The 144,179-nt window shown below is 42.2% G+C and overlaps 4 protein-coding genes across 5 annotated transcripts in view; 2 read left to right on the top strand and 2 right to left on the bottom strand.

Moving 5' to 3' along the window:
- The window catches only part of cpne3 (copine III), a 32,708-nt gene extending 19,773 nt beyond the window's left edge, over positions 1 to 12,935 (top strand). Inside the window, exons 11-16 of one of the 2 annotated variants that reach the window (XM_084152221.1) lie at positions 310 to 364; positions 8,532 to 8,583; positions 8,680 to 8,813; positions 9,205 to 9,441; positions 9,841 to 10,010; positions 10,395 to 12,935. In XM_084152221.1, the coding sequence (XP_084008347.1) occupies positions 310 to 364; positions 8,532 to 8,583; positions 8,680 to 8,813; positions 9,205 to 9,441; positions 9,841 to 9,978 (616 nt within the window). In that variant the 3' untranslated portion in view covers positions 9,979 to 10,010; positions 10,395 to 12,935. The remainder of the gene's footprint in view (positions 1 to 309; positions 365 to 8,531; positions 8,584 to 8,679; positions 8,814 to 9,204; positions 9,442 to 9,840; positions 10,011 to 10,394) is intronic. The other variant, XM_084152220.1, reaches the window with a different exon arrangement.
- Positions 12,936 to 13,542: 607 nt separating this feature from the next.
- On the bottom strand, positions 13,543 to 46,687 carry cngb3.1 (cyclic nucleotide gated channel subunit beta 3, tandem duplicate 1; the record flags this gene model as incomplete). Its single annotated transcript, XM_084152140.1, has 17 exons — positions 13,543 to 13,575; positions 16,625 to 16,775; positions 16,941 to 17,093; positions 17,506 to 17,624; positions 22,095 to 22,178; positions 22,314 to 22,411; positions 22,666 to 22,825; positions 23,082 to 23,223; positions 23,571 to 23,693; positions 30,355 to 30,419; positions 30,715 to 30,801; positions 31,076 to 31,126; positions 31,543 to 31,751; positions 34,537 to 34,848; positions 35,153 to 35,313; positions 39,076 to 39,181; positions 46,567 to 46,687. The coding sequence occupies 17 exons, from the start codon at positions 46,685 to 46,687 to the stop codon at positions 13,543 to 13,545; spliced, it is 2,175 nt and encodes a 724-aa protein (XP_084008266.1).
- Positions 46,688 to 48,088: 1,401 nt separating this feature from the next.
- On the bottom strand, positions 48,089 to 82,528 carry LOC311109306 (cyclic nucleotide-gated channel beta-3-like; the record flags this gene model as incomplete). Its single annotated transcript, XM_084152139.1, has 18 exons — positions 48,089 to 48,115; positions 48,299 to 48,443; positions 48,749 to 48,901; positions 49,165 to 49,283; positions 50,030 to 50,113; positions 53,039 to 53,136; positions 53,562 to 53,721; positions 57,821 to 57,962; positions 58,282 to 58,404; positions 58,636 to 58,700; positions 59,003 to 59,089; positions 59,243 to 59,293; positions 59,701 to 59,909; positions 60,158 to 60,460; positions 60,683 to 60,843; positions 80,874 to 80,961; positions 81,671 to 81,728; positions 82,364 to 82,528. The coding sequence occupies 18 exons, from the start codon at positions 82,526 to 82,528 to the stop codon at positions 48,089 to 48,091; spliced, it is 2,238 nt and encodes a 745-aa protein (XP_084008265.1).
- A 3,825-nt stretch (positions 82,529 to 86,353) lies between these two features.
- On the top strand, positions 86,354 to 136,943 carry cnbd1 (cyclic nucleotide binding domain containing 1; the record flags this gene model as incomplete). Its single annotated transcript, XM_084151826.1, has 13 exons — positions 86,354 to 86,387; positions 86,734 to 86,812; positions 87,103 to 87,219; positions 89,229 to 89,366; positions 119,179 to 119,324; positions 122,962 to 123,059; positions 123,369 to 123,506; positions 123,734 to 123,866; positions 132,054 to 132,160; positions 132,477 to 132,627; positions 132,757 to 132,824; positions 133,013 to 133,072; positions 136,827 to 136,943. The coding sequence occupies 13 exons, from the start codon at positions 86,354 to 86,356 to the stop codon at positions 136,941 to 136,943; spliced, it is 1,386 nt and encodes a 461-aa protein (XP_084007952.1).
- Between the last annotated feature and the right edge of the window lie 7,236 nt (positions 136,944 to 144,179).

The following is a 144,179-nucleotide window of genomic DNA, read 5'->3' as shown; positions in this document are numbered from 1 at the left end:
TACTGCCTGCCCCTGGAACTGTTGGATGCAAAAATACTGGTCTTACCATTTATCCGGCTTTGCATTCTGTTAACCTTAGGCAATAGTTGTATGTGTGAATGTTAATGATTAGGAGGAGTGTGTGTGGATATTCATGTTTAAAGATGGAATGTGCTGATGCATTTAAAGTTAGCAAGTAAGCTGTTTAGTTAGACTGAGGTGGTTTCCATAGACAAGGTGTCATGATATGACCATGCCTCTTAGTTTCCATTGTGGTTGTATCATTGTTTTGAATGATGGGGAAGTATCTGACTGAAATGTTCCCTGCAGTGACAAAATGTTCCCTGCCTTTGGCTTTGGAGCACAGATCCCACCCACCTGGCAGGTAAATATGGATTTTCATATAGTGAACATCTTAATATCTCGTGGACAGACGCATGTAACAGGATAAAAATGCAAGAAAAGCCCTATCAGAATGCTAATAAAATTAGCACAAACTAATAGTGAAATCACATAGGCGCTGTTAGCTAAACGCTAATGAGCGAAAACTAACAAACTAATTGCAATGACATGCAAATCCATAAAGTTATACAAGCATAGCTAGTTGCTACCGAATGTCATTTTTGGTGAGTGTGGACATTTACAAGCGAAAGTGAATGAGAGAAATTTTGCAAATGAACAAAGTTGTGACGCATGCTTTTCTGAAGGAAGAGCAGCACGTGTACACGGAGAAGAATGAAGGATATAAAAACGCTTGTAGGAAGCACAGGGAAAAAATCACATCCAGAGCTCTTTGACTTCTGGCAGAAAGCCATTCTACGATATCTGATGGCAAACATTTAGTAGTGAATTGCATACAAGTGTAACTTCATCACCTCATGTGCGCTGCACAACAGATATTCGCTGCAAGATATATATAATGCTATGGACTCGCCAGCTCCCGCTTTCTCCCGTTGTGATATTTACAAACACGTAACTGGCTCAACTGTTCTAGGGAACTACGGTAAGCTTCATAATGTGACCAGTGAAATGAAGATCGCAATCTGCTTTATCTCCTAACGTATTGCACAAGTTGACTGCAGTTATTAACTTAAAAAGTATCTACAAATATTCAAATGTATTGAAAAACTTCAAAGGAATTGTTTTGACGGTATTGAAAAACCATCCCGTGGCTTTTTCCAAATACCCCGGTATATGGCATATACGGTATACTGCCCAACCCTACCATGTAACTAAGAAATTCGCTGGAAAGAAACCTGAAAATTATTTGTTTTGTTGAACAGGCATGACTGGTTCGAGAATTATCCGTCGTAAAACGACAGTGGCGAAGGATATCATTGCAACTTAACGCAGATCCAAGTTCAGTTTTGAGATCCAATGGTGTCATTAGCGTAGGGTTAGCTGGACGTTTCTGACTGGTCTTGGAACTGTGACAACTGGCAGCCTCTCCCCGCTTGACTCAGTGGGATATTTAGTGATTTTGCCAACACAGCCAGATATGTTCACAATCTTGTACCCTTAACCATTTTTAAACTGACTATCGTATTTGTTGATTAAATCAGACGTTTTATTAATGCAATGAGTAATCTAGGAATGTCACAAGTTAATTGACACAAGAAAAATAGCAATTCTACAGAGCGCAATGACTACAATGAATGGCTAAATTACTTCCGGACACAAAGGGTCCGCGGAGCTCCACTTTCTCACCACTATTAGGCAAGGTTTTAGTTCTGGGTATCTGAGATGGTGAACATCGCAGTCCTGCTTTAAATGACGTTCAGCTTATAAAGGCTTCAAAAAGCCATTATGCCTTCATAAGCACTACATAAATGTGTTACAAAGCATCTATAACCGTATGTCATGCTTTATAAAGGGTTCATAAATGTGGCATAACTGACATAATCAATGTCAAATGTGACATAACCCACTATGTCGAATATGATATAAACACGTTCTTTATAAAGGATGACATGTTGTGCTGAAGGATGGCATACGCTCTAAAGTGATGTCATGTCACATTACACCTAATCTCGTTCCCAGACACTTCCGCCCAAATGCCCGGAAGGTCTGGTGGACCAACGCATCAAACTTGGCCTTCATTAGTTAGTGTTAGGTTTAAAATAAAATATTAAGAAAAATAGTGGAAATAGGCAGGGATTAACAATAATTATGACTTTTTGACTGCGTTAAATAGTGATGGTGACAATACTTTACTCAGTAAGGTCACTCCTATAGAATTATAAAGCCAACTTTGAATGGTTGATATCCCAGGCTTATATATGCTGTGTGTGTAATAGTCTGGAGACGACGTTACACCAAGAAACACTTACCTTGATGAAAGCCCCCAACCTAAAGAAATTTAAAGTGTCTTTCTTCTGGAACCAAGTTACATGTTCCTCAGTACACAAACACGCACACAACAAAAACAAGCCATACTGTGCGGTGCTGGGCCCAGTCAAGTCTTTGACACATTCACCCACTTCCCCGCTGAACGATCAGCCACAAAATGTTGCCACCATTGTAACAGGTTGTAATCAAGCCCTGGTCTCCACCATGGGAACAGAAGAGGAATACCTGATGCGGTAGTCTCAGGGTGGACTACGCCAAATCATCTTGGTTCTGACACACACACACACACACACACACACACGCAAGCTTTGCCCTACAGTAACCTGTGGATCATGAGAGAACCTTCATAAATCAGCAGAATGTTAACAACCTATTTATTGACACTTTATGTAGTGTCCCGTAATATTTAGTTTGAAGTGAGACGCCTTCGGTCATTCATAACACATCCATAAAGACTATCGCATGACGCTGTACTTAATTTAAATCAAATCAAATTTTATTGGCCACATGCGCCGAATACAACAGGTGCAGACATTACAGTGAAATGCTTACTTACAGCCCTTAACCAACAGTGCATTTATTTTAAATAAAAAAGTAAAATAAAACAACAACAAAAAAGTGTTGAGAAAAAAGAGCAGAAGTAAAATAACAGTAGGGAGGCTATATATACAGGGGGGTACCGGTGCAGAGTCAATGTGCGGGGGCACCGGCTAGTTGAGGTAGTTGAAGTAATATATACATGTGGGTAGAGTTAAAGTGACTATGCATAAATAATTAACAGAGTAGCAGCAGCGTAAAAAGATGGGTTGGGGGGGGCAGTGCAAATAGTCCGGGTAGCCATGATTAGCTGTTCAGGAGTCTTATGGCTTGGGGGTAGAAGCTGTTGAGAAGTATTTTTGACCTAGACTTGGCACTCCGGTACCGCTTGCCGTGCGGTAGCAGAGAGAACAGTCTATGACTAGGGTGGCTGGAGTCTTTGACAATTTTGAGGGCCTTCCTCTGACACCGCCTGGTATAGAGGTCCTGGATGGCAGGAAGCTTGGCCCCAGTGATGTACTGGGCCGTACGCACTACCCTCTGTAGTTCCTTGCGGTCGGAGGCCAAGCAGTTGCCATACCAGGCGGTGATGCAACCAGTCAGGATGCTCTCGATGGTGCAGCTGTAGAATTTTTTGAGGATCTGTGGACCCATGCCAAATCATTTCAGTCTCCTGAGGGGGAATAGGCTTTGTCGTGCCTTCTTCACGACTGTCTTGGTGTGTTTGGACCATGATAGTTAGTTGGTGATGTGGACACCAAGGAACTTGAAGCTCTCAACCTGTTCCACTACAGCCCCGTCAATGAGAATGGGGGCGTGCTCAGTCCTTTTTTTTCTTCCTGTAGTCCACAATCATCTCCTTTGTCTTGGTCACGTTGAGGGAGAGGTTGTTATCCTGGCACCACACGGCCAGGTCTCTGACCTCCTCCCTATAGGCTGTCTCATCATTGTCGGTGATCAGGCCTACCACTGTTGTGTCGTCGGCAAACTTAATGATGGTGTTGGAGTCGTGCCTGGCCATGCAGTCATGGGTGAACAGGGAGTACAGGAGGGGACTGAGCACGCACCCCTGAGGGGCCCCCGTGTTGAGGATCAGTGTGGCAGATGTGTTGTTACCTACCCTTACCACCTGGGGGCGGCCCGTCAGGAAGTCCAGGATCCAGTTGCAGAGGGAGGTGTTTAGTCCCAGGATCCTTAGCTTAGTGATGAGCTTTGAGGGCACTATGGTGTTGAATGCTGAGCTGTAGTCAATGAATAGCATTTTCACATAGGTGTTCCTCTTGTCCAGGTGGGAAAGGGCAGTGTGGAGCGCAATAGAGATTGCATCATCTGTGGATCTGTTGGAGCGGTATGCAAATTGGAGTGGGTCTAGGGTTTCTGGGATTATGCTGTTGATGTGAGCCATGACCAGCCTTTCAAAGCACTTCATGGCTACAGACGTCAGTGCTACGGGTCGGTAGTCATTTAGGCAGGTTATCTTAGTGTCCTTGGGCACGGGGACTATGGTGGTCTGCTTGAAACATGTTGGTATTACAGACTCAGTCAGGGACATGTTGAAAATGTCAGTGAAGACACTTGCAAGTTGATCAGCACGTGCTCGGGGTACATGTCCTGGTAATCCGTCTGGCCCTGCGGCCTTGTGAATGTTGACCTGCTTAAAAGTCTTACTCACATCGGCTACGGAGAGCGTGAACACATAGTCATCCGGAACAGCTGGTGCTCTCATGCATGCTTCAGTGTTGCTTGCCTCGAAGCGAGCATAGAAGTGGTTTAGCTCATCTGGTAGGCTTGTGTCACTGGGAAGCTCGCGGCTGTGCTTCCCTTTGTAGTCTGTAATAGTTTTCAAGCCCTGCCACATCCCACGAGCGTCAGAGCCGGTGTAGTAATATTCAATCTTAGTCATGTATTGACTCTTTGCCTGTTTGATGGTTCGTCAGAGGGCATAGCAGGATTTCTTATAAGCGTCCGGGTTAGAGTCCCGCTCCTTGAAAGCGGCAGCTCTACCCTTTAGCTCAGTGCGGATGTTTCCTGTAATCCATGGCTTCTGGTTGGGGTATGTACGTACGGTCACTGTGGGGACGACATCATCGATGCACTTATTGATGAAGCCAGTGACTGATGTGGTGTACTCCTCAATGCTATCTGAAGAATCCCGGTACATGTTCCAGTCTGTGCTAGCAAAACAGTCCTGTAGCTTAGCATCTGCGTCATCTGACCACTTTTTTATTAACCGAATCACTGGTGCTTCCTGCTTTAGTTTTTGCTTATAAGCAGGAATCAGGAGGATAGAGTTATGGTCAGATTTGCCAAATGGAGGGCGAGGGAGAGCTTTGTATGCGTCTCTGTGTGTGGAGTAAAGGTGGTCTAGAGTTTTTTTTTCCTCTGGTTGCACATTTAACTTGCTGGTAGAAATGAGGTAAAACGGATTTAAGTTTCCCTGCATTAAAGTCCCCGGCCACTAGGAGCGCTGCCTCTGGATGAGCATTTTCCTGTTGACTTATGGCCTTATACAGCTCATTCAGTGCAATCTTAATGACAGCATTGGTTTGTGGTGGTAAATAGACAGCTATGAAAAGTATAGATGAAAACTCTCTTGGTAAATAGTGTGGTCTACAGCTTATAAGATACTCTACCTCAGGCTAGTAAAACCTTGAGACTTCCTTAGTATTTGATTTTGTGCACCAGCTGTTGTTTACAAATATACACAGACCGCCACCCCTTGTCTTACCGGAGTCAGCCGTTCTATCCTGCCGATGTAGCGTATAGCCCGCTAGCTGTATGTTATCCATGTCGTCGTTCAGCCACGACTCGGTGAAACATAAGATATTACAGTTTTTAATGTCCCGTTGGTAGGATAACTGTAATCTTAGGTCATCCAATTTATTTTCCAATGATTGAAGATTGGCTAATAGGATTGATGGGAGCGGCAGTTTACTCGCTCGCCGTCGGATCCTTACAAGGCATCCCAACCTACGTCCACGATATCTCCGTCTCTTCCTCATGCGAATGACGGGGATTTGGGCCTTGTCGGGTGTCTGTAGGATATCCTTCGCGGCCGCCTCGTTGAAGAAAAATTATTCGTCCAATACGAGGTGAGTAATCGCTGTCCTGATATCCAGAAGCTCTTTTTGGTTATAAGAGACGATGGCAGAAACATTATGTACAAAATAAATTACAAATAACGCGGAAAAACACACATAATAGTACAATTGGTTAGAGGGCTGTAAAACGGCAGCCATCTTCTCCGGCGCCATTTCGGAAAAAGTCAGACCCATTTGGTAATTTTATAACATAAATGCCTTGTAACATATGACGCTGTACTTACTATAAGTGACCGACTGGCTCGATTCGGTCTGATGTAGCAACATTTTAAATTATGTTTTTTTGCATTGGATAAAAGTAGAGACTCAGAGCTAGAAAATGGTATATCATACACTACAGTTGAGGAACAATGGGAAAGTAATTCTGCTTTGAAAGTTGATAAACTTGTAAACCCACTTTTGAGAAAATGGCCGTTGAATGTTTTGGTACACCTACTGGAGAGCTCTTCTTTGTCTACACACATTCAGCATCGTTCACACCCTCTTAAGCCAGCCCCACCCATCTCTTTAAGATTTCAAGACAAAAGGCTGGTTTATACTACGTCTATCGACATGTCTGTAGACAGTTGTCGCAGTGACATCATGAACATTCTATTGTCGTTATGAAAAAGTATAAACACAAAAACGACATGCTGCATGACATCAGCAGCCTGGTGGTCCAAAATAGCATAGTGTATTTTAACATCAATAAACCCATCCGTTTAAAAATGAATTTAGTATATGTCAATCTAGCAAACTAGGCAACTAAAAGCACCCTTTGAAACAATGTTTTGGTTCGATTCTAGCTTATTAGTTAGCTAGCTAACATTAAGTTTGCTGGCTAGCCAGTTCAAATAATGACCATATCATAGCTGACAATGTCTTAACTTTACCTAATTTGTGTTCATTGTTCCAGAAAATAAACTCACAACAAGATCATTATTTACAAGTTAATGTCGAGCTAATTACAGAAAATAGCTTACGGTTGTGAGTGTGATGAAATAAAAGCAGGGCATTCTACCGGAGAATTTTAGAACTTGGACACTGTCTCGTTGGCCTAACGTTATATCCTAATTCGACTTTGGTGCAGGTCATGTTGTTCTTCACATTACTGTCTCTGGTAAACACACACTATATCAACTAAAATCAAAGTTTATTTGTCACATGCACAGGATACAGAAGGTGTAAACGGTACAGTGAAATGTTTACTTGCATAGTGGAGTGTCTTGTTTAATCCCAACTCATAACGTTACTACCATGCATGAATCTGCAGGTAGCTAAAGCTATCCAACTAGGTTCAGTGTTAGCTAGCTAGCTAACGTTAGGCTATAACTAGCGACACAAATGGCTTTCTGACAAAATTAAAAATTCTTACCTGTATACCGGATAATAATTGTCTACACATTAACAATGATTCATATTTGTTCATATTTAAGTGACATTTGCATTAAATGTGGGTTTTAACCCATGTTTCAAGGTCAAATAAATGCCCCCAATGCGAATCACTGGATATGTAATACATATTGGCTTAGAGCAAGAACTATTCTCGGTGCAGCAGTAAAAGTATTGTAGGGAATACTCAGTAGGGTCTGTAGAATGTATATATGGTGTCATTTCATGGGGCTCTGAATGATACGGAGTGTTGCTGGCCTTTTACTCCGCCCATTCCATTGGTGGCCGAATCACATCATATGTGGGCTTACTGCACTACAGAAAACCTGCTAACCAAACAACAGTGCAGGGCATGCTCACTGAATTAAAGGGCAACTACACTCAATCAACATTTTTCCCAGACCTCAAAAGTCATCCCCTGATGTGGTTTAAGCATTGCTGTGAACACAGAACATGTAATTTTGTGGGTTTTCTATTAAAGAAGTGTGAAAAAACGGGTAAACCAGAAAAAAATGGGGAAATCTGAAACCTGGAAAAATTTAATCAACAAAATCATGCTGTGCATGACTGCACTTTAGAGTGCGTGTCATACTGCAGCACAGCATTTTGAGGAAAGTTGTGGTCGGGTCCAATATTGACTATGCACCCAAGAGGGAAAGAGGTTGGGCCATCCTAGAAATGTTTTAATGAAATATAATATATCAAATTAGCAGACACTTATCCAAAGCGACTTTTATATATATATATATATATATATATATATATATATATATATATATATATATATATATATATATATATATATATATATATATATATATATATATATATATATATATATATATATATATATATATATATATATATATATATATATATATATATATAAATATATATAAATATAAATGGCCTTTATTAAGCGGTGCTTATGCCACCTTTTTATAAAGCATAGGTTTGTCATATATACATAGTGGGTTATGTCACATTTGACATAGTTGGATATGTCACACAGTTATGCCACATTTATGAACCCTTTATAAAGCATGACATATGGTTATAGATGTAACACATTTATGTAGTGTTTATGGAGCCTTTAAGCTGCACGTCATTTCAAGCGGGACCCATTTGGGTCTACAAGTATTATTTCTAGCAGAAATTCTAATTTGAATTTTCTGGATGTATTGTGTTTTACAGGTTTCTCATGAGTTCCCTCTCAGTTTCAACCCTGCAAATCCATTCTGTGCAGGTATGTGTGCAGACAGTTTTTGAAGGAAACCGTTATAACATGGTAATTAATATATATGGTTTGGGAGTTTTTCACAGTTTGTGTGTGCGTCTACAGGCATCGAGGGTATAGTGGAGGCCTACAGAGTGTGTCTTCCCCAGGTGAAGCTCTACGGTCCCACTAACTTCTCTCCCATCATCAACCATGTAGCCCGCTCCGCTCTGCAGGCTACCCAGCAGAAAACTGCCTCTGTGAGTAGCTATGCTACATACTGTACTGCCTCTGTGAGTAGCTATGCTACATACTGTACTGCCTCTGTGAGTAGCTATGCTACATACTGTACTGCCTCTGTGAGTAGCTATGCTACATACTGTACTGCCTCTGTGAGTAGCTATGCTACATACTGTACTGGCTCTGTGAGTAGCTATGCTACATACTGTACTGCCTCTGTGAGTAGCTATGCTACATACTGTACTGGCTCTGTATGTACTGTAAGGTTTTCCAGCACACAGCTTTGACCTACTACGGTAGCTATGTTGGTCTACTGTACTTCAAACAACATGTAGGCAGATTGCTTCGGATTCCATCCTCAAATAGCCTAATTTATACTCCTCATCCGCTTCTCCTCCCTCCTCCTCCAAGCAATACTTTGTCCTCCTGATCATAACGGACGGTGTGATCACGGATCTGGACCAGACACGCTCTGCCATCGTTAACGCCTCCCGTCTGCCCATGTCCATTATCATCATCGGTGTGGGCGGGGCCGACTTCACCGCCATGGAGTTCCTGGACGGTGACGACGGGCGGCTCAGGGCGCCAACGGGAGAGACGGCTGCGCGGGACATCGTCCAGTTCGTCCCCTTCAGACAGTTCCAGAACGTGAGTAGATAGTCATGCTGCTCTGCTCTCTGGAAAGGCTTCGATGATAGTATCCATATGTTTCTACAACATTGTTTATAGGATGACTGAGGTGTTGATACCATAGAAAAGGATGTCCGCAATTATGGCATCATTGACTTGAATGGGAAGCCTGTTCTACTCATTCTAGGTCTGTGATTGTAGTCTGGTGTAATCTGTCTCCTGTGTACTGACTAACTGCCTGATTTAACTAAGGATGCCACCCAGCATGGGTTTAACCACCTCAAATGATCAAAAGCATCTCCTTTCCTATCATCATAGATCCTCAATTGCTTATATCTGCATCACTTCAACCATCCCCCCAATCCTTAGAGCTTCTCCCACCCAGCATTGTTACTGTACCCTCTCATCTTGTTTCAGGCACCCAGGGAAGCTCTTGCTCAAAGCGTACTGGCAGAGTTGCCTGGACAAGTGGTGTCCTACTTCAGTATACACAAACTGAAGCCTCCCCATGACCCTGAGTCCCAGCCCTCAGCCCCGTCAGCCTCAGCCTTATGAGTCCCAGCCTCAGCCCAGTACTTCGTAGAAATGTAGGGATACATACCCCAAACGCTTCAGCTACTCCCCATTGGCTTCTTCAACCCAACCCCTGCCTGTGTGCTTCCTTGCATGGTACGCCTGTCCTAGCTAGTAACTAGCTTAGAATAATCGTAGTGCATGGCTGCTTGCAGGGCCCACCCAGTCCTATTGTTGTCATTTGTGATAGAAATCGACTTAACGGTTTATTTTGTATGAAAATAAAAATACAAGTTCATGGTCTTGAGGGACTTGAATGAATGAAAGTAGTCCCATTCAATGCATTGTTCTGCTCACCCCTGTATTGTCAGCCTGGTATTTAAGCGTTATCCCTTCCTCTGCATTTTCCTTCGTTATTGTCTCTTAACTTTCTCCATTATCCTCTCTTTTCTCTCCAGTCTCCTAAAGAGGCTCTGGCCCAGTCTGTGTTGGCTGAAGTCCCTGGTCAGGTGGTCACCTACTTCAACATGAACAAGCTGAGTCCTCCCAACACTGACGCTCCCCCTGCCTCCGTCCCTACACCAGCAGCTACCGCAGACAGGCCCACCCTCACCTCCTAGTGCCCAGGAGAGGAACCAACAACCAACCCCAGTACCCAGCACTCCAACCTATCCCCACCTCACAGAAGACAAAGTACACTGTCAGGATGAGTAGACAGTCGCTCATCTCAGTAGCTACCATAAGCACTCTCTGCTATCTATCATTGTGTCAAAGGGATCATGACCGGTTAACAAATCTCTAGCCATTACTAACTAGCATGCGTCAGGTTGAATTGAGCAGGGTGGAAGTTTTGTAGGGGGAACTTCTCCAAGTTAAAACAAAACACTGCATGTGTACTTACAGCAACCAACCACACATTGGTCCAGTCTGGCTTGTTCCCAATCTCCGTCAATAGGCCAAGCCCACAGCATGTGTACATATACTCATATGCACAGTGCCTAGTGAAAGTCTACACATCCTCTTGCACAGTTGTCACATTTTGCTGCCTTAAAACTAAATCTAAAAAGGGATTACATTTGTATTTTTTGCTACGATATGGATTACGATTCTACATGTTGCTCACTATATGTCTGCTGAAGAGAAGGCATTAAAAAAAAGTTTTTTTTTGATCAGTCATGGAAAGAAAAGTGTTAGCTTGTTCTCCATCTTCTTTTTAAATAGTAAGCTATTTGATGAAAAATACAAGAGTTTTGGCGCAGGTACAGCCAATTTAACGCTAGCTGGCCAAAAAAAAGGTATTATATTTTTTTCCAAAATCAATACTTGTCAAAGTATCGATTATAATATTGTCCAAAATAATATTGCGACATGAAACTGTATCAATTGTTGCCCCATCACTACTTTAATTGCCGCCAAAGGTGCTTCCACCAAGTATTAACTCTGGGGTGTAAAGACATACACAATCAAGACATCTTTTGTTTATTTTTTAAAATTAATTTAGACAATTTTCTTTACTTTCAATTTCAAAATGTGGAGCAGGCTGTGTAGATCAGTATGAAATCACTTTAAAATATGTCATTTTAAGGTAGCAAAATGTGACAACTGTAGAAGGGGCGTGTAGACTCACTAGGCACTATATCTTTTTTTAAGTAGCCTAATGCTTCTTAGTTGCTCCTATTTTATACTGTTTGGCATTTTATTTTTGCCTTTTTGTCATTTTTAGCAGACACTCTTATCCAGAGCAATTTACAGGAGCAATTATGGTTAAGTGCCTTGCTCAAGGGCACATCGACAGATTTTTCACCTAGTCAGCTTGGGATTCAAACCAGTAACCTTAGTTACTGGCCCAACGCTCTTAACTGCTAGGCTACCTGCCGCCCTATTTCAGTATAAACCTTGCTTCGTCAGATGTTTTGTTATAAATTTATAGATTTTTTTATAGTTGTAGTTTGGCACATTTTTATATATTCCTGTATACTACTAAGTTTAATTCTCAGTATAGATTCTTAGTTATCAAGCTGTGAGTAGCACTATATCTACAGTAATTGTCCAGTCCTCAAATTAATGGTTTGGATATACATTTTGTTTATTCAAACAGGCTAAATTCATGCTTCTTTTTAAGGAATGGTATTTAAACTGACGGTTTAGCAAATTGGATATTGTGTTGTGAATGCAGCTTTTATGAGTGAATGGCATTCATAGTGTATTAATCGTTCCACTCCAGAATAATGATGATTACTTGATGTTTGTGTATTGAGTTGCTATAGAGCACTCTTGTTTTTCTTCCTCTTGTGCCAATTATGCTTGAAGAGCCACTTTATGGACTAGCTAGCAGAGTTCCTAATCCATTTGAGCATAAATACAAATAATTGAATTCAATTATGACCATATTAATTATATAAATGTCAGCTTTAGCTTAGAGTATATATTGTTTTACATTTCTGTTATATAGGTAATATTGATAAACAATTTACTTGATTTAACCTCTCCTTCCCCATTGATAATTGATCAGGTTTAATATGACCTAAACTGGAAGTACAACTTCAACTGGATTAGTTATTTTGTCATTCATAATTGTGTACAGTTTATGGGTTCATAAAAATGGAGGGCCATATATTATAGATATTACTATAGTAAGTAACACAATCAAATTGTTCTTTCTGCTCTTCCATGTTATGTCAATGTCCTGTATTATTTTATAAACTGGGTGGTTCAAGCCCTGAATGCTGATTGGCTAAAAGCAGTGGTATATCAGACCGTCCGTATACCATGGGTATGACAAAAAAAGTACTTTTTATTGTTCTAATTAGTTTGGTAACCAGTTGCGTCATGCATAAGAACAGCCCTTAGCTGTGGTATATTGGCTATATACCACACCCCCCGGGCCTTATTGCTTAAGTATGTGTGCCTTGGCCATTTATAGCTGTTTTTCCCCCAAAGGAATCAAGCATATTCTTAATATTGTATGATGATCAGAAGTAAACATTATTGCTTATCTACCACAATGTTTGTCTCATCCTTCTTATGGGGAAAAAAACTGTTTGCTTCTTCAGCTTGTTTTTTTATGTTATATTGATTCCATAGGATGCTAAGGCTGTGTTTACACAGGCAGCCCAATTCTGGTCATTTCTTTCCATAAATTGGTCTTTTGACCAATCAGATCTAAAAAATATCTGATGTGATTGGTCAAAAGACCAATTAGTGGTAAAAAATATTATAATTGGGCTCCTTAACTGAAAAATGAAATGAAAAAGATAGCAAGACACTGCTGTTGTAGTAAATATTTTAATAGTTTTATGTAAAATTAAGTACTATTTACAGTGTACAAAGTTTAACATACCGGTATTCTCCATCATATTGGCTAGCAGCACAGAGATCAGAACCCCTCACTGACTAATCAAAGCATAATCAATTGTCAACAACGCACTCAAAATGTGTTTCTGGGTTCCAAGATCAATCGAAACATAATAAATAAACAAAATTATAATAAGCTGCTAAACATTTTTGCTACGGTGTGCACTAATGAATACACCCCGGTGCAGTAGAGGAATATAAACAAAGATGGCGGATCCCAGTAATGGATCAGATGTCTCACCCTCTCCTCTTTTACTTCCCCTGCTGCTCCTTCACTTGTGCAGCCTGGAAAGAAAGAAGAAAACATTAACCTCAGTCATATATATTTCTACTGTACAGTCGTGGTCAAAAGTTTTGAGAATGACACAAGTATTGGTCTTCACAAAGTTTGCTGCTACAGTGTTTTTAGATATTTTTGTCAGATGTTACTATGGTATACTGAAGTATAATTACAAGCATTCCATAAGTGTCAAAGGCTTTTATTGACAATTACAATAAGTTTATGCAAAGAGTCAATATTTGCAGTGTTGACCCTTCTTTTTCAAGACCTCTGCAATCCGCCCTGGCATGCTGTCAATTAACTTCTGGGCCACATCCTGACTGATGGCAGCCCATTCTTGCATAATCAATGCTTGGAGTTTGTCAGAATTTGTGGGTTTTTGTTTGTCCACCCGCCTCTTGAGGATTGACCACAAGTTCTCAATGGGATTAAGGTCTGGGGAGTTTCCTGGCCATGGACCCAAAATGTCGATGTTTTGTTCCCCGAGCCACTTAGTTATCACTTTTGCCTTAAGGCAAGGTGCTCCATCATGCTGGAAAAGGCATTGGTCGTCACCAAACTGTTCTTGGATGGTTGGAAGAAATTGCTCTCGGAAGATGTGTTGGTACCATTCTTTATTCATGGCTGTGTTCTTAGGCAAAATTGTGAGTGAGCCCACTCCCTTGGCTGAGAAGCGAGCCCACTCCCTTGGCTGAGAAGCAACCCCACACATGAATGGTCTCAGGATGCTTTACTGTTGGCATGACAAAGGACTGATGGTAGCGTTCACCTTGTCTTCTCCGGATAAGCTTTTTTCCGGATGCCCCAAACAATCGGAAAGGGGATTCATCAGAGAAAATGACTTTACCCCAGTCCTCAGCAGTCCAATCCCTGTACCTTTTGCAGAATATCAGTCTGTCCCTGATGTTTTTCCTGGAGAGAAGTGGCTTCCTCGCTGCCCTTCTTGACACCAGGCCATCCTCCAAAAGTCTTTGCCTCACTGTGTGTGCAGATGCACTCACACCTGCCTGCTGCCATTCCTGAGCAAGCTCTGCACTGGTGGTGCCCCGATCCCGCAGCTGAATCAACTTTAGGAGACGGTCCTGGCGCTTGCTGGACTTTCTTGGGCGCCCTGAAGCCTTCTTCACAACAATTGAACCTTTCTCCTTGAAGTTCTTGATGATCCGATAAATGGTTGATTTAGGTGCAATCTTACTAGCAGCAATATCCTTCCCTGTGAAGCCCTTTTTGTGCAAAGCAATGATGACGGCACGTGTTTCCTTGCAGGTAACCATGGTTAACAGAGGAAGAACAATGATTTCAAGCACCACCCTCCTTTTAAAGCTTCCAGTCTGTTATTCTAACTCAATCAGCATGACAGAGTGATCTCCAGCCTTGTCCTCGTCAACACTCTCACCTGTGTTAACGAGAGAATCAGTGACATGATGTCAGCTGGTCCTTTTGTGGCAGGGCTGAAATGCAGTGGAAATGTTTTTGTGGGATTAAGTTCATTTTCATGGCAAAGAGGGACATCGCAATTCATCTGATCACTCTTCATAACATTTGGAGTATATGCAAATTGACATCATAAAAACTGAGGCAGCAGATTGTGAAAATTTATATTTGTGTCATTCTCAAAACTTTTGACCGCGACTGTAGGTAGCCTTTATCCTTATAAATCAAATACTGTGTGAGATCTAAAGGTTTATAACCTAAGCCAGATAGAATCTACAGTGCCGTGAAAAAGTATTTGTCCCCTTTCTGATTTTCTCTATTTTTGCACTGGATGTTATCAGATCTTCAACCAAAACCTTATATTAAAGGGAACCAGAGTTTACAAATAACAAGAAACTGGATACCTATTTTATTTCATTAACAAAGTTAGGCTTCACCCAATTCCCCTGTGTAAAAAAGTAATTGCCCCCTTACACTCAAAAACTGGTTGTGCCACCTTTTGCTGCAATCACTGCAACCAAATGCTTCCTGTAGTTGTTGATCAGTCTATCACATTGCTGTGGAGGAGTTTTGGCCCACTGTTGCATGCAGAACAGCTTTAACTCAGCGACATTTGTGGGGTTTCAAGTATGAACTGCTCGTTTCAAGTCCTGCCACAACATCTCAATTGGGATTAGGTCTGGACTTCGACTTTAAAATGTTTGTTTTTAGCCATTTTCATGTAAACTTGATTGTGTGTTTTGGATCATTGTCTTGCTGCATGACGCAGCTGCGCTTCAGCTCAAAGACTGATGGGGCCCATTATGCCTGGTGAAAACCAAACACTGCATTCCACAGTAAGAACCTTATACCAACAGTCAAGCATGGTGGTGGTGGTGTGATGGTTTGGGGATGCTTTGCTGCCTCAGGACCTGGACAACTTGCCTTAAAAGAAGGAACCATGAATTCTGCTCTGTATCAGAGAATTCTACAGGAGAATGTCAGGCCATCAGTCTGTGAGCTGAAGATTAAGCGCAGCTGGGTCATGCAGCAAGACAATTATCCAAAACACACAATCAATTCTACATGAAAATGGCAAAAAATAAATAAAATAATTGACGTTTTGGAATGCCCTAGTCAAAGTCCAGACCTAATCCCAATTGAGATGTTGTGGCAGGACTTGAAACGAGCAGTTCATGCTTGAAAACCCACATGTCGCTGAGTTAAAGCAATTCTACATGGAAGAGTGGATCAGAATTCCTCCACAACTACGTGACAGACTGATCAACAACTGCAGGAAGCGTATGGTTGGAGTCATTGCAGCTAAAGGTGGCACAACTAGTTAGTGTAAGGGGGCAATTACTTTTTCACACAGGGGCATTGGGTGTTGCATAACTTTGTTTATGAAATAAGTATGTCATTGTTGAGTTTATTTGTTCACTCAGGTTCCCTTTATCTAATATTATGTTATAGTTGAAGATCTGATAACATTCGGTATCAAAAATATGCAAAAGTAGAAGAGATATAGCTTGTTGTCAGTGGGTTTTATAGGTCTACCATGTGTAATGCGGGTGCTCTGTCGTACTATGTAATGTAGGAGTGTGTAATAATAATGTAAAGGGTACTGTAGCTGAAATATACCTTCAGTTTCTCCAAGAAGCCTCCTTTGCCAAAGCCTCCGAAGACGCGTGCCAATTTAGGAGTGGGGGGTTTGGGTCCGAACAGCGCCAGTCCTTTCTTCTTTTCAACCTCAGCCTTAGCACCAGCTGGACCCTTCGCCTTCATCAGTTTCCTTTCAGAGTCACAACAGTCAACGATCTCAAAGAGACACACAACGATCACAATCTTGTAGAGCGGTTGATCAAAAACACACAGAACTTGATTTCATTCTGACATGTCTAACTATACATTCTTAGTATAGGTCTCATACCTTAGCTAGCTCACACAAAGAGCTTACCTTCCTTTCTTGGCCAGCACTCTCTGGGAATTTGGGTAGTGGACCAAGATGTCAACCAGGTCTTTCTTATCCAGGACAAAAAGGTTGACGAAGCCGTGAGCTTTTACGTTAGCCGTCCTTCTGTTCCCGCCGTCTTTGGCAGACTGTAGCAGACTGAGGAAGAGCACCGACTCAGAACTCTGATTGAAGATCCTCGACCAACACTCACACTTAGAAGTTAATCTGTAATAGTAACCCTCTGGGCACAGACATCAGTTCTACATCTGGTTTTGATTTACATTTGTTTGAGTTGTCAACTAATGTGAATTCGATGAAGAAAACATATATAATGTCATTGGATTTAAGTTAAAAGTTGGGTGACAAAAATATGAAATTCCCTTACATTGACTTTTCAAATCTAATCAGTTTTCCACGTTGATTCAAAGTCAATCACATAGATTTGGGGGGTTGAAATGATGTGGAAACAACTTTGATTCAACCAGATTTTGCCCAGTGGGAATCTCTTCTACTGGAGTTTAATATTATTACATTGGAATATTGTAGTGTAATGATATAATGATAATACCTGATTTCTCCAAACACACAGCCGGCCTTTAGCGTCACAAACACAATGGAGTTATCTGGTCCACCAACCACCTGCACCTCTCCACCCTTTATGATGTACATCTCTTTACCAATGTCACCCTATAGAAGACAACGATCAAACAGAACAGAGATTGGAAAATGTAGTTTAAAAACACAGGGTGGTGTTGAGGATGTTCTGAAATTACATAGACTTTTATCCTCATTTCATTGGACCTTAAAAGGGTGAAGCCCCTCCCTCATGGAAGAAAGCATCATAACTGTCATACCAAAAGAGGGTAAAGACAAAGAACATATCAGTAATTATAGGCCAATCTCGATTTTGAATTATGACTATAAACTATACACCTCGATTATTACCAAGGGCCTTGAAAGCTTTATGCCGGATCTAATTGAGTTGGACTAAACTGGGTTTATTAGAGGACGTCAAACCCAAGATAACATCAGAAGATCTCTACATATCATCAATCAGATTAAGGAAAACAATTCAGAAGCACTATTAGTCCGTTTAGATGCAGAAAAGGCATTCGCTAGCGTTAATTTGACATATGTTTTAAAGCGATTTGGCTTTAAAAAGGACGCAATCCAATGTTTTAAAACATTTATCATTAAAGTGAAAGTAATTTTACAACGCGGCACACGTCAGGGATGTTGCGCCTCACCTGAGTTATTTGCCTTGTATATTGAGCCCCTTGCCCAAGCGATAAAGCCAAATTATGAATTACAAGGTATTAGCATCAGAGGAAAAGAGCATAAAATTGCCTTGTATGCTGATGATGTGCTAGTTTACATGACTGACCCCAACACTTGCTTCTCAAAACGAATGAACATTCTGGAAGAATATGGTTATTATTCAGGATACAAACTTATTTTACCCTTTAATTCTACCCCATTGGTTTCAACTGGAATTCCAAAAAGGTTACATATCTAGGGGTAAACCTGAACAAAGGATATTTCAAAGCTATACACAGTGTACAAAACATTTACCCCCCCCCCACCACCTTAAAAATCCTTCCTCCCCTTCATCTACACTGATTGAAATGGATTTAACAAGTGACATCAATAAGGCATCATAGCGTTCAACTGGTCAGTCTGTAATGGAAGGAGTAGGTGTTCATAATATTTTCTACACTCAGTATATATAACTAATTATAAACCAATTATCCTAAATATTCATAAACATATACAGTAGAAAGATGGTCCCTTCTCCTTTTAGATTTCAGCTCTATAATAGAGACAGTTAAATGAATATTCTCCCCAGATTGGTTTACCTATTCCAGTCTCTACCAGTTGCGGTACCCCTGAAACAATTCAATCTGTGGGACAAGTTAATATCACGGTTCATTTGGAGGAAACCAAGGATTTAGATATTCGACTCTTCAGCTCCCTAAAGACAAAGGGGGATGGCACTACCTAATCTTAGGGAATATTACTTAGCTGCACAATTTAGGCCAACAGTGTGTTGGTGTGACTCGCAATACAGTGCTATATGGAAAGATATTGAGGCTGCCGTTCAAGGTCGCCCAATCCAGTATGTACAGTTGAAGTCGGAAGTTTACATACACTTAGGTTGGAGTCATTAAAACTCGTTTTTCAACCACTCCTCAAATTTCTTGTTAACAAACTATAGTTTTGGCAAGTCGGTTAGGACATCTACTTTGTGCATGACACAAGTAATTTTTCCAACAATTGTTTACAGACAGATTATTTCACTTAAAATTCACTGTATCACAATTCCAGTGGGTCAGAAGTTGACTGCCTTTAAACAGCTTGGAAAATTCCAGAAAATGTCATGGCTTTAGAAGCTTCTGATAGGCTAATTGACATAATTTGAGTCAATTGGATGTGTACCTGTTGATGTATTTCAAGGCCTACCTTCAAACTCAGTGCCTCTTTGCTTGACATCATGGGAAAATCAAAAGAAGTCAGCCAAGACCTCAGAAAATAAATTGTAGTCTGGTTCATCCTTGGGAGCAATTTCCAAATGCCTGAAGGTACCACGTTCATCTGTACAAACAATAGTACGAAAGTATAAACACCATGGGACCACGCAGCCGTCATACCGCTCAGGAAGGAGACGCGTTCTGTCTCCTAGAGATGAACGTACTTTGGTGCGAAAAGTGCAAATCAATCCCAGAACAACAGCAATGGACCTTGTGAAGATGCTGGAGGAAACAGGTACAAAAGTATCTATATCCACAGTAAAACGAGTCCTATATCGACATGACCTGAAAGGCCGCTCAGCAAGGAAGAAGCCACTGCTCCAAAACCGCCATCAAAAAGCCAGACTACGGTTTGCAACTGCACATTGGGACAAAGATCGTACTTTTTGGAGACATGTCCTCTGGTCTGATGAAACAAAAATAGAACTGTTTGGCCATAATGACCATCGTTATGTTTGGAGGAAAAAGGGGGTAGTTGCAAGCCGAAGAACACCATCCCAACCGTGAAGCATGGGGGTGGCAGCATCATGCTGTGGGGGTGCTTTGCTGCAGGAGGGACTGGTGCACATCACAAAATAGATAGCATCATGAGGAGGAAAATTTTGGATATATTGAAGCAACATCTCAAGACATCAGTCAGGAAGTTAAAGCTTGGTCACAAATGGGCCTTCCAAATGGACAATGAGCCCAAGCATACTTCCAAAGTTGTGGCAAAATGGCTTAAGGACAACAAAGTCAAGGTATTGGAGTGGCCATCACAAAGCCCTGACCTCAATCCTATAGAACATTTGTGGGCAGAACTGAAAAAGCGTGTGCGAGCAAAGAGGCCTACAAACCTGACTCAGTTACACCTGCTCTGTCAGGAGGAATGGGCCAAAATTCACCCAACTTATTGTGGGAAGCTTGTGGAAGGCTACCCGAAACGTTAGACGCAAGTTAAACAATTTAAAGGCAATGCTACCAAATACTAATTGAGTGTATGTAAACTTCTGACCCACTGGGAATGTGATGAAAGAAATAAAAGCTGAAATAAATCATTCTCTCTCCTATTATTCTGACATTTCACATTCTTAAAATAACTGACCTAAGACAGGGAATTTTTACTAGGATTAAATGTCAGAAATTGTGAAAAACTGAGTTTAAATGTATTTGGCTAAAGTGTATGTAAACTTCCGACTTCAACTGTAGCTGGGGATAAAGACACATTTGGGACATTAACAGGAATACTTAACCCTATATCATCATTTCCACTAGACCTCTGGTTTCGGATGGTGAAACAACACAAGCTGAAAAAGGAAATCAGAATGTTGAAATGGTTTGCGTTTAATCCAAAATTTAAACCAGGTATCTATGATTAAAAAAATAAGGAATGGACTGAGAGAGGCATGACAGCACTTTGTACCATTGTAGAGGATGGAGAACTCTTAGGTTTTCAGAATTTAAAGGAGAAATATGGCATGGAAAACCAAGATTTCTTCAGATACTTACAGTTAAGGGACTATTTTGAAAAATAGATAAATGTATTCTTCAATACCAAACCAAATATGACTAACCAAATATGACTAACCATGTGATTCGAAATGCATATAATCAGGCAATGTCCAAGACGATCTCTTTACTCTGTCATGGCCAGATAGCCTCTAGAAAAGACTCAACTCTTTATATTAAAGCAAAATGGGAAAAGGAACTGAATATAGACATCTCAGAGGAAGACTGGGACAATATATGCAGTACTCAACATACTTCTACAAACTCAAGAACATGGAGAGTTTTATTGGAAAAATATGACCCATTTTTTTTATCACTCCTAGAATCAAAGGTCAACAGCTAGGTATACAACAGCCATGCTGGCGGCTGTGTGACCATGTAGATGCCACCCACACCCATGTTTTTGGGGAATGTCAGAAGATGTCAATGTTTTGGGATAATGTATGTTCGGTGTTAAAAGATGTCCTAGGATATGAAGTCCCTAGAACTGTAATGTACCTTGGTAATGTTCCAGAGAATGTGATGGGCAGTGACAGATACCAGCTAAAAGTAGAAAAGCCATTACCAGAAACTGGTATAAAATAGAAGCCCCAACATTTTAAGAATGGAAAAGTATAATCCAATAAATATTTAATATGGAAAGCTTGACATATGCTTTAAGACTCCAAAAACCTGTATTCGAAAGTAACTGGGACAAATGGATATCATTCACAAACCAGGAAGACTTGATTAACTAATCTTGTTAACAATACAACATCACAACTCTGTATACTTACTTTATATATTATTCTGTACCTATTGGATGGCAACTTCTGTTTGCTTTTATTTATTCTTTAGTTTCATTGTTTCTGTTGCTTTTTACTGTTTTTGCTGTATTGTTTTGAAAAAGACTAAAGTCAGTGGAGGCTGCTGAGGGAGGACGGCTCATAATAATGGCTGCAACGGAGCGAATGGAATGACATCAAACACAAGGAAACCATGTGTTTGATGTATTTGATACCATTCCACCTATTCCGCTCCAGCCATTACCACGAGCCCATCCTCCCCAATTAAGGTGCCACCAACCTCCTGTGATCCAAGTGTATATAAAGAAATTACATATTGACTATATTATGCAACAGTGACCGTCCCATACACTCACTTTCTTCACCACAAAGTCTCCAGGTAGATATATAATAGACTTGAGCCTCAGCAACATGTCCACCAACATCTGCTTATCACAGCCCTAGGGGACAAAGACATAGAGAAAACAGTCAGATAACATTTAGGCAACATTCAGAGGGTGATGCAGGTGTGCTGTTAGTTGCCTGTTAGCACAAGGAGTCATAATGACATCATGTTAATTTCAACCTATATTTACCTGAAAAAGAGCAATTTTATCGAAGGTGGCAAAGTTTACGTCCACACCAATGGCTGTTCTCATTACAAGAGGCATCTGCTCCAGCAGTACAGACTCGTCTGGAGAGGAAAGGAGAGGGGGGAGGGGGGAGGGGAAAGAGGGGGAGAGGGGGGAGGGGAAAGAGGGGGAGATAGAGAGGGAAGTAAGAGGAAGAAAAATTGTGGGGGGAAAATTGTTTCAAGACATTACTACAGAGCAAATGTACACCATGTTAATTGCCGATTTGCCATAAAATGACATTAACATTATTTACAGCAGGATTATGGCAGCATGGAGTCAAGATTAATTTATTCACCACTTATTTATTGCTTACCCAGCATGCCCTGGGCGTCCCAGGTGTAGTTGTACCAGGTGCGTACTCTGTTCTGCACCAAGTCGGGGATGTCGAAGGTGTTCATGTATTCCACACAGCCATCCATGGAGGCCCGGAAATATGTCTGGCCCTGCGTGGCAGCCCCGATAACATCTCTCATCTTTACCAGAAGAACAAAGAAAATACTTTCAATCCAGGACCACTCACAACAAACCAATGTTGGGGCCAATTCCATTTCAATCTAGTCAATTCCAATTACATTTGAGTCCATTTCCTCATTTAAAAGAAATGAGGAAAATTAGATTTGGAATGTCACTTCCTGAATTGAAATGGAATTTACCGCAATCATAATTGTTACCAGAGGATGGCTGCCTCTTGCCTGGAGTGCATTCTGCATGTCTTTAGTGATACTGTACCTGTCCAATCAAACTGGAGAACACGAAGACACCAGTGAAGAAGTTGGTCATCTGGAAACAGATCTCAAACACAGAGCCTGGCTCAGGAAGACCCCCGATGTTGATCAGACTACGAACAGCGAAGTAATAACAACGCAGGTACCTGTAGGAAGGATACAGGGGTTTGGAAGAAGACGGTTACTCACACCCCTAATCCACAGTGAAGGCAATGGAGACACTGGTTTAGGGAAAACTACAAATTGAGAAACTGTTAAACTGTAACAGAAGTCTCGGAGACAAGAGACTATATTGGAAGTATAGAATGTTTTACTCCTCGGGATGCAAAATTCTGTTAATTTCCTCATAATTCCAGGTTTTACCAGAAATCCAGGTTGGAATATTCCCAAAATCAGGAGAGAATAAGCAGGAATCCTGGAATCCTCCTACCAGGAATTCTGGAAAACCTGGCAATTTTGAAACCCTATATACTCTACACAATAATATACGTACGCGGTTCCCTCTCCATTGTAGACCCATTTGGAGGTGCCGATGCCAAGGTACACTGATGCCACGTAGTAGAAACAGGCGTTGAGATGGAGCATGAACAGCAAGTAGCCAGTGGTGCGACCAACTCTGAACAAACACAGGGAAGAAGAAGAGGTCTTAGATAATGGTTTTCTGTTGCGGGTATGGTAAAGCTATTCTAGCACTCTCCATTCATCCAGTATCATCACCTTCATCATTCACACATCTAACTAGACTAAAGTATAACATTACATTAGTATGCCACATAGCAGACACTTCCATTCTATAGATAAAAAAAAAAATCACATCTGAAATTATTCGCACCCTTGATAAAGATGAGCAAAAAATACTGTATAAAATAAATAATACAAACCGAACTACAGTATATTGTCAGCAAATTTTGGGGGAACATTTTATTATTTTATACTAATACAATAAACATCTAAAAAAGATTGGTGTCAAGGAGGAAGACTATCCGTACCAAACTTTAAATTGTATTTCCAGGCGCTTGCATTTTGCCCCATCCTAAATTGGTTTAGAAATGATTATTCTGCACCCTGGCAGAGTATAGAGGGACATTTGGTGTCTCCTATTGCCCTGGAACAGGTGGTCTCCACTGATATATCCCTTAAGAATGTAAACTACGCTTTGGTCCTATTACTGCTAACACAATTTCCATTTGGTGCAACATTTCAAAACAATGTAACTGGGAATCAAAATGGCGTGCCCATACTCCAATATTTCACAATAATGGCTTGCAATCTGGAGGGCGGCCTTTTTCATCCCCCCAATGGTCCAGATGTGGAATCCGTACCCTTACCGATATCATAGACAGTAATTGTTTGAGAACATTCCAAGATTTGAAAGATACATACACATTACCGGGCAACTCCTTTTTATATACTGAACAAAAATGCACTGCTCAAAAAAATTATGGGAACACTTAAACGACACAATGTAACTCCAAGTCAATCACACTTCTGTGAAATCAAACTGTCCACTTAGGAAGCAACACTGATTGACAATAAATGTCACATGCTGTTGTGCAAATGGAATAGACAACAGGTGGAAATTATAGGCAATTAGCAACACACCCCCAATAAAGGACTGGTTTTGCAGGTGGTGACCACAGACCACTTCTCAGTTCCTATGCTTCCTGGCTGATGTTTTGGTCACTTTTGAATGCTGGCGGTGCTTTCACTCTAGTGGTAGCATGAGACGGAGTCTACAACCCACACAAGTGGCTCAGGTAGTGCAGCTCATCCAGGATGGCACATCAACGCGAGCTGTGGCAAGAAGGTTTGCTGTGTCTGTCAGCGTAGTGTCCAGAGCATGGAGGCGCTACCAGGAGACAGGCCAGTACATCAGGAGATGTGGAGGAGGCCGTAGGAGGGCAACAACCCAGCAGCAGGACTGCTAACTCCGCCTTTGTGCAAGGAGGAGCAGGAGGAGCACTGCCAGAGCCCTGCAAAATGACCTCCAGCAGGCCACAAATGTGCATGTGTCTGCTCAAATGGTCAGAAACAGACTCCATGAGGGTGGTATGAGGGCCCGACGTCCACAGGTGGGGGTTGTGCTTACAGCCCAACACCGTGCAGGACGTTTGGCATTTGCCAGAGAACACCAAGATTGGCAAATTCGCCACTGGCGCCCTGTGCTCTTCACAGATGAAAGCAGGTTCACACTGAGCATGTGACAGACGTGACAGAGTCTGGAGACGCCGTGGAGAACGTTCTGCTGCCTGCAACATCCTCCAGCATGACCGGTTTGGCAGTGGGTCAGTCATGGTGTGGGGTGGCATTTCTTTGGGGGGCCGCACAGCCCTCCATGTGCTCGCCAGAGGTAGCCTGACTGCCATTAGGTACCGAGATGAGATCCTCAGACCCCTTGTGAGACCATATGCTGGTGCGGTTGGCCCTGGGTTCCTCCTAATGCAAGACAATGCTAGATCTCATGTGGCTGGAGTGTGTCAGCAGTTCCTGCAAGAGGAAGGCATTGATGCTATGGACTGGCCCGCCCGTTCCCCAGACCTGAATCCAATTGAGCACATCTGGGACATCATGTCTCGCTCCATCCACCAACGCCACGTTGCACCACAGACTGTCCAGGAGTTGGCGGATGCTTTAGTCCAGGTCTGGGAGGAGATCCCTCAGGAGACCATCCGCCACCTCATCAGGAGCATGCCCAGGCGTTGTAGGGAGGTCATACAGGCACGTGGAGGCCACACACACTACTGAGCCTCATTTTGACTTGTTTTAAGGACATTACATCAAAGTTGGATCAGCCTGTAGTGTGGTTTTCCACTTTAATTTTGAGGGTGACTCCAAATCCAGTCCTCCATGGGTTGATAAATTTGATTTCCATTGATAATTTTTGTGTGATTTTGTTGTCAGCACATTCAACTATGTAAAGAAAAAAGTATTTAATAAGATTATTTAATTCATTCAGATCTAGGATGTGTTATTTTAGTATTCCCTTTATTTTTTTGAGCAGTGTATAAACGCAACATGCAACAATTTCAATGTTACAGCTCACATAAGGAAATCAGTCAATTTAAATAAATAAATTAGGCCCTAATGTATGGATTTCACATGATTGGGCAGGGGCGCAGCCATGGGTGGGCTTGGGAGGGCATAGGCTGGGGAACCAGGCCCAGCCAATCAGAATGAGTTTTTCCCCACAAAGGGGCTTTATTACAGACTCCTCAGTTTCATCAGCTGTACGGGTGGCTGGTCTCAGATTATCCCACAGGTGAAGAAGCCGGATGTGGAGGTCCTGGGCTGGCGTGGTTACACGTGGTCTGCGGTTGTGAGGCCGGTTGGATGTACTGCCAAATTCTCTAAATTGACGTTAGAGGCGGCTTATAGTAGAGAAATTAACATTCAACTCTCTGGCAACAGCTCTGGTGGACATTCCTGCAGTCAGAATGCCAATTGCATGCTCCCTCAATTTGAGACATCTGTGGTGTTGTGTTACAAAACTCCACATTGTAGAGTGGATGGATTATCTTGGCAAAGGAGCAATGCTCACTAACAGTGATGTAAACAAATTTGTACACAAAATTTGAGAGAAATAAGCTTTTTGTGCATATGGAATATTTCTGGAATATTTTACTTCAGCTCATGAAACATGGGACCAACACTTTGTTGCGTTTATATTTTTGGTCAGTATATATTTACAATTTAGGTCAGCTATGTTGGCTTATGGAGTCCCTTGGGAAACGCAACTACCGAAACATTCAATGATGGGATTTATAAAATAAATTATCTGGGCTCCCGAAAGGACTGATCGCTATAATATATCAACAACTTTTGGAAAGCTCATTCTGAGCTAGCCATTAAAAAAAGTATGGTCCACAGATCTAACTGAATCTGAACCACCCTTTAACTGGAACAGAATATGGAAAAATATGACTTTGGAAAGTGTACATATTCTATCTATCAAGTTTACATCTAAATGTTGTATAACATATATTATTAAGTATGAGAGTATTTTGGTGAAGATAGGAATGTGATTTTAGTCTTCTAATGAGATAATAGTTTTTCATATAAACTATGCAGTGCCTAGCCACGCTCCGAGTGACATCAGAGATCGTGTCATCACCCAGAGGGCACGATCTTTTACCCAGAGGGCATAAAAAGCCTTGAAAAACAAATCAACCTTTAGACCAGCAGACGTGAAGCGCTAAACGTTGCAAATGGTTGAATTTCTACCAGACCAGGAAGCCAAGAAAACGTGAGACATTAGTCCACACGTTTAAAATGGAGAAACTGTGAAACTCTCAACCTCTACACAAGGTGAAGAAGAAGATAATGCACTAGACCGTTAAACAACTTCTGTGGTGCCCAAAATTCTTAATGAATGAATTGTTACTTAATTTAATCAAGTGACAATTAAACATAGTTAGGTGATTCGATAAATAACAGTCATACGTTAAAGTAAGTCACATCACGACACTGTATTTAACACCAAGGAAACATTTTATGATGAAATTGTCCGGAACTCCCTACTGTTCACTGTGTCCCCTAAATCAGGTAAGCGGGGTGGGAAGCGAGGTGGTGGGGAGGGAGGAAGATGCAGGCGGGTGGATGGGGACTGATTGGGGGAATGGGTTTGGGTTATCTTTGTATGCATTTATTTGATTGTTTTTGACCCTGTAACCTCCCTCTGAAAAATAACACAACAAAACGGAATAAAAAGTTGGTCACAAAAAACAAAAAAAGATAAGTGTCAAAAGGATTGGCACCCTTAACGATTCTTATAATAAAATCAAACGAAATGTAATCTGCATTAACATTCACATTTTTTTATTAATCTAAATTTAAGGAATTGTATTGTGGCCTTTCATGGATTTCTGTTTCACTGGAGTATAAAAACGAGTTAATGCGCATGTAAAATCAATTTGTCATCCCATCACCACGGGCAAAGAACTCACAAATGAAAGGACAACTAGTTGTTGACATTCAATAATCAGGCAAATGGGTACAAAAAAACGACTGAAAATGAAATATACCATGTACCACTACTATGGCAACAATTAACAAGTTTAAAACTACTGGAACAGTGGTAAACTTGCCCGGTAGAAGACCCAAGTGTATCTTCTCCCCACTCACAGTGAGGAAGATGGTTCGGGAGGCAAAGAAAAGTCCAACGAAAAGAGTTGGAGAATTACAGAACTTGGTCGCATCTTGGGTCACCAAGTCTCCAAATCTACAATTAGACACCACCTCCATACCAATAGGCTATTTGGAAGGGTTGCCATGAAAAAGCCTTTACTGAGAGCAACCAACAAATGTAAACACCTGGAGTTTTCTAAACACCATTGGCACTTAGATTGGAACTACAGTGGCTTGTGAAAGTATTCACCCCCTTGGCATTTTTCCTATTTTGTTGCCTTACAACCGGGAATTAAAATGGATTTTTGGGGGGTTTGTATCATTTGATTTACACAACATGCCTACCACTTTGAAGATGCAAAATATTTGTTTTTGTGAAACAAGAAATAAGACAAAAAAACAGAACTTGAGCATGCATAACTATTCATCTGACCAGAGTACCTTATTCCATATGTTTGGGGAGTTTCCCACATGCCTTTTGGCGAACACCAAACGTTTGCTTATTTTTTTTCTTTAAGCAATGGCTTTTTTCTGGCCACTCTTCCGTAAAGCCCAGCTCTGTGGAGTGTACGGCTTAAAGTGGTCCTGTGGTGCTTTGCAGCTCCTTCAGGGTTATTTTTGGTCTCTTTGTTGCCTCTGATTAATGCCCTCCTTGCCTGGTCTGTGAGTTTTGGTGGGCGGCCCTGTCTTGGCAGGTTTGTTGTGGTGCCATATTCTTTCCATTTTTTATAATGTATTTAATAGTGCTGCGTGGGATGTTCAAAGTTTCTGATATTTTTTTATAACCCTGATCTGCACTTCTCCACAACTTTGTCCCTGACCTGTTTGGAGAGCTCCTTGGTCTTCATGGTGCCGCTTGCTTGGTGGTGCCCCTTACTTAGTGGTGTTGCAGCCTCTGGGGCCTTTCAGAATAGGTATATATACAGAGATCATGTGACACTTAAATTGCACACAGGTGGACTTTATTTAACTAATTATGTGACTTCTGAAGGTAATTGGTTGCACCAGATCTTATTTAGGGGCTTCATAGCAAAGGGGGTGAATACATATGCACGCACCACTTTTCCGTTATTTATTTTTTATAATTTTTTGAAACAAGTTATTTTGGGACAATTTTGTGAATGTCCATTACATGAAATACAAATACAAATCGATTTAAATTACAGGTTGTAATGAAACAAAATAGGAAAAACGCCAAGGGGGATGAATACTTTTGCAAGGCAGGTGCTATATAACCGGTTGGTATGGTCAGGTGAGATTAAAATAGAGCTCTTTGGTCACGCACACCAATGGAGGGTTTGGCTTCAAAAGAAGGATGCATATGCAGAAAATAACCTCATACTTACTGTAAACATGGTGTTGGGTAATTGATGGTATGGGGCTGTTTTGCTTCTACTGGTACTGGGGCCCTTGTTAAGGTCAACGGCATCATGAACTCTACAAAGTACCAGGACATTTTAGCCAAAAACATGGTTGTCTCTGCCAGGAGGCTGAAACTTGGCCACAAGTGGATCTTCCAGCAAGATAATGACCCCAAGCACACATCAAAATACACACAATGGTTAATTGACCACATAATCAACATTTTGTAATGGCCATCTCAGTCTCTGGAATTGAACCCCATTGAAAACCTGTGGTTTGAATTGAAAAGGACAGTCCATAAGCGCAGACCGAAGGATATCAAGGATCTGTAAAGATTCTGTATGGAATGGTCTAAGATCTTTCCCAATGTGTTCTCCAATCTCATAAAACATTATAGAAAAAGGCTACGTGCTGTTATTTTACATTTTAGTCATTTAGCAGACGCTCTTATCCAGAGCGACTTACATGAGCAATTAGGGTTAAGTGCCTTGCTCAAGGGCACATCGACAGATTTTTCACCTAGTCGGCTCGGGGATTAGAACCAGCAACCTTTCGGTTACTGGCACAACGCTCTTACCCACTAAGCTACCTGCCGCCCCTGTTGTCCTTGCAAGGTTCAATAAAATATTTTCCCCTGAGCAATTGTATTAGTATAAAATAATATACATTTCCCTTTTTTGCATACAATATAGCTCAGTATTTGCATTATTTATTTTATACAGTATTTTTGCTCATCTTTATCAAGGGTGCCAACAATTTTGAATTTGACTGTATTTGTTTGATGGGTGTACCTCCAGATGTAAGCCTTGGCCATGATACTCTCAAGCCGATCGCTGAACTCGAAAAACATATCAATCTGCGAAACGAAAGCCAGAAAAACATTGGTACAGCAAATGTCATGAGAGAACAAAATAAACAAATTGTATCTATTATCAGATGTATTATCAATGTAATGTAATCCATCATTCTTTTTTAATACTAAGAGACAGCATACGTCGAAGCTTCATAGGTGTGCATGCATGTTGTTCCCCAAACACTATCTAATGTCCTAATGCCACCCTCTAGTCTAATGTAATCTATAGCAATTTAATAGAAGATGAAGAACAAAACATATCATGTTTGGTGGTAAAGAAGATAACTGCAGTGTCTACCCTCAGTAGACGGTTGAGTCTGTATAAAGCAGAGAATCCAAACGGGATACCTAGCAAATCGAATGGGATGATGCTGATCATATCCAACTGCCCCAACAGAAAGAAAATACAACGTTTAGTGGAAATAATATACTCATCATGAAACAAGCACAACATATCTATCTACAGTACAGTACATGGTCTTGATATTTCTACATCAATATGTGTGATATGTTACTTGAATTATGCCTCGAAGTGGAATGAACAATGTTGCACTGTGTGTTTCTCTGTATACTATAATATACGCTGAGGGAATACCATCAACAAGGTTTATAGGTGTACACAAGATGAAAGTGAGATAAATGATGAAATAAGAGCTTACATTAAACCTCGAAATCTCTCGATAATGTGGCTTCGTCATACTCCGGTCTTTCTGAAATATAACATGAAGTCTTATTAACCTGTATGTTTCTCTACATTACGCTGGAGTTGTTGCCTAATAATATAATATATGTTAGAAGTGCATACAAAACATATGCATGCACACTTGAACATACACACACTTGCATGTACGAACACACACGCAGAAACACATACAAACACATACAAACACACCAGTGGAGGCTGCTGAGAACGGCTCATAATAATGGCTGGAATGGAATAAATTGAATGGTATCAAAAACATGGTTTTCATGTGTTTGTTACCATTCCAGTCACTCCATTCCATACATTGTACTCCATTCCAGCCATTATTAAGAGCCGTCCTCCCCTCAGCAGCCTCCACTGAAACACACACACACACAATATCAAGTCCTTCATCTCTCTCTAGTGATATTTAGAATGACTTACAATAATGTCTCCTCCTTTCACAAACTGCAGTCGTGGTTGCCAGAGGATGATATCTATGACATTGACACTGTCAGCAAGAATGTCAGCAATTATCCAGAAAGGAATGGACGCTGGAGTATGGATGGGAAAGACCAAACGAACCGGTGTAAACCAAATGTTGTAGTTGAACGCCAAACTTACAAGTGTTATCCAAGCAATATACTTGCGATCTAGAGAGAGAGAGAAAAAAAAAAGAATGAATCAATGTGAAAGAAGCTGAAATGCACTGTGTAGTCCATACCTCCTCTTGTAGTGTGGTGTGTATCTGTAGGGTAGTATCTCTAGGGTAGTGTGTATCTGTAGGGTAGTATCTCTACGGTAGTGTGTATCTGTAGGGTAGTATCTCTAGGGTAGTGTGTATCTCTACGGTAGTGTGTATCTGTAGGGTAGTATCTCTAGGGTAGTGTGTATCTGTAGGGTAGTATCTTTAGGGTAGTGTGTATCTCTAGGGTAGTGTGTATCTGTAGGGTAGTATCTCTAGGGTAGTGTGTATCTGTAGGGTAGTATCGCTAGGGTAGTGTGTATCAGTAGGGTAGTGTGTATCTGTAGTGTAGTGTGTAGCTGTAGTGTAGTGTGCAGCTGTATTGTGTATATGTAGTATGTAGCTGTAGTGTGTAACTGTAGTGCAGTGTGTATCTGTAGTGTGTAGCTGTAGTTGTAGTGTAGTGTGTAGCTGCCCTTACAGAAAAAACACATGCATTTCCGTGATAACCTGTGACGTTAATGTGATAACGTGACAACAGGTGAAATCAACATTTGATAACATGAAACTACATATGAAAACATGATCTCATGTGAAATAAATGTGACACCATGGGGGGGATGCAAAATTTCAACAAAGTGATATTTTGATTTTCACATCTGAAAGTTTTTCACATGTAAAAATGTGAGTTAGATTTTAACATCTGCAAGGTTGTAAACGTGGAAATTCAATTTTCCCATGTGAACGTTTTTCCCATGTGAAACTGCAACGGTGAAAAGGTGATGTTAACATGTGAACTCAACAGTGCATTCAGAAAGTATTCAGACCCCTTCACTTTTTCCAAATGTTTTCCAAATGAAATACGTTATTTACATAACTATTCAGACCCTTTGCTATGAGATTCGAAATTGAGCTCAGGTGCATCCTGTTTCAATAGATTTTTTTATTTTTATTTATCTTACCTTTATTTAACTAGACAAGTCAGTTAAGAACAAATTCTTATTTACAATGACGGCCTACACCGGCCAAACCCAGACGACGCTGGGCCAATTGTGCGCCGCCCTATGGGACTCCCAATCACGGCCGGTTGTGATACAGCCTGGAATCAAACCAGGGAGTCTGTAGTGACGCCTCAAGCACTGAGATGCAGTGCCTTAGACCGCTGCGCCATCCTTGAGATGTTTCTACAACTTGGTTGGCGTCCACCTGTGGTAAATTCATTTGATTAGACATGATTTGGAAAGGCACATACCTGTCTATATAAGCTCCCACAGTTGACAATGCATGTCAGAGCAAAAACCAAGCCACGAGGTCGAAGGAATTGTCCGTATTGCTCCGAGACAAGATTGTGTCGAGGCACAGATCTGGGGAAGGGGTACCAAAAAATGTCTGCAGCATTGAAGGTCCCCAAGAACACAGTGGCCTCTATCATTCTTAAATGGAAGAAGTTTGGAACCACCAAGACTCTTCCTAGAGCTGGCCGCCCAGCCAAACTGAGCAATCGGGGGAGAAGGGCCTTGGTCAGGGAGGTGACCAAGAACCTGTTGGTCACTCTGACAGAGCTCCAGAGTTCCTCTGTGGCGATGGGAGAACCTTCCAGAAGGACAACCATCTCTGCAGCACTCCACCAAACAGGCATTTATGGTAGAGTGGCCAGACAGAAGCCAGTCCTCAGTAGAAGGCACATGACAGCCCGCTTGGAGTTAGCCAAAAGGCACCTAAAGGACTCTCAGACCATGAGAAACAAGATTCTCCGGTCTGATGAAACCAAGATTGAACTCTTTGGCCTGAATACCAAGCGTCACGTCTGGAGGAAACCTGGCACCATCCCTACGGTGAAGCATGGTGGTGGCAGCATCATGCTGTGCGGATGTTTTTCAGTGGCAGGGACTGGGAGACTAGTCAGGATCGAGGGAAAGATGAACGGAGCAAAGTACAGAGAGATCCTTGATAAAAACCTGCTCCAGAGCGCTGAGGACCTCAGACTGGGGCGAAGGTACACCTTCCAACAGGACAACAACCCTAAGCACACAGCCAAGACCACGCAGAAGTGGCTTCAGGACAAGTCTCTGAATGTCCTTGAGTGGCCCAGCCAGAACCCGGACAAACCCAATCGAACATCTCTGGAGAGACCTGAAAATAGCTGTTCAGCGATGCTCCCTTATCCAACCTGACAGAGCTTGAGAGGATCTGCAGAGAAGAATGGGAGAAAATCCCCAAATACAGATGTGCCAAGCTTGTAGCGTCATACCCAAGAAGAGTCGATGCTGTAATCGCTGCCAAAGGTGCTTCAACAAATTACTGAGTAAAGGGTCTGAATTCTTATGTAAATGTGATGTTTTTTTGTTTTCTTTGCAAAAAAATCTAAAAACCTGTTTTTGCTTCATCATTATGGGATATTGTGTGTAGATTGATGAGGGGATTATTATTTTTTTTAAATCCATTTTAGAATAAGGCTGTAACGTAACAAAATGTGGAAAAAGTCAAGAGGTCTGAATACTTTCCGAATGCACTGTAACTGTGTTATGAAGCTGTAGTGTACATTTTTTGTCATTTAGCAGATGCACTTATCCAGATCTAGGGATAAGTGCCTTGCTCAAAGGCACATCGACAGATTTTTCACCTATTTGGCTCGGAGTTTCGAACCAGCAACCTTTCGGTTACTGGCCCAGCTCTCCTCACCGCTAGCTGCCTACCTAATGTGTAGCTGTAGTGTAGTGTGTAGCTGTACTGTAGTATGTAACTGAGCCTACCTGTGAATGGATCTATGGTGTTACCAAGCACTGAGTCCATGGCGTTTTCTACTGGTTGGAGCAAAGTGTCAATGAAGGAAAAGCTGATCATGGGACAAATGGCTGCATCTCTAGCTGCCTGCTCCTCCTCCTGTTTCTTTAGCCGCTCTGCCTCCTTCTTCTCCGCGTCCGCCTTCGCTTTCTCCTCCTTTTTCTTTGCCATCTCAACTGCCTTGATCGCATCCGCTTCTGCTTTTTTTATCGCGTCCTCCTCTGCTTTTATCCTCTCTGCCTCCTTCTTTCTCAGGTAGTCTGGTTTCCTCAACACCGGGGCTATAGAGAACAAGCAGAAATCATTATGAATGATATGAGTGGTATGGAATAGCAGATTAGTTTATAATTATATAGTCTAACATTTGGGCTTTATCATTGAGAACATCAGGCCTTCTAAATTCTAACATGGACCATATGTATTGAAGTATAATATATTATACATACACTATGATACATATACTGTACATTATTAGACAACCGGAAACTAATAAAAAACTAAAGTGATTGATTGATTGATTGATTGATTGATTGACATGTCTTTCTCATTGACACAACAACATCTGTGTACAGTAGGTCCACTTACTGATAGGGGGGCTGATTTCAGGTGTGGTAGTGTAGGGGTCAATGACTCTCTCTTTGTAGATATTTGTCCGGTCTCTTAACCGTTTGACAATGTCCCGGATTGTGTCGTCTGCATACCTGTTGTACACCACCGGGGGAGGTGGAGGAAGGGGCTGCTCTTCACTGCGTCAAGAGACAAGAGGACAAATTGTGCAACAGAGTTCTGATTAATTCAAATAATCAGAAGAAGAACATGATTTGTTTCCAAATAAAAGTGGGATGAATGTTATGGCATGTTACTTAAATAGATATTGCATGTAAGGGAAGTCCGGACCGGGTGGTGCGATTTTTATTATTGCTTAACAATTTTTTTTGAGTGCTACCGGCTACATCGGTCTGCTAATACACAGTGGCGACCCGTCATTCAGGGTAGGTGTAGAGCCACACCTGTTTTGAGCCCCCCTGTTTAGATAAAAAATATACACTACCGGTCAAAAGTTTCAGAACACCTACTCATTCAAGGGTTTTTCTTTATTTGTACTATTTTCTACATTGTAGAATAATAGTGAAGACATCATAACTATAAAATAACACATATGGAATCATGTAGTAACCAAAAAAGTGTTAAACAAATCAAAATATATTTTATATTTGAGATTCTTCAAATAGCCACCCTTTGCTTTGATGACAGCTTTGCACACTCTTGACATTCTCTCAACCTGCTTCATGAGGTAGTCATCTGGAATGCATTTCAATTAACAGGTGTGCCTTCTTAAAAGTTAATTTGTGGTATTTCTTTCCTTCTTAATGTGTGTAAGCCAATCAGTTGTGTCGTGACAAGGTAGGGGGGGTATACAGAAGATAGCCCTATTTGGTAAATGACCAAGTCCATATTATGGCAAGAACAGCTCAAATAAGCAAAGAGAAACGACAGTCCATCATTACTTTAAGACATGAAGGTCAGTCAATACGGAACATTTCAAGAACTTTGAAAGTTTCTTCAAGTGCAGTCGCAAAAACCATCAAGCGCTATGATGAAACTGGCTCTCATGAGGACCGCCACAGGAATGGAAGACCCAAAGTTACCTCTGCTGCAGAGGATAAGTTCATTAGCGTTACCAACCTCAGAAATTGCAGCCCAAATAAATGCTTCACAGAGTTCAAGTAACAGACACATCTCAACATCAACTGTTCAGAGGGGACTGCGTGAATCAGGCCTTCATGGTCGAATTGCTGCAGCGAAACCACTACTAAAGGACACCAATAATAAGAAGAGACCTGCTTGGGCCAAGAAACACGAGCAATGGACATTAGACCGGTGGAAATGTGTCCTTTGGTCTGGAGTCCAAATTTGAGATTTCTGGTTCCAACCGCCGTGTCTTTGTGAGACGCGGTGTGGGTGAACGGATGATCTCCGCATGTGTAGTTCCCACCATAAAGCATGGAGGAGGAGGTGTTATGGTGTGGGGGTGCTTTGCTGGGGACACTGTCTGTGATTTATTTGGAATTCAAGGCACACTTAACCAGCATGGCTACCACAGCATTCTGCAGCGATACGCCATCCCATCTGGTTTGGGCTTAGTGAGACTATCATTTGTTTTTCAACAGGACAATGACCCAACACACCTCCAGGCGGTGTAAGGGCTATTTTACCAAGAAGGAGAGTGATGGTGTGCTGCATCAGATGACCTGGCCTCCACAATCCCCCGACCTCAACCAAATTGAGATGGTTTGGGATGAGTCGGACCGCAGAGTGAAGGAAAAGCATATGTGGGAACTCCTTCAAGACTGTTGGAAAAGCATTCCAGGTGAAGCTGGTTGAGAGAATGCCAAGAGTGTGCAAAGCTGTCATCAAGGCAAAGGGTGGCTATTTGAAGAATCTCAAATATAAAATATATTTTGATTTTGATTTCTTTAACACTTTTTTGGTTACTACATGATTCCATGTATTATTTCATAGTTTTGATGTCTTCACTATTATTCTACAATGTAAAAAATAGTAAAAATTAAGAAAACCCCTTGAATGAGTAGGTGTATCCAAACTTTTGACTGGTAGTGTATATAATTTTTTTCCTCGCAGAAAAACTTGGGGGGCCAAATAAAACCACCCCTGGGCCAAATTCAGTTGGGGAACCCGGACCGACAATATGGTCTTAGACAGGGCCTAGATTTGATCCTGGGTGCACAGAGCTACATTGGCTACATTCAAATAACTCCTCGTAATCATTATGGTTGTGTTTACAAAGTCAGCCCAATTCTGATCTTTTGCAACTAATTGGTCTTATAACAAATCAGATCTTTTGCCAATAATTGGGCAAAAGAACAGAATTGAGCTGCCTGTGTAAACCCAGTGGGACCACCATGTCTGTGTTGTCCATGGGGACCTATTGAATCATACTCAGCACAGCAGCATACCTCCCACCTGCCCACTTAGTACTAGGAACAAAATAATCTCTCTCTCTCTGCGCACTGGAGGTAATCCTGGTGCTAGTGATTAGTTGGTTACACAGTCATTGCCAGGTGTGCCAGGAAACTAAGTATATTTTCCTTCTGTACTGTATGTCCTTAATATACTCTGAGAGGATGCTGTATTTACACTGGACTGGTATTCACTTTTTATCTGTCCCTTTTTAATTTACTGCAGTGGGCTAAATCAGGGTCACACAGAGTATTTATTGGTATTGTTAAACAATCTACTTTTAAACAAAAGTATACACATCACATACATGGTTATGGTCTTTAAAAAAAGAAGACACATGTACCATGTCAGATATAGAGTTGAAATGTATTACATTTTGAGTTTGCATCCCAATATTACACTTTATATACATCACAGAAGACTGAAATAAAACAAAACCGTCTGACATAGAAACAGCTGATTTTCAGCAGATTTTTTGAAATAATGTTTATTAATTATGAAATTATTAAAGATATTATTATCATTCCACCCATGAGGCCACTAGAGGCCGCTTTGGTCATTCCACTGCAGGAAAGGGCTACGATGGCTCTTATAAGAATACTATACCAGATGAAGCATTTAAGAAAACACACACATTAAGAGGTATGGAGCTTACTGCTCTGTACAGCCAGAAATAGAAGCAGGTGGGATTTCCGTTCTGTTTTTATCTGGTTGTACCTCAACAAGGAAATAGGATTTCAGCACAAGTCACACCCACTGTATGTAAAGTCAGCCTATACAGAAGCCAAATACAGAATACAAGTTATCTCAATCAAGACCAGTGACTATTTCCCTGTAAAACATAGCCTACTTCCTTGAAGTAAGAAATTAGCTACAGTACAGAGAGAAAGCAAAGAAACCCTTTGCAAATAAAACGTACACGTGAACTACCGCCACCCATCCTCTGACCTTCTTAAATCACAAATACCCGTAATCCCATAATCTTATTCAGCTACTTTGGGAGTCACAAGCTGCAAGTCATTCTGTAGTGTGGAGGGAAAACATCCATCGCTAAGCAGCTGCCTGCAGCCATAATATAGGCCTACATTGCACTATTAGTCTGTTTGGAGTCTTGCTTATGTTGTCCTTAGTACAGTAACATGTAGACTATTGTCTTCCCACAAGCCACAGCCACTGCAGTTGTGGGAAGAGACTAGTCTACATGTTACTGTGCTGTGTAAGGACAACACATGTATAAGCTTTTTACACCTGTTGTATTCGGCACGTGTCAAATAAAATTTGACTTGATTTGATTTGTTTTAGCTACATGGAAGACACTTAGATCTCTTTAACGAAACACTGAAGAGATTGAACAGAAACTACTTGCTCTCTGGCTACCAAACTATTATTAACACATCTCATCTCAGTAGATGAACAGCCCCACTATGAACTCTCTCTCACCCCCCATGTTCTCCCCTATCTCTTTAACTGGCTAAACTAATAGCCCATGGACACAGTTCACAGCCAGGTGTGATTGATGTTCTTACCCTTCAGCCCCCTCAGTGGGTTTGTCCCCTTCTGCAGGTGCAGGTGCAGGTGCAGGTGCAGGTGTAGGTGCAGGTGCTGGGGCAGCGGCCGGGGCTGGAGCAGGAGCTGGGGCAGGAGCAGAAGCTGGGGCAGGATCTATGGGTAGTGTACAAAATATAATATGAGCAAGTGGACCGTGTAGAACCTGAGTAGAGACTAAAACTTAAGAACATACAATGAGTATACCAATGTCCTATGGGTGGTGGACCATTGTTGATACACACGTGAAACTGTTGCGCATGAAAAACCCAGCAGCGTTGCAGTTCTTGACACACTCAAACTGGTGCGGCTGGCACCTACTAACCCTGTTCAAAGGCACTTACATATTTTGCCTTTCCCATTCACCCTCTGAATGGCACACATACACAATCCATGTCTCAATTGTTGGGTCATTGTCCAGTTGAAAAACAAATTATAGTCCCACTAAGCCCAAACCAGATGGGATGGCGTATCGCTGCAGAATGCTGTGGTAGCCATGCTTGTTAAGTGTTCCTTGAATTCTAAATAAATCACAGACAGTGTCACCAGCAAAGCACCCCCACACCAGAATACCTCCTCCTCCATGCTTTACGGTGGGAACTACACATGCGGAGATCATCTGTTCACCCACACCACGTCTCACAAAGACACGGCGGTTTGAACCAAAAATCTCCAATTTGGACTCCAGACCAAAGGACAAATTTACACCGCTCGTGTTTCTTGGCCCAAGCAGGTCTCTTCTTCTTATTGGTGTCCTTTAATAGTGGTTTCTTTGCAGCAATTCGACCATGAAGGCCTGATTCACGCAGTCCCCTCTGAACAGTTGATGTTGAGATGTGTCTGTTACTTGAACTCTGTGAAGCATTTATTTGGGCTGCAATTTCTGAGGCTGGTAACGCTAATGAACTTATCCTCTGCAACAGAGGTAACTCCGGGTCTTCCATTCCTGTGGCGGTCCTCATGAGAGCCAGTTTCATCATAGTGCTTGATGGTTTTTGCGACTGCACTTGAAGAAACTTTCAAAGTTCTTGAAATGTTCCGTATTGACTGACCTTCATGTCTTAAAGTAATGATGGACTGTTGTTTCTCTTTGCTTATTTGAGCTGTTCTTGCCATAATATGGACTTGGTCATTTACCAAATAGGGCTTTCTTCTGTATACCACCCCTACCTTGTCACAACACAACTGATTGGCTCAAACGCATTAAGAAGGAAATAAATTCCACAAATTAACTTTCAAGAAGGCACACCTGTTAATTGAAATGCATTCCAGGTGAGTACCTCATGAAGCTGGTTGAGAGAATGCCAAGAGTGTGCAAAGCTGTCATCAAGGCAAAGGGTGGCTATTTGAAGAGTCTCAAATATAAAATATATTTTGATTTGTTAAACTTTTTTTTGGTTACTACATGATTCCATATGTGTTATTTCATAGTGTTGATGTCTTCACTATTATTCAACAATGTAAAAAATAGTAAAAATAAAGAAAAATCCTTGAATGAGTAGGTGTGTCCAAACTTTTGACTGGTAGTGTATATCTCCTGGAGTTAGATTGTCTACGACAGAAATCCATAGACAAGAGGATAGAATGAGACTTTGTTGATGTTGTGGCTGCAACATTTATGGGTGTGTGCCAAAGGGTACGCCACAGCCAAAACACCAACAATGAAAAGTCTTAATTCTGTCCCCTTGTGTTTGAGTATTATATGGCAAAAACTGAGCAGGTTTAATATCATATAGAAGCAAGAGAAAATGCTAGATGAAAACAAACAAACAAACTTACCTGCTGGTTTAGCCTCCTCCTTCTTAGGTTCTTCCTCTTTCTTCTCATCTTCCTGTGAACACAACACTGTTACCTCACTGAAAACAATGGCCCATATTCACCAACAGATTTAGAGTAGGACTGCTGATCTAGGATCAGATTCCCCCTCTTATTCATTATTACCTGAAAGGCAAAACTGATCCTAGGTCAGCACTCCTACTCTTAGATATGGTCCAATGAGACATGAAGACAGGTGCCCATAAGCACTGGCGTGACGCAGTTTCTCTGGACCCCTGCAAGGTCAGAGTCCCCCACCCCCTCCCTAAAATATAAAAAAATTGAATGCCTCAGCCAAACAGCCAATCACAAAGTTTAGACTACCGATCGCTGTCCATGGTGTTGAAATTTTGACATGTCTCTGCGGCTGCCTATCGAATCGATAACAGGCTTTCTGTGGTGTCAGAGCACGTAGACTATAGTTTTGTTTTAGATAATGGATACAATTTTATTGGTAGGCCTATTTGGTCATCATTTTCTCATGTTAAGCCTAACATTTGGCAATAATATATTTACTTGTTCAGTAATTTATAGTTGGAAATTCAAACATTGCAGATTGTACAATTTACAGTGGGGGAAAAAAGTATTTAGTCAGCCACCAATTGTGCAAGTTCTCCCACTTAAAAATATGAGAGAGGCCTGTAATTTTCATCATAGGTACGTCAACTATGACAGACAAAATGAGAAAAAAACATCCAGAAAATCACATTGTAGGATTTTTAATGAATTTATTTGCAAATTATGGTGGAAAATAAGTATTTGGTCAATAACAAAAGTTTCTCAATACTTTGTTATATACCCTTTGTTGGCAATGACACAGGTCAAACGTTTTCTGTAAGTCTTCACAAGGTTTTCACACACTGTTGCTGGTATTTTGGCCCATTCCTCCATGCAGATCTCCTCTAGAGCAGTGATGTTTTGGGGCTGTCGCTGGGCAACACGGACTTTCAACTCCCTCCAAAGATTTTCTATGGGGTTGAGAGAAGTTACAGTTCTGTGAGAGCCAGAAATCTTGCTTGTTTGTAGGTGACCAAATACTTATTTTCCACCATAATTTGCAAATAAATTCATTCATGTACCTATGATGAAAATTACAGGCCTCTCTCATCTTTTTAAGTGGGAGAACTTGCACAATTTGTGGCTGACTAAATACTTTTTTTCCCCACTGTATGTGCTTTCTTGAGCAGGGGGACCTTGCGGGCGCTGCAGGATTTCAGTCCTTCAGTCCATTTCAGTCCATCTTGCATGGAGCCCCAGGCCGAGGGAGATTGACAGTTCTTTTGTGTTTCTTCCATTTGCGAATAATCGCACCAACTGTTGTCACCTTCTCACCAAGCTGCTTGGCGATGGTCTTGTAGCTCATTCCAGCCTTGTGTAGGTCTACAATCTTGTCCCTGACATCCTTGGAGAGCTCTTTGGTCTTGGCCATGGTGGAGAGTTGGCAATATGATTGATTGATTGCTTCTGTGGACAGGTGTCTTTTATACAGGTAAGAAGATGAGATTAGGAGCACTCCCTTTAAGAGTGTGCTCCTAATCTCAGCTCGTTACCTGTATAAAAGACACCTGGGAGCCAGAAATCTTTCTGATTGAGAGCGGGTCAAATACTTATTTCCCTCATTAAAATGCAAATCAATTTATAACATTTTTTACATGCGTTTTTCTGGATTTATTTTTTGTTATTCTGTCTCGCACTGTTCAGATAAACCTACCATTAAAATTATAGACTGATAATTTCTTTGTCAGTGGGCAAACGTACAAAATCAGCAGAGGATCAAATACTTTTTTCCCTCACTGTATGTCTCCATAAGCTTGGCACATCTAGCCACTGGGATTTTTGCCCATTCTTCAAGACAAAACTGCTCCAGATCCTTCAAGTTGGATGGGTTCCGCTGGTGTACAGCAATCTTTAAGTCATACAACAGATTCTCAATTGGATTGAGGTCTGGGCTTTGACTAGGCCATTCCAAGACATTTAAATGTTTCCCCTTAAACCACTCAAGTGTTGCTTTAGCAGTATGCTTAGGGTCATTGTCCTGCTGGAAGGGGAACCTCCGACCCAGTCTCAAATCTCTGGAAGACTGAAACAGGTTTCCCTCAAGAATTTCCCTGTATTTAGCACCATCCATCATTCCTTCAATTCTGACCAGTTTCCCAGTCCCTGCCGATGAAAACATCCCCACAGCATGATGCTGCCACCACCATGCTTCACTGTGGGGATGGTGTTCTCGGGGTGATGAGAGGTGTTGGGTTTGCGCCAGACATATCGTTTTCCTTGATGGCCAAAAAGCTCAATTTTAGTCTCATCTAACCAGATTATCTTCTTCCATATGTTTGGGGAGTCTCCCACATGCCTTTTGGCGAACACCAAATGTTTTTGCTTATTTTTTTTATTTAAGCAATGGCTTTTTTATGGCCACTCTTCCGTAAAGCCCAGCTCTGTGGAGTGTACGGCTTAAAGTGGTCCTATGGACAGATACTCCAATCTCCGCTGTGGAGCTTTGCAGCTCCTTCAGGGTTATCTTTGGACTCTTTGTTGCCTCTCTGATTAATGCCCTCCTTGCCTGGTCCGTGAGTTTTGGTGGGCGGCCCTCTCTTGGTAGGTTTGTTGTGGTGCCATATTCTTTCAATTTTTTAATAATGGATTTAATGGTGCTCCGTGGGATGTTCAAAGTTTCTGATATTTTTTTATAACCCAACCCTGATCTGTACTTCTCCACAACTTTGTCCCTGACCTGTTTGGAGAGCTCCTTGGTCTTCATGGTGCCGCTTGCTTGGTGGTGCCCCTTGCTTAGTGGTGTTGCAGACTCTGGGGCCTTTCAGAACAGGTATATATATACTGAGATCATGTGACAGATCATGTGACACTTACATTGCACACAGGTCAAATCAAATCAAATGTTATTGGCCACATGTGCCGAATACAACAGGTGCAGTCATTACAGTGAAATGCTTACTCACAGCCCTTAACCACCAGTGCATTTATTTTTTATAAAAAAGTAGAATAAAACAAAAATGTGTTGAGAAAAAAAGAGAAAGAAGTAAAATAAAATAACAGTAGGGAGGCTATATATACAGGGGGGTACCCTTTATATATATTTAACTAATTATGTGACTTCTGAAGGTAATTGGTTGCACCAGATCTTATTTAGGGGCTTCATAGCAAAGGGCATGAATACATGCACCACTTTTCCGTTATTTATTTTGTAGAATCTTTTGAAACAAGTTATTTTTTTCATTTCACTTCACCAATTTGGACTATTTTGTGTATGCCCATTACATGAAATACAAATACAAATCAATGTAAATTACAGGTTGTAATGCAACAAAATAGGAAAAACGCCAAGGGGGGTGAATATTTAGCTGCTATTTAAAAAACCTTTTATAAAAATTACACATCAAATAGCCTAACAATGAGGAAAAAAGTAGTCGGCTTTTTAGATACTATTTATTGTTGAACTCAGCAGGTTTTGTCTGGCTAATAGCCTACACAAAATGGCTGCAAAGGTAAATTAAATCCAACTTGAGATACTGGTCTTCTGAAGTCCTCCTGAGACATTGTGCATTATAATGTCCCAGAGCTTCCTATACAGCTAATCTCTTTCCATAACGTGTTGAGGCCTGCAATTAAGGAGAATGAGAGGCTCAATTAAAGATGTTACAGAACTGCTGAATTTTAACCAGCACTCCTTCTGCCCAGTTTCCCTGATGTTGCTACGGCAATCAAACTGATTTTAAGCATCCCTGTAACTGTTGCTTCTGCGGAGAGATCATTTTCTAAACTAAAACTCATAAAAAACTACCTAAGAAGCATTAGGCTTTTGGTCTGATATGTGCTTTTGAACACCTGAGTAAGCTCCGCTCATTGCACTGGCGCTGTAGCCTTGACCTAGGTATTTGTTCACGATATCCCCTTACTTTCAATCAGTCCAATCATTTCTCTTTAAAGGCCTGTGGCTTTTTCACCAGTCACATTCTTGAAGCCCAAGAAGCAAACACTTACCTTTCTAGTACATATGGAAATTAAAAAGGTTTATTAATTACTTTTTGGAGGGTTACTGTCAAAATTATTTATTACTTTATTTTATTTTATAGACATCGATGACAGGCGCATGGGCCCCCAGAGCTCTTGGGCCCCCCCGCCTTGCGAGGGCTGCGGGGGTGTCTGGTACACCAGTAGCCATAATAATAATATAATAATAATAATATGCCATTTAGCAGACGCTTTTATCCAAAGCGACTTACAGTCATGCGTGCATACATTTTCTTTGTGTATGGGTGGTCCCGGGGATCGAACCCACTACCCTGGCGTTACAAGCGCCGTGCTCTACCAGCTGAGCTACAGAGAACCACAAGTATGATGTTGTGGAAACAGTCAAGTGTATCACAGCTCACATAATCAAACTATTATTTTTCGGAGGGCTTGGGTTCTTCATTCAGTGCCCAGAATGTACTTGGAGGGAGGGGGTGGAATCCATGTTGGAAATAAGGTGTATGAAAACTCATGGCTTGTAGATATTACATCTGTCTGACTCCAAAGTGAGCACTTCCTCACTTTGGTGTCTCTGATAGATTCATGGCTTTGTCTTATTAACAAACATCTTAATCATATACTAAGAAAAGGATGATCCAATCATTAATCAGTGAAAATCCTCTCCGTCTTTCATACATGAACTCCCTCCTCCTCATCAATAACAAACACTTTCTTTCCAGACTTAGAAGGCCAATTACCCAGGCCACTGACGGCCGAAACGTTACAATTTTAACTTTAACTAGATAAATAATAAATAATTTAATTGTGAGCGAGAGTCACACATATTCCTTTCAAACTCCATTATGATGTTTGGTTACACCTTATCTCATGTTGGTTGACAACTTCTTCTCCTCTCCAAAGGCCAATTACTCAGCCTGAAACCGAGGCTATAAGTGCTTCTCTACTCTAGTGCCAGGCTATACTGTTGATAGGAGGTATTTGAGATAGGCTGGGCTCTGAAGCATTGAAGCCAAGCTGTTTCAACCTGAAGCTTTCCCTGATCTGACTGACTCAGCTGTCATGGTTTGCTGTCTAGTCAATCTCACCATCTCATGAGTCACTGCCCAGTGTCCCCATCCAGTGTCACAATCACTGAGAGATACTGTTGAATCTAACATCCGTTTAGAACATGACATTTTGTCCACTTTAAAGGGGTAATCTGGGATTCAAACAACAGAGTGGTGCCCCGCCACTTTTTTGGTAAACAGCAAGCATTACTCAATATAAAGACTATCGTTTTGAGCAATTTGTCATGGGATAAGGTGAATTAGTCATACTGTATGTTGACTGTATATATGTCAACCATATTATATTACATTTTTAGGGCCATTTAATCCTGTGTACAGTTTAAGACATTCAGAAACAATCCTAAACAATAAATATAAAATAAAAAAAATACACATTTACATACATCAGTAACAGCCAGTCATTATACTAAAGTCCCACAATATCTATATAATCAGTGGTAATAATATAGGCAGTGTTTATTCAACCGCTCGAAAATTAATTAATTTCTACCCCTATGCCTAAGTATTTGTCCTGCCGGCAAACACTTTCAATGATATATCCTGCTGTAGTGTTTTGGAAAGATAGGCGATGCCTTACCTTGGCTGGAGGTGCTGGGGCAGGAGCAGGAGCAGGAGCTGGTGCAGGGGCAGGGGCAGGAGCCGTGGCAGGAGCAGCAGCGGCATCCGGCTTCGGAGGTGGCTCGGGCACCGAGAACAGTGCTTTGAGCTTGGCAAACATGGTGGTTGTTGGGCTAGTGGGCAGTGTGGGCGAAAGGGAACCTGGCGAGCCTATCCAGGGTTACAGATCTGATCCTTAGACTCTCTCCTCTGTCTTACCAACTGTCTAACCCTGAACGCCTGACAGTGGTAACGACAGCCTGCCTCATGTAATTAATCTCCAGTTCCATGAATTCCCTCATAGGAACTCCCCCTCTCCTCTTCGCTCTTCTCTGCTCTTCCTATGGGATGGGTCAACAAAGAGCAGCTACCACTGCCACCTATGGCTGCTTCACATCCCCAACACTCTTCCTGTGACGTTGGACTGTTTGGTAAATATACTGTGTTGAATGAGCAGCAACTGTACTGTAGGAGGCCATTTTGTTTCTTGTCCATGGCTGCAGCAAGCTTGGCAGTTAGTTTGGATAATTGATCATTAATTCAAATCAATTAATTGATAAATCAGAAAAGTCCAGGAGTTGATCAACAAACTTCAAATAGGTTTAACACCAGATTTGTGTACATTTGTGTACATTTCTTAATACACAATAGTAAAGTGGCAACAGAAGAATTGCACTGTGACTCTTAGGTAGGGGCTAAACTCAGCTTTGTTAAAGTGACTATAGTATCTGGGTTATTCTTAGCTTCGCTGGCTACCGAGTGTTAAGGCTGGGGACAGATACAGAAAGGAGACCACTTACTTAATTAAACATCACAATGTCCCGCCCCTTTCCTGGCTAAGACTTCACAATGTCCCGCCCCCTTCCTGGCTAAGACTTCACAATGTCCCGCCCTGGATAAGGGGATTACTGGATGTAACCTACAACTGAGATCTCCATGGTTGGCTTTCTTTCACTTTCAACTTCTATGTAACACAACACACAATAGCTCAGGAACTGATGCAGTCGTTAGTAAATTAGGATTTATTTATTTAGGTAAATGTGTATCTTACAAAGCAGATAGATGGAGTCACTTAAGTAGCTTGTTTTGTAGCTAAACTGTTACACAGAAAAACAAATCATTTGATTGGCACTGCATCCATAACTGTCACCACAAACTACATGAGCTGTGTATTGGCAAATCAAAAATAGTGATTGGCAAAAAAAGAAACGTTTCTAAACCTGACCTATAATTTTTAATTGATATGAAAAGAAAAACCATCAAAAAACTTCTAGACAGATTAATTTGTTCCACTTTTCATATTTTCTTTCAATATTGCACATCTTAATAAAGTTTTTCTAAAGGATAGTATGTGAGAGGGTAGTAGTATTCCTCTTACAAGAATCCCTCAAAATAGTGTTCTGTACACACACTCACACAGACTGTTCATTCAGCTGTGAGTGTAAAGAGGGGATTGACAAATAATGCACTGTAAATTCACCCCAAAAGTAATAAATATGAGAAACGATGCAGTTTGATATTCTCAATTTTGTTGATTTTGGGTGGCATGCTACAAGAGAAAGAAAACCACAACACAATACAGTCGATTACAAACCAGCTTGAGCCACTAACAGTATTTATAAAGCTGTCTTGTACCATTACCAACTGTAACTGAACATCAATACACTGTACATACCTGTATACCTACAGTTGTTAACAACAGGTCAAAGTGAGAGTAAGGGATGTTTCTTACCTTGAGTTTCTCCATAAAGCCTTTGCAGCCCCCAAAGGCACGCAGCATCTTAGGAGTGGGGGGTTTGGGTCCGAACAGCGCCAGTCCATTCTTTTTGTCTACGACAGCCTTAGCAGCAGCTGGACCCTTCGCCTTCATCAGTTTCCTTGGAGAAAAAAAAATGAGTCAAGTGTATCTATCTCTATTACATTACATGGTATCGTTTTATTTGAATAGTCCATCTATAGCTACATAAAGTATAAATAGAGTTTGATGAGCTATTACTGTATAGATCGATAATCCAAATACCTATTGGAATTGATAAAGGATAGCAGGGAAGCAGTATTCTTTAGCATTTTTAATGTTTTCCCTACAAGAGACTACTACTACTGCTACTAACTAATTATCTTAGATGAAAACTAGGAACTAATCCAATGCAGTACCAATAATACAGCCAATCTCCTCCCTTACTTTCCTTTCCTGGCCAGAACTTTCTGAGCCAATGGGTAGTGGACCAGAATTTCAAAGAGATCCTTCTTTTCCAGGACGAACAGGTTAGCAAAGCCATGAGCTTTGACGTTAGCTGTCCTCCTGTTCCCGCCATCTTTAGACGATTGCAACAGACTGTTGAACAAAAACACTCCTAGTCATCCAATTGTATAATATAATCGCAGTGTAGGCATCTCAGTGTAGGCTACACCATGTCTGTGTCCGAAATGGCAGCCTATTTCCTTTCCTTCCTACTTTTGACTAGGGTACATAGAGGATTACTTTTTAACAGAGCCTTATTATATGGGCCCTGGTCAAAAAAGTGCTCTATAGGAAATAGGGTACCATTTCAGATGCAGCCCATTATTTCATGTTCACAGGGGAGCTCTGTTCTGTACCTGATTTCTCCAAACACACAGCCAGCCTTCAGTGTAACAAACACGATGGAGTTATCTGGTCCACCAACCACCTGCACTGCTCCAGACTTGATTATGTACATCTCTTTACCAATATCTCCCTACAGGACAAGATAGTCAGACAGAAAACTGTTATGCTATAGATGTACAGTGCCTTCAGAAAGTATTCACACCTCTTGACTTTTTCCACATATTGTTGTGTTACAGCCTGAATTTAAAATGGATTAAATTAAGATTTTGTGTCACTGGCCTACACACAATACCCCATAATGTTAGAATCTTTTACAAACAAATTAAAAATGAAAAGCTGAGTGGTTTTGAGTCAATAAGCATTCAACCCCTTTGTTATGGCAAGCCTAAATAGGTTCAGGAGTAAAATTGTCACATAAAAAGTTGCATGGACTCAGTGTGCAATAATGGTGGAATAAGTCAAGGGGTATGAATACTTTCTGAAGGCACTGCACATCTCTTTACCATTATCTCCCTATGGGGAACCAAATATACACACATAAAGCTGATTAAAAAAGCGGATTATACTGCATCTCTTTACCAATATTACCCTATGCGGACGAAATAGTGTGTTAACTATCTGACTGCATTTAACATCTGACTGCATTTAACAGATCCCTTATAGACTACATGAAACAGCTAATTCCATGACTGAGTCTCTCTCTCTCTCTATCACCCCCTCTTTATTTCTCTCTCCCCCCCTCTCTCTCCGTTCTAATGCCTGTCTCGCCTCTACGCAATTTCACCTCCAGCGATGACAGGATTATGTCTGACATGTTTAAGAAAGTGCTTTGGCAGCAGCAGACAGGCAATAAAACACAAACACACACAAACTCACCTTCTGCACCACAAAGTCCCCAGGTAGATATATAATAGACTTAAGCCTCAGCAACATGTCTACCAACATCTGGTTATCACAACCCTGAGGAAATACAATTCAACGTCATAGACTAAAGCAACACAAGGTATTACACATACACATTTCTGTGTGAGGTTGACTTAAAGAACATTTCAAGATATGATGCAAACTGCATCATACCGGCTGTATTTCTGTATTTTGAAAGTTATATATCTTGAAAATTTGATTGCTGACATGCAAAACATTTTGGGACTATATCAACAATGGCCTAATGAAACAAATACCAAAATATAGTTTTTGGGTGGAGTTTTCCTTTAAGTAATGTTTGTCTGTGCTTTTTTGTGTGTGCGTGTGTGTTGGTGATGCGCGGGTTTACTCATATCCTGGCGGGTTTAGGGTCATGAAATATTGTATGGATGAAGGGCGGGTGGGCGGCGGGCAGTTTGAATAAAGAGAAAACAATACCTTAAAAAAAATCCATTAATGTATAATTCTTGTGCAATTTATGCCTATAGGCTACATTTAGGTTTTTCTTTCATTATTTTAGGCTATCTGGCATTAGTGCGTAAGCCTAATGCCTGATGTCCACCAGATGCATTTTGTTTGTTTTGCCGGCCCGTATTTTCAGTACTTAACGCACATGTGCTTTGCTTTTGAACTTGCTAAAAGCTAGCTGACTGTGTCCATAAAATGTATATAGTATGTATAAGCTGGAAGTAGAGGCCTAAGCGTTGTTGTTCACTAGTTTACTCCAATTAGGGAAGGGGTGGTGGGGTTGGAAAGTAATAAAGGGAAATGTATTTTAAAAAGGATATGTGTATATATATGTACAGTTGAAGTCTGAAGTTTACATACACTTAGGTTGGAGTCATTAAAACTCGTATTTCAACCACTCCTCAAATTTCTTGTTAACAAACTATAGTTTTGGCAAGTCGGTTAGGACATCTACTTTGTGCATGACACAAGTAATTTTTCCAACAATTGTTTACAGACAGATTATTTCACTTACAATTCACTGTATCACAATTCCAGTGGGTCAGAAGTTTACATACACTAAGTTGACTGTGCCTTTAAAGAGCTTGGAAAAATCCAGAAAATGATGTCATGGCTTTAGAAGCTTCTGATAGGCTAGTTGACATCATTTCAGTGCCTCTTTGCTTGACATCATGGGAAAATCAAAAGAAATCAGCCAAGACCTCAGAAAAAAAATTGTAGACCTCCACAAGTCTGGTCTACCACGTTCATCTGTACAAACAATAGTACAAAAGTATAAACACCATGGGACCACACAGCCGTCATACTGCTCAGGAAGGAGACACGTTCTGTCTCCTAGAGATTAACGTACTTTGGTGCGAAAAGTGCAAATCAATCCCAGAACAACAGCAAAGGACCTTGTGAAGATGCTGGAGGAAACAGGTACCAAAGTATTTATATCCACAGTAAAACGAGTCCTATATCGACATAACCTGAAAGGCCGCTCAGCAAGGAAGAAGCCACTGCTCCAAAACCACTATAAAAAAGCCAGACTACGGTTTGCAACTGCACATGGGGACAATGATCGTACATTTTGGAGACATGTCCTCTTGTCTGATGAAACAAAAATAGAACTGTTTGGCCATAATGACCATCGTTATGTTTGGAGGAAAACGGGAGAGCGCTTGCAAGCCGAAGAACACCATCCCAACAGTGAAGTACGGGGGTGGCAGCATCATGCTGTGGGGGTGCTTTGCTGCAGGAGGGACTAGTGCACTTCACAAAATAGATTGCATCATGAGGAGGAAAATTATGTGGATATATTGAAGCAACATCTCAAGACATCAGTCAGGAAGTGAAAGCTTGGTCGCAAATGGGTCTTCCAAATGAACAATGACCCCAAGCATACTTCCAAAGTTATGGCAAAATGGCTTAAGGACAACAAAGTCAAGGTATTGGAGTGGCCATCACAAAGCCCTGACCTCAATCCTATAGAACATGTGTGGGCAGAACTGAAAATGCGTGTGCGAGCAAAGAGGCCTACAAACCTGACTCAGTCACACCAGCTCTGTCAGGAGGAATGGGCCAAAATTCACCCAACTTATTGTGGGAAACTTGTGGAAGGCTACCTGAAACGTTTGACCCAAGTTAAACAATTTAAAGGCAATGCTACCAAATACTAATTGCGTGTATGTAAACTTCAGACCCACTGGGAATGTGATGAAAGAAAGAAAAGCTGAAATAAATCATTCTCTCTACTATTATTCTGACATTTCACATTCATAAAATAAAGTGGCGATCCTAACTGACCTAAGACAGTCCATACAGTAGTTGCAGCGATGGGACAAGACTGTAACTACCAATTTGGATATCACGAGATAAAATATATATATATATATATATAAAAGATGGGGACATCAAATCAGCCAGGTCACCAGTGATACAAGTCAGTATTCGACGTCCATCCATGTCGGGAGATTACCTGGAGACCAGCCCCTAGGGGCAACAGTGAGCGCTGTTACATTCAAGTAGGTTTCAGTGTTGCTAGGGCATTGGAGATAGCAGATGGGCATAAGCATCTGCCTCTGAATCCAAAGGTTGCACGTTCGAATCCAGCGATAGAAAGTTGTTTTTTATATTTTAGTTTTAAGCCTATCCCAATCCAAGCCTATCTTCTAGGGCAACATATAATGTCAAAAAATAAGCTACATGTATCTAATTATAGACAAGTTGACTAACAAATAGCCTACCAAAAATATTCTAAATTATAAGTAGAAACATATCTAAATCAGGACCAGAAAATCCTGCACCCCCTGTCAAAAAATCGTTCCGCATTCTCTGACTGTAGCCTATAGCGCATTTTCTATATTGGCGGGTTAGGGCCTCAGATTTTCATTTCATCACATATAGTCAGGCGGTTGCGGATGGGTTATTAGCAATTGCGTGCAGGTGCGGTTGAACAAACAGCTGACTCATGCACCACTAGTGTGCATGCGTGCATGCTTTCGTGTGTACCTTAAATAGATCAATTTTCTGGAAGGTAGTCAGGTTGACGTCAACAGCAATGGCTGTCCTCATGACCAGAGGCATCTGCTCCAGCAGCTCAGACTCATCTAAAGGCAGGCAAGAAGAACCATAAATACACAGGTAATTACTGATGTCTTATCGAACATAACTCTTATTCACATAGACCTGAGCCTCTGTTAAAGGTAGACTCAGCGATGTGACGTAAATGCAGAAAGTAAACAGCATAGTGGGTCCATTTCTGAAACAACTAAGAGTGTTGAAGCGCAAGGCTCAACTTCTCCACTGTTTTAGTCCCGTGGCTACCACGCTGTACACAGTGCACATGCACAGATACTGTGTGTGACTGTGTGAGAGCGAAGTGTTGCATCTCGCTCATCTCACTATCTCAGGCGCTGCTCCTGGCAACGTCATTTTGCAGAGTCTACCTTTAATGCTTGAAAGAAAATATTGAGGTTGCGTCTCAAATATGGAATACAGTGCTACTTGGGACGAAGCCTGAGAGTTTCCTTACCCAGCATGCCCTGGGCGTCCCAGGTGTAGTTGTACCAGGTGCGTATCCTGTTCTGACACAGTTTGGGGATGTGATTTGACACCATATAATACACAGTGTTGTCCATGGAGGAACGAAAGTAGGTCTGGCCTGCGGTGGCTGCCCCAATGACATCTCTCATCTGGAACGGATCATATTAGACACATAGGTCAACTGAGGTCAAGCTCAAGTTCAACTTCTAACTTTATTGGTCCGAGAGGGGAACATTTGTTACAAGTTGGTTGTACAGCTAAATTACACATAAACCATTTTTTACACACCCTCACCCCTGCGCACACACACACATGCACCAACTTTTAACAAATGTAATAAGTGACATTTACAAAAAATCAAATAAACATGTAACAGGAATTCCAAGCTAAATACAGGTCAGTGAGGCTGGTCAGTAGGCTAAAATCGTCTTTGATTCATTACCAACCCACAACCTGACTACTTACCTGCATTTCTACAGGTAAACAATCTACTATATCTATTTCAGTCTGGATAGATCAGAGTCCTGAGACATAGGTGGCTATGGGCCAGCGAAATAAGGCTATCATCAAACATCCTCTTTGGTTCACTTAAACAGATTAAGTCTAATACTGGACTAAACTGCACTTTCAACAGCGATTCTCCAGTGAGATTGCTTTTTAGTCCAGGACTAGGCTTAATCTGTGTCCTGGAAACTCAAAGTTACTTTCGTAACCCCGGTTCTCTGATATTATGAGTGAGATATCTCACATATGGGATTGACCTGAATCTCAGAAGCTCAAAGAACCAATTGCACACGTTTGTTGGAGACAGGGGTCGAGTGGCAAATTAGGTGAGCCCCTCCCCTCACGATAAGGAGCCACTCGCCCGCCCTCTAGTCATTCTCGAGCATGCCGAACTTCCTCACACTCTTGCGAGCAGAGGAATGCAGTGAGATATCTCACTCATAATATCAGAGAACCAGAGTTACAAAAGTAACCTTGCGTTCTATTTCAATTATCCGTTTCAATATCTCACATGTGGGATATGGCCAACTCCCGTATCGCAAGCATGCTCTCCGAAGCCAGGTAGTCTCAACGTATCAACCCTCAGAGGCCCCGACACTGAGGACAATATGCGCCAAAGAAGTGATATCTAGCCGGTAAAACCTCATAAAAGTATGAGAGGATGCCCAACAAGCCGCATCACAAATCTCCTGTAAGGAGATGGCCTTGAACAGTCCCCAAGAGGTAAACATACCTCTGGTGGAGTGAGCCCTCAGGCTCCCACAAAGGCTGTAACCCCTTGCTATTATAGGCCAATATAATAGCTTCCACAATCCAATGTGATAACCGTTGACAAGAGAGGGGCCTCCCCTTGCAAGGAGGTACCCAGGACACAAAGAGTTGGTCGCTTTTGTGCAAAGCTCTTGTTCTATCAAGTATACACGCAACGCACGTACTGGACACACATGATAGAGACGCTTTTCTTTCGTAGAAGTGAAGGGTGGAAGGGTGGAAAGCCACAAGCTCCAAGGTAAGACAATTGTAATTGTCGCTTACCTTAGGCATAAAGATGGGGTTGGGCAACAAAGAAACCTTGGAAAAGCCCAGGGCAAACTGTAGACACGAATGGTGAACTGATAGTGCATGCAGCTCACTTACTCGCTTTGCGGACATAAGGGCAACCAGTAAAGCGGTCCTAAGGAGAGATACCTCATCTCCACGCTTTTTAGCAGCTCAAAAGGCCGCTGTGAAATAGCCAAAAGATGGGGCAAAGGCTTGGATACTGGAGGTAAGTGAACTGCCCCCTTCATGACAAGCCTAGATAGACCTTAACAGTGGATAATGCCTTCCCTCTGTCAATAAGGTCCTACAAAAAAGCATCAAACCTGGATACAGAGAATTGGTAAGGAATTATCTGTTTTTGGTCACACCACTTCTCAAAAAGGCAATGATGGCTGGAAGGAGTTGCTTGCCTGGGACGGTGTGAGAGGGGAGTTTCCTCCCATCGTACCAGTCCCTCTCTGCGCTGCCACCCCCACGGGTTCGGGACCCAGGGAGACAACACACAGGGGATATGTGTCCTTGCCTTATATGGTTGCACCGCATGGACATACAGTGGGGAAAAAAAGTATTTAGTCAGCCACCAATTGTGCAAGTTCTCCCACTTAAAAAGATGAGAGAGGCCTGTAATTTTCATCATAGGTACACGTCAACTATGACAGACAAATTGAGAAAAAAAATCCAGAAAATCACATTGTAGGATTTTTAATGAATTTATTTGCAAATTATGGTGGAAAATAAGTATTTGGTCACCTACAAACAAGCAAGATTTCTGGCTCTCACAGACCTGTAACTTCTTCTTTAAGAGGCTCCTCTGTCCTCCACTCGTTACCTGTATTAATGGCACCTGTTTGAACTTGTTATCAGTATAAAATACACCTTTGGGGATGTTTTTCTGCAATGGGACCAGGACGACTGATCCGTGTAAAGGAAAGAATGAATGGGGCCATGTATCGTGAGATTTTGAGTGAAAACCTCCTTCCATCAGCAAGGGCATTGAAGATGAAACGTGGCTGGGTCTTTCAGCATGACAATGATCCCAAACACAGCCCGGGTAACGAAGGAGTGGCTTCGTAAGAAGCATTTCAAGGTCCTGGAGTGGCCTAGCCAGTCTCCAGATCTCAACCCCATAGAAAATCTTTGGAGGGAGTTGAAAGTCCGTGTTGCCCAGCGACAGCCCCAAAACATCACTGCTCTAGAGGAGATCTGCATGGAGGAATGGGCCAAAATACCAGCAACAGTGTGTGAAAACCTTGTGAAGACTTACAGAAAACGTTTGACCTGTGTCATTGCCAACAAAGGGTATATAACAAAGTATTGAGAAACTTTTGTTATTGACCAAATACTTATTTTCCACCATAATTTGCAAATAAATTCATAAAAAATCCTACAATGTGATTTTCTGGATTTTACCTATGACGTGTACCTATGATGAAAATTACAGGCCTCTCTCATCTTTTTAAGTGGGAGAACTTGCACAATTGGGGGCTGACTAAATACTTTTTTTCCCCACTGTAGATGTGCCGGTGCAGGGGCCTGGGCCTTGCTCGGTACCCCTTGGGCTAGCAGGCTCCATGGTGCCAAAAAACAGCTAATCCGAGAATAAAGTGAAACTAAACTAGCGTTCGCCACGTGGGATAATAGCCTAGCTAGTCAGCACAATGTTAGCCAGAGGAAGCTAGATCTTTGTTGGACTCACGACGAACAAAAGCCTGTCTTTCGACCTAAAAAAAGCTAGTCGGTAAGATAGCTAGATTTGCGGTGAGCTAGACAGGTTAGCTAAGCCTTACAGCTAAGCTAGCCATGTCTCAGTAGCTTGCCGTGTGACACTAGCTACCACAGGAGACAAAGGGAAGAAAAAGTGTAAAAGCAAATTCTTACCCGAAGCATAACTTTCCTTTCGGTAAAGTCACCCAAAACAGAAGACGAGAGCTGAAAAACCTGCTTTTGAGACTCAGGTAAATTCCACATGTGAGATATCAAAACAAATAATTGAAAGAGAACCGCCCCCCAGTTATTCAAAACGACGTCTATGGCTATGACAAAGACAGAAACTAGGTTGTGGTGTAAGAAACACTGCTATACTAAAAACCTAGAAGGTTAGGGTTTCCAGATGAATCAGGTGGAATGGGGGACTTTGATTAATTCAATAGGAGATCTAGATCCTAGATGGGGGATCCAATGGGAGATCTATCTGACTATGTCTCTTCCTGTTACCTGTCCAATCAAACTGGAGAACACGAAGACACCCACAAAAAAGTTTGACAACTGAAAGGTAATCTCAAAGACTGTGTGGGGCTCGGGAAGACCACCGATGTTGATCAGACTGCGAACTGCGTAATAGTAACAACGCAAGTACCTGTAGAGAAGAGTGGGGTATTAGGCAGGTATCTGTGTGTGGAGAGGGGTTGGGCGTTAAGACGGGTGCTAGTCTCTCTGCTCCGAAGTAGCTAGGTCATTTGGTTGTCTATTTTTGACCACCCTGGCACTGGATCTAAGGTTATGACAGGAGATGGGAATAGTGTTTACAAAAAAATTGGGGGGAATCTTAATATTTTTTTGGGGGGGGTCATATTTGAAGAGAAAAACTGCACCAAAAAAATCAAGGATTGCAGAAAAAAGGAAATTGTCAAACACCAAAACTCTTGGTAAACATAAAATAAAAGACACACATTTGACAAAAATCAAGCACACTAAGAAGACTACCTGGCCAAGAAAGATGGACAAAAAGAAGGCGCCGAAAAAATAGTTGGCCATCTGAAACAACTGGCCGAATAAGGTGTCGGGAAAAGGCAACTCTGCGATCATCAGCAGGGATTTCTCCGCATAGAAGAAACTGCTCAGGTAACTACAAAAAAATACACAAGGCAATCCAAATAGAGAAAAAAAGTATACATAAAGTCCAAAGTATGTCCAAATTATGTATATAGATAATCAACTACAAGTATCATGCATGGTCTCATTCTACTAATGTGTATAGCTTTAGAACTTGCTTGCAATATTGACATGGATATACAGTGCAAAAGTATATGACAAATACCTAATGTTGCAAATTACTAATGCTATACAGTAGATACAGTCATGCAGTAAATCAAATTGAACAATAATTTGAGCTCTGCATAGGTGTGCACTGACATGGGGAGATGGAGTTGGTGTAATGTACATACGCGTTGCCTTTGCCAGTGTAGACCCATCTGGTCTTGCCGATGCCCTGGTAGGCTGAGGCCACGTAGTAGGCACAGGCGTTGAGGTGGAGCATGAACAGCAGATAGCCAATGGTGCGGATCACTCTGGTAACACAACAAGCAAGGGTATAGCACTTTAAGATAAATGTTGCTGTAAAGAGGACTATAGCAATTTACTGTATTTGATCAATTGATTGGTTGTTTGATTGATTGAAGGGTCATCAGCTCACTGCTGACAGTCATGTCGGATTTCATCATATTTGGAGTTGGTACAGTACAAAGGATTGATTCTAGGCAAAACTTAGGCATGCTTAAGTTGTAAAGTTAGTGACATACCTCCAAATGTAGGCCTTGGACATGAGGCTCTCCAGCCGATCACTGAACTCAAAGAATGTGTCCACCTAAAGAAGAACTCAAAATCAACACCCCAAAAGTAGCATACATCAAAAAGTAGCATACAAAAGAGGACCACAATGAAAGTATTTTTACGTTATTGTGTTTATCCTCGACAGGTTTTAGTATATGTATTTGTTGCCGGGTTTAACATTTGTATGCATTTTAAATAGTTAAATTGTCGAATAAAAAAAAAAAAGTAGCAAACATAAAAAAGTAGAATACATCAGTGTTAACAGTTGAGTCAGAGCATGCTTTTTTCATTATAAGGTGAGTTTGCATAAGGTGACCATAACAGAAAATGCTTTACCTTTATCATTCGATTGAATCTGAAGATGGATTTGTATCCGAATTGGAAGCATAGCAAGTCTATGGGTGCCATTGCTATCATGTCCATCTGAGGAAAGAGATAAATAAGTTACAGTAGGTGGTAACTGAAGCCCCTGCCTTGAAGACAAAAAAATGAAATATATCAATGTTAGATGTTTGTGTTTAAGCCATGAAAAAGTATATACAGTTTATATAACAGACAGCTACATCTTTGAAGTACCTTAAATCTCTCAGAGCTTCTGTAGTACGCTTTGGTTATAATCCTGTCTTTCTGAAAGGCAGAACATTAAAGATGAAATCACATCTACCTTGGCAATGTTTATGCAGAATACCTGTTTACACAACTACTGCCAGTCCACTGCACACAAGTCTCATTCTGAATACTGGAAGACTGAAAAGGTCTTCCTGTGTGGGGCAGTCTACCTGGTCTTTCTAAACACCTTATTAACATATCATTATGCTATTTAATTGGACTGTGGGAAAGACTGATACATGTATACCCTGCTGCAAAATGTATGCAATGCAGGTATGCTTAAATTGAGCTGGAAATGTCATCTTGGCCATTTATTTTTCATATATAATTGTTCATAAGTGTAACACTCACAAAATGCCCTCATAGTTTAAGGACAGTAGTAGTCCTACTTCCTCTGGAGAGAGAGGGAGAGCTGAGTGACTTACAATGACGTCCCCTCCTTTGACGAACTGCTTGCGGGCCTGGAAGAAGATAGAATCAATGAGATAGATGAAATCAGCCACAAGGTCCATAGCTATCCAGTAAGGGATCCACTCCGGGGTGTGGTAGGGGAAACACACACGAGCCGTCATGAACCAGGTGTTGTAGTTGAAGGCCAGAGTCACCAGAGTGAGCCACACGATGTACGCACGATCTACAGAGAGAGGAGGAACGGGAGAAAGAATGGGGGGAGAGAGAGAGAGCACGAGAGGGAGATAGAAAGAGAGGGAGATAATGAATCAATGTAAAAGCTACGATGCAAGGCTGCAAGGCCCGTATCCAAAATCTTTTCCATTACTACATTAACACTGTATTGCATGGTCAATTATTTACAAAGCAATTTCAGCAAATGTTGCTTAGCAGTTAACCAGAGCAGCAGCAGAGTTGGTATACAGTACATACCTGTGAATGGATCTATGGTGGAGGGCAGCACTGAGTCCATCGCATCCTCAATAGGTTTCAGCCTCCTGTCAAGAAAGGCGGCGACGTTCTGGCCAAAAGTTGTTTTGACCACAGGCTCCAATGCTTTTGCTTCATCTTTCGCTTTTTGCTCGGCCGCTTTCTTTTCCGCCATCTCCTGCTTTTTCTTCTCTGCCACCTCTTTCTTTTTTAAGTCTTCCTCTTCTTTCTTTATCCTATCTTGCTCTTCTTGTATTATCCTCTCTTTAATTAATATTTCATAATCCTTTTTTTGATAAATGGGAGCTTGAGTAGAATAAATAAAGAATTAAAACAAAACATTATAAAGTTACATCCTATGATAACCCATAGTCAACAAATATAGCTAAGGAGTCAGATAGATATTTTACACAAAACGGTGCTAAAGCTAAAACTAAATAAAGAACAAACTAAATATGTGTATCCTCTGTGTCCTCTGTGTATTTGAATCCCTTATCCCTTATGACTACCTTGAGTGTGGATACTTACTGACTGGAGGGCTGAATTCAGGTGAGGATGCGTGTGGGTCTATGAGCTTCTCTCTGTATATTTCTGTTCTCTCTCTCATCCTCTTCACTATGACCCGGAGGTGATCATCAGAGTACATATTTACCACTATAGGAGGTGGTGGAGGAGGGGGAACTTCTTCTCTGGAAAGGAAAATAAAATTTCACCATTACTGCATTACAGAATAAGACCCCCATTACATTCCCTTTATTGCAGAATTATTACAAAATACAGCTCTTTCAGAAAGTTAACTGTGTCAACTGTTCTCTGGAGAGAAAGAAAAACAGTCTCAAGTTTTTTTTTCTGAGTGGCAGTCTTTTGTGCCAACTCATGCCAACTCCTTCAATCAATTTCACGCAACTGTTTGGCTTGAAAATGGCAGCAATGGAGTTCGCAAGAGCACAAATAGATCTGGAACCTCAGACAATACCTCAGTTTTGCTCAATTTCAACTGAACATGTTGGTCCAACACTATGGACGAATAAAGTGAACCCTCTGCTGGAATAAACACCACATTACACCCTTGCTTTAAAATGGAACCACACCCGCTGATTTGGCCTCGTTTTTTTGGCTTGCTCCTCAAGAAATGCTGACTGCCATGACAGAAGCCTAACGTTCTATCTGTGCCTATCGTGAATTGGCTTGGGGTGTGGTTTGATGTGGGTGTTTCCTGGGTGTGTCCTTGCCACCAAGACACATATCTGTCAGAAACTTGCCCGCGGCTGTCTCCCGCCACTCAATCACAACAAACAAACCTCCTGCAGGTTGAGTTCAATAACTACAGGCAGATGTATGGTGAGATGTCAGAGTAAACTTTGAAAAGGTCAGTAGCCTACAGAGTAATGTGAGAACAATGCAATTGTTGAATTTATGTAGACATTCTAAACTACAGTGCCTTCAGAAAGTATTCACACCCCTTGACTTTTTCCACATGTTGTTGTGTTACAAAGTGGGATTAAAATTGATTTAATAGTAATTTATTGTCAACGATTTACAAAAATACTCTGCAATGTCAAAGTTGAAGAAAAATTCTAACATAAAAAAAAATGTATTAATGGAAAATAAAACACTAATATATCTTGATTAGATAAGTATTCAACCCCCGGAGTCAATACATGTTAGAATCACCTTTGGCAGCGATTACAGCTGTGAGTCTTTCTTGGTAAGCCTTTAAGAGCTTTGCACACCTGGATGGTACAATATTTGGCCATTATTCTTTAAAAAATTGCTAGACAGCCATTTTCAAGTCTTGCCATAGATTTTCAAGCCTATTTAAGTCAAAACTGTAACTAGGCTGCTCAGGAACATTCAATGTCAACTTGGTAAGCAACTCCAGTGTATATTTGGCCTTGTGTTTAAGGTAATTGTCCTGCTGAAAGCTGAAATTGTCTTCCAGTGATTGTTGCAAAGCAGACTGAACCAAGTTTTCCTGTAGGATTTTGCCAGTGCTTAGCTCTATTCCATTTATTTTTATCCCCCCCAAAAACTACCTAGTCCTTGCTGATGACAAGCATACCCATAACATGATGCAGCCAGCACTATGCTTGAAAATGTGAAGAGTGGTACTCAGTGATGTGTTGTGTTGGATTTACCTCAAACATAACACATTGTATTCAGGACAAAAAGTTTATTTCTTTGTCAATTTTGTTGCAGTATTACTCAAGTGCCTTATTGTTAACAGGATGCATGTTGGAATATGTTTTATTCTGTACAGGCTTCCTTCTTTTCACTCTGTAATTTATGTTAGTATTGTGGAGTAACTGCAATGTTGTTGATCCATCCTCAGTTATCTCCTATCACAGCCATTAAACTTTGTAACTGTTTTAAAATCACCATTGGCTTCATGGTGAAATCCCTGAGCGGTTTCCTTCCTCTCTGCAAACTGAGTTAGGAAGGGCGCCTGTACTGGGTGTATTGATACACCATCCAAAGTGTAATTAATAACTGCATCATGCTCAAAGGGATATTTTTACCCAGCTACCAATAGGTGCCCTTCTTTATGAACCATTGCAAAACCTCCCTGGTCTTTGTGGTTGAATATGTGCTTGAAATGCACTGCTCGACTGATGGACCTTACAGATAATTGTATGTGTTGGGTACAGGGATGGGGTAGTCATTTAAAAATCATGTTAAACACTATTATTGTACACAGAGTGAGTCCATGCTACTTATTATGTGACTTGTTAAGCACATTCTTACTCCTGGACTTATTTAGGCATGCCATAACAAAGGGGTTGAATACTCATTGACTCAAGACATTTCAGCTTTTAATTTTTAATTTATACACATTTCTAAAAACATAATTCCACTTTGACATTATGGGGTATTGTGTGTAGATCAGTGCCACATCGCAATTGAATCAATTTTAAATTCAGGCTGTAACACAACGTGGAAAAAGTCAAGGGGTGTGAATACTTTCTGAAGACACTGTAGGTGTTTTGATAACATTCAAATGAAGTACCAGGTCCAGGTAAATAAGAACCCTTTACATAATACCGTAGAATCAGTGTTCTGCTAATATAACAATGTGCACCTTTTCATATTTTATTGTAATTCCCAGCCGATACAGATACTGTGCCTGTCGGCATTTTATGTATACAACAGAAGTTCCCTGATCCTGATGCAGAATACACAGGGTTTCTCCCTCCCCATGTTGGTGATACCATTCAATTCAATAATTTAAAAAAGTCAAGACAAGTAAAAGTTATGTCTAGTAACATTTTAATGCCGAGTGCCAGGTCTCTTTCCATTCAGAGACATCAGTATCAAGCCTGTCTGTCGGTCTGGACTTCATCCCATCATCTTGCAAGTCTCCATGTGCTGTCTCCATACATGTTTCTGTGAACATATACACACAGTCACTGTTCTATTACCAATGGCAGTTAGGATAGTTAATATCTGACACAACAAACACGGACTATATTAAAGTATGAACAGGTCAGATAACACCTACCCAATTATGGTCTCTCCATTAAACAACTGAGGCTGCCGTCTTGCAAAAGCATCTCCAGTCCATCTGTACTAATAGGCAGAGTTGAGGTAGAGTTCATCAGTAATACATGGAATGAAAAGGGTCTTGCTATTACTGGACGTTTGTGCTGTACTGTGTTATTAGTAATGACCTCATTATGGATGTGTTGAGTGCCAAGTCTCTCTGCATCTCATGCATCTGTGAACACATACACACGGTCACTGTTTTATTACCAATGGCAGTTAGGGATAGGTGATATCTGACACACAAGCATATACTATGTTGAAGTTTGAACAAGTCACACTAAACCTACCTAATTCTGCTCTCCCCATTGATGACCGTTGGTGAGCAGGCAAGAGGTGAGGCTGGAGGTGAGGTCTTTGCCAGAGCCTCATTGATGGGCATAGAAGTGTAGAGCAGCTCCGGGCCCCTCAAAGATATTGGTCGGTCTCACACATACACACCTTCTGCACCACAAAGTCCCCAGGTAGATATAAACTCAGCAAAAAAAGAATAAATAAAAATAAATAATATGCCATTTAGCAGACGCTTTTATCCAAAGCGACTTACAGTCATGCGTGCATACATTTTTTTTTTTTTTTTTTGTGTATGGGTGGTCCCGGGGATCGAACCCACTACCTTGGCGTTACAAGCGCCGTGCTCTACCAGCTGAGCTACAGAGGACCTCTCACGTCATCTCACTGTCAACTGCGTTTATTTTCAGCAAACTTAACATGTGTAAACCACTGAGACATAAACTGAACAAGTTCCACAGACATGTGACTAACAAAAATGGAACAATGTGTCCCTGAACAAAGGGGGGGGGGGGGGGGGGGGGTCAAAATAAAAGTAACAGTCAGTTTCTGGTGTGGCCACCAGCTGCATTAAGTACTGCAGTGCATCTCCTCCTCATGGACTGCACCAGATTTGCCAGTTCTTGCTGTGAGATATTACCTCACTCTTCCACCAAGGCACCTGCAAGTTCCCGGATATTTCTGGGGGCAATGGCCCTAGCCCTCACCCTCCGATCCAACAGGTCCTGCCAGGATGATCCTGCAGGAAGGGTACCACATGAGGGAGGAGGATGTCTTCCCTGTAACGCACAGCGTTGAGATTTCCTGCAATGACAACAAGCTCAGTCCGATGATGCTGTGACACACCGCCCCAGACCATGACGGACCCTCCACCTCCAAATCGATCCCACTCCAGAGTACAGGCCTCGGTGCAACACTCATTCCTTCGACGATAAATGCGAATCCGACCATCACCCCTGGTGAGACAAAACTGCGACTTGTCAGTGAAGAGCACTTTTTGCCAGTCCTGTCTGGTCCAGCGACGGTGGGTTTGTGCCCATAGGCGACGTTGTTGCCGGTGATGTCTGGTGAGGACCTGCCTTACAACAGGCCTACAAGCCCTCAGTCCAGCCTCTCTCAGCCTATTGCGGACAGTCTGAGCACTGATGGAGGGATTGTGCGTTCCTGGTGTAACTCGGGCAGTTGTTGTTGCCCTCCTGTACCCGCAGGTGTGATGTTCGGATGTACCGATCCTGTGCAGGTGTTGTCACACGTGGTCTGCCACTGCGAGGACGATCAGCTGTCCGTCCTGTCTCCCTGTAGTGCTCTTAGGCGTCTCACAGTACGGACATTGCAATTTATTTCCCTGGCCACATCTGCAGTACTCATGCCTCCTTGCAGCATGCCTAAGGCACGTTCACGCAGATTAGCAGGGACCCTGGGCATCTTTCTTTTGGTGTTTTTCAGTAGTCAGTAGAAAAGCCTCTTTAGTGTCCTAAGTTTTCATAACTGTGACCTTAATTGCCTACCGTCTGTAAGCTGTTAGTGTCTTAGCGACCGTTCCACAGGTGCATGTTCATTAATTGTTTATGGTTCATTGAACAAGCATGGGAAACAGTGTTTAAACCCTTTACCATGAAGATCTGTGAAGTTATTTGGATTTTTACTAATTATCTTTGAAAGACAGGGTCCTGAAAAAGGGACGTTTCTTTTTTTGCTGAGTTTATAATAGACTTAAGCCTCAGCAACATGTCTACCAACATCTGGTTATCACAACCCTGACGAAATACAATTCAACGTCATAGACTAAAGCAACACAAGGTATTACACATACACATTTGTGTGAGGTTGACTTAAAGGAAAATTCAAGATATGATGCAAAATGCATCATACCAGCTGTATTTCTGTATTTTGAAAGTTATATATCTTGAAAACGTGGGACTATATCATTTTGGGACTATATCAACAATGGACTAATGAAACAAATACCAAAAGAGACACAGACACAGAGCACTGATTACATTATCTTTTTTTTGTGGTAAGATTTTATTTGACCTTTTTTAAACAACAGAAAACATACACATACAAACGACAACATCATACAAACAACTACATCACACCTGCCCAGACACACTAGCACACACCCCCATCTCTAGCACACGCATCACTTTACGCCACATGGCCTCAAACTGCACCATTTTGTTTTTCTCCGTAGCCCACGCACTTTCCATTGCGTTAATAATGATTTGTTGATTTCCAGTTTTCAAGTATACTTATTTTTCAAGATGATTGACGAGAAAAGTATCGTCCAACCCATCGGGTTTCTCACTGCAACCTCATATGCTATGTCTTGAACTATGCAGACAAACGGATTAAAAGTAAATTGACATTTTAATACTTCTGACAGCCAACTTTCTAATGCCGCCCATAACTTTTGGACTGATTACATTATTAATTGTGTTTATGATTAACCTGGAACCAACCTCATCGCTGCATTCACCTTTCTATTTCACTTCAGATATCATAAAATGTGAAGTGAAATAGAATGGTGAACACAGTGATCAGGTTGGTTCCACCAGGCTAGGTTATGCCTTCGACATTATATGCATCTAAGAAGTAGAAAATAAGCAACAAATAATGTTAGTTTACATAAATAATGTTTCACAATTGGGTTATCAAATGTATCAAAGTAATTAAGTGGGTTACGTTCTGTATTTGTCCAAATGATGAGCCTGTGAAAGCTGTTGCCACTGACAGGTGAAGGTTGCTGGCCTGATACTTGCCAACATGTGGCTGACTGTTCCATTCATAAGAATGCTCACAGTGAGGGCATGTCTGCAGGATGCTGATCAGGGGCCCACTTGCTGGTCTTCTCTATGATGCATGTTCGGCTGCAAACTGGACATCTCTCAAACAATTGCAGCAGGCAATCTTATTAGGTGGTGTTGACTGGGACGGCCTGTGTCAGGGTGATCTAATAGACAGCCAAGTAGCTAGAGAAATAACGTAATGTCGTTTGGAAGCTAATTCTATGCTTTACAGATGTAGACTGACTGGCTCCAGATTGGATTAGATTCAGGCCGGTGACGCCATTACACTATGCAACCAACTGTGACATGTTGCTATGGCCCTGGGTTGGTTTGAGTTTGTTGCTGCTATTTAGGGTGTGTTCGTAAATTCAATCTGGAGTGCCAGAGTGCGCTCGTAAATTCAGAGCGTTGTCAGATTGTCTGTTCGTAAATTCAGAGCGCACACTGGACGCTCTGGCCGAGGAGTAGGGTTGATCCAAGCGTTCTGACCTCACAACGGCAGTCAAGCACCCAAGCTAACTGGCTAACGTTGGCTAGCTTGCTAGCTACTTCCAGACACAAATGAGAGAATCTCACTCTGAACATTTTATTCAATAGCATAGCTGGTTAGGGTATTTTCATGTTAACCAGAGCGTTGGTGACTGACGCTGGCAACAATTTAATTACGTTTTTTTGCCGACGTTTACTGACACCGGCCATATTCAACCGGTGTTTAGCCGGTGTTTAGCGTTCGTAATTCATCAGTTATTCTGCGCTCTGTCACACTCAGAGAGTAGATCGCCAGAGTGAATTTAGCTACGAACGCACCCTTAGTACACTGTTGTAGTCAGACAGGAGTTAGCTAGTAACACCATAACGTTAGCTGCATGTGCCCTAGACATGGGTTGCACCTCGGAGGCTAATGTGACTGTTTCGTCTAAATTACACTAACTTAGCGTGGTATGGAAATACGATGATATTGCTAAAGTAGGCAAATAATTAGTGGGAAACAACTTTGCCATATTTTGCTGTCGTCAAATTTACTTTAGAGAGATGGCAATGTTGCCATTACTGTTACTTACAAAGTCAGTTCATCAAAAATAGCTAGCAATGCTAATGTTAGCTAGCTAAAATATGGTGGTCCCCTCAATCTTAGTTAGCTGGCTGAAGTTATACTAAACAAATTGCTGTTTTATTCCCTTTTCTCATTTAATTAACTGTATGATGTAGATCATGTGTTTTTTTATTGTTCCTGGAGGCTGTTGCCATAGTGATAACCAAAAGATACCTGTTTTGGTTATCACTAAAGTCAATCTGGCGACATCACAATCATGACCGCTTGACCCTATCCCCTCCTCTCTTCTCCAGACCATCTCCGGTGACCTTCTCCCTTACCTCACCTCGCTGATCAACTCATCCTTGACCGCTGGCTATGTCCCTTCCGTCTTCAAGAGAGTGAGAGTTGCACCCCTTCTCAAAAAACCAACACTCAATCCCTCTGATATCAACAACTACAGACCAGTATCCCTTCTTTCTTTTCTCTCCAAAACTATTGAGCGTGCCGTCTTTAGCCAACTCTCTTGCTATCTCTCTCAGAATGACCTTCTTGATCCAAACCAGTCAGGTTTCAAGACTGGTCATTCAACTGAGACTGCTCTTCTCTGTGTCACGGAGGCTCTCCGCACTGCTAAAGCTAACTCTCTCTCCTCTGCTCTTGTCCTTCTAGACCTGTCTGCTGCCTTTGATACTGTGAACCATCAGATCCTCCTCTCCACCCTCTCTGAGCTGGGCATCTCCGGCGCGGCTCACTCTTGGATTGCGTCCTACCTGACCAGTCACTCCTACCAAGTGGCGTGGCGAGAAGCTGTCTCCGCACCACGTGCTCTCACCACTGGTGTCCCCCAGGGCTCAGTTCTAGGCCCTCTCCTATTCTCGCTATACACCAAGTCACTTGGCTCTGTCATACCCTCACATGGCCTCTCCTATCATTGCTACGCAGACGACACACAACTAATCTTCTCCTTTCCCCCTTCTGATAACCAGGTGGCGAATCGCATCTCTGCATGTCTGGCAGACATATCAGTATGGATGACGGATCACCACCTCAAGCTGAACCTTGGCAAGACGGAGCTGCTCTTCCTCCCGGGGAAGGACTGCCCGTTCCATGATCTCGCCATCACGGTTGACAACTCCGTTGTGTCCTCCTCCCAGAGTCCGAAGAGCCTTGGCGTGACCCTGGACAACACCCTGTCGTTCTCCGCTAACATCAAGGCGGTGACCTGATCCTGTAGGTTCATGCTCTACAACATTCGGAGAGTACGACCCTGCCTTACACAGGAAGCGGCACAGGTCCTAATCCAGGCACTTGTCATCTCCCGTCTGGATTACTGCAACTCGCTGTTGGCTGGGCTCCCTGCCTGTGCCATTAAACCCCTACAACTCATCCAGAATGCCGCAGCCCGTCTGGTGTTCAACCTTCCCAAGTTCTCTCACGTCACCCCGCTCCTCCGCACACTCCACTGGCTTCCAGTTGAAGCTCGCATCTGCTACAAGACCATGGTGCTTGCCTACGGAGCTGTGAGGGGAACGGCACCTCCGTACCTTCAGGCTCTGATCAGTCCCTACACCCAAACGAGGACATTGCGTTCATCCACCTCTGGCCTGCTGGCTCCCCTACCTCTGCGGAAGCACAGTTCCCGCTCAGCCCAGTCAAAACTGTTCGCTGCTCTGGCACCCCAATGGTGGAACAAGCTCCCTCACGACGCCAGGACAGCGGAGTCACTCACCACCTTCCGGAGACATTTGAAACCCCACCTCTTTAAGGAATACCTGGGATAGGATAAAGTAATCCTTCTACCCCCCCCTTACCCCCCCCCCCCCCCCCCCCCCCCCAAAAAAATAAAAAATAAAAAATACATTGTAAAGTGGTTATCCCACTGGCTATAAGGTGAATGCACCAATTTGTAAATCGCTCTGGATAAGAGCGTCTGCTAAATGACTTCTTCTTCTTCTTCAATGAAGTTTAACGGCGGTTGGCATCCAATTTGTTGCATTACCGCCACCTACTAGACTGGAGTACAGCTCCCTTTATATTTTGCTTGAAAAATAAAATAAAATAAAGAAATACCCTACCATCTAACACTACACTCACAAATTCAAAATTATTATTAATAATTAACACCACCCTTCTCCACTATTTAAATATATTCATTCCTACCTCATGCCCTCAACCTGAAATGATGGGAGATCACCACTTAACACTCCCTGTAACTCTTCTGATGTCAAGTCTCGCACACCCAAATACCTCTCTGCAGCTGCCACCACAACCTCCATTTTCTTCGACTTAAGTTCCATCCCTGCAGTACAATTAATAACCATTGCTATAAACGCTAAAAATCCAATCTTACTGAAACATATATCACTTGTTGGCCTATCCCTATGTACTGGTACATATCTACTACTCTCACCCCCGACCCATCTTCCTCTACTTTCTTCACTGCCTCAGCATGGACATTTCTGATCCCCAGCCCCATGGCCACCCCTACAATTAGCACATACCACTACTTTCCCCAATGCTACACATTCATTTGTCTCATGCCCTTCTGCACACTTCTCACACCTTGGAACCTCCCTCCTAGATACTGCTGCCACATGCCCATAAATTTGACACCTGTAACATCGTAATGTATTTGGCACATAAGCTCGTACAGGATAACTTATATATCCTAACTTCACTTTGTCAGGCAAAGACTCAACTTCAAAACTCAAAAGAACAGACAATGACTCTTCTGTTTCCCCACTCTCGCCGCCCTGTTTGCGTCGCACCAAACGACAAGCATCACAAACACCGGGAATCTTCCCCTTCATTCGGTCCACTTTTACATTTACTGCTACCCCAGTAATCACTCCTTTCAATGGCGCCCTTTTCTTGAGAGCGAAACAATTATTTCCCCCATTTGTTTAACTCTGAGCTCCTTCTCCCTCTGCCCAACAGAAACACAAACAATTATGACTAGACCACTTCTGGTTACCCTCACCGATTCCACTTTACCAAACGCTTTTTTCACCTATCTTGAAACCACAAATGGATCAGCCAAAAGGCAAGGGTCCACTTTTTCCAAAAACTTCACTCCTACTGTCACAACTCATTTTTATCCTGACCCTCTGTGCAAGCCTCTGGCTCCGAGTACTTCACCACACCTACCACCTCCGATACTTCACCCTCATTCACTTCCATTTCTCCTCCTGTCTTCAGCTCACTTTGCTTACATTTCCTACCATTCTTCTTTAACAAACCTTCTCCCTTTTTCCCGCCATTTTTTCCCGACTCAAGCTCACAATCTTCCTCCCTCTCTCTCTTAGACCTCCTCTGCCTCTCTTTTTCCTTCCATTCCTCCTCCGTCATCCAAGTATACGTCTCCTTATCCCACAGCTGTCTGTTAGACATCGTTTTTCTATTCTTCTTCTTCTTCTTCTTCTTCTTCTTCTTCTTCTTCTGTGGGTTTTATGGCGGACTACATCCAAAAGTTGTATTGCCACTCCCAACTGGACGATTTGAAACCAAAAATTAAATTAAAATAAATAAATCCATACTTAATAGTGATTCTAACAATCCACCCTAATAAAAATAGTACATTGCCAAAAGAAACAAAACTCCCACTTCTTCCTTCTTTTAGTTCTCCATATCTCTCTTCTCAGGCTCTAGGACCTGAGAAGGTGGTACGGTTTTGCTAATATTCCATGTAACTCCTTTGCTGTGAAATCTTTCAGCCCCAGGAACCGCTCCGCCGCAATCACAATGATTTCAATCTTCCTTTATCTTTTCTCCACCTTGGCAATGCCATTTATCACCATTGCGATAAAGGCCACAAAGTCCACCTTTTTAACCTTTAAAATGTCAGGATCCTCTTGGTGTAAGACAACCCCTGCAGCCTGCAGTGAAGGACTATCCACTACCATGGACTCTTCTGGTGCAACATTCAAACCCTCAACCCTTTTCAAAGCTTCTGCATATGAAATGCTCTGGACACCCTGACTTTGGCCACGTCATTCTCTTTTACCCTTGTGGGGCATTCAGAAGACGTGGCTTCATGATTCCCACCGCAATTACAACATGTCACATTTTCTTCACTTTTATAACACATATTATGATATTTTCCACATCTTGTACATATGGGCTTCTGCAAACACTTTCTACATGACCAAAAGCTTTACAATGTTCACACTGCATTGTTTTTGGGATAAATGCTCTAACTCTGTAGTTAATATACCCTAACCACACTTCAATAGGGAAAGACTCCATTTCAAAAAACAAAAGAACAGATAAACTCTTCACTTTTTCCCCATTCACCACTCGATTCATCCACCGTTCTTCAATCACTCCAGGAATATTTTTCATCTCTTCCAAATCAACTTCCACGAAACGCCAGATATAACCCCCTTGAGGGGTGCCCTGTTCCGAAGAGACACACACAACACTTCAAAGTTATCAAACCGATTAAGAAACAACGCACCTTCCTTCTGATCCGCAGAATCACAAAAAATCTAAACAAGCCCGCCTCTCGTGATCATCACATCCTTCACTTTACCCAGCACTCTCTCCACCAGTTTGGATAACTCAAATGGTTTCTTCAAGATTGGTACTCTGCTCAGCTGCTCCTTATTAACAAACCGTACTCCTACTAGATACGAAGGGTCATTCTCATCACCGTACCCTACTTTCCTCCGTTTTCCATTCTTTTGAACAATACTCCAATTCTCCTTAATTCTACAGCCATTGTATTCAGATTCCACTTCATCATCCGCTTCCGCCATCTTCCCATTTCCCTTTCCCTGTTCATCTGAGCTTCTGCTTCTTCTTCTTCTTCTTCTTCTTCTTCTTCTTCTTCTTCTTCTTCTTCTTCTTCTTCTTCTTCTTCTTCTTCGATCCAACCACCTACTCTGCATGACAAGCAAACCATATTTGTTGGCTTGCATCCTACTGGAAGCATGCATGTGTAACCGGTGTGAAATGGCTAGCTAGTTAGCGGTGCGCGCTAGTAGCGTTTCAATCGGTGACGTCACTCACTCTTAGACCTTGAAGTAGTTGTTTCCCTTGCTCTGCAAGGGCCGCGGCTTTTGTGGAGCGACGGGTAACGGTGCTTCGTGGGAGACTGTTCTCGATGTGTGTGGAGGGTCCCTGGTTCAAGCTCAGGTAGGGGCGAGGTGAGGGACGGAAGCAAAACTGTTACACATTGCATGGTCTTCATCTTCTTTGGTATAATGGCGTTCACAATAATTATATGTGCATTCCGCCACCTACTGTACAGGTGGATAATAAGCATCCAAAAAGAAAAAAATGCAGGGTAAAAAAACATCAACTAACTATCAGTAAAGAAATGTTAATTAAACTAAATCAGCCTGCTTTTCTGTTTTAATCAGGACCCTACACAGGCTCAGAAGGATCCTGTGATGGCGGGACATTTCCTGGCGACAGTAGTCCTTGCAGTGCTTCTGCCGTTAAGTCTTGGAGGCCCAAAAACTTCTCGGCTGCAGATATAATGATGTCCAGCTTCTTGGACACTTGTGCAGTACAATTAATAACTGTGGCTATAAATGCTACAAAATCCACCTTCTTCACAATAAGTGTATCCAGATCACTTGATAGACGTATAACATTGGCAACTGGTTGGGGTGCATCCACCGCCATATCTTCTTCAGAACTGTGGCCTCTTACCCCTTCAACGTTCTTCACCGCCTACACATAGGAGATTTGCTGACCAGCCCTGATCCTTGATATCTCAAGCTCTTTCACCCTAACAGGGCACTCAGGGAATTTGGAAATATGATCCCCACCACAGTTGCAACATTTTACATTCACAGACTCTTCACTAACATATTCCTTCCGTCTACAAACACTTGATCCATGGACAAACTTTTTACACTTTTTTCATTGCATCGGGTTTTGCACAAACACTCTTACGGCGTATCTTATATTTCCCAGCGTCACATACAGTGAGGGAAAAAAGTATTTGATCCCCTGCTGGTTTTGTACGTTTTCCCACTGACAAAGACATGATCAGTCTATAATTTTAATGGTAGGTTTATTTGAACAGTGAGAAACAGAATAACAACAAAAAAATCCAGAAAAACGCATGTCAAAAATGTTATACATTTATTTGCATTTTAATGAGGGAAATAATTATTTGACCCCTCTGCAAAACATGACTTAGTACTTGGTGGCAAAACCCTTGTTGGCAATCACAGAGGTCAGACGTTTCTTGTAGTTGGCCACCAGGTTTGCACACATCTCAGGAGGGATTTTGTCCCACTCCTCTTTGCAGATCTTCTCCAAGTCATTAAGGTTTCGAGGCTGACGTTTGGCAACTTGAACCTTCAGCTCTCTCCACAGATTTTCTATGGGATTAAAGTCTGGAGACTGGCTAGGCCACTCCAGGACCTTAATGTGCTTCTTCTTGAGCCACTCCTTTGTTGCCTTGGCCGTGTGTTTTGGGTCATTGTCATGCTGGAATACCCATCCACGACCCATTTTCAATGCCCTGGCTGAGGGAAGGTGGTTCTCACCCAAGATTTGACGGTACATGGCCCCGTCCATCGTCCCTTTGATGCAGTGAAGTTGTCCTTTCCCCTTAGCAGAAAAACACACCCAAAGCATAATGTTTCCACCTCCATGTTTGATGGTGGGGATGGTGTTCTTGGGGTCATAGGCAGCATTGCTCCTCCTCCAAACACGGCGAGTTGAGTTGATGCCAAAGAGCTCGATTTTGGTCTCATCTGACCACAACACTTTCACCCAGTTCTCCTCTGAATCATTCAGATGTTCATTGGCAAACTTCAGATGGGCCTGTATATGTGCTTTCTTGAGCAGGGGGACCTTGCGGGCGCTGCAGGATTTCAGTCCTTCATGGCGTAGTGTGTTACCAATTGTTTTCTTGGTGATTATGGTCCCAGCTGCCTTGAGATCATTGACAAGATCCTCCCGTGTAGTTCTGGGCTGATTCCTCACCATCCTCATGATCATTGCAACTCCACGAGGTGAGATCTTGCATGGAGCCCCAGGCCGAGGGAGATTGACAGTTATTTTGTGTTTCTTCCATTTGCCAATAATCGCACCAACTGTTGTCACCTTCTCACCAAGCTGCTTGGCGATGGTCTTGTAGCCCATTCCAGCCTTGTGTAGGTCTACAATCTTGTCCCTGACATCATTGGAGAGCTCTTTGGTCTTGGCCATGGTGGAGAGTTTGGAATCTGGTTGATTGATTGCTTCTGTGGACAGGTGTCTTTTATACAGGTAACAAGCTGAGATTAGGAGCACTCCCTTTAAGAGTGTGCTCCTAATCTCAGCTCGTTACCTGTATAAAAGACACCTGGGAGCCAGAAATCTTTCTGATTGAGAGGGGGTCAAATACTTATTTCCCTCATTAAAATGCAAATAAATTTATAAAATTTTTGACATGCGTTTTTCTGGATTTTGTTGTTGTTATTCTGTCTCTCACTGTTCAAATAAACCTACCATTAAAATTATAGACTGATCATTTCTTTGTCAGTGGGCAAATGTACAAAATCAGCAGGGGATCAAATACTTTTTTCCCTCACTGTAGGGTGGTAAATACTCATCAAACATCAATAATACAGATAAACTTTGCTCCTTTTTCCTATTCTCCATACAGGTTAAGCGACTTGCATTAACTACTCCTGGAATTTTTAGCCAAAGATATTGATTATCAATGTCCAATGGGACGCCAGAGATAACACCTTTTACTGGTGCCCTGCTCAGAAATTCAAAGCTGTCCACTTCATGCGTCGATAATTCCGCGAGCCACAATGCACGCTCCTTTTGTTCTTTAGATAGACACCATATCAACACCATACCAACACCATACCACTCCTGGTTACTATGATACCAACACCAAACCACTCCTGGTTACTTTGACTGCATCCACTTTTCCCAATGCCTTCTTCACCATCCTCGTGACTTCAAAAGGGTTTCCCAAATAAACAACCTTATCCAAAAATCATACTCCAACAAGCAACGATTCATCAGACACATTTTCCAAAACAATTTTAGCCCTTTTTGTTCAATTTTGTTCCATTCCATTCACTGTTCTCGCTAACTGTACTCGATGTGCTTTCAGCTTCAAACAACGCTTCTGCTTCAGCCATCTCCCCTCAACGATGATTTTCCCGAACCAGCACCATTGCATGGTCTATCCGTATAGGGCTTTTAAGTCTCAAACAGCCGTGATCCTTTGAACGCATTGAGGGCGATGAAACAACGAAGCCCCATTCAATGAAGGGAAGCAAAGTGTACGGTGGGGCGATTTTGCACATGGAGCTTAGCAAAAGGGGGCATGATTTGTTGACATAATTGTAATCCAAACCCAACCTTCATTTACTTGTTGTGATGCACTGAGGTTCCAAACTCTGTTTTAGACGATACTGACTTTATGACCAAAATTATCCTATTTACACTTTGTCATCAATTTTGACACTAGAATAAATGTTTCTAACTCATATCGATACCATGAAGGCCGTTGTCAAAGGGATTAATTGGTTTTTAGGGACAATCATTCTTTAAGACACTTCCTTGGCCAACCCACCCTCCATCACATCCTGATTCAAGACAAGAAGGATAATCTAGAAGTCTTTTCAACAATTTACTGCTTTAATACGTGATATAACATTTATAATAGTGACTACATACCGGTAGTTACTGAACAAAAATATGAACTCAACATGTAAAGTCTTGGTCCCATGTTTCATGAGCTGAAATAAAAGATCCCAGAAATGTTCCATACACACAAAAAGCTTATTTCTCTGAAATGTTGTGCACAAATTTGTTTACATCCCTGTTAGTGAGCTATTCTCCTTTGCCAAGATAATCAATCCACTTGACAGGTGTGGCATATCAAGAAGCTGATTAAACAGCATGATCATTACACAGGTGCACCTTGTGCTGGGGACAATAAAAGGTCACTCTAACATGTGCAGTTTTGTCACACAACACAATGCTACAGATGTCTCAAGTTTTGAGGGGGACTGTGCAATTGTCATGCTGACTGCAGGAATGTCCACCAAAGTTGTTGCCAGAGAATTCAATGGTAATTTCTCTACCATAAGGATGTCATTTTAGAGAATTTGGCAGTACGTCCAACCGGCCTCACAACCGCGGACCACGTGTATGGCATTGTGTGGGCGAGCGGTTTGCTGATGTCAACGTTGTGAACAGAGTGCCCCATGGTGGCGGTGGGGTTATGGTATACATTTACATTTACATTTTAGTCATTTAGCAGACGCTCTTATCCAGAGCGACTTACAGTTAGTGAATACATATTTTTTTTATACTGCCCCCCCGTGGGAAACGAACCCACAACCCTGGCGTTGCAAACGCCATGCTCTATCAACTGAGCTACATCCCTACCGGCCATTCCCTCCCCTACCCTGGACGACGCTGGGCCAATTGTGCGCCGCCCATGAGTCTCCCGGTCGCGGCCGGCTGCGACAGAGCCTGGATTCGAACCAGGATCTCTAGTAGCACAGTTAGCACTGCGATGCAGTGCCTTAGACCACTGCGCCACTCAGGAGACATGGGCAGGCATAAGCAACGGACAACGAACACAATTGCATTATATCGATGGAAATTTGAATGCACAGAGATATCGTGACGAGATCCTGAGGCCCATTGTCATGCCACTCATCCGCCGTCATCACCTCATGTTTCAGCATGATAATGCACAGCCCCATGTCACAAGGATCTGTACACAATTCCTAGAAGCTGAAAATGTTCCAGTTCTTCCATGGCCTGCATACTCACCAGACATGTCACCCATTGAGCATGTTTGGGATGCTCTGGATCGATGTGTGTAACAGCGTGTTCCAGTTCCCGCCAATATCCATAAACTTCGCACAGCCATTAAAGAGGAGTGGGACAACATTCCACAGGCCACAATCAACAGCCTTATCAACTCCATGCAAAGGAGATGTGTCGCGCTGCATGAGGCCAATGGTGGTCACACAAGGTACTGACTGGTTTTCTGAACCACGCCCCTACCTTTTTTTGAAGGTATCTGTGACCAACAGATGCATATCTGTATTCCCAGTCATGTGAAATCCATAGATTAGGGCCTAATGAATGTATTTAAATTGACTGATTTCCTTATATGAACTGTAACTCAGTAAAATCTTTGAAATTGTTGCATGTTGCATTTATGTTTTTGTTCAGTATAAAATGCAACATTTAGAGTTTGGCTTTAAAGTGAAACTACACTCAAAACCGATATTTTGGTATTTTTCCTTAGTCAACTGTTGATACAGTCCCAACATGTTTTGCATGTCAGCAGTCAAGTTTTCAAGATATTGGACTTTCAAGAACCAAGTGTCACCGGCCACATGCTTCTTGAAAGTCCAATTTCTTGAAAACGTGACTGCTGACATGCAAAAAATTTTATGAACAGTGGTATAATGAAAAAAATACCAAAAGAGAGTTTTTTAGTGGATTTCCCTTTAACAAGTAATATTAGTGTGCAGGGCCATGCACAGACCTTTGGTGGGGCAGGTGTTCAAAGTGAAAAAAGGGCACCCCCCTCCTTTAATGTTTTCTGTTTTTTTAACCTTAACTCCATGCATACTTTTCTACAGCTCCTGTAGCCAAATTGTCCATATTTGTTTTATATAGGCCTTCATTTCCTGCAAAAACACACTCACTCATCACACAGTGTAGACTAGATCCACAGATAGGCTATATCAGCTGATCACCGCAAATGTAGGCTACAGTGGGGAAAGAAAGTATTTAGTCAGCCACCAATTGTGCAAGTTCTCCCACTTAAAAAGATGAGAGAGGCCTGTCATTTTCATCATAGGTACACGTCAACTATGACAAACAAATTGAGGAAAAAAATCCAGAAAATCACATTGTAGGATTTTTTATGAATTTATTTGCAAATTATGGTGGAAAATAACTATTTGGTCACCTACAAACAAGCAAGATTTCTGGCTCTCACAGACCTGTAACTTCTTCTTTAAGAGGCTCCTCTGTCCTCCACTCATTACCTGTATTAATGGCACCTGTTTGAACTTGTTATCAGTATAAAAGACACCTGTCCACAACCTCAAACAGTCACACTCCAAACTCCACTATGGCCAAGACCAAAGAGCTGTCAAAGGACACCAGAAACAAAATTGTAGACCTCCACCAGGCTGGGAAGACTGAATCTGCAATAGGTAAGCAGCTTGGTTTGAAGAAATCAACTGTGGGAGCAATTATTAGGAAATGGAAGACATACAAGACCACTGATAATCCCCCTCGATCTGGGGCTCCACGCAAGATCTCACCCCGTGGGGTCAAAATGATCACAAGAACGGTGAGCAAAAATCCCAGAACCACACGGGGGGACCTAGTGAATGACCTGCAGAGAGCTGGGACGAAAGTAACAAAGCCTACCATCAGTAACACACTACGCCGCCAGGGACTCAAATCCTGCATTGCCAGACGTGTCCCCCTGCTTAAGCCAGTACATGTCCAGGCCCGTCTGAAGTTTGCTAGAGTGCATTTGGATGAACCAGAAGAGGATTGGGAGAATGTCATATGGTCAGATGAAACCAAAATAGAACTTTTTGGTAAAAACTCAACTCGTCGTGTTTGGAGGACAAAGAATGCTGAGTTGCATCCAAAGAACACCATACCTACTGTGAAGCATGGGGGTGGAAACATCATGCTTTGGGGCTGTTTTTCTGCAAAGGGACCAGGAAGACTGATCCGGGTAAAGGAAAGAATGAATGGGGCCATGTATCGTGAGATTTTGAGTGAAAACCTCCTTCCATCAGCAAGGGCATTGAAGATGAAACGTGGTTGGGTCTTTCAGCATGACAATGATCCCAAACACACCGCCCGGGCAACGAAGGAGTGGCTTCGTAAGAAGCATTTCAAGGTCCTGAAGTGGCCTGGCCAGTCTCCAGATCTCAACCCCATAGAAAATCTTTGGAGGGAGTCTGTGTTGCCCAGCGACAGCCCCAAAACATCACTGCTCTAGAGGAGATCTGCATGGAGGAATGGGCCAAAATACCAGCAACAGTGTGTGAAAACCTTGTGAAGACTTACAGAAAACGTTTGACCTGTGTCATTGCCAACAAAGGGTATATAACAAAGTATTGAGAAACTTTTGTTATCGACCAAATACTTATTTTCCACCATAATTTGCAAATAAATTCATTAAAAATCCTACAATGTGATTTTCTGGATTTTGTTCCCTCATTTTGTCTGTCATAGTTGACGTGTACCTATGATGAAAATTACAGGCCTCTCTCATCTTTTTAAGTGGGAGAACTTGCACAATTGGTGGCTGACTAAATAATTTTTCCCCCACTGTATATCTCAACTAGTTAGCTAGGCTATGCTGTCAAAACAAGCTAACTAGTCTTTACATGATTTGAATTTATTCTGCTACTGACAAACAGTCAAACTGCAGTTGGATCACTATGACTAAAGGGATCGCCATGACGTTAATACTGGATTTGTTTTCATTTTTTTTTGTTTCATAGCCTCACTGACCATAAGCAGTTCCAGTGAGCTTCGATCAGCTAATCTTCTTATCTAATTTCAGCTCCTCTCTCTCTCCTTTAATCTGCATGTTTCTTTGCTGTGGGATATAGATCTGTTTGTGTTTGTCTCACACGGACTGAGAGCTCTTCTCCACTCTCCATGTCAGCCTTGATTAGATTATTAATTTGATACTGATTTGGTGTTAAGATCTCTTGGGAGATGGCCATTTTGGAAGAGGTTCAAGGGAAGGTGAGTAGTTTACTTTCACTCACACTCTTCTCCTTATTCTCAATATTTACATTTACATTTTAGTCTTATCCAGAGCGACTTACAGTTAGTGAGTGCATACACTTTTTATACTGGCCCCCCGTGGGAAACGAACCCACAACCCTGGCGTTGCAAATGCCATGCTCTACCAACTGAGCTACACGGGGCCTTTACTGTACATACTGTAAGTAAGTGCCAGTGTGGGAAGTTGAAGAGAGCCTTCTATGGAGAGTTATTCTCACCAGCCATAACCAAATCTCCATCTATAAACGTCGGTAGAGACTAATGGAGAATGAACACAAGGTACTGCACTTACTCCTCTGCTCCCTCCTGGTCAGGGTTGGCCGGGGTAGCGGCTGGGGCAGGGGCCGGGGCAGCGGCTGGGGCTGCAGCTGGTGCAGGCTCTGCAAAGAGAGGCGGGATGGCAGTTTCAATCAAGGTGTACAGGGAAAACCAGAGAAACAAACAATATATACCAGGTCTAAGAGGCATACTGATGTCTTTATTTAAGAGACTAAATGAAATCCATAAAATAACTATCAACTATTTAATCTGCCACAGAAATATTTAGACATGAGATTTTGGGGTGTATGAGCCTTTGTGAGGAGCTTCCTAAGTAGTTTCCTGCATGTTCACAACAGAAAGATGGGGAACATGGGGGGCCTTCTCTGTGACCAGTCTGGTGAATCTTGTGCATCTGCTACAGTAACAGACTGGACGCTAATGCATTAATGCAGATGAACCAATGTGACCATTGACCTGCATAGCTTTAACTTCTTGCTCACCTCCACTGCTCCACTTAAAGTATAAACAGACAGTTGAGCTGTCTATATCCAACTATAATAGCTACCAAGCCAAGACATGCACCCACCTCAGCCTCACAGTACAGTAATACATACAGCACAACAGCCAGCATTTTGAAATAAGTGGTGTTTTTGTTTGTTTGTACCTTGTCAGTGACGGCTTGCCTTACAAGAACAGTAAAAAGCTCAAACTAGATTTAATCAAGCATAAACATGATCCAAAACATATAGTAGCTCGCTCTAAGCAATGAGAAGCAGCAGGAATGAGCCAACAGTCAAGTCTCTGTTTTATCTCAAAGGATTTCTTTACCTGCTGGTTTGTCTTCTTTCTTGGCCCCATTTTCTTTATCTGCAGGCTTATCCTCCTGCTGAGATGAGTAACATTGCCTCAAAGTCAAACTCTCATCTTCATTATTCAAGTCATAGTGATTAGAGGACATTTTAATTTAGAAGACAATTTCCAACAGAGGGGGTAGATCTACCATTCAGCAACAAACCACTATTCGTGATAGAGAGTTTCAAATTAAGCTCTAATTATTTGAATGTGCCTTTAAGTAATGAACAATTGATATGGGACAAATTAAAGAAAAATACAACAATCATGATTCAATTGTTTTTATTTCCTGAATAATAGAAACACATGGAGAATGGAGAATAATTGTTTGCTACAAGTAAAGCATTGGAATCCAGAGTGCAAATCTCATAGCAAAAACATGATAATGCAAAATGAAATTGCTTGACATTTCTCAATGTTACAGCAGCCATTGTCAGTCCTTATAAAATGTGATGAGGAAACAGAAATGAATAAGACAGGATATAAAAATCTTGCACAAAACAAATTATGATAACCATTATTAACATGAGCATTACTTTGTCCAAGCATCATTGGACAGTGATAATCATTCAGCTACACTAGCCTACAGTTGTTGTTGGTATGCTGCATATACCACAGTGGATCAGCCTAATGCTGCTACAGTATTGGGATGAACCAGTGGTATCTTACCTTAGCAGATGCAGAAGCTGGGGCCGGGGCTGGAGCAGGGTCCGCGACTGGAGCAGAGACCGCGGCTGGAGCAGAGACCGCGGCTGGGGCAGAGACCGCAGCTGGGGCAGAGGCTGGGGCTGCTGGAAGTTGGGGGATAAACATCCCCTTCAACTTGCCGAACATGGCTGTATAGCTGGGTAGCTAACAGACTCTGCTTTGGAGAGAGGTGGTGGTAGTGAGTTCTCCTCCACACTTTTCCCGTTCTGTTCTCTTCTCTCTCTCTCTCTCTATGTAATACTCAGCAGCAGCTATACAGTCCTCATAGGTTGCTGTCCCCATTACCTGTGGACTTCTGATGCAATTAGGCCTCTGATGCTGTTAGACCCACTAATACCCCCTATGAGGCAAGCAGCCCCCACTTTGGGGAACGGCCTGTCAGGGCGTGTAAGTCCATTGCCAGCTATCATAATAAGAACACATTGGCTTTGTAAATCACCACCGGGGTGGAGGTGGGCTTCAGGATAATCTCTGAACACTGAAAATACAATACAGGCTATCTATCAGACTCAAGTAGTGGTCCTCTGTAGCTCAGCTGGTAGAGCATGGCGCTTGTAACGCCAGGGTAGTGGGTTCGATCCCCGCGACCACCCATACACAAAAATGTATGCACGCATGACTGTAAGTCGCTTTGGATAAAAGCGTCTGCTGAATGGCATATTATTTATTTATTATTTCAAGAAGTTGTCCCATTGTATTTCATCAGAGGTTAAGGTATTAGGCCTATATCTATTGATGACAATATTGTATATGCAGAATTTGTTTTGGGCCCACGCTACAGACGGCTATATCGGCCTGCTAATACAGAACTAGTAAACGCCCAGTGCGATATTTTTTGTATTTTCTATTAATTCTGATTTCTTCAGGGGGTGCTGCAGCACCCTCAGTACCCCTACTTCCCACGGCTATGATAATGTCCATTCCTCTTGTGAACCATCAACTACATAGCCTAGTACACAGCCAGACAGGCATTCAGTAGAGTAGATAAAGAACTGGCAGACAGACGTACTGGAGCTCAGTGCGTCAATTGGCCCATAAACCTAGAGATCACTTACTTAATTAAACCACACAAGCCACAAGCTATACTTGCCAATGAGGGGATTACTTTAGTGTCTCCTAGGTGAAGGTAAAGCAGATGAACAAATACAATATGCTACAGCACAGAAATCCTTTAAAGTTCAAACCAAGTTACTGCCAACAGTATGCCCACAATTTATAGGCAACTCTTTTCCTTCTGCAAAGACCCATGCACCAGAAAGTGTAATGTTACTGTAAGCTACTTTAGTAGGCCTATTATAAAATGTGACATTGTTTTGCATTTAGTTTTAGAAGGGCTGTGGGGTATTCTTCCAAGTTCAAGCATCTTTCTGAGCAACGCAACTGAGTTTTGATGCACTGTTTGGTTCCAGAACTAAGAACCTGACATAAAATACTGTTGAGGTCCGCTGCAACCTGGTCTCAGAGCATTTTGTATTATTCTGTACGTAAAACTAAAAAAATTCCATTTATTATGATAGGTCATGTTTTGTATGATATGAATTAATTTGTGGACGTCCATCACCCACGTCCATCACCCATATTATATGTTACGATATGCTAAACGTACAATATGTTACGAATTTGAAAACCGTAGTATATTTTATGAATTTTCAAAACGTATGACGTTACAAATTCTAGCTAGGTGGCTAACGTTAGCTAGCTGGCTAACGTTTGCTAGGAGGATACGGTCAAGGGTTAGGGTTAAGTTTAGGAGTTAGGGTAAAGGGTTAAGGGTTAGGGGAAGGGTTAGCTAAAATGGTTAAGGTTTGGGAAGGGTTATCTAAAAGCGTTAAGGGTAGGGTTAGGGGAAGGGTTAGCTAACATGCTACGTAGGTGCAAAGTAGCCAAAAAGTTGTAAGTAGTTGAAAAGTTGCTTATTACCTAAAATGCTAAAGTTGTCCTTGATGAGATTAAAACTCTCAACCTTTTGGGATGCCTTAAGTAACCATCTGTCTTATGTAACCATACCTTATGTAATCACTCCGGTGACCTTCACCCCTACCTCACCTCGCTGATCAACTCATCCTTGACCGCTGGCCATGTCCCTTCCGTCTTCAAGAGAGCGAGAGTTGCTCCCCTTCTCAAAAAACCAACACTCGACCCCACTGATGTCAACAACTACAGACCAGTATCCCTTCATTCTTTTCTTTCCAAAACTATTGAGCGTGCCGTCTTTAGCCAACTCTCTTGCTATCTCTCTCAGAATGACCTTCTTGATCCAAACCAATCAGGTTTCAGGACTGGTCATTCAACTGAGACTGCTCTTCTCTGTGTCACGGAGACTCTCCGCACTGCTAAAGCTAACTCTCTCTCCTCTGCTCTTGTCCTTCTAGACCTGTCTGCTGCCTTTGATACTGTGAACCATCAGATCCTCCTCTCCACCCTCTCCGAGCTGGGCATCTCCGGCGCGGCTCACTCCTGGATTGCGTCCTACCTGACCGGTCGCTCCTACCAAGTGGCGTGGCGAGAAGCTGTCTCCGCACCACGTGCTCTCACCACTGGTGTCCCCCAGGGCTCAGTTCTAGGCCCTCTCCTTTTCTCCCTATACACCAAGTCACTTGGCTCTGTCATATCCTCACATGGCCTTTCCTATCATTGCTACGCTGACGATACACAACTAATCTTCTCCTTTCCCCCTTCTGATAACCAGGTGGCGAATCGCATCTCTGCATGTCTGGCAGACATATCAGTATGGATGACGGATCACCACCTCAAGCTGAACCCTGGCAAGATGGAGCTGCTCTTCCTCCCGGGGAAGGACTGCCCGTTCCATGATCTCGCCATCACGGTTGACAACTCCGCTGTGTCCTCCTCCCAGAGTGCGAAGAGCCTAGGCGTGACCCTGGACAACACCCTGTCGTTCTCCGCCAACATCAAGGCGGTGACCCGCTCCTGCAGGTTCATGCTCTACAACATTCGGAGAGTACGACCCTGCCTTACACAGGAAGCGGCACAGGTCCTAATCCAGGCACTTGTCATCTCCCGTCTGGACTACTGCAACTCGCTGTTGGCTGGCCTCCCTGCCTGTGCCATTAAACCCCTACAACTCATCCAGAATGCCGCAGCCCGTCTGGTGTTCAACCTTCCCAAGTTCTCTCACGTCACCCCCCTCCTCCGCACACTCCACTGGCTTCCAGTTGAAGCTCGCATCCGCTACAAGACCATGGTGCTTGCCTATGGAGCAGTGAGGGGAACGGCACCTCTGTACCTTCAGGCTCTGATCAGTCCCTACACCCAAACGAGGGCATTGTGTTCATCCACCTCTGGCCTGCTGGCTCCCCTTCCTCTGCGGAAGCATAGCTCCCGCTCAGCCCAGTCAAAACTGTTCGCTGCTCTGGCACCCCAATGGTGGAACAAGCTCCCTCACGACGCCAGGACAGCGGAGTCACTCACCACCTTCCGGAGACATTTGAAACCCCACCTCTTTAAGGAATACCTGGGATAGGATAAAGTATTCCTTCTAACCCCCCCCCCCCCAAATTGTAAAGTGGTTATCCCACTGGCTATAGGGTGAACGCACCAATTTGTGAGTCGCTCTGGCTAAGAGCGTCTGCTAAATGACGTTAATGTGCCCTTGAGCAAGGCACTTAACCCTAATTGCTCCTGTAAGTCGCTCTGGATAAGAGCGTCTGCTAAATGACTAAAATGTAAAATGTAAAATGTATACCAAATGTAACATACAATACTAATATTAGTATTTCAGAATTACGTTTACTTTGTTACGTCTAGTTTATGAGACCAGGCTGTTCCAACCTGTGAGGGTGTTGCCATGGCGAGAGGAAGCTAGCCAAACACTTCAGTAGTATATTTTCAAAGCTAGGGGGACACCGGGATGTGGGTTGTCAGGGGTATTTAGTTTTTTCGTTTTCTTTCTCTTCTTTACCCCAATTCTATTCTTTTATATCAAAGGAAATGCAGCTTCATCCCTCTAGTTTGCAGCGCACGGGTATGTTTTGGTTCTTTCAGCTGTCAAAAGAGAAACAATGTTGCAGTAGCTAGCTATCACGCTAGCATCGGCAGCTAACTTTATAGAGATAGAATGTTGATACATTGTGCGCACAAATATGACACATTGTAGCTAGCTAGCTACTTACTGTAGCTGTAGCATCACTTCCTTCCTACACAAATGTGGTGACCTTAAAAAAAAAGGTTTTACCTTCTATGAAATATTGTTGTCGCTAACTACAAAAAAAAAATATGGATCAACTGCCTGCCAAGTGAGGTTGCTGTTGATTTATTGAGTGCCACATTTATTACACCAACCTCCATTCATATAATTTATCTCTCTTCAGATGGTCAGAAAATCCTTGGGATAGATTACACTAATCTGAAGGTTTTGTGCAGAAACCACGGTTTTAGCCTCCGAGATAGGTAAGCCTATGACTCTCTACTCTACCTTTATGAATTCTGCTTCTTTCAGCTTCAGTTTATTCAAATCAGTCAGTGACAGTGTACATCGGAGACTGTATTTAAAAAATTTGGTGGTTTCTAAAATAGGCATGTTTCCACTACCAACAGATGCCTACAATATCAATATTGTAGGCTACCATGGGCACTTTTTTTAAAAATTCATCATGATTCAGAATAGCTCTTGCACTCTAAATCACATAATCACATTTAATCAGTTTGTTGTTACTCCTTTGATAAACTTGTTTTTACAGCAACAGATACCAATCAACTGAAGAGGCCCATAACGATTTCATGAACTCCTATCGAAATATATTTCTCCGGCCAAAGAAAATGGTTCCCAGGAACCCTTTCCAGGCAGATAGCAAAGTGTAAGTGTCTTACAGCTAGACAACAACACTCTATGCAAAACCAATGTCCTCTTCTGGCTGGATTTCTTTAGAAATGAATCAAGGACAGACAGATAGCAGCATACTGCTGGGTACAGTTCTCAAGGAGCATAATTTTAAATAAAGGATCAAGTTAACATAAGAAAATTGTCAATTTAACAGTAAGGAGTGGTTTCCCGGATACAGATTAAGCCTAGTCCTGGACTAAAAAACAAGTTCAATGGAGAATCTTCATCGGAAGTAGTTTTTAGTCCAGGACTAGGTTTAATCCGTGTCTTGGAAACCGCCCATAGAAGTTTGTTTAGAAGAAAACGGGATCACTGCCTTTCTATGCACTATGCTTTTTCTAGATACCAGCAGATGTTAGTAGCTAATTGTTTTCAAAGCCAGACTACTGTTGCAAGAAATGATTGAAGTTGTCCACGTCTTACTGAGTGTATGAGGCTACATGTTTATGAACATAACTAGAGGGTGATGCTTTCAGTAGCATCCAGCTTTAAAAAGATTAAAGTTTCTCCATGTAGTAAATAACCAAATGGAGAGAGGGGGGGGGGGGGGGGGGGGGGGTTAGTGCAGATGCACCTCTATTTTATACCTTTCCAATGTTTACTGATGCAAGGAGGTCGGTCATTAGAATTCTCCATCTCATCCATTAATCGGATTAAGCTCGAAGAGATCGAGCTGCGGACCTTTTCGCCAAAGCGCTCATTCACTCCCTAAGCCAGAAAGCTAAGTGCATGTAGATCTCACTTTGCACTGTAATGAATTCACAGAACGTTTAAGAAATAGACCTCTCCATAGTGGAAGAAGAACAATATAAAAAAATATATTCATAACATTTTACTTTGTAACTTTGACAAACTTTTAAGCGACAAAAATAAATAAAAGGCAAACAAGCGAAAAGCAGCGTGGGATGTTTTTACTAAGTCCCCTGGAGTGGAGTGACTCACAGTAGTAAAACCTGTCAATCAAACATGGTTTGACAACACAACAACAAACCCACTCACAGAGAGACAGATGCATTGAGTAATACATAATGTGGTACAGTGGAAGGAAACGGAAGCGCTACTTTCATCTACTTGCTGCTGTAGAAATGTGTGTTATGGTGGGCAGTGACATATGAGTCACAGCTTTAATTGGCGTGAATATAGATCTGCTCTCAGTTGGGGTTGGGCCGCTTGAAAAGGCCTTGCCATGAGAATGCTATTAATATGCAGTGCTTGACTTGGACTGAAATAGGTGCCGATACTCATTTTGGGTGCGAGAATTGTTTATATTTAGGTGCAGGAGCTGTACAATACTTTTTAGCTAATATTACTGTATATAAGAGAAACAGGAGCTCAAGCAGTAAAACATGGTAGTTGCTTGTACTCTGCTCCGGTGAGCTCCTGCCCAAGTCAAGCACTGTTAATAGGATTAGTCTACATAGGACATGCCTCTATGATTAACTTAATTTAACTTAACCTAGTTCAATTAAGTGAGTTGGTCGGTGGGGGGTTTCTCTCTCTGGAGCTCTCTGGTTGACAGAAAGTAAACATGCTCAATGTGATGTGTTTCCCCTGAGAGGACTTAAGTAAAAAAACATGCCTGTTTATCCCAGCATGCTGCTGCTTATTGACATAATGATGCCTTCGCAATGCAGAAATGAAATGTTATTGTCGACATGATAGGAAAATAATGTGAAATATAGTACTGCAATATTAACCAGGAAAATGATCACATAGGAAATTCCATATTTAGACCTAGAATTTCTATACAGGCCTATTGACTCATGACAAAGCACACTGGCATGTGTTTTTTTTAAATTCAAATTGTGCATTTAAACATATAACATGTTGGCTATGACCCTGTCCAGGCTAGTGTCTGTCATTACCCCAACATCAGGTAGGAGCTAGAGAGGCATGTCAAAATAGTTGATGATCGTGAGGTGCAGACCAACAGACCATAAACTTAAAAAAAGTTGTCTTTGTTTTTGTCATTGTTCCCACCAGTGCTCCCGGCCCTGAGAAGCTGAAGGCCAGTGAGAGCCAGGAGTCCCAGGCGTCCCAGGAAATGAACAGGAACCAAGGTCACGGGAGACAGACTCAGGAGACACTCATCAACCACATGATCAAAGCCCTCAAAAAGTTGTGAGTAGAGAACTGTCTGTCAGGGTGATAAAGCCATGTCCTGATCTACCAGCTGGTGGATGAGGTAAACCCTGATCTAATACTGAGGCCAGTTCAACAAGGCCTGTTTGCTGCGAGCATGTTGCCAGAGTAACAATTTCAGTTGAATGATTTGAATGAACATTCCAAAATGTTAGGTGAAACATCAACAGCTACTTTTTGTAAGGATTACTGTGGCTTTTTAGCGACAATATTCAAACTGAAAACAACTTAGCTATTTCTACTAAATATAGTAGAAAGTCTATATGGCCACTTGATTATTTTTAGCGGCAGTTTACACCCGAAACAGACACTTATTTTCGCTGCACATTATCTTCTCAGACTGTTAGCTAACGTTAGTGGCTAACACAAAACAAATGGAATATGTTAGCTAACGTTAGCCAACGTTTGCGAACTATTTCCCTTGTCGAACGCACCTGTAGTTATATTGAAGTAAAGACTATATACTGTAATGTATGCACAGTTAAGTGCATACATTACACCAGGCGGTGTCAGAGGAAGGCCCTAAAAATTGTCAAAGACTCCAGCCACCCTAGTCATAGACTGTTCTCTCTGCTACCGCACGGCAAGCGGTACCGGAGCGCCAAGTCTAGGTCCAAGAGGCTTCTAAACAGCTTCTACCCCCAAGCCATAAGACTCCTGAACCCCCCCCCCCCCCCCCCCCTCTTTTACGCTCTCTGTTTATTATCTATGCATAGTCACTTTAATAACTCTACCTACATGTACATATTACCTCAATTACCTCGACTAACTGGTGCCCCCGCACATTGACTCGGTACCGGTACCCCCTGTATAAAGCCTCGCTATTGTTATTTTTACTGCTGCTCTTTAATTATTTGTTACTTTTATTTAGTATTATTTTATATTGTATTTTTTGTGTGTTTTTTTTGGTATTCTTTCTTAAAACTGCATTGTTGGTTAAGGGCTTGTAAGTAAGCATTTCACTGTAAGGTCTACACCTATTGTATTCGGCACATGTGACAAATAAAATTGGATTTGATTTTATTTTGAACAGAACTCCTATCCACGTCCGATATATTATTGCATGCGCTCGTTGCTTCTTAAAAAAAACTTGGTATTACCTTGAAGTAGCATATATTTGATATTACTGTATAATATGCCTGCACATTACTTCTGCAGCTTAAATTAATTCAGACTTATTGTACAGTACAGTATCTCTGGTTGAGTCACACAAAAGTGCTGTGAATATTGCACTTCTCTCCGAAACCAGAAGGGGGCAGTGTATTCCCTTTATAACTGTCTCATCAAATTTTCTGAACATGTGCTGCACTGCCGCTCCTTCATATTTCCCCCCTTGGCTGGCCAACAGATGATGAAGTACTGTTTTCATTAGAATTAGCCAGATGCAGTCGAAGATCATTCTGTCTGCGTCCCACATGGCACCCTGTTCCTTTTCCCTATACAGTGCACTTTTTGACGGGGGTCCATATGGCTCTGGTCAAAAGTAGTGCACTTTGTATGGACTAGAGTGCCATTTGGGTCAGAACCCTGAGTTCTACAACAACAACTCCAGCAGCATGACATATTAAGAATGTCAAATCAATAGCATGTGGTGCCTCTACTACACATGGAACTGTCTCAAAGTAAACAAACCAAATCACTATACCAACCCCACACCTCCTTGTAATCATCAAAGCTCCTTGTAGTCTTGATTCATTTGGATGGGACAGACAGTTAATGCCCTTTTGCCTTCATGTTTTGATTTTCCTGCTATCATGGTTAATCATTGTGAGATTGTCCCAGACCAGCATGTTTATTTGGCCCTCCCTGGCCATATCGTGAGTAAGAAAAAGGCTGTGTCTGAAATGGCACCCTAATTCCAACATACAGTGCCTTCACAAAGTATTCACACCCCTTGACTTTTTCCACATTTTGTTGTGTTACAGCCTGAATTTAAAATGGATTAAATTGAGATTTTGTGTCACTTATCTACACACAATACCCCATAATGTCAAAGTGGAATTATGTTTTTAGAAATGTTTACAAATTAATTAGAAATGAAAAGCTGAAATGTATTGAGTCTACTGTAAGTCTTCAACCCATTTCTTATGGCAAGCCTAAATATGTTCAGGAGTAATAATTTGCTTAACAAGTCACATAATAAGTTGCATGGACTCACTCTATGGGCAACAATAGTGTTTACAATTATTTTTTAAATGACTACCTCATCTCTGTACCCCACACATACAATTATCTTTAAGGTCCCTCAGTTGAGCAGTGCATTTCAAACACAGATTCAACCACAAATATAATGGAGTGTTTCCAATGCATCGCAAAGAAGGGCACCTATTGGTAGATGGGTAAAAAATGTATAAAGCATATACCTTGAATATCCCTTTGAGCATGGTGAAGTTATTAATTACACTTTGGATGGTGTATCAATACACCCAGTCTCTACAAAGATACAGTTGTCCTACCTGGCGGCAGGTAGCTTAGTGGTTAAGAGCATTGTGCCAGTAACCGAAAGGTCGCTGGTTCTAATCCCTGAGCCAACTAGGTGAAAAATCTGTCGATGTGCCCTTGAGTAAGGCACTTAACCCTAATTGCTCCTGTAAGTCGCTCTGGATAAGAGCGTCTGCTAAATGACTAAAATGTAAAATATAATCAGTCAGACTTTAAAACAGAGTTTAATGGCTGTGATAGGAGAAAACTGAGGATGGATCAACAACATTGTAGTTACTCCACAATACTAATCTAATTGACAGAGAAAAAAGAAGGAAGCCTGTACATAATAAAAATATTCAAAACATGCATCCTGTTTTCAACAAGGCACTAAAGTAATACTGCAATTATGTTTTTGTCCTGAATACAAAGTGTTATGTTTGGGGCAAATCCAATACAACACATTACTGAGTACCACTCTCCATATTTTCAAGCATAGTGTAACATTTGATTAATTGACATTCCTAGTGTTTTTATTTAATCTTTCCTTTTCATTCAGACAGTGGGTTTCCTAAGATTGCAATATTATGTGGTGTTATTGGCTTCCCTTTGGCTGGTTATGTTGGACAGGACAGGACCTGAGCAGAGAGAGAGGCCTCAGAGTGCTGTGGCATTTCATTGAGGGGATCACTGGGATCCAATGTGTTGTACAGTAGGAGGTGTGTGAAGTACTATTTGACCGAAGCCCCTCAGTGACATCACCAACTCTCTATTCAAACCTTACATCAGGGTTGGGGTCAATAACATTTCAATTCCAGTCAATTCAGGAAGTACACTGACATTTCAATTCTATTGAATGCTTTTCAATTAGGAAAATTGGAAATTGGAATTTGGTTTACTTTCTGAATTGACTGGAATTTAAATAGAATTGACCACAACCCATGTCTTCTCTATGTTCAAGACACAGTGCTCTGTTCAATAAAGACTAAGGATTTAGAGAAAGTGTTTTATATTACTGCAGTAAGGCTCCCAGAATAGCTCTGAATACGGAAAAGCGGCACCCAGGTTTGGTATCTTATACCCCTCCTTGAAATATCCATTGTCTGAAGCAATCAGAGACAAAACTAACTGCACCATTCTTTGTGCAGTATTAGGCTACTATATTATTCTTACTTTAAAGCTCTGTCAGTGTGTTGTTTTACCATCGGCTTATCTTCTGATCTGAGGTCAGTGTGTCAGCATCAGCAACAACAGGAGGAAGGTCAAGGTTAATGAAAGGTGTTTCTCTCTCCTCTCTGCCACCTGGCCTACACAGATGGAACTACAGATAGCACCATCCTTTTCCTCCCATCCATATGCCTGGTCTGACTGACTATGCAGCCCTGCCTGCACTGTTTTGGCCCTAGGCTGTTTCCCTGCTTGCCTCGCCACTTCCTTAGTTTTTCACTTCCTCTCCGTAAACTGTTTGCGCTAGGCTGGGGTACCTTCATATCTAGGCTGTTGACTGCAATCTGTCAGGTTTAAGAATAAGTCTGTCTAAAAGAGCTGCGCTCCGGCATGAGGAAACAAGGGTTGTGGTTGTTTCTATGTTAAAATATGTATTAGTTGTTCAAGTCAAATGAAATTGTATTTGTCACATGCTTCCTTAACAACAGGTGTAGACTAACTGTGAAATGCTTTCTTAAGGGCCTTTCACAACAATGCAGAGAAAAAAATAAAAACAAAAGAGAGATAATAAATACACAATGAGTAACGATAATGGCAGGGGTACGAGGTAATTGAGGTAGATATGTACATACAGTTGAAGTCGGAAGTTTACATACACCTTAGCCAAATACATCTAAACTCAGTTCTTCACAATTCCTGACATTTAATCCTAGTAAAAATGCACTGTTTTAGGTCAGTTAGGATAACCACTTTATTTTAAGAATGTGAAATGTCAGAATAATAATAGAGAGAATGAATTATTTCAGCTTTTATTTATTTTATCACAATTAGTATTTGGTAGCATTGCCTTTAAATTGTTTAACTTGGGTCAAACGTTTCAGGTAGCCTTCCACAAGCTTCCCACAATAAGTTGGGTGAATTTTGGCCCATTCCTCCTGACAGAGCTCCCTGCTCACACACACTTTTTCAGTTCTGCCCACAAATGTTCTATAGGATTGAGGTCAGGGCTTTGTGATGGCCACTCCAATACCTTAACTTTTTTGTCCTTAAGCCATTTTGCCACAACTTTGGAAGTATGCTTGGGGTCATTGTCCATTTGGAAGACCCATTTGCGACCAAGCTTTAACATCCTGACTGATGTCTTGAGATGTTGCTTCAATATATCCACATCATTTTCCTTCCTAATGATGCCATCTATTTTGTATCTAAGTGCACCAGTCCCTCCTGCAGCAAAGCACCCCCACAGCATGATGCTGCCAGCCCCTTCACGGTTGGGATGGTGTTCTTTGGCTTGCAAGCGCTCCCCATTTTTCCTCCAAACATAACGATGGTCATTATGGCCAAACAGTTCTATTTTTGTTTCATCAGACCAGAGGACATTTCTCCAAAATGTCCCCATGTGCAGTTGCAAACCGTAGTCTGGCTTTATTTATGGCAGTTTTGGAGCAGTGGCTTCTTCCTTGCTGATCGGCCTTTCAGGTTATGTCGATGTAGGACTCGTTTTACTGTGGATATAGATACTTTTGTACCTGTTTCCTCCAGCATCTTCACAAGGTCCTTTGCTGTTGTTCTGGGATTGATTTGCACTTTTCACACCAAAGTACGTTCATCTCTAGGAGACAGAACGCGTCTCCTTCCTGAGCGGTATGACGGCTGCGGGGTCCCATGTTGTTTATACTTGCGTACTATTGTTTGTACAGATGAACGTGGTACCTTCAGGCATTTGGAATTTGCTCCCAAGGATTAACCAGACTTGTGGAGGTCTACAATTTTGTTAATAATAATAATCTGTCTGTAAACAATTGTTGGAAACCACTACTAAACCACAGAACGCGTCCCCCCCTCCTCCGCACACTCCACTGGCTTCCAATTGAAGCTCGCATCCGCTACAAGACCATGGTGCTTGCCTTTGGAGCAGTGAGGGGAACGGCACCCCTGTACCTTCAGGCTCTGATCAGTCCCTACACCCAAACGAGGACATTGCGTTCATCCACCTCTGGCCTGCTGGCTCCCCTTCCTCTGCGGAAGCACAGCTCCCCCTCAGCCCAGTCAAAACTGTTCGCTGCTCTGGCACCCCAATGGTGGAACAAGCTCCCTCACGACGCCAGGACAGCGGAGTCACTCACCACCTTCCGGAGACATTTGAAACCCCACCTCTTTAAGGAATACCTGGGATAGGCTAAAGTATTCCTTCTAACCCCCCCCCCCCCCCCCCCCCCAAATTGTAAAGTGGTTATCCCACTGGCTATAGGGTGAACGCACCAATTTGTGAGTCGCTCTGGCTAAGAGCGTCTGCTAAATGACGTTAATGTGCCCTTGAGCAAGGCACTTAACCCTAATTGCTCCTGTAAGTCGCTCTGGTTAAGAGCGTCTGCTAAATGACTAAAATGTAAATGTAAATGTAAATGTTGGAAAAATTACTTGTGTCATGCACAAAGTAGATGTCCTAACCGACTTGCCAAAACTATAGTTTGTTAACAAGAAATTTGTGGAGTGGTTGAAAAACTAGTTTTAATGACTCCAATGTAAGTGTATGTAAACTTCCGACTTCAACTGTATACAGTACTAGTCAAAAGTTTGGGCACACCTACTCATTCAAGGGTTTTTCTTTATTTTTACTATTTTCTACATTGTAGAATAATAGTGAAGACATCGAAACGATGAAATAACACATATGGAATCATGTAGTAACCAAAAAAGTGTTAAACAAATCAAAATATATTTTATATTTGAGATTCTTCAAACAGCCACCCTTTGCCTTGATGACAGCTTTGCACACTCTTGACATTTTCTCAACCAGCTACACCTGGAATGCTTTTCCAACAGTCTTGAAGGAGTTCCCACATATGCTGAGCACTTGTTGGCTGATTTTCCTTCACTTTGCTGTCCGACTCATCCCAAACCATCTCAATTGGGTTGAGGTCGGGGGATTGTGGAGGCCAGGTCATCTGATGCAGCACTCCATATCTCCGCTTCTTGGTAAAATAGCCCTTAAACAGCCTGTAGGTGTGTTGGGTTATTGTCCTGTTGAAAAACAAATGATAGTCCCACTAAACCCAAACCAGATGGGATGGCGTTTCACTGCAGAATGCTATGGTAGCCATGCTGGTTAAGTGTGCCTTGAATTCTAAATAAATCACAGACGGTGTCACCAGCAAAGCACCCCCACACCATAACACCTCCTCCTCCATGCTTTACAGTGGGAACTACATATGCGGCGATCATCCGTTCACCCACACCGCGTCTCATAAAGCCACGGCGGTTGGAACCAAAAATCTCAATTTTGGACTCCAGACCAAAGGACAAATGTCCACCAGTCTAATGTCCATTGCTCGTGTTTCTTGGCCCAAGCAGGTCTCTTCTTCTTATTGGTGTCCTTTAGTAGTGGTTTCTTTGCCGCAATTCGACCATGAAGGCCTGATTCACACAGTCCCCTCTGAACAGTTGATGTTGAGATGTGTCTGTTACTCGAACTCTGTGAAGCATTTATTTGGGCTGCAATTCCTGAATCCGATAACTCCTCTGCAACAGAGGTAACTTTGGGTCTTCCATTCCTGTGGCGGTCCTCATGAGAGCCAGTTTCATCATAGCGCTCAATGGTTTTTGCGGCTGCACTTGAAGAAACTTTCAATGTTCTTGAAATGTTCCGTATTGACTGACCTTCATGTCTTAAAGTAATGATGGACTGTCGTTTCTCTTTGCTTATTTGAGCTGTTCTTGCCATAATACGGACTTGGTCTTTTACCAAATAGGGCTATCTTCTGTATACCCCCCCCCCCCCCCCCCCCCCTACCTTGTCACAACACAACTGATTGGCTGAAATTCATTAAGAAGAAATTCCACAAATTAACTTTTAAGAATGCACACCTGTTAATTGAAATGCATTCCAGGTGACTACCTCATGAAGCTGGTTGAGAGAATGCCAAGAGTGTGCAAAGCTGTCATCAAGGCAAAGGGTGGTATTTGATTTGTTTAACCTTGATTTGTTAAACCTTAAGGATCGGACCCTTTTTTTCAATTAACACTTTTTTGGTTACTAAATGATTCCATATGTGTTATTTCATAGTTTTGATGTCTTTACTATTATTCTACAATGTAAAACATAGAAAAAATTAAGAAAAAACCTTGAATGAGTAGGTGTGTCCAAACTTTTGACTGATAGTGTAGGTAGTGACTAGACAACAGGATAGATAATAAACAGTAGCAGCAGCGTATGTGACGAGTCAAGAGTTAGTGCAAAGGGTGTCAATGCAGATAGCTATTTGGTTAACTATTTAAGTAACTATTTAGCATTTTTATGACTTGGGGGTAGATGCTGTTCAGGGTCCTGTTGCTTCCAGACTTGGTGCGTTGGTACTGCTTGCCGTGCGGAAGCAGAGAGAACAGTCTATGACTTGGGTGGCTGGAGTCTTTGACAATTTTTAGGGCCTTCCTCTGACACCGCCTGGTATAGAGGTCCTGAATGGCAGGGAGCTCGGACCCAGTAATGTACTGGGCCGTACGCACTACCCTCTGTAGCGCCTTGTGGTCGGATGCCAAGCAGTTTTCATACCAAGCGGTGATGCAGACAGTCAAGATGCTCTCAGTGGTGCAGCTGTATAACTTTTTGTGGATCTGAGGGCCCAGTCCAAATCTTTTCATCCTCCTAAGGGGGAAGAGGCATTGTCGTGCCTTCTTCACGACTGTATTGATGTGTGTGTACTATGTTAATTCCTTAGTGATGTGGACACAGAGGAACTTGAAGCTCCCGACCCGCTCCACTACAGCCCCGTCGATGTGGATGGGGGCATGCTTGGGCCTCCATTTCCTGTAGTCCACCATCAGCTCCATTGTCTTGCTGACGTTGAGGGAACCACACTGCCAGGTCACTGACCTCCTCCCTATAGGCTGTCTTATCGTCATCGGTGATCAGGCCTACCACCGTTGTGTCGTCAGCTAACTTAATGATGGTGTTGGAGTCGTGCACAGCCATGGGTGAACAGGGGTGTACAGAAGGAGACTAAGCACGCACCACTGAGGGGCCCCCGTGTTGATGGTCAGGCCTAGTTTGAATCTATTCTAACCAGTGCAGTTATTGTAGTTCTCTGCCTGTGAAATATGTATACTCAAAATAGAGTTAAGGGAATAATCTGGCTGTAGCCCAGTTACAGTCTCTTCAAAGAGAAATAACCAAACAGTCGTGTTGAAATAACAAAATAAAATTGGCATCAGTGAAAGGGTGCATTTTTCACTTCCTATCGACCTTTTGGAAATAGTGTCACACTTTTGTTTTGACCATGATGTCATAAACAGATAAATGGGAGTTAGGGCACCGTATGTCTATTGCACACACAGTGTGATTTCTACATTCAGTGCTGACACACACACACACTCCTTTTTCTATCCTCGTGGGGACCTAAAATACATTTCAATTCAAAATCCGGTTTTCATTAACGCCTAACCCCTAAACCTAACCTAACGCCTAAACTTAAAATAGGCCATGTCCTCATGGGGACATGGAAAATGTCCCCACGAGGGAGACTTTTCCTTGTTTTACTATCCTTGTGGGGACATTTTGGGATTTCAGGTCCTCACGAGGATAGAAGAACAAGACCACACACACACACACACACACACACACACACACACACACATACATACATATGTCTCTTGCGCTTTGTTCCTGTGAGAGCTTGTCTGTGTGCCAGCACTGGGGGCAGGAAGTGTGTGTGTGTGCCTCGCAACCACCCTGCCCCTTCCCACCCGTGCCCCGATGGACAAGCCAGGCCGACGGCGTCAGAGCCGGTGCTTCTGGGTAATGGTGCGAGTGAGAAGGGGGCCTCTGATGCTCTGGCCAGCAGAAAGACATGGGCTTGTTTTATGAAGGAAACTGGCCCGCACAACCTGCTTTGTCTGCACTTTCACTCTGTTTTTGTTTTATTTTATCTATTTATTTTTCTTTATGAATCAGCGCCCTGCTCTGCTCTGCTCTGTCCCGTCCCACTCCACTCCTCTATGCTTTCCATTCCGAAAGGATTTCCTCTTTCCGACCATTCTAGTGTTGGGAGCTTCCTCAGCTACGGGATGCTGGGATGGATTGGTTTGGGAAAAATGGTATAACCTAGCTACTTTTCTTTTGTCTGTCTGTCTTGTCTGTAATCCAATCCAACCAGGTTGTTGGCCCAGATGTATTGTGCTCTGTATATGCCTTTATTTACGCGTGTGTTGTGACTGGTGTAGTGTTGCAAAACTACTGGTAATTTACGAAAGTTACAGGAACTTTTGGTAATTTTGGTAATTAACAGGTAATCTATGGGAATCTATGGTATCTTTGGTCATTTATAAACAAACATAAATATTCATATATAGTATTCTTTTTTTGTGTCCATATTGTCCATGAGTTTCTAGTGGATAGACCATATGGTTCAAGAGAAATGTTATGAAAAAAGCATCTAATCAACAATGGCATTATTTTTAATAAGCTCTACAACTCTTCCAACTATTGACTTTTTTTACAACTGCCACCAGTTTGGCACCAAAACTTTTACAACAAAGACATTGACATAGTAAAATAAATTAAAGTGTGTAAAAAGATTTCATGCTGAAACCTTTCATGCTGAAACCTCACTAAGCTGATGGTTTACATTTAGCATAATGTTTTACAGCTTTGCCATTCTCTTATTTGATTATTTTACATGTGATAAGGCCACTCAGAGGGCCAGAGATAATTATAGACATACCCAAAAAGGCCACTAGATGTCATGTGATAAAAATCCCCCAAAACCTGGTAGTTTACCTCTAAACTTCAAAAGGTACCAGTAATATACCCTCTCTTTGCAACCCTAGAATGGTGTGTGTATTGTGACTAGATTATTGTACCTAGAAGGATTTATATCAATAGCACAATGGATTATTCCAATGACATAACAAACCAGAAATACAAGAAAACCTTGTAACACTGGAGCCCAGATAAAAGCATCTCATTATGAGGTAGGGATGGGAGAGAGACGGAAAGAGAAGCAAACCATTCAATATACTGTCTGTCTGCACATTAGGCTTTTTCAATCTATTTCAAAAGGTAAGTCTTGTCAGAAACAAGTCAAATACAATAGACACAGAGAGAAAAGAGCCAGACAGACCTAGAGTCTACCTCTATGTGATAGAACACAGCAAATCAATGTTGATGTATGCCTTCAGCTATTCATTTCCCTGATTCATCCTCCTCCACTGATGGGCTGGTGCTCCGTAACCCATCTGTTATCATTATCCATCTATTTGGCAGACACCATTATCCAATATTACCTCTTACATTAAATCTGTGTGTGTGTATATATATATATATATATATATATATATATATATATATATATATATATATATATATATATATATATATATATATATATATATATTCATCTTTATGGAGGGTAATAGCAGGGTGTCTTACTCGAAGCTCAAGGGGATTTACAATGCTCTGGGGATCTGTATCTAGGATGCAAACTTGTTTGGCTGAATGCTTCAGAGGTATTTATCTGTCTGCCACCAGTTTGGCGCCAACATTTTTACAACAAAGAAATTGACATAGTAAAATAAATAAAAGTGTGTAAAAAAATATAAAGGACATTTCATGCTGAAACCTTCATATTAAACACCAATGGTATTCACTAAGTTGATGGTTGTTTGGCTGTAAATCCCCTAATATATATACAGTGCCTTCGGAAAGTATTCAGACCCCTTGACTTTTTCCACATTTTGTTACATTACAGCCTTATTCTAAATGGATTAAATCAACAATTTCCTCAGCAATCTACACACAATACCCCATAATGACAAAGTGAAAACAGTATTCAGACTCTTTGCTTTGAGACTCGAAATTGAGCTCAGGCGCATCCTGTTTCTATTGATCATCCTTGAGATGTTTCTACAACCTGATTGGAGTCCACCTGTGGTAAATTCAATTGATAGGACATGATTTGGAAAGGCACACACCTGTCTATATATGGTCCCACAGTTGACAGTGCATGTCAGAGCAAAAACCAAGCCAAGGAATTGTCCGTAGAGCTCCGAAACAGATTTGTGTCGAGGCACAGATCTGGGGAAGAGTACCAAAAAATTTCTGCAGCATTTAAGGTCCCCAAAAACACAATGGCCTCCATCATTCTTAAATTGAAGATGTTTGGAACCACCAAGACTCTTCCTAGAGCTGGCCGCCCAGCCAAACTGAGCAATCGGGGGAGAAGGGCCTTGGACAGGGAGGTGACCAAGAACCTGATGGTCACTCTGACAGAGCTCTAGAGTTCCTCTGTGGAGATGGGAGAACCTTCCAGAAGGACAACCATCTCTGCAGCGCTCCACCAATCAGGCCTGATGAAAGCAAGATTCAACTCTTTGGCCTTGTCAATGGGGCTGATGTGGATGCGGAGTCGGAGTCAGGCGCAGGACACAGAAGCTCAGTCAAACAGACTTTACTAGTCAAATATACAATACAAAAATAAACGGGCCTCAAACACTGGAGGCGAGAGATTACGCAAGCAGTGCGTAAAACACTAACTAAATGAGCACAAAACTCTGACATCAACGGACAGGCGGACAACAACACACAAACTCACATACACAAAGCAGAAAACGTATAGGACACATAATTAGACACAAACGGACACAGGTGCAACAGACAGACCAAACCCAACAAACATCGAAACATCCAACGGTGGCAGCTAGTACTCCGGGGACGACGAACGCCGAAGCCTGCCCGAGCAAGGAGGAGGAGCAGCCTTGGCAGAATCCGTGACAGGCCTGAATGCCAAGCATCACGTCTGGAGGAAACCTGTCACTATCCCTATGGTGAAACATGGTGGTGGCAGCAGCATGCTGTGGGGATGTTTTTCAGCAGCAGGGACTGGGAGACTAGTCAGGATCAAGGGAAAGATGAACGGAGCAAAGTACAGAGAGATCCTTGATGAAAACCTGCTCCAGAGCGCTTCAAATGTGGAAAAAGTCAAGGAGTCTGAATACTTTCCGAATGCACTGTATATATTGAGAATATCATTGCAAAGAATATTGAACAGATTGAATGTGGCCCAAGAACTGTAGGCAGCAGGCTTGGGTGGGACCGCATGATGTCTATGCCTCATGAGTAAATGGCTTAATCATTATGTCTATGTAACATCCAGATCCTAATGTGGTTTGTACGCTAAATTAATCAAAGCTGACGACTACAACATGTTTTATACAGTACAGTCAGTGTGTCCCCCCCAAATACTACCCTTATCCCTATTTATTGTACATCTTTTGACTATGGCTCTGGTCAAGTAGTGCACTATATAGGGAATAGGGTGCCATTTGGGATGCATAGGTGTAATTTACATTGCAAATACTGAACAGATGGATTGGATGTAGTGGGAAGGTTTGACGCCAGCAGTCTAACGATGCGTCATCTCATGCAGCAGACCCCATGTCGATGTTTCACTCCATGTGAGATCTAGCATGGCTGCAGAACAGTAGTTTGCTATGTGTGGTGTTATGTATGGCCAGGCTGTTATATGCAGTAGTCATAAGGATTTCACCACATGTTTTTAGAGTGACAGAGTGAGAAGTGGTCCTTTATAGCTCAGTTGGTAGAGCATGGCGCTTGTAAAGCCAGGGTAGTGGGTTCGCTTCCCAGGACCACCCATACGTAAAATGTATGCACGCATGCTGTAATTTGCTGTAGTTAAAAGTGTCTGCTAAATGGCATATATTATATTATTGTGTATGGGGGTGCGCTCGCGGGTGTGCATGTGGGGTATGTAAGTGTGTGCCTGCATGTTTGGTGCCAAGCCAACACTATGTCTGCCTCCGCATGAATGATTAAGTGAATACCTCTACTGGCCCTGTTCATCACTCTCTGGTATTAGACAGGTGCCTGGACCACACCCCCACCACCACTGGTGATAAAACCATCTCCCATCCATAACTACAGTATAGGAAAATACTTGAAATACACTGTCCCTGTAGATTACTCTCAGCTCTTCCCCCCCCCCCCAATCTGTCTGACAATCCGCCGGCTGCGAAAAAAGACTTAGGAACATAAATATCAAGCAGGCGTCCATCTTGTTGTGGAAACATCAACACAGGAGAGGGGAGTCGTTGGAGAGAAAAGGGAAAGTTCCTGTCTGGTCTGTCTGGTGTGTGAGAGTGAGTCACCCTATGGTAAATGTATTTTCCCGACACAGTGGAAGGTCAATGGAGGTAGAGCGTCATTTCAGATTGCAAGTGTGTGAACTCTTCACCAGCTGTCTCTCTGTCTATGGAGAGACTAGTCACTACACCATCCAACTATGTGAGAAGAGAAGGGAGTACATTAGGTTGTGGAAAAAAAGTGGGGGGAGAAGTCAAACTGGAGACAGGTCTGGGATGGCTGGCCATGTTGAGATGGATTGTTGGACCTGTCTCTCTGAGTTTCCATTTAATTAATAATCCTTAAGAGTCTATTTATGCACCTGTGCGCCAATCTAAGTAACATAATAAAAAAATCCCCATCAGAATCCGTCAATTTAAGCTAGAGATATCTGTTTTTTGCATGGGCAGCGTCTCAATTCACCACATCTGCCTATGTCGGACTTCCGCATCTGCAGTGGAAGGCGGCTGAGCTACAGCGGTGTTCGTCAGACCATGAGACATCCCAAAAATCGGTCTTCTCACGAAAACGTCTGTAGCGTCCGAAAGGTTTCCCCACAAGCCCAACAGGACTTGTCTGAAGTTGGTACCGCCGATGTGCCAACTTCTGTGTGCAGCATCCGAACCGTTTCGGCTACAAACTAATATGAGCTTCAAAACCTTTTTCTTAAAATGACTAAATGTAAATGTAAAACCTGATTCCTTATGATTTATATTTTGACTGTCTGTTTTGCCATTTATGAATGTGTTATTCAATGCGTTTCTATGTGCTATATTAGTAAATGCCAAATTCTGTATTTTATCAAATACACTACATGACCAAAAGTATGTGGACACCTGCTCGTCGAAACATCTCATTCCAAAATCATGGGCATTCATATGAAATTGGTCCTCCCTTTGCTGCTATAACAGCTGTCATACTTAAGTAAAGGTAAAAGTCACCGAGTAAAATTCTACTTGAGTAAAAGCCTAAATGTATTTGGTTTAAAATATACTTAAGTATCAAAAGTAAATGTAATTGCTAAAATATACTTAAGTATCAAAAGTATAAATCATTTCAAATTCCTTATATTAAGCAAACCAGATGGCACCATTTTCTTGTTTTATAAATTTACGGAAAGCCAGGGGCACACTCCAACACTCAGACATAATTTACAAACGAAGCATGTGAGTTTAGTGAGTCCGCCAGATCAGAGGCAGTAGGGATGACCAGGGATGTTCGGTTGATAAGTACGTGAATTTGACTATTTTCCTGTCCTGCTAAGCATTCAAAATGTAACGAGTACTTTTGTGTGTCAAATAAAATGTATGGAGTAAAAAGTACAATATTTTCTTAAGGAATGTAGTGAAGTAAAAGTAAAAGTAGTCAAAAATATAAATAGTAAAGTAAAGTACAGATACCCCAAAAAACGACTTAAGTAGTACTTTAAAGTATTTTTACTTAAGTACTTTACACCACTGTATAACAGCCTCCAATCTCCTGGGAAGGCTTTCCACTAGATGTTGGAAAATTGCTGCGGGGACTTGCTTCCATTGAGCCACAAGAGCATTCGTGAGGTCGGGCGCTGATGTTGGGCGATTAGGCCTGGCTCGCATTGGGATAGGTAGCGTTCTCCTGGCATCCGCCAAACGCAGATTCGTCCGTCGGACTGCCAGATGGTGAAGCGTGATTCATCACTCCAGTGATTTATACATCTGTCAGCAACGGGTGTGGCTGAAATAGCCGAATCCACTAATTTGAAGGAGTGTCCACATACTTTGTATATATAGTGTACCTACAGGGGTCCTAAAATCAAATAGCTAAATGATCCATGGTATGACCATCTTGTTAGCTTAGTAGAACCCCCCCACCAGATAACACAAACAGCTAGAGGTCTCAGTCCCTCCTGTCCCCAAGCTAAACAGAAGAACTCTGATGTTGCGTCTCGTTGGTGTGAGTGTCGATGCTGTAATGTTAATGTATGATCAAGATTAAGCTCAGTTATGGATATTGCTGAAATGTAAACAAGACTGAGCAACAGCCACTCTTGCCACACCTACTGGGCTCTGTCATGGAAAGCTCTAGTCCTTTTCTGAAGCTGTGCCAGCTTGCCGTCCACTCATATCAGCAGGACACGTATCTGATTGTTGTTTTTAGTACATTGTTGTTTTCAGTCTGTCACTTTTTGCAAAATATCTATATTTCTGCATTCGTTATTGCAAGGTGCCCAGTTAGCAAAATCGCAATCTCCCAATGTCCCATTGGGTGTTGATGTGAATAACTTTTTTTTCCCACTCCCTCTCTCCGCTGATCGCGGTCCAGAAAACCGTCCCCCAGATTTTATGACACACACATTGGCCTGGGAATCTCATTTAAACTGAGTTATAATAGTTTTCTAATCTGTGTTTTTTTGTTGTTGTCAAGACTCTTACTGGCGCCCAGAGGGACATGACCTCAGATCCAGCTGTCTACCCTGGCCTCCAGTCAGTTCCATCTCTCACTCTCTGACAGCTGCTGTTGGGTTGGCTTTGGGGGGAAAACCCACCAAAAAGGATGACTTCTTCCTCTTCTGAATTTTGTTTTGTGATCCTCTGGGGTTTACCGAGACTTTCTTCCCCCTCGGAATGTAAACAATAACAGGAGGCAGGGTATTTAATCATGTCCAGTGTTAGATGGCTTGGCTGGCTGGCGGGATGCTCTCCAAACTGTGTGATGGTGGACAATTAACCTCGATCTCCACTGCCACGGCTACCCTGCCAAGGCCTAGCTAGCTGGTGTCTGTGGTTCCAGTCATACTGCTGAGCTTTAGCAGGACTATCAGTGGCTGATGCAATACAGAACATTTCTTAATGATATGATATTACCTTGATTAAAATGGGTCACTTGTGACTATGCCGATTTCTGTGTCTGGCTCATTTTAGAGTCTACAGTATGTGTTAGAGGTGTACGATTCACCAAACCCACGGTTCGATACGTATTGCGGTTTTGGGGTCATGGTTCGGTTTCGGGACAGCGGGAAAATGAAAGGGCGACAGTTACTGTATTTAATTTTTGTTAAGAAAATACAATGCGTTGGTGTTCCTAATTCCATATATGATCATGAGGCCTATAATACCTGATGAGAGCACAGTCAGGAATAACAACACTTTGTATTTTCTATAACAAATGAAAACACACAATTACTTAACACTAAAATAAAGTGCAATATGCGTGTGATATCAATATATAAACATGGCTCAGACATTGTATAGGCCTATGCTATAATGTTTTCTTACAAAATAAAAAATATGCGCAGCTTTTGTGACTCTCATAAACGGGGCTTGTCTGTATCACGGTACATCTCATTTCCCACTCCAGAGTAATGTGATGAGATGTCACTGTTAAGTAGCTCTCTGTAGCCCTGGAGGACCGTCCATCTGTAGTAAGCACAACACAGGGTGCATTGGCCAATTCATTGACAACTTCAGCTTTATCTTGCTTATATAGAGCGGGTACTAGCTGTTTGCTGAAATGGGTGCGAGAGGACGAAGTTCATAACGTGGCTCGAGCACTTTCACGAGGTGTTGAAACCCCCCATTCTTCTCCAGCACTGAGAATGGGCGCATATCCATGGCTATAAACATACCTATCACTCTTGTAATTTCTTTGGCCGGTCAGAATCAACTGTGAAGGGTTGCTTGAATGCAGAGGGGAGACAAACTTGTGCTGATTTTTGCCTTTCCGTCTTGCTCAGGTGGTAGGAATACTGGGGTGATGTCGGCATAAATGTGTCAACATGTTTGATGTGTTGACAGCTACAGTGGGGAAAAAAAGTATTTAGTCAGCCACCAATTGTGCAAGTTCTCCCACTTAAAAAGATGAGAGAGGCCTGTAATTTTCATCATAGGTACACGTCAACTATGACAGACAAAATGAGGGAAAAAAATCCAGAATATCACATTGTAGGATTTTTTATGAATTTATTTACAAATTGTGGTGGAAAAAAAGTATTTGGTCAATAACAAAACTTTCTCAATACTTTGTTATATACCCTTTGTTGGCAATGACACAGGTCAAACGTTTTCTGTAAGTCTTCACAAGGTTTTCACACACTGTTGCTGGTATTTTGGCCCATTCCTCCATGCAGATCTCCTCTAGAGCAGTGATGTTTTGGGGCTGTCGCTGGGCAACACAGACTTTCAACTCCCTCCAAAGATTTTCTATGGGGTTGAGATCTGGAGACTGGCTAGGCCACTCCAGGACCTTGAAATGCTTCTTACGAAGCCACTCTTTCGTTGCCCGGGCGGTGTGTTTGGGATCATTGTCATGCTGAAAGACCCAGCCACGTTTCATCTTCAATGCCCTTGCTGATGGAAGGAGGTTTTCACTCAAAATCTCACGAGACATGGCCCCATTCATTCTTTCCTTTACACGGATCAGTCGTCCTGGTCCCTTTGCAGAAAAACAGCCCCAAAGCATGATGTTTCCACCCCCATGCTTCACAGTAGGTATGGTGTTCTTTGGATGCAACTCAGCATTCTTTGTCCTCCAAACACGACGAGTTGAGTTTTTACCAAAAAGTTATATTTTGGTTTCATCTGACCATATGACATTCTCCCAATCCTCTTCTGGATCATCCAAATGCACTCTAGCAAACTTCAGACGGGCCTGGACATGTACTGGCTTAAGCAGGGGGACACGTCTGGCACTGTAGGATTTGAGTCCCTGGCGGCGTAGTGTGCTACTGATGGTAGGCTTTGTTACTTTGGTCCCAGCTCTCTGCAGGTCATTCACTAGGTCCCCCCGTGTGGTTCTGGGATTTTTGCTCACCGTTCTTGTGATCATTTTGACCCCACGGGGTGAGATCTTGCATGGAGCCCCAGATCGAGGGAGATTATCAGTGGTCTTGTATGTCTTCCATTTCCTAATAATTGCTCACACAGTTGATTTCTTCAAACCAAGCTGCTTACCTATTGCAGATTCAGTCTTCCCAGCCTGGTGCAGGTCTACAATTTTGTTTCTGGTGTCCTTTGACAGCTCTTTGGTCTTGGCCATAGTGGAGTTTGGAGTATGACTGTTTGAGGTTGTGGACAGGTGTCTTTTATACTGATAACAAGTTCAAACAGGTGCCATTAATACAGGTAACGAGTGGAGGACAGAGGAGCCTCTTAAAGAAGAAGTTACAGGTCTGTGAGAGCCAGAAATCTTGCTTGTTTGTAGGTGACCAAATACTTATTTTCCACCATAATTTGCAAATAAATTCATTAGAAATTCTACAATGTGATTTTCTGGAAAAGAAATTCTCAATTTGTCTGTCATAGTTGACATGTACCTATGATGAAAATTACAGGCTTCTCTCATCTTTTTAAGTGGGAGAACTTGCACAATTGGTGGCTGACTAAATACTTTTTTCCCCCACATAGGCTATTCTCATTGACCAGTGGTGACATACTCTCTCTGTCCATTGCCATTGTAATCTACTGGGAAGACAAAATGTTCCCAAACTGGAGATTTTAAACGATGGAGAATCCTCCATCGTACAGAACTAGTTCCTGGCTGCGCCTTACAAAAGGACAGTTTGAAATGCGTCAATTAAGATTTACAATTTATATTACAACGTGCGCATAGGCTCTAGTTGTTGGAACGGAATAGCCTGAAATGTTTTGTTCACCTCAAATTTACTCAAGAGGCATACAACGCATAGCCTATTGTGTATATATATATATATATATATATATTTTTTTGTATTCATTCGGGTTCACAGTGTTGACCGAACAGAGGTCCCTGGTACAAATACGTGTACCGTTACACCCCTACTATGTGTAAAGGATGTCACGCTGCTTGCTTAGTGAGTACCGCTTCCCCCTGATTCAGCTCATACAGAGACTCGGGACCTTTGCCTCGCAAACACACGTGACCGCCCTCGTGAAGTGTTCCAACCCATCAGGCCATTGGAAAAGGCCTTCTATAATTGCGCAAGAGGCGACACTTCAGGCTGAGGAGTGAGTTTCACAGATCCCCATCTGCTACATATGCTGTGTGTGAACATTAATGTAAGATCTACAGTATATGTGATATATATGTGTTCACAAAGGCTCTTAGTTTTTTCCCTCAGAATGAATTACACAGTGGCAGAAAGGTTCAAGGCTCTCTTGTCTTCTCCTCTCCACCCAAAGATTGATTGGCTCCCTTGCTCTGCACAGGCCGCAGGCATCAGCCATCTCTGATAAAGGTCTAAATGCTTTATAGCACAAATCTTATCACTGTGGTCCCCAAGACATTGCCTCTCTATGTCCCCTCTCCTATGGGAAGTGTATTGTGTGAGTGCTTAGTCAAAGACAAGGGTGTCCACTTCCCCCCCTATAATTTTCTTTCCCATTTTCGAAAAAAGTGCAGTTGAAAGAAGATAAAAATAAGAAAAGAAACAGAGATAGAGGCCATCGGAGCTGTGATTTGAGTCTTCCTGATTCGATTGATTACCTCGAAGGTCCCCCCCTGTTATCTTCAAAGCGGACTTTGAATTTGAATGAAGTTGGCTAGCCTAACACGCTTTTGTTATTTTTTTGCCCCGGCCGGCCATCTGAAGAAAAGTGCCTTGTGGCTCTAACTCCCAGACAGATAGCTCTTATCAAGCTTTTCTCTCCCCGTGATTTATGTCACTGGCTGGGTCCGCTTTAGGGGCAATCTTCCCCCAGCGTCCTCTGGAGATAGGCGAGAGGAAAGGAAGGTATTTGGTGGGGCGATAAGATGGTGATAGAGCGGCCGGAGCAGGCTGTAGGAGGCTGTAGATAAGGCTGATTACAGTTATTTGTGAGAAGAAAAAAAGCATTCGCTGCCGCTCCTCTCCTAAAAGCAAGGGTCCAGTGTTGAAACCAATCTGATAGGACTCTCGTCTTGTCTAAAGGCTCACAATGGTGATGACACTTTAAAAGCCTGTAAGCCAAGGAGAGTGCAGGCCAGGGTGTCTTCTCTCCTGAGCTTCCTGAACTTTGGTAAACACGTTTGTCCTGATAAGACCTTGTAGACCAGCCATACTAAACTGGCAGACTGCAAGTTGAAAGCTCCGTTGGGCTTTCAACTTGCTGCTGTTGATGGTTGTAGAGGTAGAATGCACAAGGTGCAATTTCAACATTTGGAAGTGCTTGGGCAGTTTTCTCTTATGTCATTCACTGACAGACCCTCAAGCTATTTATAACCTGTCAGACATGTCCAGTTGATCAATTACTAGCCCATGTTAGCTAGATAGCTGGTTAGCCTAATTTACCAATCTAAATATTGTAGGTAATATGTCTAGATTTACAGTACCAGTCAAAAGTTTGGACACACCTACTCATTCAAGGGTTTTTCTTTATTATTGTAGAATAATAGTGAAGACATCAAAACTATGAAATAACATGTATGGAATCATGTAGTAAGCAAAAAAGTGTTAAACAAATCAAATTATATGATATATTTGAGATTCTTCAAATAGCCACCCTTTGCCTTGATGACAGCTTTGCACACTCTTGTCATTCTCTCAACCAGCTTCAAATGGAATGAAAGAGTTCCCACATATGCTGAGCACTTGTTGGCTGCTTTTCATTCACTCTGCGGTCCGACTTATCCCAAACCATCTCAATTGGGTGGAGGTCGGGGGATTGTGGAGCCCAGGTAATCTGATGCAGCACTCCATCGCTCTCCTTCTTGGTCAAATAGCCCTTACACAGCCTGGAGGTGTGTTGTGTCATTGTCTTGTTGAAAAACAAATGATAGTCCCACTAAGCCCAAACCAGATGGGATGACGTATCACTGCAGAATGCTGTGGTAGCCATGCTGGTTAAGTGTGCCTTGAATTCTAAATATATCACAGACAGTGTCACCAGCAAAGCACCCCCTCACCATAACACCTCCTCCTCCATGCTTTACGGTGGGAAATACACATGCGGAGATCATCCGTTCAACCACACCGCGTCTCACAAAGACACAGCGGTTGGAAAGAAAAATCTCAAATTTGGACTCCAGACCAAAGGACACATTTCCACCGGTCTAATGTCCATTGCTCGTGTTTCTTGGCCCATGCAGGACTTTTCTTATTATTGGTGTCCAACTGATTGGCTCAAACGCATTAAGAAGGAAAGAAATTCCACAAATTCACTTGAAAGAAGGCACACCTGTTAATTAAAATGTATTCCAGGTGACTACCTCATGCATGAAGCTGGTTAAGAGAATGCCAAGAGTGTGCAAAGCTGTCATCAAGGCAAAGAGTGGCTATTTGAAGAATCTCAAATATAAAATATATTTTGATTTGTTTAACACTTTTTTGGTTACTACATGATTCCATATGTGTTATTTCATAGTTTTGATGTCTTCACTATTATTCTACAATGTAAAAAATAGTAAAAATAAAGAAAAACTTGAATGAGTAGGTGTGTCCAAACTTTTGACTGGTAGTGTACGTGCCCAGGGGCCTCTACCCTCAGGGGGCCCCCATTTAGATTTTGGTGAGTCACAGGTATGATATGAACACACATAAGGCAACACATTTTTTCCTAGAATTGCAGGAAATCCGCAAACATTTCTGTCCTCCAACAAGAGGGGTGTGAACAGTTTGGGGGCGCATGGGTTGCGAGGTGGGGGTTTGTTACTACACCGATTAAATGACAATATCCATCCGGACCTTTGCCACTTAGGACATTTGTGTGACCTTACCTTCTCAAATAGTAGTTGAGTACCCCTGTTGTAGACCATTTGTGTGTTTTTGTTTTAATTTAGTAGAAAGCGGGAGAAAATTAGAAATGTGCTGCTTAGTAGGGCTGTGACAGTCATGGAATTTTGGATGACAGTAATTGGCCAGCCAAATGACTGCGGTCACCGTAATAACCGTTCGAATGGCCATTCTTTTTTATTTTTTGGCATATTTTCTCCTCTTTTACACTCCTGATTGTACAGTGGGGAAAAAAAGTATTTAGTCAGCCACCAATTGGGCATGTTCTCCCACTTAAAAAGATGAGAGAGGCCTGTAATTTTCATCATAGGTACACGTCAACTATGACAGACAAAATGAGATTTTTTTTCTCCAGAAAATCACATTGTAGGATTTTAAATGAATTTATTTGCAAATTATGGTGGAAAATAAGTATTTGGTCAATAACAAAAGTTTCTCAATACTTTGTTATATACCCTTTGTTGGCAATGACACAGGTCAAACGTTTTCTGTAAGTCTTCACAAGGTTTTCACACACTGTTGCTGGTATTTTGGCCCATTCCTCCATGCAGATCTCCTCTAGAGCAGTGATGTTTTGGGGCTGTCGCTGGGCAGCACGGACTTTCAACTCCCTCCAAAGATTTTCTATGGGGTTGAGATCTGGAGACTGGATAGGCCACTCCAGGACCTTGAAATGCTTCTTACGAAGCCACTCCTTCGTTGCCCGGGCAGTGTGTTTGGGATCATTGTCATGCTGAAAGACCCAGCCACGTTTCATCTTCAATGCCCTTGCTGATGGAAGGAGGTTTTCACTCAAAATCTCACGATATATGGCCCCATTCATTCTTTCTTTTACACGGATCAGTCGTCCTGATCCCTTTGCAGAAAAACAGCCCCAAAGCATGATGTTTCCACCCCCATGCTTCACAGTAGGTATGGTGTTCTTTGGATGCAACTCAGCATTCTTTGTCCTCCAAACACGACGAGTTGAGTTTTTACCAAAAGTTATATTTTGGTTTCATCTGACCATATGACATTCTCCCAATCCTCTTCTGGATCATCCAAATGCACTCTAGCAAACTTCAGACGGGCCTGGACATGTACTGGCTTAAGCAGGGGGACACGTCTGGCACTGCAGGACCAAATACTTATTTTCCACCATAATTTGCAAATCAATTCATAAAAAATCTTACAATGTGATTTTCTGGAGAAAAAAAATCTCAATTTGTCTGTCATAGTTGACGTGTACCTATGATGAAAATTACAGGGCTCTCTCATCTTTTTAAGTGGGAGAACTTGCACAATTGGTGGCTGACTAAATACTTTTTTTCCCCACTGTATGTGCCACAATAGAAATATAATGAATAGAACAGGCATTCCCATTCAAGTCAATGATAGCATAATGGGTGGACTGGCGGACATTGCGAGTGTACCCATAGGAGCAAAGCAGGAAGTAAAATATGAGCTACAAAATGGGCTGTAATTTGTTGATTCAACTCAACTGTCATTACAAAAAATACATTCCATTGCATGAGCCACATCAGTTAACATAATTTGAATGAAAATTCTACATCATCATGGAAAGTATTGAATCACAATACCAGGCAGCCATTGCATGTGTACCCATGAGTTTACCAGTAAAATTGCCAGGGTTAGAGATGTTTGCTGCTGCTGTTTCAGCAAGGAGCAAAGTTTCATCACGTTGTTAAGAGTTGGCAGTAACATTGTTGTTTTATTTGATCAACAATGTGTCTTTCGATTCGGCTTGATCCGATGCTTGACTCAAATGCTAGATAGATTGAAAAAAGAGAATGCGAGTCAGGAGTGGAGCAGGCGGATGGACTGTGTCAGCATCCCTCCAGGCCTGAGCTAAACTGAGCTGAGCATCTCTCTCCCTCTCAATCCACCATGCTGTTCTCTGAGCCACAAACCCTCTGGTGTGTCCTCTACAGGATCTCTTCTCTCAGCTCCTCTAAGCACCACGGTTAGTGCAGCGTAGCCAGCAGCCCCCTTCGGCACAGCACCCCCACCCCGCGTCCCGCAAATTAATCTGCCACCCTGTTTACACAACCACCACTTTCTGTCTGCTCAGCTCCTCACTGTGTGTTTGTGAGAGAGAGCGGGAAAATAAATGAGGAGAAAGAACATTGCGTGTGTGTACGTGTCCGAGGCTACAAATCCTTGACTATGCAGAAATGACTTTTTCACACAAATAATTCAAGTCCTTCCCTGTCCTTCCAATGATAAACCTTCATCCAGTTAATTAGAAACTTATGGAAAGGGATTAGAGATAGCAATTACTATTATCATTGGAGAATTTATGATTAACACCAGCGTATGGAAATGTCATTGGAAGTCTTGGAATTGGTGGTGTAAAATCTTTTACAGTACCAAAGTGACCCTCTTAGTTCATCCTTGTGATTTAGAACCCCACCTTTTTGATTATACATGTATTTTATAAGCTAGTACGTCGTAAATCAAGTTAGCTGTTTAAAGAATAGATTCTTCCTGAATATGACTGAGGACCATTGCAATGTAAGGGACAGACGTTTTAAGAAGGGATTAAGTTGAAAGGAAAAAACGACTGATATAATGTCTGTACTGTAAACATGTAGTAAATGTGGCCCTAGGATTTCCAAGGACATCACTACTAGCTAACAACGAAGATATGTAATCAGATGCTCTGGGATGCACTAATAGGCCTTATCTGGATAATTGTGTGGAAGGAAGGCAGTGGTATACACATTTCAGACACCAAAGCATTCCAATGCCAAACCTCAGATGTGTCTGATGATGCAGCGTCAAGCAAGCAGGAAGTGCATAACTCTGGGTCAAAGGTCATGTTGGGGGCAGGGTACCGGGAAGTGAGAAGGCAGGGTGGAGGGGTGTTGTACTCTCAATGGCTGATGTGGAAGAGAGGGTAACATTTTTATAGATGTGGTCAAATATATTGGCACTCTTGCAATGGAACAGAATGTGCTATTTTTTCTTTTCAAAACTGGTTGAATGGCTATTTTTACCCTGTAGGCACCTGCAACTTACCACAGGTGAAATTGCACAGTAAATGAGAATCATTGCCTACAACTAAATTATTTTTGAATATTTTAGTCAAGGCCATTGTTTGACATTGATGTAAACATTTCTCAATTTCAGTGTTTTCAATTTCAACTTATTTTAGAAGAAATTGTGAATCATACAAGGGTGCCAATATATTTGACCGCATCTGTATGCCAGTAGTCTTCATGTCTCAGACAAGGCTAGTCATCATACAGGTGTAGGTCACTGAACCACCTCCACCTACACAGACAGTAGGTCATCCGTCTATAGGCCTGTTGTAAAGACAGTCAATGAGGTTGAATGTAATGCTGCATCGCTTCCGACATGCAACGCGTCATTTGCTTGCAAGTCTCTCCCTTCCTCCTGATGTCAGAATAGATAGTACCACCACCCCGCCCATGTTAATTTATATTTCTCCCTTACACAGCTGCTATAGCAATCATTATGTGGTGAGGAAATGGAATACAGATGCCCATAGTCCCTTGATATTTCCCATGGGCTTAGTGTATACTGAGTACAGTGTGTGCATATGCATTGATTTAGATGTGATGTGTTTAGAATTATTAGCGCATCGCTGCTGAACCTTGAAATAGGCTGCTGTGATATTAACCAGAGCTCAGCATAAGTCACGCGTTACTATCAAAGATGAGACTCCTCGGGATGCTGGGTGGGTTACACCACTGACTTCACTGACCGTATAGGGAAGAGTTGTTGCAGTATCATGTACACATTTAAAAGGCGTTTAAAAAGGACAAGAACAATACAGACAAAGAATTCCCAGTGACAAATTTATAACAATTTCTATACGGTTTGAAAACTTAAAGCAGCAATCTGCAGTTCAAACAATAACAAAGCCCTCACCCACCTCTGTTTTGATAAAAAGCTGAGGAACGGGGCTGGAGAAATGTATAGACAGCTATGGATACAAGGACTTGCCATCCATCATTTTAAAAATTATAGTTTTAACAATTTTTTGAGGCTATTTAGTGTTTGTTTAGATGTACATTGTTTACAAACACTGGAATAAAACAAGCTTGTATTTTAGGTTCTGATGGAGAACTACAGTTGAAGTAAGCTCATGAAGCATGTATAAGTTATATTCTTCAAGAATCAATGGGTATATATAATGTGCCAATCGCAGATTCCACCTTTTTAATGGATGGATTAGGACATGACCCCGGGCCATAAGGAGGGATATTACACATGGCACGAATGATTGTCTAGTCCCGTTTTTCATGCAAGCAGGTGACTGGCTGGCTTGTCATGTTTGTCTTTTTTAAGCTCTAAAGGGACGTAATTCAGATCTTAGACTTGTTCTATAAGTGTCATAAAGATGAGTGTTTTAAGCAGTTAACCGATAATAATAAGAATCTCACATTGTTATCATTCAGGAATAGCTAGAGGTGAGTGACTGGTGGCAGAAGTCTCAGTCTGAATGTGTGCGATCTTCAATCCCACAACCGTCTCTCACTGTTTAATACTTTTGTGCATTGGCTGTTCAATAGTTCAACAGGTTGTGTTTCTTCATAGTTCAGACAGTCTGACTCAAAGTGTTTGTAAATCATGGTGGGAGACACCACAATAGCACCCATCTAAACAATGCCTTCTGGAGAGTGAGGGTGAAGTCGCTTCCTTCCCGGTCTCGTCTCTCAAAGCGGTCTGTCTCAGTTGTGATTGACTTGAATCTGAGATGAGGGCACAGTTTCTCTGTCTTTTTACCTGCTGCTCTCCTGCCGTCTCTCTCTGACTCACTCGATTACCACAATATATACACAAACACGTACACACACTCACACATACACCAGGCTGTTTTAAGGGGTCATTTGATTGATAGTTCTGACCTTTTCTGGCCTCAGACAGACTGACACGTCAGCGTCATAATTGCCCTGTCATCATCATCTCTCCATATTTGTGAATAGAGAGAGAGAGAAATGAGAGGTAGATAGAGATAGAGAAATGACAGGTAGATAGAGAGATATAGAAATGAGAGAGGTAGATAGAGAGAGCTAGAGAAATGAGAGAGGTAGATAGAGAGATAGAGAAATGAGAGAGGTAGATAGAGAAATGAGAGAGGTAGATAGAGAGATAGAGAAATGAGAGGTAGATAGAGAGAGAGAAGTGAGAGAGGTAGATAGAGAGATAGAGAAATGAGAGAGGTAGATAGAGAGATAGAGAAATGAGAGAGGTAGATAGAGAGATAGTGAAATGAGAGAGGTAGATAGAGAGATAGAGAAATGAGAGAGGTAGGTAGAGAGATAGAGAAATGAGAGAGGTAGATATAGAGATAGAGAAATGAGAGAGGTAGATGGAGAGATAGAGAAATGAGAGAGGTAGATAGAGAGATCGAGAAATGAGAGAGGTACAGTGGGGAAAAAGTATTTAGTCAGCCACCAATTATGCAAGTTCTCCCACTTAAAAAGACGAGAGAGGCCTGTAATTTTCATCATAGGTACACGTCAACTATGACAGACAAAAATGAGAAAAAAAATCCAGAAAATCACATTGTAGGATTTTAAATGAATTTATTTGCAAATTATGGTGGAAAATAAGTATTTGGTCACCTACAAACAAGCAAGATTTCTGGCTCTCACAGACCTGTAACTTCTTCTTTAAGAGGTTCCTCTGTCCTCCACTCGGTACCTGTATTAATGGCACCTGTTTGAACTTGTTATCAGTATAAAAGACACCTGTCCACAACCTCAAACAGTCACACTCCAAACTCCACTATGGCCAAGACCAAAGAGCTGTCAAAGGACACCAGAAACAAAATTGTAGACCTGCACCAGGCTGGGAAGACTGAATCTGCAATAGGTAAGCAGCTTGGTTTGAAGAAATCAACTGTGTGAGCAATTATTAGGAAATGGAAGACATACAAGACCACTGATAATCTCCCTCGATCTGGGGCTCCACGCAAGATCTCACCCCGTGGGGTCAAAATGATCACAAGAACGGTGAGCAAAAATCCCAGAACCACACGGGGGGACCTAGTGAATGACCTGCAGAGAGCTGGGACCAAAGTAACAAAGCCTACCATCAGTAACACACTACGCCGCCAGGGACTCAAATCCTGCAGTGCCAGACGTGTCCCCCTGCTTAAGCCAGTACATGTCCAGGCCCATCTGAAATTTGCTAGAGTGCATTTGGATGATCCAGAAGAGGATTGGGAGAATGTCATATGGTCAGATGAAACCAAAATATAACTTTTTGGTTAAAACTCAACTCGTCGTGTTTGGAGGACAAAGAATGCTGAGTTGCATCCAAAGAACACCATACCTACTGTGAAGCATGGGTGTGGAAACATCATGCTTTGGGGCTGTTTTTCTGCAAAGGGTCCAGGATGACTGATCCGTGTAAAGGAAAGAATGAATGGGGCCATGTATCGTGAGATTTTGAGTGAAAACCTCCTTCCATTAGCAAGGGCATTGAAGATGAAACGTGGCTGGGTCTTTCAGCATGACAATGATCCCAATCACACCGCCCGGGCAACGAAGGAGTGGCTTCGTAAGAAGCATTTCAAGGTCCTGGAGTGGCCTAGCCAGTCTCCAGATCTCAACCCCATAGAAAATCTTTGGAGGGAGTTGAAAGTCCGTGTTGCCCAGCGACAGCCCCAAAACATCACTGCTCTAGAGGAGATCTGCATGGAGGAATGGGCCAAAATACCAGCAACAGTGTGTGAAAACCTTGTGAAGACTTACAGAAACCGTTTGACCTGTGTCATTGCCAACAAAGGGTATATAACAAAGTATTGAGAAACTTTTGTTATTGACCAAATACTTATTTTCCACCATAATTTGCAAATAAATTCATAAAAAATCCTACAATGTGATTTTCTGGATTTTTTTTTCTCATTTTGTCTGTCATAGTTGACGTGTACCTATGATGAAAATTACAGGCCTCTCTCATCTTTTTAAGTGGGAGAACTTGCACAATTGGTGGCTGACTAAATGCTTTTTTTCCCACTGTAGGTAGAGAGGTAGATAGAGAGATAGAGAAATGAGAGAGGTAGATAGAGAGATAGAGAGGTAGTTAGAGAGATAGAGAAATGAGAGAGGTAGATAGAGAGATAGAGAAATGAGAGAGGTAGATAGAGAGATAGAGAGGTAGATAGAGAGATAGAGAAATGAGAGAGGTAGATATAGAGAAATGAGAGGTAGATAGAGAGATAGAGACATGAGAGAGGTAGATAGAGAGATAGAGAAATGAGAGAGGTAGATAGAGAGATAGAGAAATGAGAGAGGTAGATCATCATCACCATCGTGCTCCCATGCATGCTCACAAATACACAGTGTGTGGTCATTTTTTCCCTGAGTATTGAACAATTTAGTATTTTCTCTCTGTGTGTGTGTGTGTGTGTGTGTTGTTGTTGTCAGCCCTATAGAGCGGTCCCAGTTGGAGCACCATGCCATCCATAAGATGCTGAAGGTGTTCCCGTGTCTGACAGCCCACCTCTCCAGACAGGAGTTACAGCAGATCAGCACCATCGCCATCATAGAGACCTGGGATAGGGCACAGATCAGTGAGTCACACGCACATACACACCATATTCCTCTTGCATTGTGAACTCAAACATGCTCTAGCATTCGCAGGATATCGTTTTGTCTTTGGAAAACTCCCTGCATTTTCCTGAATACTGCATTGACACATAAATGCATAAAAACACTGACTTATTTAGAGCGCTTTCTCACACAAACACAGAGAGAGATAAATACTCATACAGGTTTTTATAAGACCTTGATTCTGTTCTCAGATATTCCTTCTAGTCCATTCCCATGGTCTTTAATAGGAGATGCTTTCTATCAGAGAGCTCACAGTCAGTGTTATAGCTACTGTTTGTCTTAAGAAGTACTGGAGGGCTGTACAGATGCTGATGTTATTGATTGAGACAGCAGTATTCCAGCTCTGTAGACCTCAATCATCCTAAATTCACCATCTATTATTCATGCTATTCAACAGTCATCTGAGTACATCACACTGTGCTTCTAGGCTGTTCTATCCATCACATTTAGCTGGCGGAGGCTGGTGAGGATAGAGAAGCACAACAAACTCTCATCATGCATGCCTAAGCTGATACATACACACGGTTATACATTATGCATAATGTGCATGCACACACAAACACCCTTCACCCTCACCCCAACACACACCCCTTCACCCCAAAAAGTACATCCCTCCCTTCACACCCCTGCCCACAGTGCATCTGGCTGTGAAAATACAGTTTTGAATAGGTTGAGGCTTCTTGCCTCCCTCCTGTGAGGCCTGACTAGTTTCACAAGAGCAGTTTTATCTGGTTCCGTTTCTTTTCATCATTCATCCCTCATACACCGTGTGTGCATGCACCGATTTGGGCAGATTGAAGCACCCCTAGCTGCTCTCTGAGATAGAACATCTACAAGTGGTGGTGAGATATGCAGCAGAGCACCACAGGGAAAAATAGAAGCTGCATGTATATGAAACTCTGCGAGGCGGTTTGGCTTCTGAAATGACTGTCATCCATGGAGGCAGGCAGCACTATCAACGGAATGCTTAGACTCAATCCCCTCTCCTGTTATGTTTGATTTGGTGGTTGGATATTGCTTTTCTGTTATCTTTCACAGGCGCTTGAGTCGGGAGGCTGATACTTTTTTAGATTTTGATGGAGGGGAGAGAAGTACTCTACACTCTAGAGAGGGAAATTAATACTTTAAATAAATTGATATTGCCTTATGTATTATATACAGTGGGGAGAACAAGTATTTGATACACTGCCGATTTTGCAGGTTTTCCTACTTACAAAGCATGTAGAGGTCTGTAATTGTTATCATAGGTACACTTCAACTGTGAGAGACGGAATCTAAAACAAAAATCCAGAAAATCACATTGTATGATTTTTAAGTAAATAATTTGCATTTTATTGCATGACATAAGTATTTGATCACCTACCAACCAGTAAGAATTCCGGCTCTCACAGACCTGTTAGTTTTTCTTTAAGAAGCCCTCCTGTTCTCCACTCATTACCTGTATTAACTGCACCTGTTTGAACTCGTTACCTGTATAAAAGACACCTGTCCACACACTCAATCAAACAGACTCCAACCTCTCCACAATGGCCAAGACCAGAGAGCTGTGTAAGGACATCAGGGAAGAAATTGTAGACCTGCACAAGGCTGGGATGGGCTACAGGACAATAGGCAAGCAGCTTGGTGAGAAGGCAACAACTGTTGGCGCAATTATTAGAAAATGGAAGTAGTTCAAGATGACTGTCAATCACCCTCGGTCTGGGGCTCCATGCAAGATCTCACCTCGTGGGGCATCAATGATCATGAGGAAGGTGAGCGATCAGCCCAGAACTACACGGCAGGACCTGGTCAATGACCTGAAGAGAGCTGGGACCACAGTCTCAAAGAAAACCATTAGTAACACACTACGCCGTCATGGATTAAAATCCTGCAGCGCACGCAAGGTCCTCCTGCTCAAGCCAGCGCATGTCCAGGCCCATCTGAAGTTTGCCAATGACCATCTGGATGATCCAGAGGAGGAATGGGAGAAGGTCATGTGGTCTGATGAGACAAAAATAGAGCTTTTTGGTCTAAACTCCACTCGCCGTGTTTGGAGGAAGAAGAAGGATGAGTACAACCCCAAGAACACCATCCCAACCGTGAAGCATGGAGGTGGAAACATCATTCTTTGGGGATGCTTTTCTGCAAAGGGGACAGGACGACTGCACCGTATTGAGGGGAGGATGGATGGAGCAATGTATCGCGAGATCTTGGCCAACAACCTCCTTCCCTCAGTAAGAGCATTGAAGATGGGTCGTGGCTGGGTCTTCCAGCATGACAACGACCCGAAACACATAGCCAGGGCAACTAAGGAGTGGCTCCGTAAGAAGCATCTCAAGGTCCTGGAGTGGCCTAGCCAGTCTCCAGACCTGAACCCAATAGAAAATCTTTGGAGGGAGCTGAAAATCCGTATTGCCCAGCGACAGCCCCGAAACCTGAAGGATCTGGAGAAGGTCTGTATGGAGGAGTGGGCCAAAATCCCTGCTGCAGTGTGTGCAAACCTGGTCAAGACCTACAGGAAACGTATGATCTCTGTAATTGCAAATAAAGGTTTCTGTACCAAATATTAAGTTCTGCTTTTCTGATGTATCAAATACTTATGTCATGCAATAAAATGCTAATTATTTACTTAAAAATCATACAATGTGATTTTCTCTCACAGTTGAAGTGTACCTATGATACAAATTACAGACCTCTACATGCTTTGTAAGTAGGAAAACCTGCAAAATCGGCAGTGTATCAAATTCTTCTTCTCCCCACTGTATACAGTCTCCCCATACATTTATTTGTATGTATTTATATATTTGAATAGATTTATGCAATCATTTTATATTACATTAAATCTTGTGCAATCTTGGAAAATATATGTTTTGCCTGAATGAATATTTGAGAGAAGCGATTAATATCTAGTTATATCAGATTATGTCGACATAACCAACATAACACAAAACAAATCCAGACAATTTATATCACTCTGGCTCATTAGTTTTGTATGAATAGAGGTGTCTACATACAATAAAGCACCAACCCTTGAAACCAGACATCTACCAATATATTCACAGGATAATGAGTGGCAATTTGTACAAGTTGATAAAACAGCAGAGATCATTTTCCTTGTCAGACCCCATAATCACCCACACATTGTCAAATGTGGAAGCAAAACTATCTAATGAAAATCTAAGCTCATACTTTGACAGAGACTTAGCTAGCTATATTCCATGGTTAAATATCAGCTGTTTTTGATTCAGAGCATCTGATCGATTTGTCTAGACCAGATTGTCGATCTTGGATACTTTCTGCAATTTGAAAGGTATTGCTTTTTTTATTTATGAAACGGGAAAGATGATGGCAAAGGGAATGTTTAATGTCTGAGACGTGTGATGTGATAGGCTATTTGAAACGTTCTGAAAAGACGAGACCGGTGCATTTGGGATAATTGTTTTGTCTACTATGGTGTACTTGTCTAAAGTAGTGCAGAATAGGGTGCCATTTGGGACGCAGGCAGAGTCTGTGATGTTCTGGGATGTTCCTCTATGTGATGGACAGATAGAGGCGTTTCTTTACTTTTTTGTTTTTATTTCACTTCAATAGCACTTTAACATCCCTTCCCTCCTGCAGTATTTGGACACAATGGATTCTACCTCATCCTGAAAGGTTCAGTAACTCCATACACTCAAGAAACATCCAAGGAGGCTGTCGATCCAAAGGGTTCAGTGGTAAGCAACGACACCATGGCATTGCCACAATGTTACTCCAGAGTGTTAAAGATGGAATCTGCAGTCGGGGGAAACAGCGCAAAACGCCGCCCCACCACCATTGTTATTGTTTTTATTGCCGAGCTGTCGCACAGCATGGTAAAACGTCGCACAGCATGGTAAAAGCGGAAAAAACAGTGTTCATTGTTTGCTGTAACTTCTCTGTTGTAATATCGCAATCGAATGTAGCTGTTTCACCATTAAGGATTCCAGCTTTAAGGTCTTTTCCCAGTTTTGGTTGGTTGATTGATTGATTGCGTGTTTCACCAGATAGGTGTGGGTTGCAGCTTTGGATCATTTGAACCCCCTGCAGTTACTGAGGCAGGCATCACCATCCAGTGTACGTTAACACAGGAACCCTGCGAGATCCTCAAAATCTCCCACTCAGGCTACGCCAAGCTGAAGAAGGTGAAGGATCTACATTTACTATCCAAAACGAATATGCTACACACCTGATTTAAATGCATACCAGCATATGTGACTGTATTAATCAACCACAAATACAAGTTACTTATACTCCCACATTTTCAATTTCTTTAGACAAGTCCTCAATGTCTTCAACTTTATTTGTACACTAAGACGTGTCCTTTCCCGCTGTCTTGAATCTGTATTGTGCTGTATGTCTCTTGTTGTAGGAGATCCTGGCCCAGAACTATGCTCTGAAGGAATCTCTGATCCAGGGTTGTCACTTCTACTTGCAGTGGCCCAAGCTCTCCATCGATAGGCTGGCCAACCTCATCCAGATGAAGAACTTACCAGCTAATCACGGTACAGTTCAGTAATAATCTCCCCTCAGTCAGCCAATCACGATAAACCCATCTCTCAGTCAGCCAATCACGATACAGTAATACCCTCAGTGAGCCAATCACGGTAATACCTGCCTCGCAGTCAGCCGATCATGGTAGTACATGGTAATTCCATAGTGCATGGGAGTTAGGCTATATGTTCCTGTAATGAATAATATATGTTCTATTTTCCGCACATTCATCCCTATATGAGTTAAATTAAATCCCTTTGTTGGTTTTTATCTGGGAAAATATGATACATCATGTATGTAATATGTCTTTGTAATGTGTGCCAGTTTTTTTATGACATCTTTATTTGTCAGTAATTAGGTACAGACACTGTATGCTTCATTGAAAACAAGATAGACTTAGACCTAGACGCAGATGGTTGCATTTGAAACAGAGGTTGCTACAGTATACCACAAGATCTTAACAGCTTCAATACACTATCAAAGGGACATGAGCGGCTTGTGGATTAAGTTCCCCGCCCTAGTTTGTGCCGTCTGCCAAGCAAACAAACACAAACAAGGCAACAGTAAACATGTCGTACCCCACGAATGATGCAGTGCCTCTCTTGGGCAAATCAGTGTAATTAGTGTAAATGACGGCTCTCTATGGCAAGACGGATCATTCACCCAAGTTTTGGCAAAATCGGGCCAGTGGTGTCTTAGATTTCATGTGGGACTAACGTACCTACAGTTGATTACTATAGCACCCCCTTGGGCCAATCAATGTAATTTTGTAAATGCCGGATCACTCACCAATTTCATCACTCTGAGTCAAACAGATCAAGAGATATAAACATGTGCCCGTTATAGCGCCACCGGGTGGTCGATATGAATGTTCTTGCATATGTTTAGTGATATCCTTGACTCATTTATATTCATTTATGTGCCAGTGCACGCCAACTTGAATGTTTATTCGTCAATCGTTGTTTTAAGTAGTAGTCTGGAAAACATTGCGTTGAGAGACCTTTGTCCATAGATGTCACATATCAAGTTTCGTGCAGATTGGTCATTCGATGCCAGAAGAGTAGCGTTTAAATTTTTCTTCACAAAATTATAAATGGCAAAAAGTCCATCATGGCGGACCTTATGGGTCCCTGAGGAAATGTATTCTTTGTGAGGAGAGGGACCTATGTACCAAATTTCATGACTTTAGGTTAAACGGGGTGAGGGGCGCACCTTTTAAAGTTTGCATTTTCAATCTCTTGTTATAGCGCCACCATCTGGCCAATCAGTGTAATTATTGTAAATGCCAGATCTCTATGGCAAGACGCATCATTCAATCGCGTGTGACTAACGTACTAACGGACAGAGACAGATGCACAGTCCCCTCCCCAATATAATTTGGGTCAACAAATTAGATCCATCCTCTACTTCTGCCTTTCCACAGCACTCTCACTCTCTTTCTCTTCCCTTTCTCTCTAGCCTCTCTCTCTATCTATCCCTATTCCATCTTTAGATGTAGTCGAGGCGACAGGAGAGCATATGGTGAACGTTGAATGGAGACGTTACGCAGTGCAGCTAAAGGCGTCGTACCAAATGCTTTATATCAAACACTTAACTCAGAACCTTGTCTTTTCAACTCAGAACCTTGTCTTTTCAACTCAGAACCTTGTCTTTTCCACTACTTGTATAGCATGTCATCATCACTGATCCCCTCCCTCTTCTCTCACCTTTCTTCTTGTCTTTTAACGGTGGAGGGAGAAGGAGAAGGGGGGCCTGGGCCTCCATACACCTCCAAAATGAGACTATACTCTCTCTATCCCCATTTTCCTCTTCATCCCCTTCCTCTGAATGCAATGATACATTCCCTTTATCAGACGGAGAGTGAAAGAAAAAAATGGTGGGTGGGTGTGTGCGTGCGTGCGAGCATGTGTGTGCATCTGCTAGTGATTGGATATGTTGGTTGGAGGGTAAGGGTGGGGTATAGGATAGTATCATACTGTCAAACAATAGGATCTCATCGCAGGCTGGAATAAGCAGAGCGAGTGGTGTATGCTCTGTGTGCCGCTTGTTGATTGCTGTAGGGCCGATCTCTAGCTCTATTTACCCAGAGGGAAGCTGAGGCTAGCCAGCCGTCTGGATCTGGCTGGATCTCAGTTTATGTATCCTTGATAGATGAAAGGTCTGCCTGGAGGGCAGGACTCCTGTCCTCAGGTCTGTACAGATGAATGGCTTGTTTACCTGCTGCTGACTATGATCAGAGGCCTAGTCTGCCTCCCAAATTGCACCTTATTCCCTATTTAGTGCACTACTACCCATAGGGCTTTGGTCAAAGGTAGTGCACTATATAGGGAATAGGGTGCCATTTGTAATTCAGCCCTATAACACAATATCCCTATGTGTCCTCTAGTTTGGCCTCTGACATATGGAGAGGATACCTTAACCATCTGGCTTACCTGCCTGCCATGTTAACCTATACGGACGCCTAAGCCTGTCTCTCGATCCCCAACAGGCTACTTGATCACCTTGATTGACTCCATTTAGATGCTTCTGTGGCTTTGAGAGGGATAGTGTTTCATGTGGACAGCTGGACTGGCTGGAGCGTGAAGGGCGTGAGAGCAGAATGAAGCCACCATAGAGATATTCAACTACTGTCTGAACAGACAAGAACTCTGGAGGTTAGGCCTGGTCATGACATTTGGGGCCATCTCAATTTGGGGCACCTCTGTTAAAGTAATAGCCATTTTAACATTTTGATGCATCCTAAATCTCTCTATGACCCCTTCCCTCACATCTGTTATGTCAGCTCCTATATACGGTACTGTAGGTGACATTTACAAGTCAGTGGAGAAAGACCGTGTTACAGAAGGCTATGACCTCACCACTGCAGGGGGACTCTTCTTCTCAGAGGGATGTGTGTCTAACTCTGGTGTTAACACTTCATGTCACCACAGGCACAACTGTCCTACAGTAGCTGCTTCAAGTGTCCACACACTGATCCATTGTCTCTATGAGATGACCTAAGTCACAGGCTGACTTGCCGACTGGCTGGCTGGTTGCTTTAACGTCGCCAACAGCTGTCCTGGCTGGCTCTGGTCCATCCAGTACCCTTTTTACACTATCATGCTTTTCACATTGTCCTTTCCAACATGGTTCAAGCAACTATGGAACTGTAGTTGCGCAACCAAGCCAGGTTCGGCTTGGCTCGGTAGTGTAAAAAGGGTACATTCATTTCCGTTCTGGCTCCAACACAACAGACAAAGCAGTCTGGTTGGAGACCAAGGCGTTTTCCCACGCAAGGCCTTTTCAGAAAGTCAGACAGACAAGACTGTCGGTATGGGAATACTGTGTCCCCATCCCAGACAGTCATGCTTGTCCAAGAGCTCTCCTCTGGAATGTAGTCCACTAACGCAAGCACGCGCGTACAAACACACACACTGCACATAGTCTGGGAGATTGTTTTACATTGATTGTTCACGGGGATCAAACAACCAGCCGGTATCTTAATCCAAGCAAGAGATGGATTACATTACACTGTGTGACTGTGTGTGTAAAGTGGCTGATGGATATTTTCATGATGGTGCATGGCATGAATGAAACATGTTTTCAGGGTATTGTAAAGAGTTGAGTGATTCGCCATGCCTTTAGCTTAGTCTTACATACTCGCATACGTCTTGAGCGAGGAATCCTGTTACACTTAATTGAATATGACCGCTCTGCTTTATGATGTACGTTCAATGCCTCCGAGGCCTACAGGTAGAATAGCGGTTGATCACAAGCAGATAAGTATACTTTTCCACTTCCCGGAATCTGGTTAAGCCAAGACAATTTTGGCGTATGCTGGTAATAGAAAATAAAATGGTTAATTTAGAAAGTATCCCTTTCCTTCCGTTGTGGGCATTTCCTCCTTCAATAATTCTCAGCTGTCATCTTCGTGCCCTTCTCACCCCTCTTCGCCCACCTCACCCTCCTCCACTTCTCCAAACTGTGGCAAGGCTCTACTATCCATCATTGGCTGATTATTGTTTCAGAGAGCTCATTACAGTAGACGAGGGCCAAAAAACAGACTAATAACTAACTATTAGGGCCCTATTAGAGTGGCTAATTCAACCCCTATTTGGGTTTCCTCCCTCCGTCCCTATAGACAATGAATGAGGTCTACCACAGTGTTTGGATAAAACTCCCTCCCGAATCTTTGTCTGTCTGACGCATGAATGCACATGCACACACAGAGGAGAGGAGAGAGGGTTTGGCTGTCCCCCATCACACCAGTAAAAAATCTGCCATTAACTACACATTCGTTGTGTGACAATCAAAAGTCTGTCAGGCACCAATTTAAACGTTAAAGGGAGAGGACAGGCAGGCTAGAGAAGATACAGCTTGTCAGTCAAGAGGTACTATCAGCAACAGGAAAGGTTATGGACTGCACGCTTGTTGTTTTAATTTCACGGTAGATGCTGTATGCTTGGAGATATAGTAAGCACAGCCAATGCACTCTGCTGTATGGGAAAATCATACCAAAGACGACCTCACACTAACCCTGCCATCTAGCAGTTTATCCTAAACACCCTGCACATTGCCTATCTTTCAATACAGACATGGTCACTAAAGTAACCTGATCGCCAGGGCAAAACAGCCTTCTCACTAATGTCTGATGGCATTTTGAGTGAACCTTGGCCCCAGCCTGTTCTGGAGAGAAGATTGACTATGACTGTGTTAGAAATTACACCTTGTTCCCTATAAAGTGCACTACTTTTGACCAGAGCCCTATGCGTCTTGGTCAAAAGTAGTGCACTAGGGTATAGTGTGATATTTGGAACACAGACTATGACAGAGAGTTGGAGCAGACAGACACAGTCCAGGGGATCCTACAGGGTAATTTCCCAGGTGAGGCCCTGTTAACTGTTTGATTATTCTGGGGCCTGAGTGAGTGAGAAAGGTCAAAGGGAATCTTGAGGTTCTGAGGTCTTGAATAAAAGCTGCCAAGCGTTTCATTCGAATAGGCCGGAATGAAATTAGGCCCGAGAATGACACACACACACACACACACACACACAGACACACACACACACACACACACACACACACACAGCATCAATGCATGACTCCCCTGGTGCTCCCCCAGTGATATCTACCGCTGTACATGAGGCTGGGCCCTCCCGTCCTGTCAGCACACATAACAAATGGTCCCTGTTTGTCCAACTTTCCCCTACATAGAGATAGGGTTTAAAAACACCTGTCAGCACTGATATACAGTGTTTCTCTTAGCCGTTAAAGGCTAGAGGGCCGTAAATCAATAGAATGCTCACCTCCCAATGCACACAACCCAAAGATTTGTCACATGAAGAAATAATCCTCCAGTCCAGACTTTGGGGCTTCTTGCTAAAACAGAGATGACTTCTTCAGTCATTTACAGTGTAGCCTACTTTTTTTTCACACTACTTTTGGTAGATTTTCTCGGTTGTGATGCATTTGTCAAAGAAGTGGTGGATTGGGTGTTGCTGTGGGGGTTAGTAGGATGTTGTGTGTGTGTGTTAGTGTGTGCAGTAACCCCAAGAGTGTTCGAGGCGATGAATAGACACATAGAGTACAGCTTCGGGTAAGGTTAAGGGGGAGGTGTGTGTCTCTTTGTTAACTACAGCTTGTGCGCGATCTCTAATGTTAAGGTTAAGTCTCAAGGGTTTGCTCTTCTGAGTTAGAATACCTCATGATAAGCTGCAGACCATACGAAGATATCTATTTACTTGAGCGTGCTAAGACCGCACTCAACGAGCTGTATAGGGCCATAAGCAAAAAATAAAATGTACATCCAGAGGTGACGCTCCTAGTGGCCGGTGATTTTAATGCAAACTTAAATCCGTCTTACCTCATTTTTACCAGCATGTCACCTGTGCAACTATAGGCGACACAACTGTAGAGCACCTTTACTCCACACACAGAGACACATACAAAGCTCTCCCTCGCCCTCCATTTGGCAAATCTGACCATAACTCTATCCTCCTGATTACTGCTTACAAGCAAAAACTCAAACAGGAAGTACCAGTGACGCGCTCAATACAGAAGTGGTCCGATGAAGCGGATGCTAAGCTACAGGACCGTTTCGCTAGCACAGACTGGAATGTGTTCCGGGATTCATCCGATAACATTGAAGAGTTTACCACATTAGTCACCGGCTTCATTAATAAGTGCATCGATGGTGTCGTCCCCACAGTTACTGTACGTACATATCCCAACCAGAAGCCATGGATTACAGGCAACATCCGCACTGAGCTAAAGGCTAGAGCTTCCGCTTTCAAGGAGCGGGTCACTAATCCGAACACTTATAAGAAATCCCGCTACGACCTCCGACGAGCCGTCAAACAGTCAATACAGAACTAAGATCGAATCCTATTACGCTGGCTCTGACGCTCGTCGGATGTGGCAGGGCTTGCAAACAATCATTGATTACAAAGAGAAACCCAGCCGCGAGCTGTCCAGTGACACGAGCCTACCAGACGGGCTAAATGCCTTCTATTCTCGCTTTGAGGCAAGCAACACTGAGCCATGCATGAGAGCACCAGCTGTTCTGGACGACTGTGAGATCTCGCTCTCCGTAGCCGATGTGATTAAGACCTTTAAACAGGTAAACATTCACAAGGCCGCAGGGCAAGACAGATAACCAGGATGCGTACTCTGAGCATGCACTGACCAGCTAGCAAGTGTCTTCACTGACACTTTCAACCTCTCCCTGACTCAGTCTGTAATACCTACATGTTTCAAGCATACTGCAATAGTCCTTGTGCCCAAGAATGCGAAGGTAATCTGTCTAAATGTTTATTTATTTATTTTACCCTTATTTTACCAGGTAAGTTGACTAAGAACACATTCTCATTTACAGCAGCAACCTGGGGAATAGTTGGAGATATAATATAATGGAGAGGAGGGATGAATATCTCCCCGTAGCACTGCTTTGAAAGGCTGGTCATGGCTTACATCAACAACATCATCCCAGACACCCTGGACCCACTCCAATTTCCTGACGGGCCGCCCCCAGGTAATGAGGGTAGGCAACAACACATCCACCACACTTACCCGCAACACGGGGGCCCCTCGGGGGTGCGTGCTTAGTCCCCTCCTGTACTCCCTGTTCACCCAAGACTGCATGGCCGCACACGACTCCAACAGATTCATTTAAGTTTGCTGACGAGGTCAGTGACACTGCCAGGAAAACAACCTCTCCCTCAACGTCAGCAAGACAAAAGAGTTGATCGTGGACTACAAGAAATGGAGGGCCGAGCACGCCCCCATCCACATCGACGGGGCTGTAGTGGAGAGGGTCGAGAGCTTAAAATTCCTCGGGTCCCCATCACTAAGGAATTATCATGGTTCACACACACCAACACAGTCGTGAAAAGGTACGACAATGCCTCTTCTCCCTCAGGAGGCTGAAAAGATTCGACATGGGCCCTCAAAAAGTTCTACAGCTGCACCATTGAGAGCATCTTGACCGGCTGTATCACCTCTTGGTATGGCAACTGCTTGGCATCTGACTGCAAGGCGCTACAGAGGATAGTGCGTACGGCCCAGTATGTCATAGACTGTTCTCTCTGCTACCAATTGCCGTGCGGTAGCAGAGAGAACAGTCTATGATGGGTGGCAGGACTCTGAACAGCTTCTACTCCCAAGCCATAATAATGCTAAATAGTTTGTTAAATAGTTAACCAAATAGCTACCCGGACTATCTGCATTGACCCTTTTTGCGCTAACTATTTTGACTCCTCACATACGCTATTTATCCACCTTAATTACCTTATACCACTGCACATCAACTTGGTACTTACCCCGTATATATAGCCAAGTTATCGTTACTCAGTGTGTATTTATTCCTCATGTTATAATTTTTCTATAATTTATAAATTTTTCTCTCTGCATTGCTGGGATGGGCGGTATGTAACATTTCACCGTTAGTCTACACCAGTTGTTTACAAATAATGTGACGAATAACATTTTGATTTGAGTACAGAACATACTTACAAAGTCTCTGTTACACACACCTACCCATACTTCTCACTTACTGTATGCTGGTTCATCCAGCCTCCTCTCTTTCTCATCTTTCCTTCTCTCTTTCCTCCTTTCTTTCCTCTTCTCTTTCCTTCTCTCTTTCTCCTCTCTTTCCTTCTCTCTTTCCTCCTCTCTTTCCTCCTCTCTTTCCTTCTCTCTTTCCTTCACTCTTCTTTCTGTAGTGCTGGTGAAGGAAGGTAAGGTGTGTCACTTTGTGGCCTACATCCGAGAGGGGGAGTGTAACATCCTCCAGGACATTAACTCACTGATGAGGACCCCGCAGGAGAAGGTGTCAGTCTGTACACACACACACACACACACACATACACACAAACACACACACACACACGCACACACACCACACTGTAACAGTAGGCCTTCCTCCAGGCTGCTGCATGTTCCCTGTTAGATTAAAAACCACTTCATCTAAATCAAGGAGTGAGGGAGCAGGACTTGATTTGAATATTAATTACATGGTTAAGACTGATTACCATAATTGTATTACATTTTATACTGGGAAATAGGAATATCAATTCCAGGAACATGTCATTTGTAATAATGATTGGGCCTTGGCTATTTTTCCCCCATTGGTTGTTGGTTTCCAGGGCAGCAGGATAAAGTTTGTTGTCGTGGGGAAGCTCGGACCAATGGAATCGTTCGGTGAGGTGAGCATCCTGCTTGACCAGCCCTCCCCCTGCAGCATCGTCACGGCGACAGAGGTGCAAGTAGGGATCATCCAACCAGATGCTCTGAAAGGTTAGTCACATGATCTTCTATCATATCTGGTAGCCTATACAATCTCCTAAACTGTTGGATGTTTGAAAGGAAATAAAAACTGAGTTGATTACTGTGCGTTAATGTGAGTTATGTTCATATTTTGCTTAGGACTTGATTCGGTGACATCGGCACTGATGTTACAAACAGCACAGCCGACTTACGGGAAGTTGAGTCAGGTACTGCACAGTCATTTTGTCCAACATATTAACCTTACAGTATTCACCCTTTCCCTTTACCCTGATACTATTGTGTTATAGAACAACTGGAAAAGCACTGGTTCAAACAGTGAATAATATTCTATTGTATTCATCTAGAATACTGTTGACCAATTGGTTCTGTATGACGTGTCCCTGTCTTATTCCAGGAAGAGATTAACAAGGAGTACATCAGACAAGAGCGGCACAAGGAGTGGGACCACATAAAGGTGTAGTGTATAGTATAGTACGTCAGTAAATAATATTGTTACAGTACTTTCTTTCCCTTTCTCACTAATGTGCCTTTTCACTCTACTGAGCCTTTTCAAATTACAGAGCTGTACAACTTCACTGGCCTGATTATGCATCCACCATAGTTTCTGGAACCGTGCTGTGAAGGACAATGTGAATGGAAAATAACAAGCCAGCACAGTACGGTTCGGCTCAGTAGTGTGAAAAGGGTCTCTCTCTGTTTTATGCTCTTATGGAATACCCAGCACAGTACGGTTCGGCTCAGTAGTGTCAAAAGGGTCTCTCTCTGTTTTAGGCTCTTATGGAATACCCCGCACAGTAAAGTTATAATCCCTGTGCCTTGTCCAAACACAGAACACAAACACAACGTTTCTTCTGAGAATCAGCAACCATGCAGCCAGCCCTAACTAATTCCCAGGCCTGAGTCCCAATGTCTGCCTTTGTTCTCAATCAACAGTGTGTGTGTGTGTGTGTGTGTGTGTATATTTGCGCATGTTCGCTTGTGTGTGCGGGTATGCGTGCATTGTGTGTGCCAGTTTCCCATAGACGATTACACCACTGTGTAGCTCTGCTCTGTTATTGCCATGGCAAAATCCCTACTTGGAAGGAAATTCATTATGGACGCTGGCTAACTGGCTAACCGGTCCAGTGCAATCCTCTCTGAGGTACCTTTCTGCAGCTACAGCTTGTGTATCTCCCACGTAATAAAGACAGACGGACAGGCCGGCCGGCCGACCTCCCTTTCTCTGGCTGCTTGTTTCACAGGAATATAACCTTTCAGACCCTTCCCATGTAGCTCTGGGCTTGTAGGCCAATAGAATGGGTCACTTTGTGCGTTTTGTCAGAAACACTATACAGTTTATCTGTCAGGAGGCTAAAGTGATCATCAGGCCCAGCTGTCTACCTCTGTCATGGGTTGGTTTAGTGTGTGTGGTCTGGGTCTGGGTCTCACTGCCAAGCTTTCTCGGCTGAACGAACAGGAGCCTGGGAGCCCCGGCCTTTTGGGGTGTGGTAGGAACCGACATGCAGTGTCCTGCAGCCAATGAGAGAGGAGGATCTTGACTGATGAAAGGCTCACAAAGCAAATCGTTACCGTAACAATCAGCTGTCATGAACATTGTTCTGATAGTGACATAGAGCTCAGTGGGAGCAGGGTGTTGAGTGTTGTCATCCTAGATAACACATAAAGGCTAAAACAGACAAGTGTAGCTAGTTGTGTCAAACAGCAAGTTGTTGTACAATACATGGTCAGCTGTTCTGCACTGGTATGAATCGGCCTGTTGTTCTACAGTGAGGCCTTCGATACTGTAGCACCACTGTAGCTTCTCGCTTATATGCAGCCTTTTCCTGATCCCAGATCTGTTTGTGCTGTATTTCCAATGTCCATGGGAGTTATCTATACAACACTATCAGGTTAATGCAGCCCCTCTCTCTGCATGGAGCCAGATCCATCTCCTTCTCATGTTAAATGCCTTTTGAACCTTCCTGTGGTTCATGCCATTTAACCTTTAAAATACATTTAAAGCTCTAGTGTCAGTGATTGCTTGTATTTTATACTTGTTTATCATAATTACACAGTCAAATGGACACTGAATAAACCAAAACAGAATTGAAGGATATGTGTCTATTGAAAGCTTTTCATTCTTGCTACATCTGATGGCATTTACTCTCTACCATTGCTGAATGGTGTTAGATCATTTACGATCAGTAGCAGGAGCACAGAGCTGGAAAAACAACTGTTTACATGTCTAGCCGCTCTTTGATGGATACAGGCAGTTATTATGGCTGTTTGATTGCGGTGACACGTCAGGCTTTATTTTTCAGCTCCAGAATTAGGACAGATTTGTTTGTTTGTTTGTGATCTCATATGGAGAACCCAGAGTGACTGATAAATAGCACTGTGATTGTTCACGTTTCTGACGCAACAACCCTTTTTTGGCCAAATATCGGAACTCTTTTATCCTTTTAAATAGATTTAGGAGTTAGGAGTTTCCAAGGTATTGGGACAAGGGTGAATCACCTATAAATGATGTGTAATTCATATGTTATGCTCAGTAATCTAGGCTGAGTGTGTGTAATTTTGGGAGGTGGAGTTGAAGTCAGGCGGTGAGTTATAAACATGGGTTGGAGAAGAGGTTCTGTGTCTTGCTGGTTTATTTAGACTCAGGTCACTGGTACTATAGACATCTGCATGAATGTGGGTGTGGTGAGAAAGGAAACACAAACAGACACAGTGACTCTTACTCCTTACTTGTGTAACCTTGTCTGAGACCTAAAGACTTGAATTAGCTCCCCGAGTCAGAAACAGACAGCACCTGAAACACACTGTACTCCTAGGTAACAGAGGTAGTTCAGTGAACAATGCTCACTTGATGAGTAACCTTGCTTGAGACCTGAAGACTTCCATTAGCTCCCTGAGCTAATGCCCAGTTTTTAGCTCAGATCGCTAAACAGTCTTATGGGACACTACCATGATTGCAAGTGTCATGCCCTTGAGAATATGGACGAATCATTCCAAAAATTAATTACTTTGTAATTTCACCAGACAACGACAAAATGTTAATCAGCTTTTCCTTTCAGAATGTGCCAATTACATTTTATTATTAAAGGTTTTGAGTCCCTCAAAATATTACTCAATCCACACAAAATAAAGAAATCCTAACAAATACATGATGATATAGTGGGAAAGCGTGTGTGCGTGTCGAGCGGGGGAAAAGGCGTCAGAAAGACTAAATTAATCAACAGACAGAATGCATTCACTTTAATCATTGCAAACTTTAAACGTGATGGCCCTTTGGACATTTGTGTTCATGAACAAAATTGCTATTGATCTGTGATTTGTCTGCTCACACATATCTGTTTAGACGTCTATATCTCACCCTCACACAATGTATGATTGGTTATCTGTTTCCTATAATCAGCTCCATGTTGTGTGGGATGCCATAGACCAATGTAATAACGCTCCATTGATTGGTGCTTTTGATCTTTAGCACTGGGCATACAGTGTGATATACTGCCAGGGGCGTCATGCACCTAAACAATCTGAGGAGGTACAAAGTATGTGAGGATAGATGAGGGGTGGTCCGTATGGGCGCTATGCCCCCCGTCCTTAAGTTGGAGAATTTCGCATTTTTCAAACACCTGAAATAGCCTTTTCCTGCAATCTACAGCCATAATCATTATGCTTAATTTTATGTAAAAAATATGTTTTTCTGCATATGTAAGCATACCTCTTGAGCTGTCTGTATCCTCCTGACTGGTGGTTATTTCTTTAAAGAAACAAAATATGCTTCTCTGCTCACATCTGGGTAAAAGATTGAAAGGAATGTTAGTCTTATTTGTACATTTAGTTATTGCTTGCTTTTCTAAAGTCTAGCAACCTTGCCAGCAGGCATCCCAGCTAAGATAGACAAGCTAGCTACTATAACTTGATTGATAACCTGAAATGGCTTCTTGGTAGATAGTTATGAGGTTGGGAGATTGGGAACCTATCTGGGCTAGCTAAAGCCAACTTCCTAAAATTGCTAAGTCGTTAGTAGTATTACAGAGGGAAAACAAATGTGTAATTACAATTGTATAATTATAATATTTATTTTTTACAGGACAAATCTGAGGGGGCACGTGCCCCTGATGAGCATGACGCCTCTGTACTGCTATACAGTGTGAAATACTGTATTGCTCATCATAAGTGTGTATTTTAATGTCATGTTTTGTCTCTTATTTCCTCCACAGAAGAGAGTGTTGTCTGATGCCCTGCTCTACAACGGGATCCAGCAGGGGAACGGGAAGTGGACCTTCAGTAGGGGAGGTGGGAGAAGATCTGTGGACAAGAGCAACCCCATCCAATAAACACAACACAACACACACACAACCCCCCAGCGTATACTGCCTGCTTTGACTCCAGATGTTACAACAACATAAGAAAACACAGGAACTGACATTGCCAAACCCTAATTTGCTGTTTAAAAGTATGACTCCAGTCCCATGCTCCAATCCAACTTCTGACACCACACCCTCCAATATGCACCACAGACGTTCATTCTCTGCCTGTATCTTTGGACTCAACGTACAGTGACCTCTCCAGATGTACACTAATATAGCATCATAGAAAATAAACTGTTATTCTCCCCAGCTTCCACTCTCACTCAAAGTCTTTCAAATAAGAGGCAATTATTGTCAATCAGCTAGCAGCTTTCACTGCATTACTGCCAGGGCCAGAGGAACTCTGAGGACAGTGACACATCATGTTGTCTTTCACCCACTTAGTATAACGTAATCAGACATGTCCTATGTGTGCAAATACAGAGCCTGACCCAGCCCAAAACAACCCACCATAACCATAAACCCCCAACACAGGCCAAAACAACACAGCCTCATTGGATCTTATGCTTGTGTGAAACTGTGTTGGGAGGACAGGCAACAAGTCTTTCAACGACATACAGAGCCCAACAGAGCCCAACACAACACCTTGGTGCACAGAAACTGTGAATACTGTAGAGAACAGAAACAATTATATATGAAAGAGAAAATACTGAACCGTATCATAGAGAAACTGAAATGACATTTGACCGTATAATTTGTTTTATGTCTAAATATTTGGGTCGAGACATAATACTTTTTAGATTGCTAGAATCAGTATGGAAACAGAAACCAGACCTTAAAATACATGGTGTTTGTTTAGATTTGAGAGACCGTAACTGACCTCGACAGAGACTATTTTGTTTCACATTCCCGAAGGAAAATAGCTCTTTATTGCTTCTTTGTATATATTTTTGTTTTCTCTTCAGATGACAGTTCTGTACTGAAATGACCTACTGAAATTGTCCCTCAGTCTGGAGAATGATTTGAAATGAGAATGGGCTTGAAACGAGCGGTGGTAAATTACATGGTTTTATTGTAGCAACTATTGTAGCATCTCCTCGTCTGCATAAGCCTAATTTGATTAAATGTTTTTGTGTGTGTTATGGAAATTTTACCTGAATAGAATTACATTTAAGAATTTGTGCACTATTCATTGGTTAATCTTCACCTTTATCCCCGCCAAAAGTGTTCCTTCATGTTAGCAGAGATTTCAGAAACTCAAACAAATAGCTAATTTCCAAAATGAGTGAGGCTCTTAACCCTTAACATTGACACAAGTAAGATTAATTATGCTTTCAAATGGTTTTGTCCACACGCGTGCGTGCACACAATCATTTCACACAGTCCAAGAGCTGCTTTCAATACAATGTTTGGGAGGTTAGGTTGGTGAGGTGAGATGTTTGCCCTCAAGGTGCAGGGGGAAATGACAAAGCTGTTTCCTTTGTTTGGACAAGGCCCCGTGAGAACGTAGTCCAAGGCTAGAGGAGAGGTGTTGCATGTGTCTCCAAGGCGAGAGGAGAGGTGTCACTAGGTGTGGTGTGACACAGTCACCGTAGGGGGTGTTACTAGGAAACGAGGTGATGAAGCCTGAAATATCACATTCACTTCCCATGACCTCACAACAGGACATGCTATCGCACAACACTTCACTGGACTCGAGGGCATTTCACCACATTTATATAGAAAAATATGAATAGCCACACATTGTGTATTTTTCATTTAGCCTTCTCTTATCTGTAAAATAACAGTATACTGGTCAGATAATTGATTGGTCAGATCAGATGATTATTCAAGAAATGACTGGTGCATATCTTGTTAAATTACACTAGGCATTTATGTCCCCTGTGATTTCATACAACATGTTATAATAAACACAGTGTAGCTTATATGGAACATGGGATAGACCCATATGGCACCCTATTCCCTATATAGAGCACTACTTTTAACTAGAGCCCTATTGCCCTGGTCAAATGTATTGTACTAGGGAATAGGGTGCCATTTGGGAGACAACCACTGTCTTGGGCCTGTCATCATCATAGCTGCTGCTGACCTGTTAATTTATTGTTTGTTAAACAGTAGGGAGGCTGGAACGCTTCCCAAGGATATACACATTACACATAATGTATGGGAGTTGTCTGCCTGGCTGCGTCAGTGAATCTGCACCCATTGACATCAACCATTGTTTCTCTACTCTGAGAAAGGAAACCGTAATAGATAAACACAGCCAATTATCCTGGCACAGAGTTTGTCTTCTTCAATGAACTCTAACCCCTGAAGTCGGGGGCATAATCTATCATGGCTCTCTCTACTGTGTGTCCCCAAGTAGGAAAAACCGCTCAAGTTGTTCTACAGCAAGACAAAACAAATAGCAACTGATTTGTCAACAACAAACAAGCTGGGAATTTCGAAATCCACGTTTCCTGGTTATTAGATGGCAAATCTTATGTCTAGCTATCGGATCTTCAAGTATTTTGATAATTTTCCATTCCTGTTTTATATAAAGTAATGTCAAGACTTGTTCCACTTATCATATTAATAATTGTCATGGTTCCAGTTATACCATAAGTGCATGGGAGACTGTCAGATATTGTTTAGTTGAAGGGAAATCTTCCATACTGTATGTGGACATCATTTCTCCTCCACACACACACACACTTTCATAACACGAGGTAACACTAAGTGAAGCGGGTTATGACTCATGTTCAGGCCTAATGTCTGCTATGTAGTGTTGTGTTGTCTGTCTGTGTCTCTCTGTAACCTACATCTCACATGTCTCAATGGGATCTCTCTTCCATATCTCCTGGTTTCTATTTAGCTCTACTATGTCTCTGTCTGTAAATGCAGTGTCACAGAGGACCAACCCCAGGGGAAATGAGGATGCCCTTCTCATTGTTTCCTACATCGGCAGACAGAGGTTGCGTCCCAAATTGCACCCTATTTCCTATATAGTGCACTACTTTTGACCAGGGCCCATAGAGTAGTGCATAGGGAATATGTTGCCATTTGGGACAGAGATCAAGAGGTAGCTAGTTAAACCTCAATCAATTAATCAAGGTGTCGAAAGCGTTCCACAGGGATGCTGGCACATGTTGACTCCAATGCTTCCCACGGTTATGTCAAGTTGGCTGGATGTCCTGGCTGGGTGGGGGTTTTGTTTGGCTGGTTTGGGGTTTTGGACCACCTGGTGACATCACCAGGCGGTATAAGTTAATAGACCAATATTATCCTCTCTGCCAATTACATCTAGTTTTCAGGTTACGCATCCCTCCCATTAGGCTCCTCCAATTAGACCCCTCAGACCACTCCCAGACAGTCCTAGCTAAATTCTTGCTTGAGAAATGGCATTTTGCTAAGAAGCTATTTTTGTTTATTTTTGACCATTTTAATTGAAAACAATCAGAGTAAGGTACTTTAGTTACCCAGAAATGATTTGATATTGACATAAAAACGTCAGCATTAGATCTTTAATTTGTAAACAGAGATACTCCTGCATAAACACAACTAAGGCAGGTATTCATGTGGTCCTCTCTCTCTGTCGATCTCTAACTAACTGAAGGTTAGAAGGCTGTCTTGTCTGCAGGAACCTTGGTGTGAGTAAATCCAGCGCAGATTTTCACAGTGCTTCGCTCTATAAACCTTCCCAGTTACCATGTCGATTTACACCTATTGTAAAAAAGAAATGTTGACATAAAAACAATGGCAGTTAGAACACACACTTAACTGTTGCCTGTACCAGATGGGGGAGGTCAAGTGAGTCTGGGGCTACATCCCAAATGGCCCCCTATTCCCTATAACCCATAAGGATCTGGGCTAAAAGTATTGCACTATGTAGGGAATATGGTGCCAGTTGAGACGCAGCCTGGGTTCTATTAAATCTGTTTCTAAATCGAGAACGTTCGGTTGAGAAAGAAAGAAAGTACAAAACAAAAAAAGTGGGTAGCCTTTAGGGCATTGGCTCTGTTGGAAAGTGGAACCATATGGTAGGAAGCAGAGTCCCCGTTCAGTCGTCCAAACCAACAAATACAGCCGTTTGGTGCGGTGACTCTTTCCAGACGGGAGTCAAATGCTTCAGTGCATTTCTGGTTTAGAGCACTTTCAAGGAAAGTGATGGATATGATTTTTGGCTGTGCTTTATGTATTTTATTTACATTTCAATTTGGTTCTTATGATGTAAAAGATGAAAGATTGCATACAAATTCATAGTCCAAGCAGAAATAATTCCAAGGAGCCGCTATTGTCTGTTGTACGTGTAATTCAGTATGGATTGCTCTTAAAATTGACAAAAAACGTGTTTGAATGGAATACAATTTAATTTCTTTCCTCACAACTTCTATGGTAATCACTCATTCAACTTGATGAGAGTAATCTGACAGATATGAACAAAGATGGTTGTCATCAGAGATTAAGGTTGGGAAATTGGGGTAACTTTCCCAAATTTTTCAGGTTTTCCAGAAATCCCGGTTGGAGGGTTCCTGGACTCCCAGCTTATTCCCTCCTTACTCCAGGAATCTTCCAACCTGGATTTCTGGTAACCTGGGAATTTTAGGAGTTACCAGAATTGTGCAGCCCTAATTGAGATGACCTCATCAAAGTAAAGAGTTCCTTTTAGAAAAAGTGCCTATTAGTTGGTGTAGCCTAATACTGTAATGTTTTGTGGTCAGAGGGTAATATGTCACGTTATGGTATCTTCAGACCACGCTCCAGTTTGATCCTCCTCCAGTAGTGGTGAGTTTGTAGTCTGTACCCATGCCCAGGAGACACTGTCTGCGTCCTAAATAACACCCTTCCTTTTATAGTGCACTACTTTTGACCAGCGCCCATAGGGCTCTGGCCAAAAGTAGTGCACTATATAGAGAATAGGGTGTCATTTGGGATGCAACCACTGTAAAACATTGGTTCCAGTCCTCCCAGTCACACCGTCTGAGGTTAAACCTTCTCTGAAGAGTCTTGGTTTTGGTACAGTTAATACACCGCTGTAAACTGTACCACTTTGCTGAAAGAGAGTTCTCAACATGTGCACCCTCCCCCCCCTTCCTCCTCCTCTTCCTCTGACTTCACAATAGAATCAGTAAATGGATGTCATATCATTGAAACCTGTTTTCGTCTCAATTGTTGATGGATGGTGGAGAGCTTCTAGGGGATTAAGCAAATGAGACGTGTGTGAAATTGAGTCGGAGAAAAGCTTGATCTGCATCATTCCCTCTCCTACAGTACATCTATCTCCATTTGGATCCCGGAGCAGAAAGGTCAGCTTTGAGAGAGAGAGAGAGAGAGAGAGAGAGAGAGAGAGAGAGAGAGAGAGAGAGAGGCCCTCTGTTGTCAGCTCCAGTAGTTTTAGATTATAGACAGTGATCCAAATGATAGATTGTATGGCCTCACATTTGGCATTTAAACTGGCCTAAATATTCCTATATGCCTAAGCTAGACAACTTGCTTCACTATTGTTTTTTGGAGTTACGATGATTCATATTCAACAATAATTTAGCGTTGCCGAGTTGGACATTATGCAGGCAGACAGATATGGTCATACCACTGATTACAGCCCTAAGCAATTATCCTAAAATATAATGAAAAAACAACACTTTTCATTTAATTCTTAGAGGTGGAAGCCAGACTAGCCTCAGAGCAGTGGTCAGTGGAATGCTTCTGTCTCCTGCTGTGTCTTATAGAAGGGACCTTATTCATTTATATTACACTGCACAGCTCAGGACAAGACTTCATTGTCAAGAAGAAGCATTTCAAGCAGATTACATGTCAGGTAAAAGAAAACCCATTTGTGTTGCGGCTTGATTAGGTGGCAAAAAAACTACAATAAAACAAATTACATTCTGTCAGGAGCGTTGTCAAAACCAAACGGGAGCCTATGGTGCCGCTACGCACAGTGACACATCTCACACCTTGCCTCGACAGTTCTTAGGTGTTTCACTCTTTCTTTAAAGAATCAGGACGCTTATGTCATCCTTTGACACATATACACTACTATCCAATCTTGTCTTTTATAAACCAACATTTACTGTATCTAACATTACTGTTGCCAGCTACAAACTACTGTATTAATATTCAGATCAGGGATGAATTTACTCACAGATTTTATGACTGTCTGCATTGTCGTTTCTTTTCATTATCTACAATATAAAGGTTGAGAATGGTTCATTTCTCTGGGCCCCTCTGGCCTGGACACCACATGGGTTAAAATGTCATCTCGATGCAGTCTACTGTCATGAAGATGCATATCTCTCTCTCTCTCTCTCTCACACCCTCCAGAAATTATCACCAGAATAGTGGTCTGGTTACTAATTATTTATGATGTCATTACGGGGAAATTACAGTGAAGGATCTTAAGTTAGACCTCAGGGAACTTTAAACACTCCATCAGAAGAGGGGGAGGTGTTTTGATATCTCTGACCTAAGTCAGAGAGTTTTCTTTAAGCAGATTCTGTATCCCAATGTCAACCAGGTACAACTTTACTTAATCACTTTATGATGCCCCGCCCACTTCCTGATCGAACATGATTGTTTTCCTCCTTCCGCTCATTCACAAACAAGCAAAACAATTGTTAATTTGAATTACATTTGTCAAAACTATTAACAGAGTCTATTGACGCACCGGTGCATCAATCTAAGTAAAATGTTTTTTGCATGGGAACCGCATCCGCCTATGTTGCCCTTCCGCATCTGCGGTTGAAAGTGGCAGAGCTACAACGCTGTTTGTCAAACCAAGAGACATCACGAAAATCAGTCTTCTCACGAACACGCCTGTAGCATCCGAACAGTTTGGCAAACTAATATGACCCCTCTATAGAAAGGGGAGAATCTCACGAACATGATGGTGTTCTCCGTTTCGCTCTTTGACCCACACAAGCCCTACGGGACTCTTCTGAAGTCGGTAACACTGTTTGGGCTACAAACTAATATGACCCCACTGTAGAAAGGGGATATTCTCACAAACACAATGGTGTTCTCCATTTTGCTCCACTAGTGTCACGGGACTCGTCTAAAGGTAACCCATACAAATGAATGGAAGTATGGAAGTAGAATTGTGCCAACAAAAATAAGGGGTTAAATATGTGAATTTCCTGTGCATTCTTATATCTCCTAGATATAGGACAGACACTTCAAAACCTTATTTCCTATGATTCATTGTTTTACTTTCAATTTTTGCCATTTATGCAGGGGATCAACTTTCACTGGGGACTGAAATTGCAATTTTGCCCCCCCCCCAGT

The sequence above is a fragment of the Coregonus lavaretus genome, assembly GCF_964263955.1.
Source record: "Coregonus lavaretus genome assembly, chromosome: 34".
Lineage (NCBI taxonomy): Eukaryota > Metazoa > Chordata > Actinopteri > Salmoniformes > Salmonidae > Coregonus > Coregonus lavaretus.
This window is presented reverse-complemented; position numbering and strand designations above follow the sequence as displayed.